At 48.7% G+C, this 119,580-nt stretch overlaps 3 protein-coding genes across 10 annotated transcripts; 1 reads left to right on the top strand and 2 right to left on the bottom strand.

Annotated features, from left to right (window-relative positions):
- Positions 1 to 11,763: 11,763 nt before the first annotated feature.
- Positions 11,764 to 25,964, bottom strand: GLYR1 (glyoxylate reductase 1 homolog). Of its 2 annotated transcripts, XM_069734753.1 has the most exons (17): positions 25,818 to 25,964; positions 23,830 to 23,866; positions 23,475 to 23,554; positions 21,552 to 21,693; positions 20,333 to 20,509; positions 20,091 to 20,177; positions 18,802 to 18,873; positions 18,572 to 18,622; positions 18,414 to 18,487; positions 17,819 to 17,918; positions 17,503 to 17,556; positions 16,574 to 16,684; positions 16,152 to 16,253; positions 15,914 to 16,076; positions 15,543 to 15,722; positions 14,786 to 14,910; positions 11,764 to 14,255 (listed from the first exon to the last, which is right to left on the bottom strand). In XM_069734753.1, exons 1-17 carry the CDS (start codon positions 25,856 to 25,858, stop codon positions 14,181 to 14,183), a joined length of 1,671 nt encoding a protein of 556 aa, XP_069590854.1. In that variant the 5' UTR covers positions 25,859 to 25,964; the 3' UTR covers positions 11,764 to 14,180. The 2 variants fall into 2 exon arrangements, with proteins under 2 accessions (XP_069590854.1, XP_069590855.1); XM_069734754.1 differs by lacking the exon at positions 17,503 to 17,556.
- A 230-nt stretch (positions 25,965 to 26,194) lies between these two features.
- Positions 26,195 to 52,750, top strand: UBN1 (ubinuclein 1). Of its 7 annotated transcripts, XM_069734749.1 has the most exons (19): positions 26,195 to 26,331; positions 33,185 to 33,597; positions 35,778 to 35,867; positions 36,009 to 36,104; positions 42,431 to 42,565; positions 43,007 to 43,092; positions 43,217 to 43,613; positions 43,748 to 43,812; positions 44,165 to 44,294; positions 44,745 to 44,863; positions 45,266 to 45,385; positions 46,231 to 46,374; positions 46,442 to 46,492; positions 46,643 to 46,685; positions 47,067 to 48,020; positions 48,971 to 49,211; positions 49,323 to 49,415; positions 49,957 to 50,060; positions 51,778 to 52,750. In XM_069734749.1, exons 2-18 carry the CDS (start codon positions 33,376 to 33,378, stop codon positions 50,025 to 50,027), a joined length of 3,057 nt encoding a protein of 1,018 aa, XP_069590850.1. In that variant the 5' UTR covers positions 26,195 to 26,331; positions 33,185 to 33,375; the 3' UTR covers positions 50,028 to 50,060; positions 51,778 to 52,750. The 7 variants fall into 7 exon arrangements, with proteins under 7 accessions (XP_069590850.1, XP_069590847.1, XP_069590849.1 ...); XM_069734746.1 differs by lacking the exon at positions 26,195 to 26,331 and having other exon boundaries at positions 33,238 to 33,597; positions 43,004 to 43,092; positions 49,954 to 50,060; positions 51,778 to 51,917; XM_069734748.1 differs by lacking the exons at positions 26,195 to 26,331; positions 51,778 to 52,750 and having other exon boundaries at positions 33,238 to 33,597; positions 49,954 to 50,166.
- Positions 52,751 to 52,830: 80 nt separating this feature from the next.
- PPL (periplakin) lies at positions 52,831 to 95,244 on the bottom strand. The gene is made up of 22 exons (XM_069734744.1): positions 95,055 to 95,244; positions 69,665 to 69,764; positions 66,436 to 66,590; positions 65,860 to 65,983; positions 65,666 to 65,791; positions 65,541 to 65,582; positions 65,290 to 65,451; positions 63,526 to 63,633; positions 63,090 to 63,185; positions 62,833 to 62,955; positions 61,086 to 61,232; positions 60,845 to 60,996; positions 60,478 to 60,572; positions 58,232 to 58,398; positions 57,924 to 58,102; positions 57,674 to 57,812; positions 57,226 to 57,419; positions 56,994 to 57,144; positions 56,833 to 56,916; positions 56,545 to 56,658; positions 56,334 to 56,426; positions 52,831 to 56,228 (listed from the first exon to the last, which is right to left on the bottom strand). Exons 1-22 carry the CDS (start codon positions 95,117 to 95,119, stop codon positions 53,562 to 53,564), a joined length of 5,283 nt encoding a protein of 1,760 aa, XP_069590845.1. The 5' UTR covers positions 95,120 to 95,244; the 3' UTR covers positions 52,831 to 53,561.
- Between the last annotated feature and the right edge of the window lie 24,336 nt (positions 95,245 to 119,580).

The following is a 119,580-nucleotide window of genomic DNA, read 5'->3' as shown; positions in this document are numbered from 1 at the left end:
CAGATGGCGGACACTTTATACCTGAGAGGAGGCGGACATGGAGGATTCCTAGCCGCGTCATTATCGGTCATGCGGCTACTGAAAGACATTTTATGGACGTCCCCTTGAAGGGGTCCGGCCTGAGGGCTCCATTACTATAAGGGGTCTGGCCTGAGGGCTCCATTACTATAAGGGGTCCGGCCTGAGGGCTCCATTACTATAAGGGGTCCGGCCTCAGAGCTCCATTACTATAAGGGGTCCGGCCTCAGGGCTCCATTACTATAAGGGGTCCGGCCTCAGGGCTCCATTACTATAAGGGGTCTGGCCTCAGGGCTCCATTACTATAAGGGGTCTGGCCTCAGGGCTCCATTACTATAAGGGGTCTGGCCTCAGGGCTCCATTACTATAAGGGGTCCGGCCTCAGAGCTCCATTACTATAAGGGGTCCGGCCTCAGGGCTCCATTACTATAAGGGGTCCGGCCTGAGGGCTCCATTACTATAAGGGGTCCGGCCTCAGGGCTCCATTACTATAAGGGGTCCGGCCTGAGGGCTCCATTACTATAAGGGGTCCGGCCTCAGAGCTCCATTACTATAAGGGGTCCGGCCTCAGAGCTCCATTACTATAAGGGGTCCGGCCTCAGGGCTCCATTACTATAAGGGGTCTGGCCTCAGGGCTCCATTACTATAAGGGGTCCGGCCTCAGGGCTCCATTACTATAAGGGGTCCGGCCTCAGGGCTCCATTACTATAAGGGGTCTGGCCTCAGAGCTCCATTACTATAAGGGGTCCGGCCTCAGGGCTCCATTACTATAAGGGGTCCGGCCTCAGGGCTCCATTACTATAAGGGGTCCGGCCTCAGGGCTCCATTACTATAAGGGGTCCGGCCTGAGGGCTCCATTACTATAAGGGGTGCGGCCTCAGGGCTCCATTACTATAAGGGGTCCGGCCTCAGGGCTCCATTACTATAAGGGGTCCGGCCTCAGGGCTCCATTACTATAAGGGGTCTGGCCTCAGAGCTCCATTACTATAAGGGGTCCGGCCTCAGGGCTCCATTACTATAAGGGGTCCGGCCTCAGGGCTCCATTACTATAAGGGGTCCGGCCTCAGGGCTCCATTACTATAAGGGGTCCGGCCTCAGAGCTCCATTACTATAAGGGGTCCGGCCTCAGGGCTCCATTACTATAAGGGGTCCGGCCTCAGAGCTCCATTACTATAAGGGGTCCGGCCTCAGGGCTCCATTACTATAAGGGGTCTGGCCTGAGGGCTCCATTACTATAAGGGGTCCGGCCTCAGGGCTCCATTACTATAAGGGGTCCGGCCTCAGGGTTCCATTACTATAAGGGGTCTGGCCTCAGGGCTCCATTACTATAAGGGGTCTGGCCTCAGGGCTCCATTACTATAAGGGGTCCGGCCTCAGAGCTCCATTACTATAAGGGGTCCGGCCTCAGGGCTCCATTACTATAAGGGGTCCGGCCTGAGGGCTCCATTACTATAAGGGGTCCGGCCTCAGAGCTCCATTACTATAAGGGGTCCGGCCTCAGAGCTCCATTACTATAAGGGGTCCGGCCTCAGGGCTCCATTACTATAAGGGGTCTGGCCTCAGGGCTCCATTACTATAAGGGGTCCGGCCTCAGGGCTCCATTACTATAAGGGGTCCGGCCTCAGGGCTCCATTACTATAAGGGGTCTGGCCTCAGAGCTCCATTACTATAAGGGGTCCGGCCTCAGGGCTCCATTACTATAAGGGGTCCGGCCTCAGGGCTCCATTACTATAAGGGGTCCGGCCTCAGGGCTCCATTACTATAAGGGGTCCGGCCTGAGGGCTCCATTACTATAAGGGGTGCGGCCTCAGGGCTCCATTACTATAAGGGGTCCGGCCTCAGGGCTCCATTACTATAAGGGGTCCGGCCTCAGGGCTCCATTACTATAAGGGGTCTGGCCTCAGAGCTCCATTACTATAAGGGGTCCGGCCTCAGGGCTCCATTACTATAAGGGGTCCGGCCTCAGGGCTCCATTACTATAAGGGGTCCGGCCTCAGGGCTCCATTACTATAAGGGGTCCGGCCTCAGAGCTCCATTACTATAAGGGGTCCGGCCTCAGGGCTCCATTACTATAAGGGGTCCGGCCTCAGAGCTCCATTACTATAAGGGGTCCGGCCTCAGGGCTCCATTACTATAAGGGGTCTGGCCTGAGGGCTCCATTACTATAAGGGGTCCGGCCTCAGGGCTCCATTACTATAAGGGGTCCGGCCTCAGGGTTCCATTACTATAAGGGGTCCGGCCTCAGAGCTCCATTACTATAAGGGGTCTGGCCTGAGGGCTCCATTACTATAAGGGGTCCGGCCTCAGAGCTCCATTACTATAAGGGGTCCGGCCTCAGAGCTCCATTACTATAAGGGGTCCGGCCTCAGGGCTCCATTACTATAAGGGGTCCGGCCTGAGGGCTCCATTACTATAAGGGGTGCGGCCTCAGGGCTCCATTACTATAAGGGGTCCGGCCTCAGGGCTCCATTACTATAAGGGGTCCGGCCTGAGGGCTCCATTACTATAAGGGGTCCGGCCTCAGGGCTCCATTACTATAAGGGGTCCGGCCTCAGGGTTCCATTACTATAAGGGGTCTGGCCTCAGGGCTCCATTACTATAAGGGGTCCGGCCTGAGGGCTCCATTACTATAAGGGGTCCGGCCTCAGGGCTCCATTACTATAAGGGGTCTGGCCTCAGGGCTCCATTACTATAAGGGGTCCGGCCTCAGAGCTCCATTACTATAAGGGGTCCGGCCTCAGGGCTCCATTACTATAAGGGGTCCGGCCTCAGGGCTCCATTACTATAAGGGGTCTGGCCTCAGGGCTCCATTACTATAAGGGGTCCGGCCTCAGAGCTCCATTACTATAAGGGGTCCGGCCTCAGGGCTCCATTACTATAAGGGGTCCGGCCTGAGGGCTCCATTACTATAAGGGGTGCGGCCTCAGGGCTCCATTACTATAAGGGGTCCGGCCTGAGGGCTCCATTACTATAAGGGGTCCGGCCTGAGGGCTCCATTACTATAAGGGGTCCGGCCTCAGGGCTCCATTAATATAAGGGGTCCGGCCTCAGGGCTCTATTACTATAAGGGGTCCGGCCTGAGGGCTCCATTACTATAAGGGGTCCGGCCTCAGGGCTCCATTACTATAAGGGGTCCGGCCTCAGGGCTCCATTACTATAAGGGGTCCGGCCTCAGGGCTCCATTACTATAAGGGGTCCGGCCTCAGAGCTCCATTACTATAAGGGGTCCGGCCTCAGGGCTCCATTACTATAAGGGGTCCGGCCTCAGAGCTCCATTACTATAAGGGGTCCGGCCTCAGGGCTCCATTACTATAAGGGGTCCGGCCTGAGGGCTCCATTACTATAAGGGGTCCGGCCTCAGGGCTCCATTACTATAAGGGGTCCGGCCTCAGAGCTCCATTACTATAAGGGGTCCGGCCTCAGGGCTCCATTACTATAAGGGGTCCGGCCTCAGGGCTCCATTACTATAAGGGGTCCGGCCTCAGGGCTCCATTACTATAAGGGGTCCGGCCTCAGAGCTCCATTACTATAAGGGGTCCGGCCTCAGAGCTCCATTACTATAAGGGGTCCGGCCTCAGGGTTCCATTACTATAAGGGGTCCGGCCTCAGGGCTCCATTACTATAAGGGGTCCGGCCTCAGGGCTCCATTACTATAAGGGGTCCGGCCTCAGAGCTCCATTACTATAAGGGGTCCGGCCTCAGGGCTCCATTACTATAAGGGGTCCGGCCTCAGGGCTCCATTACTATAAGGGGTCCGGCCTCAGGGCTCCATTACTATAAGGGGTCCGGCCTCAGAGCTCCATTACTATAAGGGGTCCGGCCTCAGGGCTCCATTACTATAAGGGGTCCGGCCTCAGAGCTCCATTACTATAAGGGGTCCGGCCTCAGGGCTCCATTACTATAAGGGGTCCGGCCTGAGGGCTCCATTACTATAAGGGGTCCGGCCTCAGGGCTCCATTACTATAAGGGGTCCGGCCTCAGGGCTCCATTACTATAAGGGGTCCGGCCTCAGGGCTCCATTACTATAAGGGGTCCGGCCTCAGAGCTCCATTACTATAAGGGGTCCGGCCTCAGGGCTCCATTACTATAAGGGGTCTGGCCTGAGGGCTCCATTACTATAAGGGGTCCGGCCTCAGGGTTCCATTACTATAAGGGGTCCGGCCTCAGAGCTCCATTACTATAAGGGGTCTGGCCTGAGGGCTCCATTACTATAAGGGGTCCGGCCTCAGAGCTCCATTACTATAAGGGGTCCGGCCTCAGGGCTCCATTACTATAAGGGGTCCGGCCTCAGGGCTCCATTACTATAAGGGGTCCGGCCTCAGGGCTCCATTACTATAAGGGGTCCGGCCTCAGAGCTCCATTACTATAAGGGGTCCGGCCTCAGGGCTCCATTACTATAAGGGGTCTGGCCTGAGGGCTCCATTACTATAAGGGGTCCGGCCTCAGGGTTCCATTACTATAAGGGGTCCGGCCTCAGAGCTCCATTACTATAAGGGGTCTGGCCTGAGGGCTCCATTACTATAAGGGGTCCGGCCTCAGGGCTCCATTACTATAAGGGGTCTGGCCTCAGGGCTCCATTACTATAAGGGGTCTGGCCTGAGGGCTCCATTACTATAAGGGGTCCGGCCTCAGGGTTCCATTACTATAAGGGGTCTGGCCTGAGGGCTCCATTACTATAAGGGGTCCGGCCTCAGGGTTCCATTACTATTAGGGGTCTGGCGCCAGGGCTCCATTACTATAAGTCAGGGATGGGGATCCTCAGGCTCTGGAGCCATTTACTACCCGGGATAAATCCTTAGGACCGCAGTGCTCAGGATGGCAGCTGCATTTTGAAGGCTGCCGTCCCTTCATTTTCTCCTTGCCCTGCGAGCATGCAGAATTCACTACTGAATGCTGCAGCACATGCGATAAAAGATCACGTACGGACGCTGGCCAGAGCAAGCGTGAGGACGTACTTTTGGAAGCAGAGGTGGACCTTTCTATATCACGTGTTATACTCTCACGTTCCACAAAAAAACCAACACCCTCATCTTCTACTGTGATGTCTATGCCGCAGCCTGTCTCCAGTGCTGTATGTATTCCAGCCTCAGTGCATCTTTTGTGCTGTATACAGCAGCCTGGGACTCACCTATGTGATGTGTATATACAGCAGTCTGGGTGTCTCCTATGTGATGTGTATATACAGCAGCCTGGGACTCACCTATGTGATGTGTATATACAGCAGTCTGGGTGTCTCCTATGTGATGTGTATATAGAGCAGTCTGGGCGTCACCTATGTGATGTGTATATAGAGCAGTCTGGGCGTCACCTATGTGATGTGTATATACAGCAGTCTGGGCGTCTCCTATGTGATGTGTATATAGAGCAGTCTGGGCGTCTCCTATGTGATGTGTATATACAGCAGTCTGGGCGTCACCTATGTGATGTGTATATACAGCAGTCTGGGCGTCACCTATGTGATGTGTATATACAGCAGTCTGGGCGTCTCCTATGTGATGTGTATATAGAGCAGTCTGGGCGTCACCTATGTGATGTGTATATAGAGCAGTCTGGGCGTCACCTATGTGATGTGTATATAGAGCAGTCTGGGCGTCACCTATGTGATGTGTATATACAGCAGTCTGGGCGTCTCCTATGTGATGTGTATATAGAGCAGTCTGGGCGTCACCTATGTGATGTGTATATAGAGCAGTCTGGGCGTCACCTATGTGATGTGTATATACAGCAGTCTGGGCGTCTCCTATGTGATGTGTATATACAGCAGTCTGGGCGTCTCCTATGTGATGTGTATATACAGCAGTCTGGGCGTCACCTATGTGATGTGTATATAGAGCAGTCTGGGCGTCACCTATGTGATGTGTACAGGTCCTTCTCAAAAAATTAGCATATAGTGTTAAATTTCATTATTTACCATAATGTAATGATTACAATTAAACTTTCATATATTATAGATTCATTATCCACCAACTGAAATTTGTCAGGTCTTTTATTGTTTTAATACTGATGATTTTGGCATACAACTCCTGATAACCCAAAAAACCTGTCTCAATAAATTAGCATATCAAGAAAAGGTTCTCTAAACGACGTATTACCCTAATCTTCTAAATCAACTAATTAACTCTAAACACATGCAAAAGATACCTGAGGCTTTTATAAACTCCCTGCCGGGTTCATTACTCAAAACCCCCATCATGGGTAAGACTAGCGACCTGACAGATGTCAAGAAGGCCATCATTGACACCCTCAAGCAAGAGGGTTAAGGTACCGTCACACTTAGCGACGCTGCAGCGATACCGACGATTCGGATCGCTGCAGCGTCGCTGTTTGGTCGCTGGAGAGCTGTCACACAGACCGCTCTCCAGCGACCAACGATGCCGGTAACTAGGGTAAACATCGGGTTACTAAGCGCAGGGCCGCGCTTAGTAACCCGATGTTTACCCTGGTTACCATGCTAAAAGTAAAAAAAAACAAACACTAGATACTTACCTACAGCCGTCTGTCCTCCAGCGCTGTGCTCTGCTTCTCTGCTCTCCTCCTGTACTGTCTGGGAGCCGGAAAGCAGAGCGGTGACGTCACCGCTCTGCTTTCCGGCTCACAGCCAGTACAGGAGGAGTGCAGAGCGCAGCGCTGGAGGACAGACAGCGTTAGGTAAGTATCTAGTGTTTGTTTTTTTTTACTTTTAGCATGGTAACCAGGGTAAACATCGGGTTACTAAGCGCGGCCCTGCGCTTAGTTACCCGATGTTTACCCTGGTTACCAGTGAAGACATCGCTGGATCGCTGTCACACACGCCGATCCAGCGATGTCAGCGGGAGATCCAGCGACGAAATAAAGTTCTGGACTTTATTCAGCGACCAACGATCTCCCAGCAGGGGCCTGATCGTTGGTCGCTGTCACACATAACGATTTCATTAACGATATCGTTGCTACGTCACAAAAAGCAACAATATCGTTATGTGTGAAGGTACCTTAAGACCCAGAAAGAAATTTCTCAACAAATAGGCTGTTCCCAGAGTGCTGTATCAAGGCACCTCAATGGTAAGTCTGTTGGAAGGAAACAATGTGGCAGAAAACGCTGTACAACGAGAAGAGGAGACCGGACCCTGAGGAAGATTGTGGAGAAGGACCGATTCCAGACCTTGGGGAACCTGAGGAAGCAGTGGACTGAGTCTGGTGTGGAAACATCCAGAGCCACCGTGCACAGGCGTGTGCAGGAAATGGGCTACAGGTGCCGCATTCCCCAGGTAAAGCCACTTTTGAACCATAAACAGCGGCAGAGGCGCCTGACCTGGGCTACAGAGAAGCAGCACTGGACTGTTGCTAAGTGGTCCCAAGTACTTTTTTCTGATGAAAGCAAATTTTGCATGTCATTCGGAAATCAAGGTGCCAGAGTCTGGAGGAAGACTGGGGAGAAGGAAATGCCAAAATGCCTGAAGTCCAGTGTCAAGTACCCACAGTCAGTGATGGTGTGGGGTGCCATGTCAGCTGCTGGTGTTGGTCCACTGTGTTTCATCAAGGGCAGGGTCAATGCAGCTAGCTATCAGGAGATTTTGGAGCACTTCATGCTTCCATCGGCTGAAATGCTTTATGGAGATGAAGATTTCATTTTTCAGCACGACCTGGCACCTGCTCACAGTGCCAAAACCACTGGTAAATGGTTTACTGACCATGGTATTACTGTGCTCAATTGGCCTGCCAACTCTCCTGACCTGAACCCCATAGAGAATCTGTGGGATATTGTGAAGAGAAAGTTGAGAGACGCAAGACCCAACACTCTGGATGAGCTTAAGGCCGCTATTGAAGCATCCTGGGCCTCCATAACATCTCAGCAGTGTCACAGGCTGATTGCCTCCATGCCACGCCGCATTGAAGCAGTCATTTCTGCCAAAGGATTCCCCACCAAGTATTGAGTGCATAACTGAACATTATTATTTGTTGGTTTTTTTGTTTGTTATTAAAAAACACTTTTATTTGATTGGATGGGTGAAATATGCTAATTTATTGAGACAGGTTTTTTGGGTTATCAGGAGTTGTATGCCAAAATCATCAGTATTAAAACAATAAAAGACCTGACAAATTTCAGTTGGTGGATAATGAATCTATAATATATGAAAGTTTAATTGTAATCATTACATTATGGTAAATAATGAAATTTAACACTATATGCTAAGTTTTTGAGAAGGACCTGTATATACAGCAGTCTGGGCGTCTCCTATGTGATGTGTATATACAGCAGTCTGGGCGTCACCTATGTGATGTGTATATACAGCAGTCTGGGCGTCACCTATGTGATGTGTATATACAGCAGTCTGGGCGTCTCCTATGTGATGTGTACATACAGCAGCCTGGGTGTCACCTATGTGATGTCTATATACAGCAGTCTGGGCGTCTCCTATGTGATGTGTATATACAGCAGTCTGGGCGTCTTCTATGTGATGTGTATATACAGCAGTCTGGGCGTCACCTATGTGATGTGTATATACAGCAGTCTGGGCGTCTCCTATGTGATGTGTACATACAGCAGCCTGGGTGTCACCTATGTGATGTCTATATACAGCAGTCTGGGCGTCTCCTATGTGATGTGTATATACAGCAGTCTGGGCGTCTCCTATGTGATGTGTATATACAGCAGTCTGGGTGTCACCTATGTGATGTGTACATACAGCAGCCTGGGTGTCTCCTATGTGATGTGTACATACAGCAGTCTGGGCGTCTCCTATGTGATGTGTATATACAGCAGTCTGGGTGTCTCCTATGTGATGTGTACATACAGCAGTCTGGGCGTCTCCTATGTGATGTGTACATACAGCAGCCTGGGTGTCACCTATGTGATGTCTATATACAGCAGTCTGGGCGTCTCCTATGTGATGTGTATATAGAGCAGTCTGGGCGTCTCCTATGTGATGTGTATATAGAGCAGTCTGGGTGTCTCCTATGTGATGTGTACATACAGCAGTCTGGGCGTCTATGTGATGTGTATATACAGCAGTCTGGGTGTCTCCTATGTGATGAGTATATATAGAAGTCTGGGTGTCTCCTATGTGATGTGTACATACAGCAGTCCCGGCATCTCCTATGTGATTTATATACAGCAGTCTGGGTGTCTCCTATGTGATGTGTATATACAGCAGTCCCGGCATCTCCTATGTGATGTATATACAGCAGTCTCGGTGTCTCCTATGTGATGTATATACTGCAGGTCTACCTCGGCTTGAGTTCTATCAATGTAAAGTGAGCAGTAATGAGCTTCCCAGTGTGAGGAGACCGGCAGCTCCAGTCATCACATTACAGGTGAGTTAATGAAATGTTTACCCAAATATAGCAGGACATTTTCAAGTTGATAATTTTGTACGGTCCCTGATGGAAGGTATAAATTTCCAAATGGCCCCTGGCAGACAAAATGTTCCCCACCCGTTATAAAGGGGTCCAGCGTCAGTGCTCTATTAGTATAAGGGGTACAGCGTCGGGGCACCATTAGTATAAGGGGGGGTCGGGGCACCATTAGTATAAGGGGGAGTCGGGGCTCCATTAGTATAAGGGGGGGGTCGGGGCACCATTAGTATAAGGGGGGGGGGTCGGGGCACCATTAGTATAAGGGGGGTCGGGGCACCATTAGTATAAGGGGGGGTCGGGGCACCATTAGTATAAGGGGGGGTCGGGGCACCATTAGTATAAGGGGGGGTCAGGGCACCATTAGTATAAGGGGGAGGGGGGGGGGGTCGGGGCACCATTAGTATAAGGGGGGTCGGGGCACCATTAGTATAAGGGGGGTCGGGGCACCATTAGTATAAGGGGGAGTCGGGGCACCATTAGTATAAGGGGGAGTCGGGGCACCATTAGTATAAGGGGGAGTCGGGGCACCATTAGTATAAGGGGGGGTCGGGGCACCATTAGTATAAGGGGTCGGGGCACCATTAGTATAAGGGGGGGGTGGTCGGGGCACCATTAGTATAAGGGGTGGTCGGGGCACCATTAGTATAAGGGGGAGTCGGGGCACCATTAGTATAAGGGGGAGTCGGGGCACCATTAGTATAAGGGGGAGTCGGGGCACCATTAGTATAAGGGGTCGGGGCACCATTAGTATAAGGGGGGGTCAGGGCACCATTAGTATAAGGGGGGGGTCGGGGCACCATAAGTATAAGGGGGGGGGGGGTCGGGGCACCATTAGTATAAGGGGGGACGTCGGGGCACCATTAGTATAAGGGGGGACGTCGGGGCACCATTAGTATAAGGGGGGGGTGGTCGGGGCACCAATAGTATAAGGGGGGTCGGGGCACCATTAGTATAAGGGGGAGTCGGGGCACCATTAGTATAAGGGGGGTCGGGGCACCATTAGTATAAGGGGGAGTCGGGGCACCATTAGTATAAGGGGGGTCGGGGCACCATTAGTATAAGGGGGGTCGGGGCACCATTAGTATAAGGGGGGGTCGGGGCACCATTAGTATAAGGGGGGGTCGGGGCACCATTAGTATAAGGGGTCGGGGCACCATAAGTATAAGGGGGGGGGGGTCGGGGCACCATTAGTATAAGGGGGGTCAGGGCACCATTAGTATAAGGGGGGAGTCGGGGCACCATTAGTATAAGGGGGGGGTCGGGGCACCATTAGTATAAGGGGGAGTCGGGGCACCATTAGTATAAGGGGGAGTCGGGGCACCATTAGTATAAGGGGTCGGGGCACCATAAGTATAAGGGGGGGGGGGTCGGGGCACCATTAGTATAAGGGGGAGTCGGGGCACCATTAGTATAAGGGGGAGTCGGGGCACCATTAGTATAAGGGGGAGTCGGGGCACCATTAGTATATGGGGGGGGGTCAGGGCACCATTAGTATAAGGGGGGGGTCGGGGCACCATAAGTATAAGGGGGGGGGGTCGGGGCACCATTAGTATAAGGGGGGGGGGGTGGTCGGGGCACCAATAGTATAAGGGGGGGGGGGTCAGGGCACCATTAGTATAAGGGGGGGGTCGGGGCACCATTAGTATAAGGGGGGGGGTCGGGGCACCATAAGTATAAGGGGGGGGGGGGGGGGTCGGGGCACCATTAGTATAAGGGGGGACGTCGGGGCACCATTAGTATAAGGGGGGGGGGTGGTCGGGGCACCAATAGTATAAGGGGGGGGGGTCAGGGCACCATTAGTATAAGGGGGGGGTCGGGGCACCATTAGTATAAGGGGGGGGTCGGGGCACCATAAGTATAAGGGGGGGGGGGGGGTCGGGGCACCATTAGTATAAGGGGGGGGTCAGGGCACCATTAGTATAAGGGGGGGGTGGTCGGGGCACCAATAGTATAAGGGGTCCGATCCCGGTGCTTTACTATTGGGGCTCTAACATATAAGGGAGAGATTTGATCTTGAGGTTATTAGTAACGAGGGGTCCGGCCTCTAATAGTAAAGGCATTGGCCTGGGGTCTCCATTAGCTCACACAATAGAGGATATATTAGGTCAGTGAATATTTAGGGGCCTGATCTGGGGTCTCTACAAGTTTTGGGTCTGGGCTAGGGTCAGTTTTACTTCTGGGAGACTTAAGTTGGGAAGGGGGCACCGTAGAACCAGGAGGTACGAGATTGATATTTCTCGGGGGGCACTGAACAGGAGGATGCCGTCCTTTTCAGGAAAGTGTAGGCAGTTTTGCAAGGTCAAACCCAAAAAGGCCGAGTGACAACCGTTGCGGTGGCGGCGGCCATATTGCTGGTCACCCAGCTTTTCCAGACGTGGACACGACGGCTAATTCCATGAAGAAGGCGCCATGTAAATAATTAACAAGGAAGGCTTTATTATTTGCCAGTAGCATTGCTAATTGCACAAAACTCCCTCCCCCGCCCCTCCCCCATATAACCACACTATTTTCCAATGACAAAACTTTGAATTATAAAACATAAAAGCCCCTCCCCTTTCACAAGCCCCTCCCCCAATACCCTTCCCACCCCTCCCAAAATAAAATAAATCCAAAAAAAAAATGCAGGGTAGTCTGATCAGAGGGAAAAGTGATGGAGACGAGTATACGGACAGGACGGAGCGGGATCTTCCTGACATCCTGCACCCGGGTGTCGGTACCGTGTTCTTTTGTCAACCGGTGTGAAAACTTATGCACTAAGGGGGAAATCAAATCAAGGTTCCCAATCACTGGTCTCCAACTCGGGGCTCTACAGCATGCTGGGAGTTGTAGTCTCCAGACAGCTCGAGACTCCCCGATATGAAAGCATGACGTTGGTAAAGTCCTCGCCAGCTGATGCAGAACTACAGTTCCCATCATGCCATAGGCTGTGCGTGAATGATGGGAATCGTAGCTCTGCTCCATCTGGGGACCATTACTGTAGAGCATCGCCCTCCCCCTCCCTGCGGCTCTCCGGCTGCAGCAGAACTACATCCCCCATCCTGCTCAGAATGCAGGACATGATGGGGTATGTAGTCCTGCAGCAGCCGGAGAGCACTGCCCTACGGACCCTCTTTGAAACGGCAAAAAAGGGGGATCCAATAAAGAGAGAGGTCACTGATGTCCTCTGCGACCTTTCAGAAGTTCCCAGGGAGCAGCTACATCTACCTGAAAGTGAATGTCCACCATTTCCTATAATATATCTTTACCACGGCCACAGATCATCTGATCCAAAGCTACAAGTGACATGAAGCGTCATTCCTGAAGCCACCACTAGAGGGAGCTCACTGCAGTGCGGAAGCAGAGCTCCCTCTAGTGGTGTCTGCAGGAATCACATGCTTCATATGTCCATGTAAAGGAGTTGGAGCTTTAGATCACAAAAACAAATAATCGCCATAAAACACATGATAAAATAAAATCAGCACGGAACGCCGGACAATAAAAAGGCAAAAAAGAGAGAGAAAAAAAAAGTGGAGATTCACTTTTGACTCATCACTAGAATCCTCCCTGGGAAATCCTGCTTGAAGCCCCCTCAATTCTAAGCTTAAATCACAGTAGAAAAGAACCTCAATCCTGTAATAAAAGAAAGAAGAAAATTAAAAAAAAAAAAGCACAATAAAACCTAAATAAATAAAACCAGGATTTCTTTTAAAAAGCCTTCAGCAAAAGGTGGAAAAAGCAGAGGGAAAAAAAAATAAAAAATTAAAGCAAAAAGACAAATTTCTGCATCTACAAGGAGAGACGGGTTTAGCTGCCACTAGTAATGAAACGGCTGAAGGACCCCCGGGACTGAAGATCGGGGGACGAAGGTAAAAAAGTGCGACATCTGGTAACAGGAGACGATGAGGGGGAGTCAGGCAGAGGGTTTTGCACAAAAAAATAAAACCTGGGGGGAAAAAAAAAATGGATTTCATAGGAGCCCAGACTGGACAGCTGCGGTTTTCAACCTGTGTCTCTCCAGATGTCACAAAACTACAACTCCCAGCATGCCTAGAACAGTTATTTGCATTGCAGGCATGCTGGGAGTTGTAGTTTTGGGGTGGCACTGGCTATCCGCACGCGCTGGGAGTTGTATTTTTGCAACAACATGAAGAGCCAATGGCTTCACGAGCATGCTGGGAGTTGTAGTTTTACAGCAGCTTGACAGGCATTGGCTACTGGGGAATTCTGGGAGTTGTAGTTCTGTGAGCCACCGTGTTACATGGTGCACGACCAACCGCACCTTGCTCTTAATAGTACAGTCCATAGGGGGATAAACAAAAAGTGGATGATCAGAGACCGGCCGATGGGTGGAGAAAAGTCGGGAGATGCAAGAAAAAGAAAAAAATATCTTGTGCACTGTACAACTAGGAGAATCATCTTAAAAGAAAGTAGTCATCTGGAGGACAGGCGCTCCGGTGTCCACAAGGTGGCGCTCCGGTGTCCACAAGGTGGCGCTCCGGCGTCCACAAGGTAACGTTCGTGTGTCCTTCAGCAGTGAAGTGGACGGTCCTCGAGATGAGCATGCACCGGGGGTGGGGAGGGGGTCACTCCGGCTACAAGTCCTGCGCACCAGGAGGGTCCACTTCTGTAAGAACGGGTCACTACGGATATAGAGAGAGCGGCGGAACTGTCGCCATTAGTGCAAGGCTGGAGCGGATCCAGCACCGCTGCCTGGACAGGAGCCGATAGTTCACCGACAACGAGACACTGGTGCCAAATGAGAAAAAAATATATATATCTGGAGGGGAGAAAAAAAAAGACAGAGGCGGAAAACCAGAAGAAGAAGGATCCTGGAGAGTGAAATGGAGGAACTAGTGGATGTAGGCCCTGTACACGGCGGACATGTCGTTGTCAGATTGGTCCAATGCTTTCGCTCTTTTGTAGACCTGTCGGAAAGAAACACACGGGGGTGAGAAGGGGGCGCTCTAAATAAGGGGCGCTGCTGCATTATCTCCCTTCACTTTAATGGGGCGGAGATGCAATACCAGTCACAACCTAACGTCAGGGGTGGAGCTGCAAACAACCACGATAGTGTAATCATGGATGACCCCCAATAAAAGGGCTCTGCGTAAGTGATGGACGATCCTGAAGCTCAGTCCTATTTACTTCAAGGAGACACAGCTGCAGTACCAGGCACCGCCACTAGGAAACAGATGGCGCTGTGCCCAGTAAACAGTAACCCAGCAATGGCGATTTCTCTTTTCCCTTCTTCCAGGAGCTGTCAGACAACACGTATCAGCCCACAGGAGCCAGGGCCACACTTCTGAGACGTCTGTGTATGACGCAGGACCAGCACTGACGATCTGGGCTCCGCACTGCGGTTATTATTGCTGGCAGCGCGAGATGCAAAAATAAAAAGCCAGGAACATTGTACCTCCCCTCCCCCATTAGCCTGACTCTCCGGAGATTGCCTCACCTCGTTGGCTGCGGCGGCCATAGGGGTGGGGTGGTTGACGGAGTCTCCCATGGCGATGGCGAGCCGCAGGTCCTTCTGGATGTACTTTAGATAGAAGTCTGGTTTAAAGTTCCCCTGCAGGATGTCTGAGGAGAAAAAGCTGTGGTGAGGAGGAGGAGGAAAACAGAGCTGCGGGGAGAAGGAAAACAGAGGGAGGAGGAGGAAGAAAAGAGGGAGGAGGAGGAGGAGGAGGAGGAAGAAAAGAGGGAGGAGGAGGAGGAGGAGGAAGAAAAGAGGGAGGAGGAGGAGGAGGAGGAAGAAAAGAGGGAGGAGGAGGAGGAGGAGGAGGAGGAGGAGGAGGAGGAGGAGGAGGAGGAAAAGAGGGAGGAGGAGGAGGAGGAGGAAAAGAGGGAGGAGGAGGAAAAGAGGGAGGAGGAGGAAAAGAGGGAGGAGGAGGAAGAAAAGAGGGAGGAGGAGGAAGAAAAGAGGGAGGAGGAGGAGGAGGAGGAGGAGGAGGAGGAGGAGGAGGAGGAGGAGGAGGAGGAGGAGGAGGAGGAGGAGGAGGAGGAAAAGAGGGAGGAGGAGGAAGAAAAGAGGGAGGAGGAGGAAGAAAAGAGGGAGGAGGAGGAAGAAAAGAGGGAGGAGGAGCAGGAAGAAAAGCGGGAGGAAAAAGAAAAAAAAAAAAAAAAAAAAAGAGGCCACAACATTGGCGATTTCACGGCCTTCAGAGTGACAATGGAGCAGGAGGAAGGAGATGGCGGCATTATTTCTTTCTTACTTTGGCACTTTTGGTCCAGGAAAATACTGGAGAGCTGGCTCTGGATCAAAATGTCCAGCAGGGTCTGCTGCGACTGGCCGGTCACCTGCGCCAAGGTCATGCCCTCCGCTATCGTGGCCATGAAGCTGCCCTGAACCATGTTAATGATGAGCATCATTCGTGCTGCGTTACCCACCTCGCCTGGATGAGAGAGATACACATGTTACAGTCAGTGGCTTCCGCCCTCCATGTGCCAGCCTCCATGCCACGCAAGCAGCATTCGCCCTCCACGTGCCAGCTTATATGCCAGGATGGCGGATCATGGGTACGAGGACGGCTGGCGCCATCACCTTCAGGTATCAGTATGGAATCCAAACATGGCAGCAGCTTACCCAGAAAGAAGGACGTCCTGCCCATGGCCTGGAAGCAGCTGGTGCAATCTTCAAAGACGCTGTGGTCTCCGGCTGCCAGGATCATCAACATGCCGTCATTGGACAGCTGCTGGTTGCCGGCCACGGGGGCTTCTAGGAAGCGGCCGCCCCGAGACACTATCACCTGAAGGAAGGAGAGGTGAGGGGGTGCACGTGCTGGGGTACGAGGTCACATCACAGACTGATAATAGAATGGTACCTGTGCCAACTCTGCCACCGTCTCTGGGTCCACCGTAGACATGTCCACATAACACTTCCCTGGACGGATCCCCTGCAGCACCCCGCTAGGTCCCAGCACCAGCTGAAGGCAGAGATGACCATATTAAAGAACAAGTCCACCAGCAGCCTCCCCGCCGCCGCGGCCACCAGCAGCCTCCCCGCCGCCGCGGCCACCAGCAGCCTCCCCGCCGCCGCGGCCACCAGCAGCCTCCCCGCCGCCGCGGCCACCAGCAGCCTCCCTGCCGCGGCCACCAGCAACTAACAATCTACGGGTCCAACAACTCCTGGACCCACATAGCAATGGTCAAACACATGCCGGACCCCCAGGGATAACCCATGAATATATTAGGGCGGCCACCACCCCGCATTTACATACAACGCCACAACATGGAGACAACGTACGTCCTTAGCCGCTGTGGGGTCCGCCACGCAGGCAAACGTGATGTCGCAGGTAGAGACCACCTCGGCCGGAGTTCTGCCTAAATGTGCTCCTTCCTGAATGAACAGGTCACACTGCAAGAGACGGAGACAAGAAGCGTTAGGATTCAAGAAGAAATGACCATTGAATGCAAGACTACAGCTCAGACCCGGAGCCCCGGTGGTGCGGTCTCTGGCTCGCTGTTATCAGCCACATCACAGGCCGGCTGTAGTGCAGAATCCCCTAATATCACAACTAGTGTCACGTGTCCCCAGACACATCGCTCCGGCAGGATTATCAGCCGCTGACGTCAGGGTTATTGATGCTTTCGCCCCTTCCCATGTTTCTGCAGTTTTTACCCATTTTTGGGAACATACGGCGCATTATTTAAGGGAGGAAAAACAGCGGCTGAAAAATGAAGATTCTGAAGTTTCCATTTTTCAACAGTAGAATTTTTTAGATCGGACTTTACGGATTGGACGACAAATACGATTATTATTTTACTGCTTCTACATCAAGTCTTTAAAGATACTGAACTTTTCTATATATTTTTTTAACTCATTAATATCCAGCGTCGACCATTTTCATCACAAGGCGCGTGTAGGGAGTATGGGGCGAGCTCAGGAGCGGCGCAGTACAGCCGGCTTCCCATCCGCCTCTCTACAACGCAAGTGTAAATCACAGTCGGCCACGAGGATCTCACTGATGGATCCTCAGTTAACTCATTCTGAAGCCAGCAATAACCCGTGCGCACATGGCACCGATACGCTGGGACTAGGAAAGCCGAGGGCTGTGGGAGCAGTCGTGGGGCCATATTGGCGGCTACCCATCTTTCTCAGTAATCGACAAATACTAAAACTGGCCGACGACCTTGGCAGAGGATGGCGGCAGGGAGATGAAACAGCGTCTTTACCTTGGTGTCCTCGTCTTGATCCCACACTTCACTGTGAATTCCTCCAGGCGTGTTCTAGTTTAGAGATATAACGGAGATGGATAGTCTCAGGGCCGTCATTAACAGACGAGGAAGCCACCGCTCAGCCCTGACCGCTCTGAACACAGGGGGCGCTGCAGTGATTCCAATGAAGTATGAGATCACACGTGACTGTGCAGTGCCACCGATAACGCGCCCCCTCACCCCCCCGCCGCGGTGGAGTACTACAACCCTCAACAAGTGCAGACGCCGCATCGGTGTAACGGGATGCAATGCGCGATCCCGGGGCGGCCGTTACCTTCTCTGCGGTCCGGTTCCATACGGTGACCGTGTGCCCCATCTTCAGCAGGTTGGATACTATGCCGCTGCCCATCAAGCCCAACCCGAGAAATCCGATCCTAAAAAGAAGAGAGAAAACGGGTCAGAAGACGGGTGCGGCCGGATTCACACAGACGGTGACAGTGGCACAGAGCGGGTTACACATTGTGACTGTCCTGCTGCCAGCGCCCGCACAATATCATGGTATAGGGGGTGTCACACGATGCGAGCAGGGAGAGTTTATAATGCCATTTTGAGCCTTTAATTGCTCCCTGTCAGTGAATTGAAATGTTCTCCTCTATATTCAGAGGCTGCGAAGATGTAACGCTGCTCACAGCTGAGGGTTTGTTACAGGGGTTCCCCATCAGCTGCGCCATACTCTCTCGCCCTGCGACGGGTCCGGACTGGAGAAAGGCCAGAGCCTAAACTGTGAGCAACGTAACCAACCGCAAAGAGATTTAGCAAGTTTTGGGGCAGGTATGTTCCCACTCATTGACAGCAAGCAGAGGTTATAAAAAGAGCCGGGAAAACAAAAAACAACTAAGTAAACAATGCATAGGAAGCAGCGGCCATACTTCTTGTCGGTGGGGGTGATGTTGCCGTTGAGGGCCGTGCTGTCGGCTGCCTGGATGGACGTTGATCCGGTGTCCTATGGACAGAAAAACGGGAGTGAGGTCAGCGGTGGGAGACGTAGGGACCAGACGACCGGACGAGACGGGGGGACAGTCCTCACCTCCTCGGACACTTTGAGCCGCTTGCTGATGGCCTGGTATGTGACGCTGGGCTGGGGACAGACGGAAAGAATGAAAATCAAGCAACACATGTAACCCCCAGAGGTGGGAGACCCTCGCAATGAGCAACCTAATGAAAAAGGGGTATTCCCTTCTGAGGGGGCATCCATTCTACATTTACGGCTATTTTTTGCGGTGAGCAGCCCAACCGGCCGCTTTTCATCTCTCGTACCTTTTTCAGCACCATCTCCGTGCCGAGCGTCCTGTGCCGGTGTAGCAGCCAGCTGTCGCCCGCGGTGTCCTCCTGTGGCCAGAAACGAGACACGTTCAGATCATTTGCACCAACACAGCAAAACCAGCGATTATATAAACTGTCTGCCGTTTTCTGCACGCAGCTCCTATCTAGATCTATGCATCGCCATAGTTACAGATCACAATCAGCAGCTTACTCCCCACCCCCTTTTATTTGTCGCACACTTTTGGCGCCCATTTCGAATCCCAGGACAATCGTCTGACATTATTGCCTGGTCTTACAGAGTCAGGCCGTTTCGGACCACCCTTTCTACGAGACCGTAGCAGGACGTCAGGCCCCTGTATTAGCCCTCACTGGACAGACGGCCGCCCCGTAACGTCGCTGCGGAGAACGTGAGCAGTAAAAACTGAGGAAACTTTGCGTCCCGTCCCGCGGGATCATCCTCCGGTGCTGCTCTCGCACGCTGGGTGCGGCCTACCTTCTCGGTCCGGCTGAGCAGGTAGTGGCTGAAGTGCGGGTCGTCCGAGGTACGCTGCAACCGAACAGAGAGAGAAACTGAGCAGCTTCCCTCAACACCCGAGGCCGGCGTTACCGCTGCTCTGCAAACTGCTGGGAGTGATAGTTCCCCCAAGACCAGTACTTACAAAAGACGGTCTTATCGCCTGCTATGGGCTCAGTCATAGACAAGGACAAAGCCCAGCACCAAAGTCAGAGAGGGAGAAAAACGACAATAGCGCCCCCTCGTGGTGTCCCACCACCATATTTACTTATTTAATTTTTTTTTATCCGTACCTCTGGCATTAATTTGGCATCTATTTTTCTGTAACAGTCATTTTGGATCGTTGCAGAAATGGAAATACCAAATTAATTGGTTAGATTGTATGGAATAAACATTTTTAATTTTGTGGTTTTTTTTGTGTCCCTAGAACTGATGAACACTATTAATCATTCAACCGCTGGTACAATGAACAGAAGCCACTTCTGTATTGCACCATCAGGCCTGGGTAGCTTCCATTGGACCCCTGGCTGCCATGAAGACCCACGCCTGTCTGTCAGTGCTCATCTACGGGGGTTACTTGGACTCTAATAGTGGTCTCCAATATCTATAGTTACCGGTTCCATCATATCCTTTATAATACAAGAAGTCTGGTAATACTGAAGCCCCCGTGTGGTGTCTGCAGTGGACACACAGGAACGACAGCGGCCAGATGAGCGCGTGCCCCCTGCAGTGATGCACAGGAGCGGAGGTGCCGCTGATCTATCCTTACCTCGCTCGTGGGTGGAGGCCAACTGAATCGAGACACCGTCTTCATCGCCAGCTTCTTCAGCGAGCTCGGCTGCGGGGATCTGGAGTCCTAAAAAAAAACAAAAAGCAGAAAAATAGGAGAAGAGCCAAAACTGCCGCCTTCCCCAACAGTTCATCACAAAAACGCATCTCTCATCACTACCACTAGGGCAGCGAGCGACCTGGGGCGTCGACGGCGTCAGCCGAGTTGCGCGCGTTACCCACCTTGTCTTCCTTGGGTGGTCTTCCGCGTTTCCGTGGGCTCTGCTCGTGGGATCTCTTTGAAGGTTTGCTGGAGCCGGAATCGGACGACTTTTTCTTCTTCTTTTCTCCGGCCGGCTTCTTACCTTTGCCCTCCGCTTTCTTGCCACCGCTCTGTTTGCCTTTGTCATCACTCGCGTTCTGGGGAAACAAAAAAACGAAAGTAGTGACTGATCGGATCAGGTCACATTAACGCCTTCCCGAGAGGGGAATTGTTCCTTCTTCCCTTAAATTTATTTTTTCCTCCCATAACTTTTTTTTTTTTTGTAAATCTTTCCATTGATAAACGCATATGAGGATTGTTTTCTAAAGGACGAACTTTAGTTTTGAATGACAGCATTCACTTAACCATAAAATGTACTAAAATAAAAAATGGGAGGAAAAAAGAAAAAAAAAGACAATTCTGCTTTTGTTTATTGGGATGTGTACAACTTGTGTAGTTTATTCTTAAATGATGAAAAGAAATTAAAAAAAGTAAAAAAAATAAAATAAAATAAATTATATATATCTCTTTCGTTGGAATTGTCATTTTCTCAGAAAATTCAATTCTGCCGTTTCGATCGCCCTTCTCTTTATGGGTTAATTGTATATTCGGATTGGACTTATACAGAGGAGTTGATACCACATATGATATTTTTATTTCTTTATTTTTAGGGGGTGGGGATTTCTTTTTATACCTCTGTAAAATATAAAAGGAGCGGTAAGATGGCAGCTACCGAGGTGACACAACAGCTCCCAATGGCCGAGTCGTGAAGGAGGAATGAAACAGCCGCTCTAGATCTGACGGCGGCGGCGTTATGTGCAGATACACGAGGAGCAAAGTGCAAACACACGGGGTGAACATGAAGGCAAACTGCACCTTACTTCATTTTAGTCCAGCATGCCCCCTCACACCCAAAAAAGTATAAACCCTCCAATCTGAGAGGATAGCAAATGCTCCAGAACACGGCGAGGACAGCGGAAATACAGCAAATCTACAGGTAGAACCACAAGAGATGAGGCGTCATCCCCATGGAAGGGAACACAGAGGCTGCACGTGTGTCCTAGTGACCATTCACAGCAGCTCGTCCATCCGGAGCCATTGTCCTCCAAAAGGAAGGCAGTAAATAAACCTCCGGACCGCTAGGTGCGGGGACGTCCATTACACTGGTGAAAGGAAGAAAGAAAATCTGTTATCACTAACCTGTTCTTGTCTCGCCTTCACTTTCTTTATGAACTCCTCCACTGCGTCCACTGCTTGCTGGAAGCGTTTGCCTTTGTTGGCTTTGATCATCTCCTCCTTGTGGGGGTTGTAAGGCTTCAGCTGCTCCACCTTAATCCAGGCGCTGAGAGAAAACACAGTGTAAGCCAAGAGATGCCGATAATGGACCCAAAACTCCACACATACATTACTGATCCTGTATTATACCCCAGAGCTGCACTCACTATTCTGCTGGTGCAGTCACTGTCTACATACATTACTGATCCTGAGTTACCTCCTGTATTATACCCCAGAGCTGCACTCACTATTCCGCTGGTGCAGTCACTGTCTACATACATTACATTACTGATCCTGAGTTACATCCTGTATTATACCCCAGAGCTGCACTCACTATTCTGCTGGTGCAGTCACTGTCTACATACATTACATTACTGATCCTGAGTTACATCCTGTATTATACCCCAGAGCTGCACTCACTATTCTGCTGGTGCAGTCACTGTCTACATACATTACTGATCCTGAGTTACATCCTGTATTATACCCCAGAGCTGCACTCACTGTTCTGCTGGTGCAGTCACTGTGTACATACATTACATTACTGATCCTGAGTTACATCCTGTATTATACCCCAGAGCTGCACTCACTATTCTGCTGGTGCAGTCACTGTCTACATACATTACATTACTGATCCTGAGTTACATCCTGTATTATACTCCAGAGCTGCACTCACTATTCTGCTGGTGCAGTCACTGTGTACATACATTACATTACTGATCCTGAGTTACATCCTGTATTATACCCCAGAGCTGCACTCACTATTCTGCTGGTGCAGTCACTGTCTACATACATTACATTACTGATCCTGAGTTACATCCTGTATTATACCCCAGAGCTGCACTCACTGTTCTGCTGGTGCAGTCACTGTGTACATACATTACATTACTGATCCTGAGTTACATCCTGTATTATACTCCAGAGCTGCACTCACTATTCTGCTGGTGCAGTCACTGTGTACATACATTACATTACTGATTCTGAGTTACATTTTGTATTATACCCCAGAGCTGCACTCACTATTCTGCTGGTGCAGTCACTGTGTACATACATTACATTACTGATCCTGAGTTACATGCTGTATTATAATCCAGAGCTGCACTCACTATCCTGCTGGTGCAGTCACTGTGTACATACATTACATTACTGATCCTGAGTTACATCCTGTATTATACCCCAGAGCTGCACTCACTATTCTGCTGGTGCAGTCACTGTGTACATACATTACAGTACTGATCCTGAGTTATATCCTGTATTATACTCCAGAGCTGCACTCACTATTCTGCTGGTGCAGTCACTGTGTACATACATTACATTACTGATCCTGAGTTACATCCTGTATTATACCCCAGAGCTGCACTCACTATTCTGCTGGTGCAGTCACTGTGTACATACATTACATTACTGATCCTGAGTTACATCCTGTATTATACTCCAGAGCTGCACTCACTATTCTGCTGGTGCAGTCACTGTGTACATACATTAAATTACTGATCCTGAGTTACATCCCGTATTATACTCCAGAGCTGCACTCACTATTCTGCTGGTGCAGTCACTGTGTACATACATTACTGATCCTGAGTTACCTCCTGTATTATACTCCAGAGCTGCACTCACTATTCTGCTGGTGCAGTCACTGTGTACATACATTACATTACTGATCCTGAGTTACATCCTGTATTATACCCCAGAGCTGCACTCACTATTCTGCTGGTACTTGAGCACATTACACAACTCCCTTCAAACCTTTTATGAAACTATAATCAGACAATGACCCCATTTTGGGAGCATCATGTGATCACTGACACCCAATCAGGACGAGCCCCTGTGACATGTCTTGGTGATACTTACTGATCTTCAGTTCCAAAAAATTTCACGAACAGACATTTTTTGCCTCGTGGCTTTTTTAAATCTTTTGGTGGATTGACGATCTGCGGATAATAAGAATGAAAGGTGAGGACGGCGGACCCCGGTACATTACAGGCTTAAATAAAGGGGTCTCTAATCCTATAAGCAAGGTAGACAGGTGAGAGCAGGAAACCGCCTCTGATCGACCACAATCTCCTGCCGGTAACAAGTCCTGTCCAGCTGGATGCCCGCTGCAGTCCGCTCCCCCGCTGTGTGGCTACATGGGGCCGCCAACACGTACATTACATAAATACATATGGATAATGAGATCCCATGTGATCCGTCAGCACACACTCACCTTTCCGGGCCACGGAGGGTAACGACCCAGTTTACCCCTAAAAAGAAGAAAGATGGAGGTAAGAATCCGGAACACAGACAAAATAGCAGAAAATTAAGAAATTCATATCTAGGCCACAAATACGTCTCCTGTGTTAGATCCAGTGACGGGATCCTTTCCAGATTCCCTAATACAATGATCTATTAAACACCAGATCCCTTAATACAAAGAGCTGACAAAATCCTTCCTGGATCCCCAATAGATTTCTCCACACAATATAGATCATATCCACATACAATTCATCACTAATCCCCAATACTGGATCCCCTGACTAGATCACTTTATCTACGATTAAGAGTCGGCCAGGCTCCAAACACGTCAGGTATTTTCTCTGCCCGCGCCACGATATTAACGAAGTCTCAATGAAGAATTTTTGCTTTTAATTCGCTTTGCTGGATTGAAAAACCTTTCACATCACTTCAGACAAGATCCTTCCAGATTCAATTTCTTGTTCTAAACCAAAAACCTTTAACACAACTCGTCCCTGACACTAGATCCCCAGACAGCATCTTACGATGCAATCCTGGGCGGAACTCCCACATGGGATCCCCCAACCGAATTGTGACCCTAGACCTCTAAATGATTCTCTGATCCTCCATCTCCCTCACACCAGATCCCCCGCCTATATCCTGCCTCTCCCTCACACCAGATCCTCCGCCTGGATCCTGCCTCTCCTTCACACCAGATCCCCCGCCTGGATCCTGCCTCTCCTTCACACCACATCCCCCGCCTGGATCCTGCCTCTCCTTCACACCACATCCCCCGCCTGGATCCTGCCTCTCCTTCACACCAGATCCTCCGCCTGGATCCTGCCTCTCCTTCATACCACATCCCCCGCCTGGATCCTGCCTCTCCTTCACACCACATCCCCCGCCTGGATCCTGCCTCTCCTTCACACCAGATCCCCCGCCTGGATCCTGCCTCTCCTTCACACCACATCCCCCGCCTGGATCCTGCCTCTCCTTCACACCAGATCCCCCGCCTGGATCCTGCCTCTCCTTCATACCACATCCCCGCCTGGATCCTGCCTCTCCCTCACACCACATCCCCGCCTGGATCCTTCCCCTCACCACATCCCCCACCTGGATCCTGCCTGTCCCTCACACCAGATCCCCTGCCTGGATCCTTCCTCTCCCTCACACCAGATCCCCTGCCTGGATCCTTCCTCTCCCTCACACCAGATCCCCTGCCTGGATCCTTCCTCTCCCTCACACCAGATCCCCTGCCTTGATCCTTCCTCTCCCTCACACCAGATCCCCTGCCTGGATCCTTCCTCTCTCTCACACCAGATCCCCTGCCTGGATCCTTCCTCTCCCTCACACTAGATCCCCTGCCTGAATCCTTCCTCTCCCTCACACCAGATCCCCTGCCTGGATCCTTCCTCTCCCTCACACTAGATCCCCTGCCTGAATCCTTCCTCTCCCTCACACCAGATCCCCTGCCTGGATCCTTCCTCTCCCTCACACCAGATCCCCTGCCTGGATCCTTCCTCACACCAGATCCCCCGCCTCGATCCTTCCTCACACCAGATCCCCCGCCTGGATCCTTCCTCACACCAGATCCCCTGCCTGGATCCTTCCTCTCCCGCACACCAGATCCCCCGCCTGGATCCTTCCTCACACCAGATCCCCTGCCTGGATCCTTCCTCTCCCGCACACCAGATCCCCCGCCTGGATCCTCCCTCTCCCGCACACCAGATCCCCCGCCTGGATCCTTCCTCACACCAGATCCCCTGCCTGGATCCTTCCTCTCCCTCACACCAGATCCCCTGCCTGGATCCTCCCTCTCCCGCACACCAGATCGGCTGTGATCGTGCTCATGCCCAGCGCTCATGCTCAGCACGGCCGTCCGGCGGACCCCACACTGCGGCCTCTGCGCTGTGTCCTGCCCCTCTCCAGTGACCGCCCGCCCGGGGTCCCCGCCCGCCTGCACCGCCGCCCTGCACTCACCACACCAGGTCTCCTTGTCGCAGACTCACGGTCGCCGCCATCTTACCGACACTGGCAGAGCGGGGAGAAGGCGGAGGATGTGGGGAAAGGAAGGAACACTGACCGCGCAGAGGATGCCGGGAACACAGGAAACACCCCCGCCCGCCGTGCTCGCACCCCACGCACGCAGCGACCCGCCCCCCACACTCGTCACACGAGGCCGCTCACGTACAGGAAGACAACCAATCCGCGGCTTCCTCCGCGCCGCGCACTCCACCAATAGGAAAAGGCGGGAAGACAACTCACTGGCTGCAACATCCTGGCAGAGAACAAAAGCGCGGGCACGTGATCCGCCGGAGCGCTCATTGGTCGAGCTGGGTCACGTGGGGCGGCGTGCGGCTGTCAGCGGTTGTTGTTGTTTTTGTCGTAGTCCTGGATGGTGTAGTCATGTGACGTAAGAGGGGAGGGGGGAAAGAGATGTTCTGCCTCTTCACCGGACCACGTGACAGGCACCGGGGACCCTGACAGCATCACGGTGAGTTATCCGGGGACCGACCGGTCCGAGGGCAGAAAGCGGGACCTATAGCGGGAGCGCACTTCCGGGTAGTTGGGTCCTCCCCGGTGTTCGGACATTGGTGGACTCTTCCTGCCCCCTCATGTTGCCGGTAATGGAGTGGCCCGCGAGTATGAAAGAAAGGTGAGGGAGCGGCTGACTGACTGGTCAGGTGGGGAGTTACCGGGGGCGAGCAGTGTCCGCCGGCCGAGGAGCTGCTGCCCCGGCGACCGCCTGCCTGTCCCTCCTACCATCACTACCCCCGTATTACACCCCTCCTACCATCATTACCCCCATATTACACCCCTCCTATCATCATTACCCGCATATTACACCCCTCCTACCATCATTACCCCCGTATTACACCCCTCCTACCATCATTACCCCCATATTACACCTCTCCTATCATCATTACCCCCATATTACACCCCTCCTACCATCATTACCCCCATATTACACCCCTCCTACCATCACTACCCCCGTATTACACCCCTCCTACCATCATTACCCCCATATTACACCCCTCCTACCATCATTACCCGCATATTACACCCCTCCTACCATCATTACCCCCATATTACACCCCTCCTACCATCATTACCCCCATATTACACCCCTCCTATCATCATTACCCGCATATTACACCCCTCCTACCATCATTACCCCCGTATTACACCCCTCCTACCATCATTACCCCCATATTACACCTCTCCTATCATCATTACCCGCATATTACACCCCTCCTACCATCATTACCCCCATATTACACCTCTCCTACCATCATTACCCCCATATTACACCCCTCCTACCATCATTACCCCCATATTACACCCCTCCTACCATCATTACCCCCATATTACACCCCTCCTATCATCATTACCCCCATATTACACCCCTCCTATCATCATAACCCCCATATTACACCCCTCCTACCATCATTACCCCCATATTGCACCCCTCCTACCATCATTACCCCCGTATTACACCCCTCCTACCATCATTACCCCCGTATTACACCCCTCCTACCATCATTACCCCCGTATTACACCTCTCCTACCATCATTACCCCCGTATTACACCTCTCCTACCATCATTACCCCCGTATTACACCTCTCCTACCATCATTACCCCCGTATTACACCCCTCCTACCATCACTACCCCCGTATTACACCTCTCCTACCATCATTACCCCCGTATTACACCTCTCCTACCATCATTACCCCCGTATTACACCTCTCCTACCATCATTACCCCCGTATTACACCCCTCCTACCATCATTACCCCCGTATTACACCTCTCCTACCATCATTACCCCCGTATTACACCTCTCCTACCATCATTACCCCCGTATTACACCTCTCCTACCATCATTACCCCCGTATTACACCTCTCCTACCATCATTACCCCCGTATTACACCTCTCCTACCATCATTACCCCCGTATTACACCTCTCCTACCATCATTACCCCCGTATTACACCTCTCCTACCATCATTACCCCCGTATTACACCTCTCCTACCATCATTACCCCCGTATTACACCTCTCCTACCATCATTACCCCCGTATTACACCTCTCCTACCATCATTACCCCCGTATTACACCTCTCCTACCATCATTACCCCCGTATTACACCTCTCCTACCATCATTACCCCCGTATTACACCTCTCCTACCATCATTACCCCCGTATTACACCTCTCCTACCATCATTACCCCCGTATTACACCTCTCCTACCATCATTACCCCCGTATTACACCTCTCCTACCATCATTACCCCCGTATTACACCTCTCCTACCATCATTACCCCCGTATTACACCTCTCCTACCATCATTACCCCCGTATTACACCTCTCCTACCATCATTACCCCCGTATTACACCCCTCCTACCATCATTACCCCCGTATTACACCTCTCCTACCATCATTACCCCCGTATTACACCCCTCCTACCATCATTACCCCCGTATTACACCCCTCCTACCATCATTACCCGCATATTACACCCTCCTCAGTAACGCCTACCATCATTACCCCCGTATTACACCCCTCCTACCATCATTACCCCCATATTACACCCCTCCTACCATCATTACCCCCATATTACACCTCTCCTCAGTAACGTCTCCTACCATCATTACCCCCATATTACACCTCCCTTCAGTAACGTCTCCTACCATCATTACCCCCATATTACACCTCTCCTCAGTAACGTCTCCTACCATCATTACCCCCATATTACACCTCTCCTACCATCATTACCCCCATATTACACCTCTCCTCAGTAACGTCTCCTACCATCATTACCCCCATATTACACCTCCCTTCAGTAACGTCTACCATCATTACCCCCATATTACACCTCTCCTACCATCATTACCCCCATATTACACCTCTCCTCAGTAACGTCTCCTACCATCATTACCCCCATATTACACCTCCCTTCAGTAACGTCTCCTACCATCATCACCCTCATGTTACACCCTCAGTAACGTCTCCTACCATCATTACCCCCATATTACACCTCTCCTCAGTAACGTCTCCTACCATCATTACCCCCATATTACACCTCTCCTCAGTAACGTCTCCTACCATCATTACCCCCATATTACACCTCTCCTCAATATCGTCTCCTACCATCATTACCCCCATATTACACCTCTCCTCAGTAACGTCTCCTACCATCATTACCCCCATATTACACCTCCATATTACACCCTCCTCAGTAACGTCTACCATCACTACCCCCATATTACACCTCTCCTACCATCATTACCCCCATATTACACCCCTCCTACCATCATTACCTCCATATTACACCTCTCCTACCATCACTACCCCCATATTACACCTCTCCTACCATCATAACCCCCATATTACACCTCTCCTACCATCATTACCCCCATATTGCACCCCTCCTCTGTAACGTCTCCTACCATCATTACCCCCATATTACACCTCTCCTCAGTAACGTCTCCTGCCATCATTACCCCCATATTACACCTCTCCTCAGTAACGTCTCCTGCCATCATTACCCCCATATTACACCTCTCCTACCATCATTACCCCCATATTACACCTCCCTTCAGTAACGTCTCCTACCATCATTACCTCCATATTACACCTCCCTTCAGTAACGTCTCCTACCATCATCACCCTCATGTTACACCCTCAGTAACGTCTCCTACCATCATTACCCCCATATTACACCCTCCTCAGTAACATCTCCTGCCATCATTACCCCCATATTACACCTCTCCTCAGTAACGTCTCCTGCCATCATTACCCCCATATTACACCTCTCCTACCATCATTACCCCCATATTACACCCTCCTCAGTAACATCTCCTGCCATCATTACCCCCATATTACACCTCTCCTCAGTAACGTCTCCTGCCATCATTACCCCCATATTACACCTCTCCTACCATCATTACCCCCATATTACACCCCTCCTCAGTAACGTCTCCTGCCATCATTACCCCCATATTACACCTCTCCTCAGTAACGTCTCCTGCCATCATTACCCCCATATTGGGCTACTTTCACACATCAGGTTTTCAGTGTCAGGCTAAATCTGGCTAATTTTCAAAAAAAACGGATCAGGCGAATGTTGCTGCCGTATCAGGTATTTTTCCCATAGACTTGTATTAGTGCCGGATTGCATCGGATGACATTGCGTTTTGTCTGGTTTTCGCCGGAACCGGCAAATCTGACGCTTCCGGTTTCTTGAAAAAACGTCCATAGCAATGTTTTTTGTCTCCGGCGAAAAAGCGCTTCCGGCTGTTTGCAAGAATGGGAGCCGGAAGATGCCGGATCCGGAAAAAGGCAGATCCAGCGGCCTGATCCCGTTTTTTAAACCGAGCATGCTCCAAAATTTTTTTTATCCAATAATCTAGATAGGCTAGCCGGATCCGTCAAAAAACGGATCCGTTGCATCAGTTTTTCACAATCTGCACCGGATCCAGTTTTTCCAACATTCGCCAGATTTAGCCTGACACTCAAAACCTGATGTGTGAAAGTAGCCTTACACCCCTCCTCGGTAACGTCTCCCTCCTATTACCCCCTCAGTAACCAGTAATGTCTCCCCCCTATTACCCCCCTCAGTAACCAGTAATGTCTCCCTCCTATTACCCCCCTCAGTAACCAGTAATGTCTCCCTCCTATTACCCCCTCAATAACCATTTATACATATTAGTCCAATTAATTAACAGAACACATTGAGCACAATGATAAACACACAGGGCCTGCCAGATGATATTACCAGACCACAGACAATGTATAGTTCAAAAAAATATATATTTTATTTATACAAAAAGGAATAAAAACATCCATATAATACAATCTCATAAATGTGGAAAAAATTCCTCCGCACCAATGTCTGGTTTAAAGTGCGGTGCATATAAGCTAAACAACAACCCCTCTTGGGTACTGTATGGTAAATATAAATAACTTTATTCCTGGTTGTTGTTACTTGGAGGCAAATCTCTAGGTCCGCCTGAAGCAATATATTCAGTCAATTGGTATATCAATGTATTAGCACAATTTACTTGAGCGCCAGCCCATAAGCTTATATGGACTTAATAATACGTCAAGATTTGCTGCCATAATAAAGCCTCCATGTACCACTAATGACTAAAAATGTAGGCCATGCTAGCATATATTCAGATGACTAAGATGTAAAATAGAAGACCATAATTACCTCTATGCACACACACGAGACCAGCTTATACCCCTACGCGCGTTTCGATATGTTCTTCCTCTGGGGGCGTGTGTACACGCCCCCAGAGGAAGAACATATCGAAACGCGCGTAGGGGTATAAGCTGGTCTCGTGTGTGTGCATAGAGGTAATTATGGTCTTCTATTTTACATCTTAGTCATCTGAATATATGCTAGCATGGCCTACATTTTTAGTCATTAGTGGTACATGGAGGCTTTATTATGGCAGCAAATCTTGACGTATTATTAAGTCCATATAAGCTTATGGGCTGGCGCTCAAGTAAATTGTGCTAATACATTGATATACCAATTGACTGAATATATTGCTTCAGGCGGACCTAGAGATTTGCCTCCAAGTAACAACAACCAGGAATAAAGTTATTTATATTTACCATACAGTACCCAAGAGGGGTTGTTGTTTAGCTTATATGCACCGCACTTTAAACCAGACATTGGTGCGGAGGAATTTTTTCCACATTTATGAGATTGTATTATATGGATGTTTTTATTCCTTTTTGTATAAATAAAATATATATTTTTTTGAACTATACATTGTCTGTGGTCTGGTAATATCATCTGGCAGGCCCTGTGTGTTTACCCCTCAATAACCAGTAATGTCTCCCTCCTATTACCCCCCTCAATAACCAGTAACGTCTCCCTCCTATTACCCCCCTCAGTAACCAGTAATGTCTCCCCCCTATTACCCCCCTCAGTAACCAGTAATGTCTCCCTCCTATTACCCCCCTCAGTAACCAGTAATGTCTCCCTCCTATTACCCCCCTCAATAACCAGTAATGTCTCCCTCCTATTACCCCCCTCAATAACCAGTAACGTCTCCCTCCTATTACCCCCCTCAGTAACCAGTAACGTCTCCCCCCTATTACCCCCCTCAGTAACCAGTAATGTCTCCCTCCTATTACCCCCCTCAGTAACCAGTAATGTCTCCCTCCTATTACCCCCCTCAGTAACCAGTAATGTCTCCCTCCTATTACCCCCCTCAGTAACCAGTAATGTCTCCCTTCTATTACCCCCCTCAGTAACCAGCAATTACCCTATTGCTGGTTACCCCCCCTCAGCAATGTCTTCCCTCCTATTACCCCCCCCTCAGTAACCAGTAATGTCTCCCCCTATTACCCCCCTCAGTAATGTCTCCCCCCTATTACCCCCCTCAGTAATGTCTCCCTTCTATTACCCCCCTCAGTAACCAGTAATGTCTCCCCCCTATTACCCCCCTCAGTAATGTCTCCCCCCTATTACCCCCTCAGTAATGTCTCCCCCCTATTACCCCCCTCAGTAATGTCTCCCTTCTATTATCCCCCTCAGTAACCAGTAATTACCCCCCTCAGTACCACTAATGTCTCCCTCCTATTATCCCCCCAGTAACCAGTAATGTCTCCCCCCTATTACCCCCCTCAGTAACGTCTCCCCCCTATTACTCCACCCCAGTAACGTCTCCCCCCTATTACCCCCCCCCCCCCCCCCCACTGTAGCGTCTCCCTCCTGTTAGCGCCTATAATACACTTTTATCAGCTGATCTGCACCATACGTCCTGTGCGGGGGGCACAGCATCACTGAATGGCGCCATAGTAGTCGCCTCCATACAGGGGGCATACGGTGGTACCAGGCATGTGGCTGCGTATGGGGAGGGCCCCGTGCTGGCAATGCCACGGCTGTGAGTGCCCGATTATCAGTGAGGCCGAATCCTCAATCCTCATCTTCTGCCGCTATTTTTACCTTATTAGTTTTAATTCTTCCCCATTTTCAAGATCTCTGTTTGCTGTCAGTAAAGGGATCATGAAGGCTGAAAACCTGCTGCGGCCTAATACTGATTGCAGCGGAGTGTTTGTTTCAGTAGCGCCCACTCTTCAATCCTTTGTGAACTGTCCTGATACTTTGTTACAATGTATCAGTGCAGAATAAGAGTGGCGCTGAGCCTCGGCTCCCCGCAGAGCGCTGCAGCCTCGGCTCCCCGTAGAGTGCTGCAGCCCCTTGCTTGTCAACCCCTTTAATAGCCAGTCTGGAGGAGTAGAGCTGTAAACCATGGAGGATGGACAGAGCAGAGCCTGACGTTCTGCTCCCCAGAATCTGACGCTGTGATTATTCCCCTGCCAGCCGCAGTAATGAGAGAAGAGCAGATTCTGTCGGCCCGGTGCAGCCTCCTGTATAAAGCCTCCGGATAGAGGAGCTGCAGTCCGCGGAGCAGGCGTGCTGTGCCCCCGGGGCCGAAACTGAAGAATCCATCTGATTACACCCAGACGATGGCACCTATCAGCTGAGCCCCTCGTCATAACTGCGCGGAGACCATGGCCGAGCCCCGGAGGGTGCAGCTCTCCTCCAATGTGCCCACACAGCCGCCTGCACCCAAGAAGCCTCGCAGCGACGACCAGGACCCGGAGACCTCAGTGGCCGCAACCGTCCGCATCGCACTGACGCTCTTCCAGCCGGATCAGAAGAAGTGTCCGGAGTTTTTCTATCCAGAATTGCTACGAAACCTGCGGAGGAGCGAGAAGAAGCATCCGGAGAAGGTGAGAGAATAATGTCCACAGTGACTGCACCAGCAGAATAGTGAGCGCTGCTCTGGGGGTATAATACAGGGTGTAACTCAGGATCAGTAATGTAATGTATGTACACAGTGACTGCACCAGCAGAATAGTGAGTGCAGCTCTGGGGTATAATACAGGATGTAACTCAGGATCAGTAATGTAATGTATGTACACAGTGACTGCACCAGCAGAATAGTGAGTGCAGCTCTGGAGTATAATACAGGATGTAGCTCAGGATCAGTAATGTAATGTATGTACACAGTGACTGCACCAGCAGAATAGTGAGTGCAGCTCTGGAGTATAATACAGGATGTAACCCAGGATCAGTAATGTAATGTATGTACACAGTGACTGCACCAGCAGAATAGTGAGTGCAGCTCTGGGGTATAATACAGGAGGTAACTCAGGATCAGTAATGTATGTACACAGTGACTGCACCAGCAGAACAGTGAGTGCAGCTCTGGAGTATAATACAGGATGTAACTCAGGATCAGTAATGTATGTATGTACACAGTGACTGCACCAGCAGAATAGTGAGTGCAGCTCTGGGGTATAATACAGGAGGTAACTCAGGATCAGTAATGTAATGTATGTGCATAGTGACTGCACCAGCAGAATAGTGAGTGCAGCTCTGGGGTATAATGCAGGATGTAACTACGGATCAGTAATGTAATGTATGTACACAGTGACTGCACCAGCAGAATAGTGAGTGCAGCTCTGGAGTATAATACAGGATGTAACTCAGGATCAGTAATGTAATGTATGTACATAGTGACTGCACCAGCAGAATAGTGAGTGCAGCTCTGGGGTATAATGCAGGATGTAACTACGGATCAGTAATGTATGTACACAGTGACTGCACCAGCAGAATAGTGAGTGCAGCTCTGGAGTATAATACAGGATGTAACTCAGGATCAGTAATGTAATGTATGTACACAGTGACTGCACTAGCAGAATAGTGAGTGCAGCTCTGGAGTATAATACAGGATGTAACTCAGGATCAGTAATGTATGTACACAGTGACTGCACCAGCAGAATAGTGAGTGCAGCTCTGGAGTATAATACAGGAGGTAACTCAGGATCAGTAATGTATGTACACAGTGACTGCACCAGCAGAAAAGTGAGTGCAGCTCTGGAGTATAATACAGGAGGTAACTCAGGATCAGTAATGTATGCACACAGTGATTGCACCAGCAGAATAGTGAGTGCAGCTCTGGGGTATAATACATGATGTAATGTAATGTATGTACACAGTGACTGCACCAGCAGAATAGTGAGTGCAGCTCTGGAGTATAATACAGGATGTAACTCAGGATCAGTAATGTAATGTATGTACACAGAGACTGCACCAGCAGAATAGTGAGTGCAGCTCTGGGGTATAATACAGGAGGTAATTCGGGATCAGTACTGTAATGTATGTACACAGTGACTGCACCAGCAGAATAGTGAGTGCAGCTCTGGGGTATAATACAGGATGTAACTCAGGATCAGTACTGTAATGTATGTACACAGTGACTGCACCAGCAGAATAGTGAGTGCAGCTCTGGGGTATAATACATGAGGTAACTCAGGATCAGTAATGTAATGTATGTACACAGTGACTGCACCAGCAGAATAGTGAGTGCAGCTCTGGAGTATAATACAGGATGTAACTCAGGATCAGTAATGTAATGTATGTACATAGTGACTGCACCGGCAGAATAGTGAGTGCAGCTCTGGGGTATAATACATGAGGTAACTCAGGATCAGTAATGTAATGTATGTACACAGTGACTGCACCAGTAGAATAGTGAGTGCAGCTCTGGGGTATAATACAGGATGTAACTCAGGATCAGTAATGTAATGTATGTACACAGTGACTGCACCAGCAGAATAGTGAGTGCAGCTCTGGAGTATAATACAGGATGTAACTCAGGATCAGTAATGTAATGTATGTACACAGTGACTGCACCAGCAGAATAGTGAATACAGCTCTGGAGTATAATATAGGATGTAACTCAGGATCAGTAATGTAATGTATGTACACAGTGACTGCACCAGCAGAATAGTGAATACAGCTCTGGAGTATAATACAGGATGTAATTCGGGATCAGTACTGTGTGTACCCTGTGTATATTTTGCTCAGACCCCAGTAATATTTTCTGTTTCCTTTTTATTTTCAGAGTCTAAAGAAGCAGTTGGATCCTTTCACTGACGAAGACGCTCAGAGGAAGGAAGTTGAAGCTTTATCCAAGAAGTTTGAGGAGAGATATGTAAGTGTCGGCTGTTCCTCGTGCTTTGTTGATTCTGTGACATAAGTAAAGCTGATGCGGTCCGGTGGTCTGTGTTTCGGTCCTCCGGGGAGACGTCCTTGCTGTATCGGACCACCGCATTGTCCTCTCATGTATCTGCAGGGAAAGCAGAAGCGACGCAGGGACCGCGCGCAGGATCTCGTTGACATGGGTTACGGGTACGACGAGTCCGACTCCTTCATCGACAACTCTGAGGCGGTAGGTCGTCAGCCCCTGAGCGCTAAGTGTTGTGCAGATTGAGCAGTGTGCGGCCCTTTAATGTGACTGATATGGGAGCCTCCGATGCCCGCGCTGTACCCTATTGCTGCATGTTGCCTTTGTTTAAATAGTTTTTTTATTGAAAGCAAACATGCACAATACAATTTATGCACTGTCCAGTATTTTACAAAAATTTTAACATTTTCCAAACCCCCAACAATCCCAACCATACCCAAACCTCCCCCTCCCCTGACAGCTCCTTCCCAGTTATACTTTTGTTACCAGTATTGATGGTTCCTTGAGCCATTTGACTCACTTATGTCCGCTTGTTCCTCTAGCACTCTCTTCCTTTCAGAGGCTCTCACTCTCCCATTTCCCATAACTACTCATCCCAGCTCGAGCCACGGAGACCACATTTTGTCAAACGTTTCTATTTTCCCACGTCTTTTATAGACCCCCTTTTCCAGATTGAGACCATGTTTAACATAATTCAGGAATTCACCCCTCGTAGGCGGTTCCTCCTTGATCCAGTTCCTTGCTATTACCTTCCTTGCCATGTATAATAGCCTAGCTATTGCTATCTTCCAGATGTTATCCACTCTAATTTCCTCTACATATCCTAGTATACACACTATCGGATCTCTCGGCACTCTGCATTTATACGCCCCTTCCACACGGCTCATTACCACCAACCAGAAAGCAACCAGTCTTGGACATGTCCACATCATGTGATATATTCCTGCATTCTCAGTCCTGCATCTCGGGCATTCAGAGTCCGCACGCAACCCCGCTCTGCACAACACTTCCGGTGATTTATAGACTCTGTGCAAGATGTACAGCTGCGATAGTCTATACGGCTCGCTCAGCGACACTCGTGGAACCGACTCCAACACCGACTCCCAGGTTTCATCCTCCATTGGGCCTAAATCTCTTTCCCATTTCGCTCTCGCTTTTAAAGGGAAGTCTAACAAATATGCATGTAGAAGGTCCTTATAAAGGGTGGTAATGACTCCCCTTGTGGACCCTTCCCCACACACGTATTCCAGAACTATGTCCTCTTGGATCTCAACACCACCGCCCCTGTTTTGAGCTTTAAAAGCATGTTTCATCTGAGCATATTGATACTCCCCAGTCGGTCTCAGTCCAAACTCCCCTTGCAGCTGCGAAAAGGACTTTAATCCTTGTTGTTGAATTATCTGAGCCACCAAGTGGATTCCTTTGGCCCTCCACTCCGTCAGCACTCCAAGGGCCGCAAACTCAACCAAATTATTATTAAACCATATCGGTGTAAATTTAGTCAGCCCCGTAACCCCCCGAATCTGTCGCAGTCTGGTCCATAATTTATATATCAAAAACATAGTTGGGTATAATTTCCCCAATACTCCCAAGGAACCATCCTCCAGACACTGCGCTACCGGTCGTCGGTCTGTCACCCTCTCCATCAAGTGCTGTACCGCACTGGAGGACACCTCCCGTGCCCAGCCCTTCAAATGTTGGCTCTGGGCTGCAAGAAAGTATAACTCAGGATTGGGTAAAGCCAATCCTCCATCTTCCTTGGGTCGCTGAAGCGTCTCCAGGCGAATACGTGGGCACCGCCTCCCCCATATCAGACTTCTAAATAGAGCATTAATCTGCCGGAATTTCCCACGTGGAATCCAAACTGGCGCGTTATGTAGGACGTAGAGTAATTTGGGCATCAGAACCATTTTAATTAGATTAACCCTCCCCACCACCGATAAGTGCAATTTATTCCATGCATCCACTTTTGCTTTAAGGGCGCCCACGAGAGGTGTCAAATTCCTATACAGAAACTCTGTAACTGGCATCGAGATCCATATTCCCAGGTATCTGAAAAGGGATACTACCCTAAGCCGCCCCTCTCCCAATGGCTCACTTCTGCTCTCCTCCACCCCATCCACCTCAAAGAGGACCGATTTATCCCAGTTTATCCTCAATCCCGATAAGTCTCCAAATTTCCCAACGATCTCGATAGCCCCATTCAAGGCTTCATCCGGGTCCGCCAGGAACAGTAAGATGTCATCTGCATATAATGCAATCTTCTCCTCCACACTCCCATATCTGAATCCAGGGACCTCATCCGATTGTCGGATCTTAGCGGCCAGTGGCTCCACAGCTAGGGCAAACAGAAGGGGCGACAGTGGGCATCCCTGCCTCGTACCTCTGGCCAGCTTTATAGGCTGAGAAAGTTCCCCATTCACTCTAATTCTAGCTGTTGGTAGTGAATATAACAGTTGAGTCCACGCCACAAATTGCGGGCCAATACCCATACATTTCAACACCCGCCAGAGATATCCCCACTCCACACTGTCAAACGCCTTATGGGCATCCAAGGATGCAATAACCCTTCGGCCACAATTGTCAGACTTCAGCTGTAGGTTCATATGCAGCCTCCGCAGATTAACCGCTGTAGACCTGTCAGGCATAAAGCCGGACTGATCCGGATGTACAAGGTTAGTAATGACACTAGACAGACGGGTAGCTAACACCTTGGCCAAGAGCTTGACATCGATGGTTAACAGAGAGATTGGCCGATATGACTCAGGCTTCCCCAGATCCTTATCCTCCTTCGGAATAACCACTATAATAGCCTCCCTCATAGATGCTGGGAGATACCCTTTACATCCAGCCTCCTCCAGTACTAACTTTAATCTGGGAATCAACACTTCCTCCAAACTTTTATAGATTTCGGCTGGTAACCCATCAACCCCAGGTGCCTTCCCATTGGCCATAGACTTCAGCGCCCGACTCAGTTCCTCCTCGGTGATAGGGGCATCGAGGCTCACCCTATCCTCCTCACTCAATTTCGGAAGACCCAGACTCTCAAGGAAAGTCTCCGTATCTCCGGCTGACTCATTGACCCTGGAGGAATATAAGTCCGCGTAAAAGTCCGCAAAGACCTTTATAATATCAGGTGTTTCAGATACCCTGCTCCCCCCATCCGAAACCAACGAGTGTACATATGAGGTACTACGCTGAGCCGCGGCTACCACCGATAGCATGTGTCCCACTGTTTCTCCCTCCTGAAAATAAGCCACCCTCTGAAACTCCCGCTTCCTTTCAGCTTTTCCCAGCAGAATCTTTTCCATACAATTTTGCGCTGTTCTCAACCATTTCTCTGCCTCGGAGGTCCCCAGTACTACCATCTCGTCCTCCGCGGCTTTCAACTCTTCCAATGCCACTCTCTCCGCTTCCCTTGTCCTCCTCTTACACCTACTAATGTCTCTAAAAAGTAGCCCTCTCAGGTACGCTTTCATTGCATCCCAAACAGTCAGAGCATCAGTACTCCCATCATTTAACGCAAAGAATTCCGTCACCTCCTTCCCTATACCGTCCAAGTCAATACTCTGTAACCAGTTAGGATGGATCTTCCATTCTCTCCCGCTTGCGGTCCGTGTCCCCAACAACCTAACCTCCACCTCAATTGGACTATGATCCGAAAGGGCCCTCGGCAGATAACGCACCTCCCCCACCATTGTGTCCAACAGGCGGTTACCCAGCGCCATATCAATTCTGGATAGCGTAGCATGAGCCGGCGAATAGCACGAGTACCCTCTCTCCCCAACATGTCTGACTCTCCATAGATCAATCATGCCTAATTCACGCACATAGGTTCCAAATGTTGTAGTGTGCCCCTCCGACCTATTCTGGGTGTTCTTATTTTTATCCCAAAAGTCATCGCATATATTGTTCAAATCCCCAATAATTAAGATTGGCAGTGGTTCCCATCGTTCCACCCTCTCCAATACCTCCCTGATCTTCTTACTTGAATATGGAGGTGGAATATACATTGCCGCCACACACAATCTCACTCCATACAATATACATTGTATCACCACATACTGACCCTCAGCATCCACGCATACTTTCACCTCTTCATACTGCACTCCCACCGGCACCAACACTGACACACCTCTTGAGTACGTCGAGAAGGTAGAGCGATACCCTTTCTGTATCCAACGTCTATTCAGTACGTCCACTTTCTCCTGTATCAAGTGCGTCTCTAGCAAGCATATCATAGAAGCCCGTTGATCCTTCGCATACTGCAAGCTCGCAGCTCTCCTAGACTTATCCGCCAGGCCTCTCACATTCCAGCTCAATATCTTAAAGCGGTCCCCTATTATGTGACTCATCATCCTTAGTTATGTCAATACTCCCGGTTCTGAGCTGTCTAACTTCCCTCCCCACCCTCACCCCTCCCCCCCCTCCCCCACACCCCCCAATACTATACATTCTGCCTCTTATCAAGAGTGGGGCACCATCACCCGTTGCAAACACTCTTGCTAAACCTTCTCTTTCCGCCTCCCGCTACCGTTTATAACAGAATTCGGCGCAATTCTTAGAAGAACAGTATAATTAAACCTGTATTATATTACAACTGCAAGAAACTAAATAAACTTTTTAGTACGCTGCACACCCTTCCTCCCTCATATTTCACCGCCGCACCAGCTCTCCCAGTGCGTTCCCTGAGTAATACCCAACTCCACCCTTCAACCTTCACATTTCAATTACCAGTGTACTGTCAGTCAATCTCTTTTTTTCCCCTTTTTGAAAGAATTAAGATACCTCCCGACCAACCCGCCCCACATTTTCAATCTCCTTTCCCTTTAAGCCTTTTAGCGTTAAGATCTATCCACTGGGTAGCGTCCTCCGGCGTCTGGAAAAAATGAATCTTATCCATCGCTACCACTCCCAGTCGTGCCGGAAACATCATGGAGTATTGCACTCCCAGCTCTCTCAGCCGTCTCTTGATACCCATGAACATCATCCGTTGTTTCTGTACCAGGGCGGAATAGTCGGGGTAAATAGCAACTCTTTGACCTCCAATTGTCAGATCCGTCATGTCTCTAGCCTTCCTCAGGATAATGTCTCTGTCTCTGTAGTTTAGGATTTTGGCAAGCATGGTACGGGGACTTGCTCCAGGGACAGGTGGTTTCGGTGGGACCCTGTGGGCTCTCTCTACCGCAAATACTTTTGTCAGTGCTGCATCACCAAAAGTCTCAAGGAGCCAGCTTTCAATATACTCCGTGGGATTCCTCCCCTCAGTTTTTTCAGGGACACCCACTATGCGAATGTTATTTCTTCTGGACCTATTCTCCAGATCCTCATTTTTTGCAGCTAGCTCCGATATTGCTTGAGTAAACTTCCTCTCCGCTTTCTGCAGCTGCACTATATGGTCTTCTGCCGTGCTCACTCTTTCCTCCACAGCCCCCACACGTTTGTCAATCTTTTGCAGGGCTGCATTTATCTGGGCTGTATCCCCTTTAACCTCCTGTAGCTGCTGGGTCAGGGATTGTTTGCAGGATGATACCAGTGCAAAGACATCTCTAAGGGTGGGCTCTGCTCCTGACTCCTTATCTTCAGGTCCCCCTACTACCACCGCCATGTCACCATCCCTGCTCCCCTGTTGTACCTCCTGCTCCTCTGCTGGGCTTTCCTCCTCTCCTTCTGTGTCTGTGTCCACTCCGTCGTCCTCCTCTGCTTTTCCTGTGTTCCCTGCGGCTTCCACTCTAGCAAACTGCTGGAGCTTTGCCGCCGCCGACATTCTCTTCTGGCATGCCGCGTTGTCCTTCTCCGCCTTCTCCCTGGCGTCGGCGCCATCTTGGCCGGTCCCTGCCTCGCCGGCTCCGGCGTCTCTTTGTCTCCTCCTGGTCATGTTCACCGACCTCGGGGCCGCCGCTATTCACCGCCGCACTCCCGGGACTCTCCTGCAGCCGGTAAGCGCTGTGAATCGCCGCTCAGCTGCGGCTTATAAGGATAATATTAACTTTGGCAGCGGGAGCGCTCTGTCACGCGTCCGCTCACATGAACGTTCAGGCCACGCCCCCGCATGTTGCCTTTGTGATGGTGACAGCTCGCTCCCGGGGGGGACACATAAATACGAGACACTGCGCAGGTTCCCAAAAGGTTTCCTGTACAGCTGTTCTGAGATTTCCATCTTGCAGCCCCTCGAACAATCGTCTCTGGTGGCTCCCGAGTGATCTCGGAATCTATAATTACAGAGATTTAACCCTAAACAGACTAAGATGGCAAAGCACAATGTTAATATATAAGGTAGTCTTACGTATTGATAGCCTATCCTTAGGATAGGTCATTAATATCAGTTCAGTGGGGGTCCGACAGCCGGAGCCCCCACAGTCAAATGTTCAGAGCCGTGTATTGTCCGTTCTCGGTACTGACGCTCGGCTCCTATTGAACTGAATGTGATCCATTGAGCGGATGGCGGGACCCTCGGAGCTGCAGTTTAATGTCCGCTGTTAGTAAGTATCAGATTTTGGATGTTCATCTCTCTGGTTTTCCGCCCTCAGTACGATGAATTGGTCCCAGCCTCGCTGAACACAAAGCATGGAGGATTTTACATCAACACGGGAACATTACAGTTCAGACAAGCGTCCGAATCTGAAGACGAATCCACCCGAGAGAAGAAAAAGAAGGCTCCCAAGGTGAAGCGGCCATCTGTGTGTATCGTGTACAGATAGGGAATGATAATCGGCCGGTAATGGTGTAATATTCTGAATGAGAACCTAATGGGAGTACAAAGATGGCCGACCGGGGGTGGGAGCAACCCCTTTACCGCCGTGAGGTTCTGTATGCGATTCTGCGCGGACCGTGCTACATGGATGTCATTCACGTCCGTAATTTTATTACAGGTAGTTGTCAAAATTACCAAAAGCTTCTTCCGACCCCCTAACACAGAGGTCCCCAACTCCAGTCCTCAAGGCCCACCAACAGGTCATGTTTTCAGGATTTCCTTTGCATTGCACAGGTGATGCAATTATTACCTGGGCAAGACTAAGGAAATCCTGAAAACATGACATGTTGGTGGGCCTTGAGGACTGGTTGGGGACCCCTGCCCTAACAGATCTGTTCTTTCCCCCTAGCAGAAAATAAAGGAGCGAGGAGACAAAGCGAAGAGAAGGAAACGAGAGGAGGAAAAAAAGAGTAAAAAAGGCAAATACTCCAAATCCGGGTAAGATGTCATCTGACGCGGCCACACGACGATTTACTGTCCGACTAGGAGGGCTCAAAATCCTCGAAGATGCAAAATGTCGGCAGTCGCGCACCGATCCATAAACGCTCTCCTGCATTTTTAGGTTCAAGGCTCTGAACGGCACCAAGGAGAAAAAGAAGAGGCTGATGGGCAAATTGCAGGAGATGCTGGCCAAGTTCGAGAAGGATAAGAAAGAATATGAGACCTGGACGAGTTCTGCGCTGCCCAACGCAGCAGCCGCCACCGCCGCCCCTACAACGGCGATATCCCCTGCCCTGCCGCCACGAGAGGCCGAGCCGCCCCCAGATCCGCCACCGTCCACCCAGGCGCCTGAGAGCAAACTTCTCCCAGCTGCCAACACCAAGGTCATCCCCTCCATCAAGAAGGAAGCGGAAAAACCGTCCGTCCCCGCAGAGAAGGGAGAGGAGTTTAAGAAGCCGCCATCTTTATTGGAGGGGTTGCCGCCTGCAACAGAGAAGAAGATTAAGGAATTTTCTAAGGTAAATGACTGCGCCGCGTTGAAATCAGTTTTAGGTTTTTTTCCTTTTTATTAATATAAATTATATATATTTAATTCATTATTATTAGTCCTTGTTCACACTGACCCAATCCGTGTTCTCTTCTGGTATTTCAGTGGCTTCAGACACCTGGCAACAAGAAAAAGTTGTTTTCCCCCGAAATGAACACGTCGCTTCTGGAGTGAGTATAATGGAACGGGCAGATTATGGCGGAAGAATTGCTTTTGTTTTAAAGGGAACCTGTCAGCAGGATTTCACCTTCCCCCCACCCCCACCCCCAAACTATTCGGATGTGATACGTCCTGTAATCCCTTCACGCGGCCGCTCTTTTCCTCCGTTACTGTGAAATCTGCTCATGGATTGATGTGTAAATGAGACTGAAGAGCTACGGTTGATCTGAAGCCTCTGTCACTCCAGCTCTGTTCCTCACCCCCTGACTTCGTTTTTGGGGGGTCGCGCTGCAGTTATGCATTCTGTGTTGTGTACGCAGCACCCCTGCTCTCTTACTAACGTCTCCTATTTCTCTGCGGTAGCATTTACCTGCTCTGTCGCGGGCTGAGCCCAGGCCAGCGCTCCTCCGTCTTCAGCCACCTGTCCTCCATCCTCCCCTGCAGTAAGGACGTTCTGGTGAAGTGGGCCAGCCGCCTCTACACGCACAAACAGGTGAGCGGCGGCCATAATACAGCCAGCGTTACTTGTTCAGTCCCCCACCATTCCTGCAGCAGCGATGGCATGACCGCTGCAGCCGATCACTGGACTCGCTAGTCTTGTGCCGTACTTGCAAACGAGACGCCAAAGGCCAGTGATTATCTGCAGCAATCACGTGAATAATGGTTAGGTCCGCCATCATAACCAATTTGTTTTTTTTCCTAGTCTCCATGCCTTTTAAGAAAAAAAGAAACCTATTTAAATTAAAAACCCGCCACCGTTTTGTGCCTACAACTCCCGTGCAAAACGATGGTGTCTTTATAGTAACAGACAGCAAACAAACTGACCCCACAGTCAGTAAGAAACAGTAGGCAATGACTACAGGATCAGACTGTTGTCTGTTACCATGGAGACGCATGGGTCTGTAAAGGAGCTGCGGACACAAAATCATGTTTTGCTCCGCAGAGCGAGCGATTACAGGAGCCATTACGGAAGCTGAAGGAAGCAGTGGCGAAGTCGATGCCGGAACTGGTCTGCAAGTATCACGCGGAGCTAAAGGAGTACAACCAAGCCAAGTACGCCAAGTAAGAGCCGCTGACCCATGCACGCCGTCAGCGTTCTGCCCCCGATCCCCGACCATGTGTACTGGGCCATCTTACACCGTGGCTGTTGGAGACACAGGGCCTCCCTGACACATGTAAGCATGCTGGGAGGTATATGGGGCTGTACTGCAGTGTTTCCATTCCCTCACAGCATGCAGAGATAGTAACAAATGACTTCTAATGTCCTAAAACTGGGGAAGCCATCTCCGTTTACCCACCTGACCGCTGCATCTGATCACTAGCATCTACAGATTGGGGGGGAGATAAGAGACCTTTTTTCGTTACTAATTCAGAATTGGAAGTTTTTCCAGTAATTAAAGAGTTAAAGTGATCTTTACGGTAAACGCCGAATGCAAGTCTTTTATTTTCTGTTCTACCCGTCAGGATATTGTGTGAGGACAAGGAGCAGAAGACGCTGCCCAAAGAGGAGGAGGACGAAGACAAGGGGAGCAAGAAATCAGGTGCCGGCCCTCGGAAGAAGTTCCAGTGGACGGAGGAGATCAGGTGAGAATGACGTCCGCCACCATGACAAAGGGGCCGCACATAGAGTGGTGTACCCCCTGCGAGGGCATTGTCACTGCCATCCTGTGACTCGGCCTCAGGCCGGAGACTGCGATTTCACTAGATGCTGCCGTACTGTGATACCTTCATATATAGAATAAGCCACCGAACAATCGCAGGTTCAATCCTCCAAGGGCGACGGAAAACTAAAGTTTAAAAAACTCCAGAAAAAATGGAATTGCCCCACTTGCCGTCATTAAAAATAAAGAAAATAAAAACATTCGGTATTGCCCTGTCCAAAAAAGTCCAACCTGTCAAAATATAAAATTGATGCCGCTTGTTAACCTGATTCTTTACGGTTCCTGCACTTCCCAGAAAAAAAACACAGTAATAATCTATCACCTCATCATATATAAACCAAAATGGCATCAACTAAAATCGCAATAAAAATGAGTCCTTGCACCGCTCCAATGATAGACAAATGAAAAGAAGTTACATTAATGCTGGAAAATGGCATTAAAAATATTTATTTTAACCCTTAAAAAGACAAGTTTGGTATCGCCATAATGGCACCGACTTGCCGGTCATAAAAACATAACCCAAAAACAAACAATAGTGTAATTGCATTTTTTTTCCCACCATTTCACCCCATCGGGATTTTTTTTTTACAGTACATTATATGGTAAAGTGAATAATGTAATTCACAACTACAAAAAAAAGTTCTATCTCTTGGAAGAAGAAGAAGAGAAAAAAAAATGCAAAAATGATAAAAGTCTTGTGTTACGGGGTTCAGTGGCCTCCCAGCCCCATAGATGTAGGAGCAGCAGCCATATTGTCTGTCTCTGCAGGCTGCTCCTGTGCCAGCTGGTGCGGATGAAGGTGGATCTATACGAGCCGGAGACCAGCGGCATGTCCAGTCTGGAGGATTATCTGAAGTGCTTCCTGGACGAGGAGGTGAAACCCTTGTGGCCCCGAGGATGGATGCAGGCCCGGTATGTGGGGTCCACGGGGGGGATTTGTGCCTGTGTTGCCCTTTCTTATGTCGCCTGTCACTTGCAGGACGCTTTTCAAGGAGAGCCGACGTCTGTACCCGCAGCTCAGCTCGCTGATGTGAGTATGTCACTTTCACACGGGACGGGGGCGATGGCGATTTTTCACCACGGGTCTCCGGCCGCCTGTAACCCGCCCGTGTTACCGTTCACTTCATGCATTTAAAGGGACATTGAAATATTAATTTTTATCTTTTTTTAAACTTTTTAGGGCAATGAATAAATCCTTCATTCCCTCGAGAGCAAAAGCGAAGGTAAAAAGTTATTTCTTGTAGATTTCTGCAGACGAGGATTTAGTCGGTAAATTATGCGGGAGATCCGGCGGCATAGGTTCTCCCAGGATCTCTTCTACTCAGCCGAAGGTCTATTGGCCCTATGCGGATTAATGTCATGTCTGCGCCCGTGTGGGATGTTACTGGGTGGTCCCTACCGGCCGGACTGTGATGGTCTACATAGAAACCCCATGTAAAGGCAGCCCGTACACCTTCTATGAGCTCCAGTCACTTAGTATATATGTGACCACCTCACAGAGACGTGGGCCCCTCTGTCCCGGCGTGGTGAATGTATGAGTCCATCTCCTCTGTTTATATGGTCGGGTCGCACTTTGCTCACATTGTGATCTTTTCTCACTATAGGAATCATGTAAGAAGCCGGACGAGGCCGTCCCCAGCTCCTCCTCGGACCCTCCGACCAGTGCTGCAGCCAGGGACAGTCCTCCGTCCGCAGTGTCCACGTCTGGTGGCTCGCCCGTGTCCGCTGACGCTCAGGACAACTCACTGGATGGAGATCTGATCCGCAACCCTCCCTCACTGGACGGAGTCGCCGAGCACCTGCCGGCCCTTTCTGGCAGACCCTCCGTCCCCGCCTTTGAGTTTCCAGCCCCCTCAAAATCCTCTGTGCCTGAGAAAGCCACCATTGTGGTGGCGGATGAGAAGAAGAAGCTCTGCCCTCCCGTCATCGCCACATCACAACCTTCAGCGCGGCCGGTTTTCCATAAGAAGTTTATGACTTCGGGCTCGGAGAAGAAGACGGCGCCATCCGTGCCCAGTCCTAAGCCCTCACCTGAAGCCCAGCACCAGCAGGGGCCAGCAAAGACACCAGTCCCAAACCCATCAGTGCCACCCAATGTCTACCACGTGAGCCACCCAGCGAGCAAGGGAAGCTTCACTCACCCCATCCAAAGCGGTGGCGCCAAAGTGTTTGCACCGTCGCCCTCACAGCAGCCTCTCGCCCCTCAGACCAAACTCCAGGGCATTCCTCCTCCGCCATCTCCCGCTGGCACCAGCCACAAGCTCATAGTTTCTCCAGCATTCATGTCCAAACCCCCCAATAATCCCGGCCCCACTGGAGTGCAAGTCTACAGGGGAAGTGTGAACCGGCCGCCCGCTCCGCTGCACACCGGCACCATGGCTCTGAACCAAGCCCCTTCATCCACCAGCCATAACCCCACCAGCATGTCTATGAAGATGCCCATTCGCCCGCCCCAGAAGCTGACCCTAATGGCTCCTCAAGACTGCGGAGGAGGGACACAAGGAGTGGCCAAGCTGATAACTTCATCCATGGTGGGAGGAAAAGCATCTAACATCGGTGTAAGTACGACCAGCGGCCATCTTTAACTTCTTCCAATAAGGGATTTACATGGTGGGTACACAGAGCCCTGTCCATTCACAGCGGAGGCCAGCAGTGCTGTACAGCCTGTACTTGCCTCTAACGAGGGGCGGGCTGGGCGGCAGAAGTGGCGGCCTGTGTATTGGGTGGGTCAGCCGTCGGATGTGGCGGCCTGTGTATTGGGTGGGTCAGCCGTCGGAAGTGGCGGCCTGTGTGATGGGTGGGTCAGCCGTCGGAAGTGGCGGCCTGTGTGATGGGTGGGTCAGCCGTCAGAAGTGGCGGCCTGTGTGATGGGTGGGTCGGCTGTTGGAAGTGGCGGCCTGTGTATTGGGTGGGTCAGCCGTCGGAAGTGGCGGCCTGTGTGATGGGTGAGTCAGCAGTCAGAAGTGGCGGCCTGTGTGATGGGTGAGTCAGCAGTCAGAAGTGGCGGCCTGTGTGATGGGTGGGTCAGCCGTCGGAAGTGGCGGCCTGTGTGATGGGTGGGTCAGCCGTCAGAAGTGGCGGCCTGTGTGATGGGTGGGTCGGCTGTTGGAAGTGGCGGCCTGTGTATTGGGTGGGTCAGCCGTCGGAAGTGGCGGCCTGTGTGATGGGTGAGTCAGCAGTCAGAAGTGGCGGCCTGTGTGGTGGGGTGGAGAAGGATTGCCCGGGCATCTTTGTGTCAAGGAGTGAGGGCCCGGGTGTTGGGGCATGGCCAGTTGTCTGGGGTGGCTGCCCGTGTGAGGTGGGGTGGGGGCAGCCGGGGGGGGGCTGCCTGCGTGTCAAGGTGGAGAAGGGACGGCCCGGGCATCGTGGGTGGCAGCCGCATGTTGTGGGGGTGGTTTGACAGGGCGTGGTGGGTGGAAGCCTGCATATCGGGGTCAGCCCGGGGGTGGCTGCCCGTGTGTCGGAGGTGACGTGCTGACCATTGTGCACATGGCTTGTGTCCCCCCAGGTACAGAAGAGCGCTGGGCCCGGACTGTTTTCCCCTCCGCTGACCATCCTGACGCCACCTTACAAACAGAACGGAGGGAAGATGCCGGCCCCGGCCTCCCTGAGCGTCCTCTCCACCCTGAACAGCTTTCCCCTGCGCGTCGTGTCCTTCACCACTGAGCCTTCACCAAAAGCCGGAGCGTCGAAAGACGCCATCGTCACCGGGCCGGCCCCGGGCACCTTCAACCACGGACTGCCAAGGAGTAAGTGCCACCCATCCAGCCTTGTCATTATTCCATATGGCCCGAGCTTTGTGGGTTACGGATTGTGCAGGGTCTCTGACAACGTGCCCGTCCCCACCCCTCTCTTTCCAGATATCCTCGGTGGTCTCCATACCAGTACAGGCCAGCATACCACGCCGATTCCACGCCCGTCGTTATCTGGACACTTACAGCCGGCACAGACAGGTACGGTCGGGTCACACAGACCTCTCTGCAGGGATGTGGAGGGATGGAAACCTCAGCGACCCTACACGTAATACCGCTCGTCACCACTGGGTGGCAGTCCTGCCCATACGTAACAAAGAAGCATCGGATCAGGGCTCTTCAGCTGATGCAGAACTAAAACTCCCAGCATGCCTGGAATCCGCTGAGCATAATTATAATATTAATCATGCTGCATCCTGATATCGGCAGCGGTGACCCACACGGCAGCAGCCTCTACACATACAGCCGCAGGGACGGAGAAATAAGAAAACTACGACTCTTGGAAGAAGGGGAGGAAAAAAAGCGAAAAATTAAAAGGGAATGAAAAAAAAAAATTTTTTTTTTCCTACATACAGCGCCACAACCTGGCCACTGGTCGGGTGCGGTACTGCAGTGCCGCTCCGTTGTAATGAATTAGTGGCTGTAATACCGAACATAACCGTGTGACAGATGGCAGCCATGTTTGTTATATGTTGCTTTTTATTGGGTTTTATTAACAAGCATTTCTATCTCCTTCCAGCAGATGGCGCACACGCTCAGAGCAAAGGAGCGCCGCCTTCCCAGGTGAGGCCCGGCCGGCCCAGTCACCCCTGAGGACCCGCAGGCCGCTCCTTCCCAGCCTCTTATGTAAGACAATATACAGGATATATATATATACACCGGCGCGTCCTTTCCTCTGTACATCTCCATAGTCAGGGGCCAGTATACGCTGCGCTGACCTCGCACGGGAGGCATTATGTGCAGGTGAGTGGATGTCGTCCCCGGCCCCTCCACCTGGGGGCAGCGCAGTGTCGTCATTCTCGGAGGACCCTGGGAGGAGAGTCTTACAGACCGCAGTCTTCCACATGCTGACAATCCGTGAGCCGCTGACCATCGGTGGATTATTATGCATTTGCACCATCACCCCCTAGAGGCACTTACAAAAAATGACTTTTTTTTTTTAAATTTTGAAATATGTTCATTTTCCTAATTTGCTGCCGGGTCCACCTGTCAATCATGGCTTTCTGGGTGCGGCCTCTTGCACTAGTTTTGTACGGTACTGCTGCGGTCACGTTGGCACTTTGGCGTGTGTGGTGTGGGGGTTTTTTACTAGCTCTTTGTAGTGGTTTTGATGCTCGGTTTGCTGTAGATAAAATATCCGGAGGTCCTCGCTGCAGTGCAGTTTTATGGGGGTCCAAGCAGCAAATCGGAAATTTCTTAAAGGGGAAGTCCAGTTTTACATCCAGTGAAGCTCAATGGTTGTATAATCTGCTTGCTGTCTGTGAATAGAGACTGATCATGATCTACAGGGTATGTCTGGTATCGCAAACTCCGTCTATGGGGGTATGTCTGGTATCGCAAACTCCGTCTATGGGGGTATGTCTGGTATCGCAAACTCCGTCTATGGGGGTATGTCTGGTATCGCAAACTCCGTCTATCGGGGTATGTCTGGTATCGCAAACTCCGTCTATGGGGGTATGTCTGGTATCGCAAACTCCGTCTATGGTGCTTTTTGTGGTAGAAAGTCGCCATGTTGTTGTCTTTTTTTTTCCCCATCTTTCTATAAATATATTGTTGGATGGAGCTGATAAATACAAGCACTTTTTTTTTTTCAATCTGTTTTTTTTTTTTTTTTTTTTTTTAAGTTTTGGCCATACTTAAGAAATTAACGTTTTCCTTGTGTTTTTAGAGCTGGTTGCCTTGGAGTCCGACCACCGCTGTTAGTCAGCAGGAAGTGCAATAAAATGCTTACAGACTCTGTTTTTAGGCATTGTTTTGAAGCTGTCCAGCTGTTGCCTCCTAATAATAATAATCTTTATTTATATAGCACTAACCTATTTTGCAGCTCTTTTACATGCTAGACAGAAGCGGCGGTCGGTCTCCTAGGCAACGAGTTGCAAACAAAAGGAAAAGTGTTAATATCTCAACGGTCGCAAATTTTTAATAGGGAGTTAATTGGAAAAAAATCCTTTGTTTCTACAAGATCAATCCAACAATATCCATCCATAAAGATGGAGAATAACCCTTTAAGTGCCGTCTTGGATAACATCACGGCAGGGAGCAGACCAGATTCCGTACCATCCTGGCATCTCCCTCTCCATTACAACGTTTTATCCATCAGCAACTGGACGAATTCGGAGGAACTGTGGACTTTTGCAACCTTTCTTTTACCGCTCCAGCAGTCCGAGAGAGTTGGAGCTGCACATGACTGCAGGATCAGACTACGCTGAGTTGGTCTGTCTGTAGTCTGTTACCATGGGAACACATGCGCCTGACGCGAGCTGTGTGCACAAATCGGTATATATATATATTTTTTTATTATTATTATTTTATAATTTTTTGTTTGTTTGTTTTACATTTTTAGATGCTTTGGAGCAATACAAAGAAATGTATGGCATAAGTTTACACACCCTGTATGCCGATCTTCTAACTTTATTGAACATTGCACTTTTATTTTTCCCCATGTCGATGTCACTTGAGATGCGGAATCGAGTCACATTCCACTTAATTATTTTTTTTCTTCTTGTCTTTGATTGAAAAACGTCAGTACTCCGGTGTGAATACTAAATGAAATTGTTACCAAAATTATCCTATGCATCTTTTTTTTTTTTTTTAATCCCTCTCCCCCCCATGTAGCATGTCGTCACACGCGTGTACATATAAAATTCTCTTAATCCACCATCAGTGGGTCAATGATGACGTAGGTTGGGCGGTTCGGATTATGGGACTTTCTGGATTATCAAATGCTGGTGTAAAGTACATATATCTATGTACCAGGGGGGCTGGATCCAGGGTACAAGGCACAGACGGGAATGGCATGTAGGCTGCTGTTTTATGCACCATCACTAGGGGGCGCTAGTAGTTAAGAGCTAACCACAGCTGCACCGACCCCAAAAATCGGCCATCGCGAGGCGGCCATGCCATGTAGTAATCCGCTTGCAGAAAAACAGCATTACTTAAAGGAAGACTCCGGCCAAATAGAAAATATTAAATTGCACGCGTCACCAGTTGCCCCGGTCATTTAATGGGGGCTTGCACCTTATTTGGCATTTTGAGTGGTCCTTCGGATGTAGCAGAAGTTTTTTTTTTTGTTTGTTTTTTTTATTGCAAAGTGTAGTACTTTACTGCTGCTGCAAAACCAATGTATGCTTACGAATGGGAACCTTAACCCTCAACACTCAGGGTCCGGTGTTCAGGAATTCGTTTTTTTTTTTTTCTTAGTCTCCCGTAAGTACGAGATTTTTTTTGGTGTGAGAAATGTGATTGGTGGGGTGGGGGGGGAGTTTTATATGTAACTGATGGTGCTGGAAAAAAAAAAAATAAACTAATTTTTTCTGAGTTTTGTTGTCTTTTTTTTTGTGTGTAAATTTTGAATGATCAAGACCCCCATCAGACGACGACAAGAAGAGGCAGAGTGTTCAAAACCACCACATCTTTATTTAGCGTTATCATAAATAAAATACATTTTTTTTCCCGTATTTCCCCCACTCAGAAATATAGGAATTAGACGTACAGAAACCAGGATTCGGATTGCGGCCGAGGACCACGTTTTTTTTTTTTTTATTATGGGGGGGGGGGGGGGGTTAGTAAGGCACCACGGTAGATGTGTAACAAGACAGAGCATAAAAATTGCTATCTAAAACCATATACCAAATGACATATAACACATATATATATATATAGAAGATTTCTATTTGCTCTTTCACGGCATAAAAAGGGAGAATGCTTCAGTGGTTTGGCGTTCTACTACAGTCTCGAATTTTCAGTGCATGTTCCTTTAAGAGATACTTTCGTTAGTTCTTGGGCGTGAGAATACGTTGCCATTGGACAGGGTCGGCGTCGGGGGAACCTTCCATGAAGTTGCTGGTGAATCGGCGTCTCTGCCTTCTGTAGAACGACCGCCATGTCCAGTACTACATGGCTGTTGTGACTTGTAAGACCCCTCCACCCGCACCTTGCGACTTTGGCGATCTTTATGGACGTCATGGCACCATCTCGGCAACATATCTCCTGCACGCGAGTCAACCAAGAATCACAGAAGCGTAGAAGTTCTGCTATCGATGAAGGCAACAGACCAATGGGCAGCGATGTCTGGTTTAAAGTCTATGTCACGGCCCGCAGAGAGCGGCGCCTCAGCAACCCAAAAGATTACTTCTTCCCGGACACTAAGGCTGCAAATTCTTGGATGGGCATCTCTTTGTTGAGGTAACTCTCGTACTGACGTTTGGTGATACGCCCGCTCCGCAAAGCATCTTCGATGTTAAACTTCTTGCCCGACTTCCTATCGTGGATCACGGAGGAGTCGCCATTTGGCCCCTTTATGGTGGTTTCTTCCCAGTCGCATTCTTGACTCTGTAAGTTGACGAACATCTTCCAATCGATGAGACCCAACTTACGAGCTTCTTCCGGAGACATCTCCCTGCCGGTATCTGGATCGATGACGACGATGGAACGGCGTAGATGGTTCTCTCTCTGTTCCCTTTTGATCTGCATGGTTTCCAGACGTTTCTCAAGCTGTTCGATTTCCGCATCTTTATCTCTAGAGATTTTCTTCAGCTCCCGAAGTTCTTGTTCCAGGGCAGATAAGCGAGAGTCTAGGTTGGTGCCGCTGTCCACCTGAGTTAAGCTTCTCAGACCTTGAGCCTCCTTTATTGTGATCTCTATTTCGGACTGAAGATGGCGGGCCTCCAGCTGAAGACCTTGTTTTTCCATCTGAAGTTTGTGTACTTCTTCCCGCAGATATTCAAGCTCCTTGTTGGATTTTGAGTTGCTGAACTCTATCTCAGACAGCTGAGATTGGAGACGGTCAACTTCAGATTCCAATTCAACTCTGCGCTTTCCTTCTTCATCCAACACAGTCTTAAGCCTTTTTATTTCAAGTTCCGTCTCTGGATCCTTCTCTACTTCGATTTTCTCTGTGAAGACTACCTTCTCCTTCACGTCCATCTTCTCCAGTGTTACAAGCTTCTTCCTTAGCACATCCAGCTCGGTCTCAAGAATTTGCCTCCTGTGTCTTTCCTCTTCAACTTGAAGCTTCAGCAAATTATGTTCCTTCTCTTGTTGAGGGTCTTGTTGTAAGACTACTTTTTGCTTCAAGGTGACTTTTTCTTTGGTCTCAATCTCCCTTTGTTCCAGTTCATTCAGCCGGATTTTAAGACGCTGAATTTCTAGCTCTGCCTCTCGTCTAGCCTGTCTTTCTCTTTCCAGTTCCTCCAGCTGACGCTCCAGTTCGGACTTCCTCCACTGTAACTTCCGCAGCTCATCTTGCAGTTGATCCTTCTGCTTTAACTCGCTTTCAATATTCTTTGATAAACTATTAACCTCGGACTTCAGTAGCGGATCTTCTTCATATTTCACCACCTCCTGTTGTACCACCTTCTCTCTCACCTGTGAGAGCTCTCGTTCTTTTTGTCTGATCTTGTCCTCTTGGGCCATTCTTTCGCGTTCAAGATCCAGGCGCTTCTTTTGCTCTTCAGCCAACGTGGCTCTCAAAGTTTCTACCTCATTCTTGGTGGCAGGGTCTTCACGGTATTGCATAACTTCCTGAACTACCTCCTTAATCTGCACTTGAGGTTTGGTGTCAATCCAACTCTGAATCTCTTGTTTGAGCTGAGTGATCTCTAGCTCTGATCGTTCCACCACCCTTGTCTTCTCCAAGATCTCCTGACGTAGTCTTTCGAGTTCCGTTATTAATTCCGGATCAGTCTTGTGCTTAATGACTTCTTTCGTTATTTCTTTCACTTCTACCTGAGGGCCACGAGCTCTTATGGTCGTCAGCTCGTTCTGGAGAACTTTCACTTGCTCCTCAGCAGATCGATACTTCCTTTCTTGCTCGATAAGTTCAAGACGTAAATTGGCTAATTCGCTCTCTGCCTTAGGATCTGGCCGAATGATCTCACGTACTTTCTCCTGGACAACAACCTTCGCATTTTCTTCTTCTAAGATAGTTATCTTCCTAATGAGCTCATTCTTCTCACGTTGGGTTATACGAATCTTTGACATCTCATCTTCGTACTGACGACGAAGATCAGCTACCTCTCTCTCGCTAGCATGATCCTTTTCTACCTTCAGCACTTCCTTTACTGTGATTTTGCCTTCGGCCATGGCCCTCTCTTTTTCTAAGCGCTTCAGTTTTTCCTGGAGCAGCTGTAGCTCTTCTTCATCTTTCTGCCTCAGAGAACTCTCTCTTTGCATGTTCTCCTGAAGTGTCCTGTATTCTGAGGCCAGCTGAGGATCGTTTTGAAGCTTTACCACTTCTTTCTCTGTTACTTTCTCCTGAGGCTTGTTCTTTTCTTCTGTCAAGATGAAGATTCGCTCCTTCAAGCTGGCAATCTCATTTTGCTTTGCCCCTTTTTGCCGGTTCAGCTGCTCCAACTCTTCTTTGAGTCTTAGGAAGTCTTCCTGCTGCTCCTTGTCTTTTTCAATCCTTAAGACCTCTTTCACTATATATTGCTGTCCGCCGTCTTTCTGCTCGTACTCCAGTGATCGTACCTTGTAACGCAAGGAATTAAGTTCATCCTGCAGAGATTTGTTTCTGCGCTGTTCTTCTGAAACCTTTTCGAGGACCTTGTGGTACTCGTCTTCCAGTTGTGGATCAGGGACTTTTTTCAACACCTCTTTCTTGACTATGGTCTCTTGAGGTTTTTGATTCTGAAGGTAGATGATCTCCTCTTGAGTGCTCCTGATCTCCGATTCCAGTTGCTGACGACGTTGGGCTTCATCATCCAACATCTTCTTGATTTTCCAGGTTTCTTCCGTAGGTTTCTCTGATCGGCTCATCTGGATTGACTGCTTTTGCACTTCTACCTCTGGTTGCTGTTGATATAAAGTACATAACATGGTCAATCGACGATATGGCATCTTCTGAAATGCTTCCACCATCGTAGAAATTGGAAACTTTTTGATTATTTCACATCTTACCTGGCGTAGAAGGCTTTGGGCAAACTCCAGGGATTGCATCCTCTGTTTATTGACGGCGCTGGCCTCGGTGAATCTTGCTGATAAATCTGCCTCCTACAAGGACGAGAAATAGTTAGAACCATCCAATCAACACTCAAAATTTCTATAGAAATGGTGTCTTCTATTGGCTGACAAACTAAAATTATGACATAACATCTAGTTCCCCACACACCTCTTCCTTCACTTTATTTGCTGGTGACAGGACCCTGGACCTCCGGGTGTAGGTATTCCTGCGGTTGTCCATATCCAGAACGGACCTTAGCTTCTCCGAATCAAGTTCGTAGTCCTAAAGAAGAGTCAAATGTCACTGTGCATGCTCGTATATGTACAGCTGGTACCGATTTAGGTATCCAGTGCCCATTTGACCAAGAATCTCAAGCCAAGACCACAAACAAAATAGTTTGAACAAACTGGGATCCAAGGTCATTAAGAAATGGAGCCATGTTTCAGAAGTTATTACCTTCACCGCTTGTTGGTACTGGTGGGCGCTGCTGGTCACGTGGTCCAAGTCTTGTTCCCGATCCGTTATCTCAGCCAAGAGAAGCTGTAAGTAAAGCGTGGAAGAATGACTTTACCGATCAAGCCAGCGCTACTATTTTTCACACTTCAGGCTTATCTTACCCTTTGGTTCTTCAGCTTGGTTTCCACTTGGTTGACGCTGTCTGTGTCCTTGGGCTCATAGCTGGGCAGGTTATGTAGCCAGCCATCGAGCTGGTCATAGCTGTTGCGGTAGTTGCTATAGGCCGTTTTAGCTTTCTGCAAGCCCTGAGACCTAAATGAGAGCAGTCGTTATGAATTGCCAGTACGTATCTTAAACAATTACCGTGATCCGTGATGGATTCCTGTCGTTCACCTGCTCTGGATCTGCTGGTCGAGTTGCGAGTAACGTTGGTTGAGTTTGGACACTTCGCCTTCTTGACGCTCAATATCTGGGCAGTGCTCCTGGAAACGATTGGCGAGATTTTGGCAGCTCAGTTTACTGCTGTGCAGGTTGTTCTCCGATTCGGCAAGGACTCCTCTTCCCTTCTGGAGCTCGGAGCTGATTGTCTGGAATGATGAGGAAGATAAGAAAGAAGTCCACCACAATCGATGCATCAATGGCTGTAGATCATTTATGAACATCAATTGCCTTGTGTCAGATAGGAAATTTCAGTCTGTTCTTTTGGTAAATACTTTGAAAACTGATTTTTGTTGACACAATACCAACTTGTTGTCACCTCGAGATACAAGAATCTGACCAAAAGACATTGATGGTGGCCATCTAAAATCTATTCTTCTCCAACTTCTGTGTGGTTGCTTACCGACAATTCCTGCAGCTTCTTATCCACAGCTCGGGGGTCTTCTGGCACAGTGTCATCCTGGCCCAGCTTGGTCTCATACGTGGAGAGGAAGTCCCGGCTCTTCTGCAAACTTCCCTCCAGGTTATTGGATGCCTCAATCCTAGAAATCGGAGACACGTCAACAAGAGCCGCTACCATTTGGGATTCTTGCAATTGATGTATGGTTTTGCCGTGCCAGTAAGTGAATGGCATCTGCTTTCCTGACACTTACTTGTCCTGAGCGGTGCTCAAGAGATCGGTAACCCTTTCATACTTTTTGTTGGTCTCATTGATTTTGCTTCGGAGGATGGGCGCGCTGGAGGCTTCTGGAGCCTTGGACAGATAGACCTCGCACTCCTGCACCCGCTGAGATTTTTCGGGCGTGATACGCTGCACATTGTTGGCAATGTTCTGGAGGAAAGATGCAACAAAACACATCAATTACCCGGTGGTGGATCGTTGCAGGTCATCTCTGAACTGGAACCAGTGCTTTTAGTGTGACACTTTTTTGGAGGACTCGTGTAAATCTGTGGCGCTTACCTTGAGTTCCTTCAGTCTTTCGGAAGAGTCCTGCACTGCCCGGTTCTGCTCCAGAGGTGGACGCAGGTAGGAGCTGATCGATTTCTCCTGCCTGTCTAGATCGGTGATAACTCTGTCCATTCCGGCCAGCAGCTGCCGGCCCTGGGTATCCTGGGCATTGGTGGTAACTGTGGATAAGGGAGAAGAGACACATCCAGCTATCATGTTTGGGGGCACCAGGGAGTCTGAGAGCTGCCACCACCATAATGATCCAAATCCATGACACTATTAAATAAAGGACTGGATAAAGCTGACAGAGGATGCGCACAAACCGCTGGATTCATGAAAGGTTTCCAAGATCCTCGCGTAGTGGTGCCAATTACTGAGGGTGGGATAGCCTTGGATTGTTTACTGCACGTCATGCCGGCAGCCACGGAAATTATATATCAGAAACGCGAGCAGCCATTCAAGTGTCTGATAATTTATACAGCAACAGCGGTCACTCACTGCTTTGTGCCGAAGCTGGGAAAATGGGCAAATGTGAAGGAGCAGGGACAAAACGATGGCCAGACGACTGGGTCATCTCCAAAGCAAAGGGTGTTGTGGGGTTTTCCTGACATACGGCGGATCTCATGGAGTATCCTGGGGTTCGGCTGGTGCGGGGAGCTCCTGAGAAACTGGGCATTGTGGAGTGTTCCTAACATACGGCAGATCTCATGGAGTATCCTGGGGTTCAGCCGGTGCGGGGAGCACCCGAAAAACTGGGCATTGTGGGGTGTTCCTAACATACGGCAGATCTCATGGAGTATCCTGGGGTTCAGCTGGTGCGGGGAGCTCCTGAGAAACTGGGCATTGTGGGGTGTTCCTAACATACGGCAGGTCTCATGGAGTATCCTGGGGTTCAGCCGGTGCGGGGAGCTCCCGAGAAACTGGGCATTGTGGGGTGTTCTTATGTTCCTAACATACAGCAGATCTCATGGAGTATCCTGGGGTTCAGCTGGTGTGGGGAGCTCCTGCGAAACTGGGCATTGTGGGGTGTTCCTAACATACAGCAGATCTCATGGAGTATCCTGGGGTTCAGCTGGTGTGGGGAGCTCCTGCGAAACTGGGCATTGTGGGGTGTTCCTAACATACAGCAGTATCTCATGGAGTATCCTGGGGTTCAGCCGGTGCGGGGAGCTCCCGAGAAACTGGGCACTGTGGGGTGTTCCCATTATTCATCAGGTCCGTGTAGGTATTTAATAGCGATTGGCTGGACTCTGCTTCTGCAGTCCCGTAGGTGATGAAATGGAACCGAGATCGAGCATCCAAAACCTCTGCTCCATTTAAGACCTAGAGACACTTTCTTGGGATCAGTGTGGATCTACAAATTATCCCCCTCCTCACAGATGGGGTATAACTGACCACTTTGGGAATACTCCTGGAAACACTTGTCAGTCTGATCCCAGAAGAGCTTTGCCAGAAGAACTGCAGTATAGATCACTGAAAGTTTCTACACGCTGTGATAGAAAGGTGTCGGATCACGCAGAGCATCGCAGCTGTGATAGAAAGGTGTCAGATCACGCAGAGCAGCACAGCTATGATAGAAACGTGTCAGATAACGCAGAGCAGCACAGCTGTGATAGAAAGGTGTCAGATCACGCAGAGCATCGCAGCTGTGATAGAAACATGTCAGATAACGCAGAGCAGCACAGCTGTGATAGAAAGGTGTCAGATCACGCAGAGCAGCACAGCTGTGATAGAAAGGTGTCGGCCGGCACACCGCATTGCAGCTCGCTGTGCATAGGCCTGTGGAGATATGGACTAGTCAGTTGGGGCCTTCTCAATGGTAGATTTCCTGTAGGCAAAGCCTCTCGCCGCAGATAATGGTCAGCCAGGAATGAGGAACCCGACAGATCAAGGTGATATCTTGCTTCCGAATTGCCAGGACAGGATGCTGGAAATCTCCGAGGCTAATGCAAGTCCATTAGTTTGAGTACAACTCTCAGCATTAACCCGGCCTCCATGTCCCTATACTGGGGCGCTCAGTGGTCTGACATAACATGCGGTTCCAGGGGCTTCGCTGAAGCTGTTGTCAGCGGCCCCCGCAGTGCAGATTGTATTACATAATGGCTGACAGCCCCCAGTGCAGCCTCCGACCATCTGTGCTCCGTCCATTATCAGATTATTTTGGTCATTTCCTAATGTCAAGGACTGCGTGACAGCAGGTGGCCGCGGTCACAGGACGGGGGGTGCAGGTATCGCTGGCACTCCAGCGCGCTTCTAACCTTTGGACTCTCTCTTGAGATCCTCGCAGCGCTGCACTAACGCGTTCTTACAGCCGGACGCCTTCTGCTTCGTATTCCGGTATTGGTTAGCCGTGCTGAAAAAAAATATCAGGGGGACGAGTCAGATAGGAGATGGATGGGGCGACCGCAAGTCAAGTCTTCTCCATAGGCAATAATAGCCATAACGTATGGCTCCGCCCCTGCACATAGTGACCACCCCCAAGGTTCCTCCCCTAACAAATATACCGTTATAACCCCTCCCACAATCCCCATCTTCAGTTACAGCCCCTCCCAGTTGTCAGTGCACCTATAATTCCCTCCATAATAGTCCAGGATGATTTAATATCCTAACGAGTCGTGCGCTCACCTCTCTGCCAGCGTCAGGGCCTCGGGGTCAGTGGGGGGAATGGTGAAGCAGACCCCTGGCGCCACCAGCTTCTTCCCATTGCTGTCGGTCACCTCCCATTTCTCGCCTCTGTTCGCTTTTAGGGTGTATTGAGCCCCTCGGCTAATCTCGCCCTACAAGAACAAGACATGAGTATTAATAGGACGGTGCCATCCAATGATGTAAGGACCCCAGAAGACCCCCGATGATTGGCGCAGCTCACCTCCTCTGAGTAGAAGTCACACACGGCCTCCACCGGGATGGGCTTCAGTGGGGTCTCCCGCCGGAACTTCAGGGGTACGACCTGGTGACTGCGCTTCTGTAGGGAGCGGACCACCTCCTCGTACTTATCCAGAGCCTTGTCCTGGTCCTATGGCGGAGCACAGCGCTGATATAACGGAGACCCCCCAGGATAGCGAGCCTGTCCGCATGGTCTTCATTCAGATCATTCCTTCATTCAGCTCATTCATTCATCTCTACCCTTAGTTTATTCATCTCTACACTTTATTCCTTCACTGTTGATTCATTCATGCTTAGCCATAATTCATTCTATTATTCATTCATCTCTACTACATTCTTCTCTATATCTTCTCAGCTATTCATTTTCACCATAGTTCATTCACCCACACTTCTTTCTACTGCCTTTTTCACCTTTCTACCATTCATTCAGTTTTCGTCATTCATTTTTTTTTTTGTCCTTTTACTCTTCCTTCATTCCTTGTTTTTCCTAATTTGGCATTATTTCCATTTCATTCTCCCCGCCTCAGTATTCATTCCTGTACTTGCTTCATTCAGTCATTTCCATGCTTAGTTCATTCTGCTAAATATTTCATTCAATAGTTTTATCATCATTCCCTATTATTTACCCTGCGGGTTTCTTGCGTCGGTATTCATTCCTTTATACCGCACATTTATTATTCATTCACTTTCTGCATCTTGCCGTCTTCGCCATCGATCCTGTGATTATTTACATCTGACATTTATTCATTTCTATTCTTCATTCATGTTCTGGGCCATTCATTCTCAGTCTTCTCTGCCATCTTTATATCTGAGCATCATTCATTCCTACACTTCATTATTTTTTAGCATCAATTTATTTTCTATAACATCTATTCCAATATCCTTCATTCTTTCTTTGGCGAGTTCTATACCCTGCATTCATTCATTCATTCATTCATTCTTCTTTGTTTCATTTACACATTCCTTTTCATCTTTCTCCAACACATTCATTCATTCATTTACCTATACTTTATACCTATTACTATTCTCTACACATTATTCAGCCATTCTTTATTTTACTACTTTCATTCATCATTCATTAATTTTCCTATCCTTTTTTTTTCTACCGGTATTTACTCGTTCTTCTGTTTCATTTACATGATTTATTACTTATCTCTACCCTGCATTCATTCATTCATTAACCATTGATTCTCTCCTCTTTTGACCTTTCATTTATTCTTTGTTTTGTTTTTTTGCTCCTGTATTATCCTGTATTCATTCATTCTATATACACTTCATTCTTCTTTTCCTCATTCTTTGTTTTTTTTATTATCAGTCAGTACCCTGTATTCATTCATTTCCCTCTACTTAGTGGAAAAATAAAAACTATTTATTCATTCTTCTGATTCACTTACATGTTGTTTTTATTTGTCACTACTCTGTATTTAATAATTATCCATTTACTCATTCATTCCCATGTCCTTCATTCATTCTTTCATTCATTCTTTGGGGGTTTGTGAACATCTGTCATCATTCACCTCTACCCTGAATTCATTCATTCATTCCTTTTTCTCCACTTTTTTTTCCTTTCTCCCCTATATTCATTCATGCTTACACCACCTCTTTACCCTTCAGTCATGTTTGTTCATTCCCCTAAATCCGACATGTAAATTTCTCCATCATTCGTCATTCCTCTATCATTCTCGCTTCCGCTTTCATTCGCCTCCTCCTCACCCTCGCTCCTGTCTTACCTCCAGGTCACGTAACTGAGCTTCTATCTGATAGCTGTCCTTGAAGTCGGGGTTGTACTTGTGATCCAGGTCGCTGTCGACCTTCTTCAGGAGGTCTTGGGTGTCCTTGGCGTCTCGGTAATACTGGATAGGAGACAGATTCATTGTCCATTGTCCCGTCCATAATAGAAGCCGGGTCTACGCCTCTCTTCTTGGGGGGCTACCAGGGGGTGGTCATGGGGGTGACCCTGGTCTAGCTCTTTGGTCTCAGTTCTTACCTGGTGGTAATCCTCCATGTACTTCAGGTGGTTCTCCTCGCAGATCAGGAGGTTGAGGTATTCCTTCCAGTCAGCGTGCACGGCCTCCATGTGAGCCTGGGGTAACACAGATCAGAACATGGGGCCTAATCCGTATCCTTACATACGATGGTGGACTACATGTACCATGGTGGACAGCTTTCCTAACTCAGCATCTTCGTTATCTAAGTCTTTGGCATCGAGAAGGTCTGAGAAGACACCATTGTCAAGGCAGCATGTTGCCAGTCACCACCCCATCCATGATCCACCACGCTTATCGTCCTGATGGAGGTCTTCCCATACCTATGATGGGTTACGGAAACCATCTTCTTCAGGTCACCATGTTCTCGGTCACAGATGAGGATAGAAGGAAGGAGCTTGTACGTCCGTGAACCCTCAGCCCTGTAGACTGACTTACCTCTATGGGGACTTTGGCAGGATGTCCAGCCTCCAACAGCTTATCTCCTTCCTCCTGAAGCTTGTTGATTTCTTGTTCTTTGGTCTCCAGACTTCTTTGGATGAAATTCTGTTAAAGAAGAGAGAGATTAGATTGGGATCGGTTCCTGGCAATTTTTGAGGAGTATCTGGGTAGATGGAGCACTGGGGGGGTTAGAGAAGCACTGAAGTAGGCGGGATATTCAATAAGGCAGCGTATTGAGGAGGACTGAAGTGGGGCGAGAATTCATGTACATAGAGTATAGAGGAGTATTCATGTAGTGGTGTGTATGGGAGCATGGAACATGCAGTGTTCTTCAGTAGGCGGTGTGTAGGGGAGTATGGGGATAGGCTCTGTAGGGGGCCGTGTGTAGGTGAGTATCGGAGCAGGCGGTGTTCTCATAGGTGCTCTGTAGACGAGTATTGGGGTGGGCGGTGTTCTCGTGTAGGCGAGTATCGGGGTAGGTGGTGTCATAGGTGCTCTGTAGGGGAGTATTGGGGTATGTGATTTTCTGTAGGGGGCAGTGTGTAGGTGAGTATCGGAGCAGGCGTTCTTGTCTAGTTGAGTATCGGAGCAGGCGGTGTTCTCGTGTAGATGAGTATCGGGGGAGGCAGTGTTCTCATAGGTACTTTGTAGGGGAATATTGGGGTACGCGGTGTTCTGTAGGGGGCAGTGTGTAGGTGAGTATCGGAGCAGGCGTTCTTGTCTAGTTGAGTATCGGGGTGGGCGGTGTTCTCGTGTAGACGAGTATCGGGGTGGGCGGTGTTCTCATAGGTACTTTGTAGGCAAGTATTGGGGTGGGCGGTGTTCTCGTGTAGGCGAGTATCGGGGTAGGTGGTGTCATAGGTGCTCTGTAGGGGAGTATTGGGGTATGTTGTGTTCTGCAGGGGGCAGTGTGTAGGTGAGTATCGGAGCAGGCGTTCTTGTCTAGTTGAGTATCGGAGCAGGCGTTCTTGTCTAGGTGAGTATCGGAGCAGGCGGTGTTCTCGTGTAGACGAGTATCGGGGTAGGCAGTGTTCTCATAGGTACTTTGTAGGGGAATATTGGGGTACGCGGTGTTCTGTAGGGGGCAGTGTGTAGGAGAGTATCGGAGCGGGTGGTGATCTCGTATAGGTGCTCTGTAGGAGAGTATCGGGGTGGGCGGTGTTCTCGTGTAGGCGAGTATCGGAGCGGGCGGTGTTCTCATAGGTACTTTGTAGGGGAATATTGGGGTACGCGGTGTTCTGTAGGGGGCAGTGTGTAGGAGACTATCGGAGCGGGCGGTGTTCTCGTATAGGTGCTCTATAGATAGTATCGAGGTGGGCGGTGATCTCGTATAGGTGCTCTGTAGGAGAGTATCGGGGTGGGCGGTGTTCTCATATAGGTACTTTGTAGGGGAATATTGGGGTACGCGGTGTTCTGTAGGGGGCAGTATGTAGGGGAATATCGGAGCAGGCGGTGATCTTGTATAGGTGCTCTATAGAGAGTATCGGAGCGGGCGGTGTTCTCATATAGGTGCTCTGTAGGAGAGTATCGGAGCGGGCGGTGTTCTCATATAGGTGCTCTGTAGGAGAGTATCGGAGCGGGCGGTGTTCTCGTATAGGTGCTCTGTAGGAAAGTATCGGGGTGGGTGGTGTTCTCGTGTAGGCGAGTATCGGGCTGGGCGGTGTTCTCATATAGGTGCTCTGTAGGGGAGTATCGGAGCAGGCGGTTTTCTCATAGGTGTTCTGTAGGTGACCCTTTGTGTCCCCGCACATCGGTACTCGCCTCATACTGTCTCCTGCGGCTGATGTAGTCGGTGTTGCGGTCGCTCCAGTCGTACTCCATCCGCTCCTTCTCCTGTTGGTCCAGCCAGTAGAGCTCATTGGTGCAGCGCTGCATGTAGTCCTGCAGGGTGCCCAGGTCCCGCTGCCGTTTCTGGGAGGCGCTCTGCCAGGGAAAGTGGAGAGGGGACATTGTAGGAGAGAATAGTATCTGAGGTCTCGCATTACTACTGACACCCGGCTATGGCTCCTTACCAGAAGTTTTTGGTATTTCACTTGCAGACCGCTGATGTACTCCTGTGGATAAAGGGAAGAGCTCGTGAGATGATGGGGGTGGTGGTAGTAGTGCGATTCCATCCGGCGCGGTGAATATGGCTGACCTTGTCCGTGTCCTTGTTGACGTGGTCTCCGATGGCCTTCACCTCATTGTGCAGCATGTTGTGCTCCATTATCTGGTTCTCCAGGTTGGGTAGATCGGTGGCGAACGTGGCGTTGTTCAGCTGGTCCTGGAGACGGGCGAACGTTAGGCGAACGTTTCTAACATGCGGGCACCCCTATCATCTCCGCCACTCACCATCTTATCGTCGATCACTTTGCCCCAGTTGACTTTTGGAGCATCCAGGACCGCCACCTTCTGATTGTAGATCTGGTCGTGCTTCTTCTTCTGGCTGTTCAGTCGTTCTTTAAGCTGCCGGATGCTGGAAACATGGAGAGATAAGCGGCGGTCAGAATCCGCTGCATCAACCACGACCTGGAGGGACCCAATCAGTAACACCTCGCCCTCATGAAAGGAAGGTAATATCAGATATTCTCTGGGCCGGGGGACATAATATTATACCGGCCCTGGGACATACCCCTCTATGTAATATTAACCCCTCCTTGACCACAGAGGTTTGCTCTGCGGCTCCTAAACACCGGGGCTGCATGTAGGGCCCCTCGCAGGAATGTGTCTGGCGCCATTCTGATCACCTGTCAGGGATCCAGTATCTGCGGCTATTTCTGTCGGTCGGTTTGTAGTCCGCTGCACTATGAGCCTCGGAAATGACATGGGAACAGACCGAGGGGACAACTATTGAAAAATACGTCCCCCACCCCCTTCAAAGGGCCAACCATGAACTCCAATACACGACTTCATGCTCCCGGCACTTACTCCTCCTGTATCATGTCGCCCTGCGGGTGATTGAGCTGACGAGCCAGGATGGCATCTGTTTCCAGGACCACTATGAGCCTCTCGGTCTCAGACATGTTGTTGGCCGTGATGTCTTTGTACATCACAGGCTGCTGGGCCAGAAGCTTCTCCACATCCTAGATGGAAAATAATGGGTTAAAACGGAGACAACAATTTGGTATATTCAATGTATGCAGCTCACGTGCCAAGTAATGTGAAATATGTATCCACAGTCCCCACTATCACCACCTGGTGGCAGCATTGCTATGCATCCTAATAGAAATACAGGGAAGCCGCTGCCCCCTGCAGGTGTAATGTAAGAAAGCACATGGAGGAAACAGCTGCCCCCCACTACAAAACATCTGACATCCGGAGAACCTGCAGATTGTGAGTGACCCCCACACCCTGAGCAATCCGGGAGGGGATCCAAGTCACTAACAGATCCCAGCGGCTCTGCTCCTGCCTTGTGATGTTTTCCACTTTGTTTCCCTGCCGTTTCCTGCCATGTTTCCTTACAAAAAAGTATAAAAACAGCGATTTATGAGCAGAAGGAGGCGCTGATCGGGGTTTGCAAAGAATCAACTCCACTTTTCACACCAGTCTGCAGCCAAAATCAAAACTTCACATTTTACTTTGCCCAAGTTTTTAATTATTGCTCTAGTCACACCCAAAGCAGATTCCAATATGGTAACTAAAGCTGCAGAGCTATAACTATAGTAAACTGATGGGGGCAGAGACGGTGAGCAGCTAGATCCGCCAGGCAGGTAGGTGGGCACCAGTTGTATGCAGGGACGTAGGTGGGCACCAGTTACATGCAGGCAGGTCGGTGGGCGCCGGTTACAAGCAGGGAGGTAGGTGGGCGCCGGTTACATGCAGGGAGGTAGGTGGGCGCCAGTTACCCGCAGGGAGGTAGGTGGGCGACGGTTACAAGCAGGGAGGTAGGTGAGCACCGGTTACAAGCAGGGAGGTAGGTGAGCACCGGTTACAAGCAGGGAGGTAGGTGAGCACCGGTTACAAGCAGGGAGGTAGGTGGCGACGGTTACAAGCAGGGAGGTAGGTGAGTACCGGTTACACGCAGGGAGGTAGGTGGGCACCGGTTACATGCAGGCAGGTCGGTGGGCGCCGGTTACAAGCAGGGAGGTAGGTGGGCGCCGGTTACATGCAGGGAGGTAGGTGGGCACCAGTTACCCGCAGGGAGGTAGGTGGGCGCCGGTTACATGCAGGGAGGTAGGTGAGCACCGGTTACAAGCAGGGAGGTAGGTGAGCACCGGTTACAAGCAGGGAGGTAGGTGGCGACGGTTACAAGCAGGGAGGTAGGTGGCGACGGTTACAAGCAGGGAGGTAGGTGAGTACCGGTTACACGCAGGGAGGTAGGTGGGCACCGGTTACATGCAGGCAGGTCGGTGGGCGCCGGTTACATGCAGGCAGGTCGGTGGGCGCCGGTTACATGCAGGGATGTAGGTGGGCACCAGTTACCCGCAGGGAGGTAGGTGGGCACCGGTTACAAGCAGGGAGGTAGGTGGCGACTTACATGCAGGGAGGTAGGTGGGCACCGGTTACCCGCAGGGAGGTAGGTGAACATCGGTTACAAGCAGGGAGGTAGGTGGGCGCCGCTTACATGCAGGGAGGTAGGTGGGCACCGGTTACACGCAGGGAGGTAGGTGAACATCGGTTACAAGCAGGGAGGTAGGTGGGCGCCGCTTACATGCAGGGAGGTAGGTGGGCGACGGTTACACGCAGGGAGGTAGGTGGGCACAGTTTACATACAGTGAGGTAGGTGGGCACCAGTTACATGCAGGGAGGTAGGTGAATATCGGTTACACGCAGGGAGGTAGGTGGGCGACGGTTACAAGCAGGGAGATAGGTGGCGACGGTTACACGCAGGGAGGTAGGTGAGCACCGGGTACACGCAGGGAGGTAGGTGAATATCGGTTACACGCAGGGAGATAGGTGGGCATCGGTTACAAGCAGGGAGGTAGGTGGCGACGGTTACATGCAGGGAGGTAGGTGAGCACCGGGTACACGCAGGGAGGTAGGTGAATATCGGTTACATGCAGGGAGGTAGGTGGGCGACGGTTACATACAGTGAGGTAGGTGGGCACCGGTTACATGCAGGTTGTCCATCGGTGGCACAGGCTTAGGATGTTCTCATCGCTTATTTGATGGCTGCCTGTACACTGGGTGCCCATACAATGGGGGTCACTCTCTGTACACTGGGTGCCCATATGATGGGGGTCACTCTCTGTACACTGGGTGCCCATATGATGGGGGTCACTCTCTGTATACTGGGTGCCCATATGATGGGGGTCACTCTCTGTATACTGGGTGCCCATATGATGGGGGTCACTCTCTGTATACTGGGTGCCCATATGATGGGGGTCACTCTCTGTACACTGGGTGCCCATATGATGGGGGTCACTCTCTGTACACTGGGTGCCCATATGATGGGGGTCACTCTCTGTACACTGGGTGCCCATATGATGGGGGTCACTCTCTATACACTGGGTGCCCATATGATGGGGGTCACTCTCTGTACACTGGGTGCCCATATGATGGGGGTCACTCTCTGTACACTGGGTGCCCATATGATGGGGGTCACTCTCTGTATACTGGGTGCCCATATGATGGGGGTCACTCTCTGTATACTGGGTGCCCATATGATGGGGGTCACTCTCTGTACACTGGGTGCCCATATGATGGGGGTCACTCTCTGTACACTGGGTGCCCATATGATGGGGGTCACTCTCTGTACACTGGGTGCCCATATGATGGGAGTCACTCTCTGTACACTGGGTGCCCATATGATGGGGGTCACTCTCTGTACACTGGGTGCCCATATGATGGGAGTCACTCTCTGTACACTGGGTGCCCATATGATGGGGGTCACTCTCTGTACACTGGGTGCCCATATGATGGGGGTCACTCTCTGTATACTGGGTGCCCATATGATGGGGGTCACTCTCTGTACACTGGGTGCCCATATGATGGGGGTCACTCTCTATACTGGGTGCCCATATGATGGGGGTCACTCTCTGTACACTGGGTGCCCATATGATGGGGGTCACTCTCTGTACACTGGGTGCCCATATGATGGGGGTCACTCTCTATACTGGGTGCCCATATGATGGGGGTCACTCTCTGTACACTGGGTGCCCATACGATGGGGGGTCACTCTATATGATGGGTGCATATATGTTGGCACCCTCCCTACCTTCTGCAGCTTGGAGTCTGTGTCCACCACGTTGCGCTCCACCTGGTCGGCATTCTTCTGGAGTCTGTCGATGAGATCGGACAGTTCCTTGTTGGAGACCCTGTAAGAAGAGACAGAGCTGCTGTCAGCCAGGCACAGCATAGTCCTCTCCCTCTGGCTCACACCCCTGGGCGGCCGAGCTCCAGCCCTGAGAGGTCCTGTGCCAGGGGGAGCTGACGGGCACGCTGCCAGCCCATTAGCTGGTGACTCATCCGGCCTTTTGTATTACTTTCCAAACTATGTGTGTGTGTAAGCTAAAGGATCAGGCGTGTGCTCTGCCCTGCTCCGGGCTGCAACCCCACTCACTGCTGTTTACATGGGACTGCCAGTGATTACTTGCCTGTGCTGTGTGTAGCTATAGGGTACAGGAGTTGTAGTTGCATCTGGGTCTCAGTCCCTGAAATACCTTACTCAGGGTCTGACTGCTGTTTACATGGGGCTGTCAATCATTGATTGCATTCCTGTAGCATGCAGCACCCCCTCTTTTCATGGGACTGCTGGTCGTTTCTTGCCCATGTGCAGTATTGTAGCTATAGGGTGCGCAGGGATTTCCGTTGCACCTCGGCCTGAATGGTCCATAAGCCTTGACAAAATGGCAAAATCCATCTAAGCCCCCCTGTTACTGCTGCAGACCTCTGACTGTGCCCCCTCTGAGCTTCCCCCGACTTGTGTTCCACGATGTGACCGGTCACAAGAGCTTCCAATTCTCGCCTGGCATGGCAGGGGTTAACCCTTTAACGAGGCAGGATGAGCTCCAGAGTAAATAAGTTAGGCTACATTCACACTAGCGTTGCGCCGCCCTGCGTTTTGCGACGCGTGCGTCGTTTTTTGACCAAAATCGGACGCACAGAAAATGCAACTTGTTGCATTTTCTTGCGTCCGACGCTAGCGTCGGAAACGACGCAAGTGTCGAAAAACGCCACCCTAAAAACGCACGCGTCCCCTATGTTAAACATAGGGGCGCGTCGCCGCTGCGTCGCCGCTGCGTCGCCTGCGCAACAGCGACGCACATTGGCGGAACGCCAATGTGAACGTAGCCTTAATTAGGGGATTTCTGTGCATTCTCCTCCCTTACACAAACATCAAGAGGTTTGACAGAGGCCCATCATCGCGCCTCCTCAATAATGGCGGATGTCATATTCATGCCATCGCGCCTCCTCAATAATGGCGGATGTCATATTGACGCCCTGGTGTTATTGATATGAAGTAGTAGTGGCAAAGGGGTATTCCCCAAATCACATAGGGGTCTTATAATAATATACACTTTTATTAATTTGTGCCTGAGTAAACCCATTTTTAAGTCTTCCCTGTTTTGCACATATATCACCCTCATAAGGACGCTACAGGCTCTATTTACCCTTCAATTGTCATTGAAAGTGTCCTATAAGCAGCAGGTAGCCCATGTGCAGGTATCAGAGAGGAGAGATGTACTTTAGGATGTGCTATATACATGGGGTGAGGCTGCAGAATGGGCTATATACACAGGGGACAAAAAGGAAAAATGCACTCCAGGAGGCGTTGTATATAGAGGGGACAGAAAGGAGAGATATGCTGCAAGATGGGTTGTGTATAGAGGTGCCATAAATGGGATGCGTAGAGAGATGCTGCAAGATAGGCTGCATATACATGGGACATTAAGTAGAGGTATACTGGACACATGGGTCGAAACGCGTAACGTTTTATTATGTGGGACTAGCGATCCCATTCCGTCTTGGTCTCCAACAATGTTTTTAAGAGGATTTGAATAAAGTAAACGTTTTTTATTATCAAAAAGATGTGCTGGATCATTATGGATTAACTTTGCATGTGGGCTTGAACGCTATTCTATGCACCTTCGTGGATAACTGCACCTGCTGTGGACAATTCAAGGGTGAGCTGATGAACTTTATTCTTATATTTTGCAGGATGTAATGCGTATACAGGGGACAGAAAAAAAGATACTGCAGGATAGGCTGTATTTACATGGGATAGAAAGTATAGCACACCGCCCTGTTCCTGAACTCAATCTGCATCCCTGAATGTGTGCTCTGACACTGGAGGAGCCCAGCGGTGTGCACACATTGTCAATGATCCCCATCTCCCCAGTTTTTCTCTTTGGCTCCTGTCTGCTCGGTTTTGCTCCTGTCTTCCCAGTTTTGCTCTTTGGCTCCTGTCTGCTCGTTTTTGCTCCTGTCTGTTCGGTTTTGCCCTTTGGCTCCTGTCTGCCCGGTTTTGCCCTTTGGCTCCTGTCTGCCCGGTTTTGCCCTTTGGCTCCTGTCTGCCCGGTTTTGCCCTTTGGCTCCTGTCTGCCCGGTTTTGCCCTTTGGCTCCTGTCTGCCCGGTTTTGCCCTTTGGCTCCTGTCTGCCCGGTTTTGCCCTTTGGCTCCTGTCTGCCCGGTTTTGCCCTTTGGCTCCTGTCTGCCCGGTTTTGCCCTTTGGCTCCTGTCTGCCCGGTTTTGCCCTTTGGCTCCTGTCTGCCCGGTTTTGCCCTTTGGCTCCTGTCTGCCCGGTTTTGCCCTTTGGCTCCTGTCTGCCCGGTTTTGCCCTTTGGCTCCTGTCTGCCCGGTTTTGCCCTTTGGCTCCTGTCTGCCCGGTTTTGCCCTTTGGCTCCTGTCTGCCCGGTTTTGCCCTTTGGCTCCTGTCTGCCCGGTTTTGCCCTTTGGCTCCTGTCTGCCCGGTTTTGCCCTTTGGCTCCTGTCTGCCCGGTTTTGCCCTTTGGCTCCTGTCTGCCCGGTTTTGCCCTTTGGCTCCTGTCTGCCCGGTTTTGCCCTTTGGCTCCTGTCTGCCCGGTTTTGCCCTTTGGCTCCTGTCTGCCCGGTTTTGCCCTTTGGCTCCTGTCTGCCCGGTTTTGCCCTTTGGCTCCTGTCTGCCCGGTTTTGCCCTTTGGCTCCTGTCTGCCCGGTTTTGCCCTTTGGCTCCTGTCTGCCCGGTTTTGCCCTTTGGCTCCTGTCTGCCCGGTTTTGCCCTTTGGCTCCTGTCTGCCCGGTTTTGCCCTTTGGCTCCTGTCTGCGGTGGCTGCTCGCTACACTGATACACCTGGAAATGGAAGAGAGGGTGGCGACCATTTCTTATGTGCGGCTCCTGATGTCGTCATTCAATCAGCGGGGGATCATGTTGTGCTCTGGCAGCGCTTGCCCTGGAGAATTACACTGTCAAACAAGATCAGAGGGAGCGCTAAAAATGCAAATTGGGCCGTGTAACCATGCACTGAGCCCTCGGTGATGCCAAGGGTGCACCGAAACCCTCTCATTTGTATGAGCTAAAGGTCGATTATTTTCAGCCGTTGCTGGTATGATCCTTATAGGGACTAAATCCCCTATATAATCAAGTATTTTATTTTTCAGTTTGGGGGTGACGGACTCCCTGGAACTTCAGTTTACCTGCAATGTATCATTAAAAAAGGGAGGTTTGTGCTGTTAATGTCACAAAAAAAATCCAAAAATTCCTATGCCCTAACCACAGATCCTGGCCAGAGTGAAACCCTCCTGGGACCATCTTGTTTCCAGCTTCACCGATCCCTATAAATCTCGCCCTGCCTGACACCGATATGTCAGGAATGTCCTGAATACGGGGCCGGCTCTTGTTTTGAACGAGGTTGTCCAGAATTAGAAAAACATGGCAGCCTTCATCCAAACCAGCGCCCCACCTGTCCACTGGTCTGCGGACGTGTACAACATCCCCTCCCATAATGCACAAGTCATGCCCACCAGTAAGTTCTCTGGAAACTGCAATAATGGGAAATTTACTATCATTTATTGCTATAAATTAAATACTACCATGAAATCAGCGACTGTCAGGGGAGTCCCATAATCTTGCCCCTTCTATGACCTGTTTTCCACGCCCTAAATGTGAAGAGAAGAGGAGAGAAGTGGAGGAGAGAAACGGGTTGAAGGAAAGAAAAGGGAGAAGTGGAGGAGAGAAACGGGATGGAGGAAAGAAAAGGGGAGAAGTGGAGGAGAGAAACGGGATGGAGGAAAGAAAAGGTGAGAAGTGGAGGAGAGAAACGGGGTGGAGGAAAGAAAAGGTGAGAAGTGGAGGAGAGAAACGGGGTGGAGGAAAGAAAAGGTGAGAAGTGGAGGAGAGAAACGGGGTGGAGGAAAGAAAAGGTGAGAAGTGGAGGAGAGAAACGGGATGGAGGAAAGAAAACGGGAGAAATGGAGGAAAGAAAAGGGGAGAAGTGAAGCAGAGAAATGGGGTGGATGAAAGAAAAGGGGAGAAGTGGAGAAACGAAATGGAGGAAAGAAAAGGGGAGAAGTGGAGGAGAGAAACAGGTGGAGGAAAGAAAAGTGGAGGAGAGAAACGGGTGGAGGAAAGAAAAGGGAGAAGTGGAGGAGAGAAACGGGATGGAGGAAAGAAAAGGGAGAAGTGGAGGAGAGAAACGGGATGGAGGAAAGAAAAGGGAGAAGTGGAGGAGAGAAACGGGATGGAGGAAAGAAAAGGGAGAAGTGGAGGAGAGAAACGGGATGGAGGAAAGAAAAGGGAGAAGTGGAGGAGAGAAACGGAATGGAGGAAAGAAAAGGGGAGAAGTGGAGGAGAGAAACGGGTGGAGGAAAGAAAAGGGAGAAGTGGAGGAGAGAAACGGGTGGAGGAGAGAAACGGGATGGAGGAAAGAAAAGGGAGAAGTGGAGGAGAGAAACGGGATGGAGGAAAGAAAAGGGGAGAAGTGGAGGAGAGAAACGGAATGGAGGAAAGAAAAGGGGAGAAGTGGAGGAGAGAAACGGGTGGAGGAAAGAAAAGGGGAGAAGTGGAGAGAAACGGGTGGAGGAAAGAAAAGGGAGAAGTGGAGGAGAGAAACGGGGTGGAGGAGAGACGGGATAGAGGAAAGAAAAGGGGAGAAGTGGAGGAGAGAAACGGGTGGAGGAAAGAAAAGGGGAGAAGTGGAGGAGAGAAACGGGTGGAGGAAAGAAAAGGGGAGAAGTGGAGGAGAGAAACGGGTGGAGGAAAGAAAAGGGGAGAAGTGGAGGAGAGAAACGGGTGGAGGAAAGAAAAGGGGAGAAGTGGAGGAGAGAAACGGGTGGAGGAAAGAAAAGGTGAGAAGTGGAGGAGAGAAACGGGATGGAGGAAAGAAAAGGGAGAAGTGGAGGAGAGACGGGATGGAGGAAAGAAAAGGTGAGAAGTGGAGGAGAGAAACGGGATGGAGGAAAGAAAAGGGAGAAGTGGAGGAGAGACGGGATGGAGGAAAGAAAAGGGGAGAAGTGGAGGAGAGACGGGATGGAGGAAAGAAAAGGGGAGAAGTGGAGGAGAGAAACGGGTGGAGGAAAGAAAAGGGGAGAAGTGGAGGGGAGAAACGGGTGGAGGAAAGAAAAGGGGAGAAGTGGAGGAGAGAAACGGGTGGAGGAAAGAAAAGGTGAGAAGTGGAGGAGAGAAATGGGGTGGAGGAAAGAAAAGGGGAGAAGTGGAGGAGAGAAACGGGATGGAGGAAAGAAAAGGTGAGAAGTGGAGGAGAGAAACGGGATGGAGGAAAGAAAAGGGAGAAGTGGAGGAGAGACGGGATGGAGGAAAGAAAAGGTGAGAAGTGGAGGAGAGAAACGGGATGGAGGAAAGAAAAGGGAGAAGTGGAGGAGAGACGGGATGGAGGAAAGAAAAGGGGAGAAGTGGAGGAGAGAAATGGGGTGGAGGAAAGAAAAGGGGAGAAGTGGAGGAGAGAAACGGGATGGAGGAAAGAAAAGGGGAGAAGTGGAGGAGAGAAACGGGTGGAGGAAAGAAAAGGGGAGAAGTGGAGGAGAGAAATGGGGTGGAGGAAAGAAAAGGGGAGAAGTGGAGGAGAGAAATGGGATGGAGGAAAGAAAAGGGGAGAAATGGAGGAAAGAAAAGGGGAGAAGTGAAGCAGAGAAATGGGGTGGATGAAAGAAAAGGGGAGAAGTGGAGAAACGAAATGGAGGAAAGAAAAGGGGAGAAGTGGAGGAGAGAAACAGGTGGAGGAAAGAAAAGGGAGAAGTGGAGGAGAGAAACGGGATGGAGGAAAGAAAAGGGAGAAGTGGAGGAGAGAAACGGGATGGAGGAAAGAAAAGGGAGAAGTGGAGGAGAGAAACGGAATGGAGGAAAGAAAAGGGGAGAAGTGGAGGAGAGAAACGGGTGGAGGAAAGAAAAGGGGAGAAGTGGAGGAGAGAAACGGGTGAAGGAAAGAAAAGGGAGAAGTGGAGGAGAGAAACGGGATGGAGGAAAGAAAAGGGAGAAGTGGAGGAGAGAAACGGGATGGAGGAAAGAAAAGGGGAGAAGTGGAGGAGAGAAACGGGTGGAGGAAAGAAAAGGGGAGAAGTGGAGGAGAGAAACGGGTGGAGGAAAGAAAAGGTGAGAAGTGGAGGAGAGAAATGGGGTGGAGGAAAGAAAAGGGGAGAAGTGGAGGAGAGAAACGGGATGGAGGAAAGAAAAGGGGAGAAATGGAGGAAAGAAAAGGGGAGAAGTGAAGCAGAGAAATGGGGTGGATGAAAGAAAAGGGGAGAAGTGGAGAAACGAAATGGAGGAAAGAAAAGGGGAGAAGTGGAGGAGAGAAACAGGTGGAGGAAAGAAAAGGGAGAAGTGGAGGAGAGAAACGGGATGGAGGAAAGAAAAGGGAGAAGTGGAGGAGAGAAACGGGATGGAGGAAAGAAAAGGGAGAAGTGGAGGAGAGAAACGGAATGGAGGAAAGAAAAGGGGAGAAGTGGAGGAGAGAAACGGGATGGAGGAAAGAGAAGGGAGAAGTGGAGGAGAGAAACGGGATGGAGGAAAGAAAAGGGAGAAGTGGAGGAGAGAAACGGGATGGAGGAAAGAAAAGGGAGAAGTGGAGGAGAGAAACGGAATGGAGGAAAGAAAAGGGGAGAAATGGGGTGGAGGAAAGAGGGGAGAAGTGGAGGAAAGAAGAGGGGAGAAGTGGAGAAACGAAATGGAGGAAAGAAGGAGAGAAATGGGGTGGAGGAAAGAGGAAAGTGGATGAGAAAAATGGGTGGAGATAAGATGGGAGAGGAGCGGAGAAGTGCAAAAACTAATATTGGAAATGTGGAAATAAAAGTAGAGGTTAAGAAGGGGCAGATGAGAGAGAAGGTGAAGAATTGGGAGGAGAGGGGAGAAGATGAGAGGCAATAAGCTGGATAGTGCGGAGAGGAGAGGGGCTGATTAGACAGCTGCATTCTGGATTAGCAGGATTTCCCACGTTCTGTCCTCCATGTTTGTGCAGCTTTTGTCTTTCACCTTTCACCAGTTTCTGGGTCCGGTCGGGGGGCCGCTGCTCGGAGCTGCAGTTACTCAGCAGGCAGGAATGTACATGGGGAAATAGCTGCAGATAATAAGGGGCCATGATAACCTATTGTACCACCTTCCACTAATGTGGCATCCAGTACTCCAGACGCTCCTGCAGCCAGTCCAGGGCACAGGACACCATGTTTCACTTTTTCGAGCGTCTGGCACCTGACCAGTCCATCATAGAGGCCGGTCCCAGTATGGGCTGTAGTATGTCACAGACAGTATGGAGAGAGCAAAGCTCCATCATCCACCGTGTGTCTGTGTGTCCCCAGTGACATGTGTCCTGGAGGCAGTGACGCCTCTCAGCTTCCATCACTCGTCTCCTTCACCTAAAAAAGTGGCTCATTTGTATTTCTAATGAATTTTAACAAGATTTATGAGACTCAGATTACAGGCCTCCTGACTAAATCCTTGAGCATCAGCTCTGCGAATTCGAAGTCTAGTAAATATTTTTATGGAATTTTCTTATTTTACAACCATGTAGTTTTTGCTACAAAGTGTTCTAACCCCGCCCACTTGTCATACCGTTAAGTTTTTTCAAGGCTATCATTAGCTACAAGGTGCCCCCGCTTAGATCTTCATTTGCAGCATCCAATTGGCTACATAGTGTTCTATCCCCGCCCACTTTACAGCTCATTCTAGTGTTCTATCCCCAGCCATTCCCCCAACTCCTTCCCTTCTGCTATCTTCTGATTGGCTAGAATTATCTATTTCCACATCTTCTTCCCTGCTGCTTATATCTGATTGGTTCCAGGGTATTTTAATCCCTCGCATTCCTTAGCCAGTTCTCAGCTGTTGTAATCTGATTGATTGGATTTGCCCATTCCATTTCTCAATTCCTGCTGCTGGGATCTGATTAGTTCCAGTGTTCTATCCTCACCCATTTCTCATCCAGATATTTGCTGCTGTAACCTTATTGCTTCCTGGGTTTCCTGACCCCACCCATTCCATATTTCTTTACCCGCTGCTGTGATCTGATTGGTTCCTGGGTTTCCTAACCCCACCCATTCCAAATTTCTTTACCCGCTGCTGTGATCTGATTGGTTTGTGGGTTTCCTAACCCCACCCATTCCATATTTCTTTACCTGCTGCTGTAATCTGATTGCTTCCCGGATGTTCTGACCCGACTTATTTTTTAACCTGCTGCTGTGATCTGATTGGCTGCAACAAGTTTTAATTTCTATTTAAATTTGCGTTCTACAATACAGCTTCCTGACTATATTAGCGCAATGTATAGGTTAATTCTACAGCACTAGGTGGCGTCACTTGCTATAGCGATAATGTATTACTGTCAGGTGATGGCCGGACCTGCAGGAACCTGCAATCCGCACAGAATGTGAGATCAGTTTTGCTACAGGGAAAACAGTTCAATAAATGTAAAAAAAAAAAGAAAAATTACTGTAAGAATTTCTAATGAACCCCCAAGGCTACAAGTACAGGAGAGCAGACGCAAGACCGTCCTTCCCTCCTGTGGATATTCCTTACTGCAGGATAGAAAATTAGTATACAAGGCTGCATTATGTTCTCAGGGTGAGGACATGCTTTTATTATAAGGACGAGCCACGCCCCAGCGCAAGGACGGGCCACGCCCCAGCGCAAGGACAAGCCACGCCCAAGCGCAAGGACGAGCCACACCCAAGCGCAAGGACGAGCCACGCCCAAGCACAAAGACCAGCCACCCCCAGCGCAAGGACCAGCCACGCCCCAGCGCAAGGACGGCCCATGCCCCAGCGCAAGGACGGCCCACGCCCCAGCGCAAGGACAACCCACGCCCCAGCGCAAGGACAACCCACGCCCCAGCGCAAGGACAACCCACGCCCCAGCGCAAGGACAACCCACGCCCCAGCGCAAGGACAACCCACGCTCCAGTGCAAGGACGGCCCACTCCCCAGCGCAAGGACGGCCCACGAACTAGCACAAGGACGGGCATGGAGTGCACCCCTCCTGAATTTTAAAAAGAGGTTCTGCAGCAAGTGAGGCGTTTACTGTTTGAAGCCCTACAGTGTATAACAGCACAGGTCCTGAGATCTGCCCTGTGGCCCCTAATATCCAGTATGGGCTCCTCTACTGTGCGGAGCTGCTGCCGATTGGACGTGTTTATATAAGTATCCGGCTCTCCTGCCGTCGGCCCCTGAGGAGAGAAAAGCCCAAACCCCTGACCTGTGATGGACAAGAAGTGAGACAATGTATATACCACACAGGCATGGAAATGAGGAGATCAATCCTGACAGGAGCAGCGTCCTCCAAACTGCAGCGTGCAGACGTCGCCATCACCCCGGCAGGTTGTGGCCTGTACAAAGAATTCTCCTCTACATATTTAGGATTAACTTATTACATTTAATAGAAAAGAAGGAGAGGAAAGAATTATTTCCCCAGGTCCTGTCAGAGTCATGTCTCTACAAAGAACATAGTCATAAAAGCTATTATTACAAAGTGTGAACCAACAGGGATCTAATCACTGCAATACTGTGCCCTGTAGAAAACAAAGCATAATACCGCCCCTATATACAAGAATATAACTGCTATAATACCGCCCCTATATACAAGAATATAACTACTATAATACTGCCCCTACGTACAAGAATATAACTACTATAATACTGCCCCTATGTACAAGAATATAACTACTATAATACTGCCCCCTATATACAAGAATATAACTACTATAATACTGCCCCTATGTACAAGAATATAACTACTATAATACTGCCCCTATGTACAAGAATATAACGACTATAATACTGCTCCTATGTACAAGAATATAACTACTATAATACTGCTCCTATGTACAAGAATATAACTACTATAATACTGCTCCTATGTACAAGAATATAACTACTATAATACTGCTCCTATGTACAGGAATATAACTACTATAATACTGCCCCCTATATACAAGAATATAACTACTATAATACTGCTCCTATGTACAAGAATATAACTACTATAATACTGCCCCTATGTACAAGAATATAACTACTATAATAGTGCCCCTATGTACAAGAATATAACTACTATAATACTGCTCCCTATGTACAAGAATATAACTACTATAATACTGCCCCTATGTACAAGAATATAACTACTATAATACTGCCCCTATGTACAAGAATATAACTACTATAATACTGCCCCTATGTACAAGAATATAACTACTATAATACTGCCCCCTATGTACAAGAATATAACTACTATAATACTGCCCCCTATATATATAGGACTATAACTACTATAATACTGCTTGGATGTAGAAGTTTATTGTATTGTTTCTTGTCCATCATGAATAATCCGCACTATTCCCTTACACTGTAAGGTGTGCAGTATTTATGTGTGTGTGTATACGGTATTTGTATGTAGTGGGTCAGTACTGTTCCTAGTATTTGGCTCCTTGTCAGTGAATGTTTCTCATCCATAATTCAGCAGGTGATGGGCTCGGCTGTGCAGGGCGTTGTCGGGCGCTGGATCATTAATGAAGTTTATTTTTGACTTCTCATTAATCCTTCCTTTGTGCCTTCCTCTCGATAACAATGTATCACTTTCTCTTCCGGTGTGATCTCCTCCAGGACACGACTACACTCCTGAGATATGCAACTCGTGAACCAGGGGGAGCAGGATGAGCAGTCATACATCAGTTCCAATTTCTGGGAACACATTCAGGCCCATATATTTGTCTGCTGCGCACGTCAGGCCTTTGTCATTCTGCCTGAAGTACATCACGTACACAAAAGCTTCATAAAGCGCCCAGCAGTGTTATCATAGTCCCCACAATGGGCGCCACCAGCTCCTTTATATGTTGGCATTATTGTGGTTGGCACATGACAAGTTGGCATCACACAGACACATAATCACATTGTCTTGAACAACAGCTGGAAGACTAAACCCTATGCCTATACTATTTGTACATCTCTCTTAAAGGGCAATGAACTCGACATTCCCGATCTCGTTACTTTCTGAGCAGGAAACTAATTAAATTGCAGCCCAGGAAACAAACAATCAGCTAATTAATATACAGATGAGCGGAGGAGTCATGGAGACGAGATGTGACCATACCTCCCAGAATCCACTGGATCCGGGCCGGTCGGGGTCACCCCCTCCCAGGTAACCAGGAAGGCTGCCCCCTGCTGGCAATCTGCATCAGGTGAGTCTGGGGAGGGGGGTTTACTACATTGAATCTAATTGTTCCCAATTCTCTGCAAGCAGAGATCTACAAATAAGAAAGTTATAGACTGTAATGATTAATGGGGTCCTATATAAACTATTGGTGATCTGCGCATCCCCTGCCTGGGGACCCCCATGTGAGTCTGGCATTGCCGCTGACCGCGTCTCTCAGTAGTGCAGCCTCGGGCTTAGGGCCTGTGATCGGATCTCAGACGTGACCATATATGAGAACATCTCACAGTACCTGGTGCCCTGCAATCATCGAGACTATTGCAGAACTACAACCCCCAGCATGTCCTGCTGATCTGACATCTATGGATTACTCCATGCTGTGCTTACAGGGGCACTGGAAAATCCAGCAGAGACCAGAATAACTTGTGTGGGGCACGGAGCGGCCGGGGTCAGAGGTGGAGTGACCCCTGTGAGGAGCACTCAGGAGACACCATGAGGGGCGCTGTCACACCCCCTGAACATGTCCGCAGGTCCCCATGCCATGTCAGTAGGTTCCCATGCTATGTCCGTATGTCCCCGTGCCATGTCTGCAGGTCCTGGACCATGTCCGTATGTCCCCGTGCCATGTCCGTATGTCTGCAGGTCCTGGACCATGTCTGTATGTCCCCGTGCCATGTCCGCAGGTCCCCGTGCCATGTCTGTATGTCCCCGTGCCATGTCCGCAGGTCCCCGTGCCATGTCCGCAGGTCCCTGTGCCATGTCCATATGTCCGCAGGTCCCAGTGCCATGTCCGTATATCCACAGGTTCCCGTGCCATGTCCGCAGGTCCCCGTGCCATGTTTGTGTGTCCGCAGGTCCCCGTGCCATGTTCGTGTGTCCGCAGGTTCCCGTGCCATGTTCGTGTGTCCGCAGGTCCCCGTGCCATGTTCGTGTGTCCACAGGTCCCCGTGCCATGTCCGCAGGTCCCTGTGCCATGTCCGTATGTCCGCAGGTCTCCGTGCCATGTCCATATGTTCCCGTGCCATGTCCGTATGTCCGCAGGTCCCCATGCCATGTCCGCAGGTCCCCGTGCCATGTCCGCAGGTCCCCAGGTTCCCGTGCCATGTCCGTATGTCCTCAGGTCCCCTTGCTATGTCCGCAGGTCCCCGTGCCATGTTCGTGTGTCCACAGGTCCCCGTGCCATGTCCGCAGGTTCCCGTGCCATGTTCGTGTGTCCACAGGTCCCCATGCCATGTCCGCAGGTCCCCGTGCCATGTCCGTGTGTCCGCAGGTCCCCGTGCCATGTCCGTGTGTCCGCAGGTCCCCGTGCCATGTCCGTGTGTCCGCAGGTCCCCGTGCCATGTCCGTGTGTCCGCAGGTCCCCGTGCCATGTCCGTGTGTCCGCAGGTCCCCGTGCCATGTCCGTGTGTCCGCAGGTCCCCGTGCCATGTCCGTGTGTCCGCAGGTCCCCGTGCCATGTCCGTGTGTCCGCAGGTCCCCGTGCCATGTCCGTGTGTCCGCAGGTCCCCGTGCCATGTCCGTGTGTCCGCAGGTCCCCGTGCCATGTCCGTGTGTCCGCAGGTCCCCGTGCCATGTCCGTGTGTCCGCAGGTCCCCGTGCCATGTCCGTGTGTCCGCAGGTCCCCGTGCCATGTTCGTGTGTCCACAGGTCCCCGTGCCATGTCCGCAGGTTCCCGTGCCATGTTCGTGTGTCCACAGGTCCCCATGCCATGTCCGCAGGCCCCTGTGCCATGTCCGCAGGTCCCCGTGCCATGTCCGTGTGTCCGCAGGTCCCCGTGCCATGTCCGTGTGTCCGCAGGTCCCCGTGCCATGTCCGTGTGTCCGCAGGTCCCCGTGCCATGTCCGTGTGTCCGCAGGTCCCCGTGCCATGTCCGTGTGTCCGCAGGTCCCCGTGCCATGTCCGTGTGTCCGCAGGTCCCCGTGCCATGTCCGTGTGTCCGCAGGTCCCCGTGCCATGTCCGTGTGTCCGCAGGTCCCCGTGCCATGTCCGTGTGTCCGCAGGTCCCCGTGCCATGTCCGTGTGTCCGCAGGTCCCCGTGCCATGTCCGTGTGTCCGCAGGTCCCCGTGCAATGTCCGTGTGTCCGCAGGTCCCCGTGCAATGTCCGTGTGTCCGCAGGTCCCCGTGCAATGTCCGTGTGTCCGCAGGTCCCCGTGCAATGTCCGTGTGTCCGCAGGTCCCCGTGCAATGTCCGTGTGTCCGCAGGTCCCCGTGCAATGTCCGTGTGTCCGCAGGTCCCCGTGCAATGTCCGTGTGTCCGAAGGTCCCCGTGCAATGTCCGTGTGTCCGAAGGTCCCCGTGCAATGTCCGTGTGTCCGCAGGTCCCCGTGCAATGTCCGTGTGTCCGCAGGTCCCCGTGCAATGTCCGTGTGTCCGAAGGTCCCCGTGCCATGTCCGTGTGTCCGAAGGTCCCCGTGCCATGTCCGTGTGTCCGAAGGTCCCCGTGCCATGTCCGTGTGTCCGAAGGTCCCCGTGCCATGTCCGTGTGTCCGAAGGTCCCCGTGCCATGTCCGTGTGTCCGCAGGTCCCCGTGCCATGTCCGTGTGTCCGCAGGTCCCCGTGCCATGTCCGTGTGTCCGCAGGTCCCCGTGCCATGTCCGTGTGTCCGCAGGTCCCCGTGCAATGTCCGTGTGTCCGAAGGTCCCCGTGCCATGTCCGTGTGTCCGAAGGTCCCCGTGCCATGTCCGTGTGTCCGAAGGTCCCCGTGCCATGTCCGTGTGTCCGCAGGTCCCCGTGCCATGTCCGTGTGTCCGCAGGTCCCCGTGCCATGTCCGTGTGTCCGCAGGTCCCCGTGCCATGTCCGTGTGTCCGCAGGTCCCCGTCCCATGTCCGTGTGTCCGCAGGTCCCCGTCCCATGTCCGTGTGTCCGCAGGTCCCCGTCCCATGTCCGCAGGTTCCCATGCCAGGTCCATGTGTCCACAGGTCCCCGTGCCATGTCCGTATGTCTGCAGTTCCCCGTGGCATGCAAGGAATGAACTAGGCACACAGCCACAGCATTGGGCCTAAACCAGTTATCACCCGTGTATACGATAGAAGCATGTGTACTGTGCTCAGCTCCTGTATAATGGCACTATACATAGTACCCCTGTATACCACCCACAGCTCCTGTATAATGGCACTATACATAGTCCTTACATGACAGTACCCCTGTATACCACCCACAGCTCCTGTATAATGGCACTATACATAGTGCTTACATGACAGTACCCCTGTATACCACCCACAGCTCCTGTATAATGGCACTATACATAGTCCTTACATGACAGTACCCCTGTATACCACCCACAGCTCCTGTATAATGGCACTATACATAGTCCTTACATGACAGTACCCCTGTATACCACCCACAGCTCCTGTATAATGGCACTATACATAGTGCTTACATGACAGTACCCCTGTATACCACCCACAGCTCCTGTATAATGGCACTATACATAGTCCTTACATGACAGTACCCCTGTATACCACCCACAGCTCCTGTATAATGGCACTATACATAGTCCTTACATGACAGTACCCCTGTATACCACCCACAGCTCCTGTATAATGGCACTATACATAGTGCTTACATGACAGTACCAATCACAGTACCCCTGTATACCATCCATAGCTCCTGCATAATGGTACTATGCACAGTGATTACATGACAGTACCCCTGTATACCATCCACAGCTCCTGTATAATGGCACTATACATTGTGGTCACATAACAGTACCAGTCACACCCTAATATACCAGTAATATCTACCCTGGACTGGTGCAGCCCTTTGGTAGAGGAGGACTTCATACTTATGGTGAAAAAAATACCTGATGATATAGTAGAGAGCTCTCCAGCTGCAGACATCTCACCCCACGTGTTATATCCCCCCATTATCAGAGGGTGTATACAGCAGACGGTAGACAAGGCACAATAATCCCACCGCTGTGAGCATGCCTACAGGGAGAACTTTCATAGGGGCACAAAGGCGAGATGTGCAAACATCACATTCATGCCCAGGTTATAGCGGCATAGTCCATATTGCGCACACACACATATTATATATATTTATATAATGCCCAGGTTATAGCGGCATAGTCCATATTGCACACACACACATATTATATATATTTATATAATGCCCAGGTTATAGCGGCATAGTCCATATTGCACACACACACATATTATATATATTTATATAATGCCCAGGTTATAGCGGCATAGTCCATATTGCACACACACACATATTATATATATTTATATAATGCCCAGGTTATAGCGGCTGCTTATACTGACATGCAGGACATGTAGAGCTCCCCTTATCATCTACATATACCGCCATCACACGTGGAGACACGTGAGTTATCGCTGAGGTGTGGAGTATCTCTCCCATCATCTCATGCAGGTTGAGGACCGTTCGACACTCTGTAATGACTGAGATGAGGCTGAACACCATGAGCCGATCGCCACTATTCAGAGGGCCGCTGACCAGAAAGTCACAGGCTTATACTATCACTAGTGCGCTATTACAGGAGAGGCCGATGTCAGTCACACACGGGAGCACGGAGACATAACAGGGTTCCTTGTAGATCTGCCCCTAGCTTCAGGGGTCATGGGGGAGGAGTCTGAACATAAAGACTCCTCCTTCTTGACACCTTATGGCAGACAATTCGGTGCCTGAATTTATCTTCGTGCTCTGACTTACAAGGTTCCCTTTAAAAAAATAAAAATCAATCTATATAACAGTCCTCCTTTAAGAATCCAATATGGCGCCTGGAATGCGCTGATTAATTATTTATGATTTTTCTATAAAAAAAAAAAAATCAAGCTGTTCACTTAAATTTTTTCTGAATTTATCACAATGGAGATGAAAATTCGCCAGAATTTCAAAAATCTCCAAAACGCATTTCCGCGCCCGTCCTTGTCTAATTGAGGCCTTTGGGGCGTCCCTGAGGCGACCCGACCGATGGAAATTACTACAGTCACTAAACAGACCGAAGCTTCGTAGGAAATGTCGGGTGGAATGCCGCCGCTCCACATTCATTGTGGTAGAGCAGTGTTCACATTTCTACCATGGCGGCCATTTTAGTGTAAGTTCATGACGACATTCTAGCAGGTGTGCATACTTAGGTTACTGACATGGCGGCCATTTTGTTCATGAATTACTGATGCCCCCCTACGATGTGTGAATACCCCAATATCGGCGGCCGGCTTGTCGCGGATTAGGCTGCGGCCTACTAAATTAATGGTTGCAAGGAGAAGCTGCCTGTGTTTCCCATAGCAACCAATCACAGCACTGCTCTCATTTGATTCAGTGCTCAGGTAGAATGAAAGCTGTGCTGTGATTGGTTGCTATGAGAAACGAGAGCAGTTTCTCTTTCAGTTTCATATATCTGCCCTGTCTTTGTACTGTGGCGGACATTTTGTTAAAAAAATTTAGAGTGATGTTCTGAGAAGATTAATGGAAAGTAACATTTATAATGTGGCGGCCATTTTCTGACACGGCGACCAGATGGCACAACTTAATGAATAAACGAGTTTGGTTCCTATGTGAAACATATAAGGCTACGTTCACATTTGCGTTGTTGGGCGCAGCGTCGTCGACGCATTCCGACTCATGCATCATGCGCCCCTATCTTTAACATGGGGGGCGCATGGACATGCGCTGGTATGCTTTGTATTGCGTTTTACGAGGCATGCGTCAATTTGACGCACCAGACAGGGCGCAGAAGACGCTACTTGTAGCGTTTTCCCTGCGCCAAAATTCAAGAACATCCCTAGTTAGACCGCACATGGAGTACTGTGTCCAGTTTTGGGCACCGGTGCTCAGGAAGGATATAATGGAACTAGAGAGAGTACAAAGGAGGGCAACAAAATTAATAAAGGGGATGGGAGAACTACAATACCCAGATAGATTAGCGAAATTAGGATTATTTAGTCTAGAAAAAAGACGACTGAGGGGCGATCTAATAACCATGTATAAGTATATAAGGGGACAATACAAATATCTCGCTGAGGATCTGTTTATACCAAGGAAGGTGACGGGCACAAGGGGGCATTCTTTGCGTCTGGAGGAGAGAAGGTTTTTCCACCAACATAGAAGAGGATTCTTTACTGTTAGGGCAGTGAGAATCTGGAATTGCTTGCCTGAGGAGGTGGTGATGGCGAACTCAGTCGAGGGGTTCAAGAGAGGCCTGGATGTCTTCCTGGAGCAGAACAATATTGTATCATACAATTATTAGGTTCTGTAGAAGGACGTAGATCTGGGGATTTATTATGATGGAATATAGGCTGAACTGGATGGACAAATGTCTTTTTTCGGCCTTACTAACTATGTTACTATGTTACTATGTTACTAGTTTATGGCAACGCATGCGTCAAAAAACGCAGCGTTGTGTTTTGCGTTGTTGGCTGCGTCGACGACACTGCGCCCAACAACGCAAATGTGAACGTAGCCTAACAGGGGCCCCTCCAGGTACAAATTATGTCTGGCGTCTCTTGTGGCAGAGGGGCCCCCTCAGATGTCAGCGCCCATATAGTTTGGTAACTTAAGCCCCTTCTTCGCCCCAGCCCTAAAGGAGCCATGATTTTATGGGCCGCGTTTGTGTAAACAAGCGCCCCTTTTAGGCCCTGGACGCCACTAAATGTTTGCGAAAAATTGGCAAAATTCAGGACAGTTGGCGAATACCGCCGAAAATGTTCAGTCCTAACCAAGACCAACTTGAAGGGGACGTCACCTCCCCAATCCGGCTCCCAGAAGCTGGATTCTGGGGGGTCCGGAGCTCGCGTGTCCTCCCCTTTATCCGGACGTTCAGGGTGCCTGTTACTTATTGTGCCCTCGCCACACGACCCTGAAACGCGCGGGGCTGCCGCCTCCCCGGATTCCGCCATTGTCAGATAATGCAGAGTTTACTCAGCGCACTGACACCTCACACCGACTGCAATGAAACTGTATCGGCGGCACGCCCCGGCCCCAACTTCTTGCCGAACCTGCTCGGCTCCCGGCTCTGCTATGTCGGCCTCACGCCCTTCTCTTATTTGACATAACATTAGCGATTGGGAGATGGCGCTCCTCCCTGCGGTGAAAACGTCTCCGGAATCTTCTAGAAGACGCAAAACGAGAAGGTGCCTCGTCGTCGCCTTCAGGTTTTACAAGGAAGAGCTAAATTTAGAGGCGAATACCTAAGGAAATAAATAAGATGTACACCCAGATGAGAAGACAATGGGGTGATGCCTCATCCACGGCAGGGAGGGAGGAGGGAGCCCAATTTGGGAGAGTGGAAACCATCAACAAGCAGAACAACTGCTCCTGACGGCTCTCATTATACGTCTAATTATAATTCTGTGCTGTGTGAACACACCGGAAATCCTGACGATCTAAACTTCCATTAAGAACCATTATTTGGCATTGTATGGCGGCACTATTTAGCCTGCGTTATTTGGAATTGTATGGTAATATCATTTTGGCTGTAGTATATGGGAATTACATGGCGGTATTATTTGCTATAGCATGGCCGCACTATGGCAGTATCGTCTTTTTTGGCTGTATTTTATGAGAACTGTGTGGTGGTTTTATTTGGCATTGTATTAGCAGTATTATTTAGTCTTCAGTACTTGGTGTGGTATAAAGGGATTGTTTAGGCTTGTGCTATATATTGGAACGATGGCAGTATATTTGGGTTGTAGTTAGCGTTGTATGGCGGTACAATGTTTTCGTTATTTTTGCCGTCATGGGTATTATTTGGTCTACATGTGGTACTGTATAGCAGGTTTATTTGGGCTGTATTGTATGGCGGCACTATGGTTTCATTATTTTAGTTGTCTTGTATATCAGTATTATTTGGTCTACATGTGGTATCGTATAGCAGGTTTATTTGGGCTGTATTGTATGGCGGCACTATGGTTTCATTATTTTAGTTGTCTTGTATATCAGTATTATTTGGTCTACATGTGGTATCGTATAGCAGGTTTATTTGGGCTGTATTGTATGGCGGCACTACGGTTTCATTATTTTAGTTGTCTTGTATATCAGTATTATTTGGTCTACATGTGGTACTGTATAGCAGGTTTATTTGGGCTGTATTGTATGGCGGCACTATGGTTTCATTATTTTAGTTGTCTTGTATATCAGTATTATTTGGTCTACATGTGGTATCGTATAGCAGGTTTATTTGGGCTGTATTGTATGGCGGCACTACGGTTTCATTATTTTAGTTGTCTTGTATATCAGTATTATTTGGTCTACATGTGGTATTGTATAGCAGGTTTCTTTGGGCTGTATTGTATGGCGGCACTATGATTTCATTATTTTAGCTGTCTTGTATATCAGTATTATTTGGTCTACATGTGGTATTGTATAGCAGGTTAATTTGGACTGTATTGTATGGCGGCACTATATTTTCATTTTATTAGCTGTCTTGTATATCTATTATTTGGTCTACATGTGGTATTGTATAGCAGGTTTATTTGGGTTGTATTGTATGGCGGCACTATGGTTTCATTATATTAGCTGTCTTGTATATCAGTATTATTTGATCTACATGTGGTATTGTATAGCAGTTTTATTTGGGTTGTATTGTATGGCGGCACTATGGGTTCATTATTTTAGTTGTCTTGTATATCAGTATTATTTGGTCTACACGTGGTATTGTATAGCAGGTTTCTTTGGGCTGTATTGTATGGCGGCACTATGGTGGTATTTGTTGGCACTGTACAGGTGGTTCCTGTATTTTTATGGTGCGAAGGGTCCCTTTTGATGGTTTGGGCCTCATTCATAAAAAAAAAAGAAAAAAAAAAAAGGTACTGTTACTGTCTCAGAAGGGCCCGTGGAGTATAATAACCAGGAGGTAATCCTGCGGCAGGTACGATATGATACGTGTGGCGTCCTCCATTGTTTGCAAACAAAGGAACCTTTTTTGTAATCCTGTGAAATGAGCAGTAATGACTGGGAAAAGAGCCACCATCAGACGGGTGCCAGCACCCCGCCGGCTCAGGTTCTCATGAGAAGTCAAGTAACAGTCCTGGGAGCTCTTAAAGGGGTCTTCCGAGGAAGCCCCCATTAAGCCACTATGGGCAAACACTTGAGGCATCCATCAATAAGCCAAAGTGTTGGGTCTTTCCAAGATGGCGTTCTGACCACATGGGGCTGATAAACGACGACCTGTCGTGGAGTTGATTTCTTATTGCCGATTGGCCGAGAGGGGGATCGCATGGGATTCTTGTCCCCACAGCCCCCCATACAATGGTGAGTAGGGGGCTCTAGGCTACGGGATGACTTGTGGCAATGAGCAACATGTGGACTCTCACAATGGAGTCAATGCAATTGTGCACCCAAGTTCCCGGGGATCGGGGCGCGGAGGGGCAGCAGATATAAGTGTTGAGCACCATGTCCCCGTCCTGGCATCGCCCGCAATGTCTGATCACCTATAGGCCGCCTTGTGTGACAGAGGGTCATGGGCCAAGCTGGCACTTTTGCCTCTGGGTAGGACCAAAACCAGTCTGACCACTATGTCAGAAACCAGACCAGATACAGGATCCTTCCCCTTCTCACTCACATTCCTGAAATACCAAAAAAGTAAGAAGTCCTGCCAAACGAGACAAGTGCACGCTGCTCCTCCAGAAGGAATGTCCCAACACCCAGCACCCATCACCGACACCCCAAACCAGGCGTCTGCACCGCCCAATTCCTCACCAAAACAGACCTCCGCCTGCTGCCAGTGAATGAGAACACTGCTGGGGGTTTGTTACAGTTGTATCCAGTCTGGACAATCCTGAGCCACTGATACATTGTAACGAACCATTAGGACTGACAGTTGTACCCGTGAGATGGGTGTGGGATCCTGAACAGGGTCCTCTCTGGTTACCCTGCACACAATGAGGGGTCCGCGCCCCCAGGTTATACTGTCTCCTGACGTCGGATGGATCACTCCCATCAGATCACTCGCTGTCACCGCCTAGGTGAGACTTCACCCGACTCCGCTTCGGAAACCACAACTCCCAGCATGCACCCCTGTGCAGTGGTCACATGACAGATACCATCCACCACTATGGGGCTGGGTGCACGTAATATGGAGATGGTCACAGAGTCTGTGCCCCACACATGGGTGACGCATGTGCCACCTGTACTGCTCCACCACCGTCCTCCCCACGCCTCAGTGATATGGTGCGCAATAATGGACCGCCATATTGTATACATCATTGTCTAGGGGCCGGGCTGCCCCCGGAATAGATCTGGGCGCGGACCCCTCTACACCACAGTGGGGTACACCCTCCCTTCACCATCAGAATATTGGAGGAACGACAGGGATAGCTATGGGGTGGCAGGGTATGCACTGCATGATGGAGGGCGAGGCTCCGTCCTCCCCGGCCCAGAACAATGGAGGAGCAGCCTGCCCCCCGACATCAAAGAGGATCGGACAGCGAGAACTAGGACCCAGTATAACCAGCAGGACCCAGTATAACCAGCAGGACCCAGTATAACCAGCACCGAAGGCCTAAATAACCAGTACTGGACCCAGTATAACCAGCAGGACCCAGTATAACCAGCAAAGAAGGCCTAAATAACCAGTACTGGACCCAGTATAACCAGCAGGACCCAGTATAACCAGCACCGAAGGCCTAAATAACCAGTACTGGACCCAGTATAACCAGCAGGACCCATTATAACCAGCACCGAAGGCCTAAATAACCAGTACTGGACCCAGTATAACCAGCAGGACCCAGTATAACCAGCAAAGAAGGCCTAAATAACCAGTACTGGACCCAGTATAACCAGCAGGACCCAGTATAACCAGCACCGAAGGCCTAAATAACCAGTACTGGACCCAGTATAACCAGCAGGACCCATTATAACCAGCACCGAAGGCCTAAATAACCAGTACTGGACCCAGTATAACCAGCAGGACCCATTATAACCAGCACCGAAGGCCTAAATAACCAGTACTGGACCCAGTATAACCAGCAGGACCCAGTATAACCAGCACCGAAGGCCTAAATAACCAGTACTGGACCCAGTATTACCAGCACACAAGGCCAAAATAACCAGTACTGGACCCAGTATAACCAGCACACAAGGCCAAAATAACCAGTACTGGACCCAGTATAACCAGCACCGAAGGCCAAAATAACCAGTACCACAACCCAGTATCACCAGCAGGACCCATTATAACCAGCACCGAAGGCCTAAATAACCAGTACCACAACCCAGTATCACCAGCACGACCCAGTATAACCAGCACCGAAGGCCTAAATAACCAGTACCACAACCCAGTATCACCAGCAAAGAAGGCCAAAATAACCAGTACTGGACCCAGTATAACCAGCAGGACCCATTATAACCAGCACCGAAGGCCAAAATAACCAGTACTGGACCCAGTATAACCAGCAGGACCCAGTATAACCAGCACCGAAGGCCAAAATAACCAGTACTGGACCCAGTATAACCAGCAGGACCCATTATAACCAGCACCGAAGGCCAAAATAACCAGTACTGGACCCAGTATAACCAGCAGGACCCAGTATAACCAGCACCGAAGGCCAAAATAACCAGTACTGGACCCAGTATAACCAGCAGGACCCAGTATAACCAGCACCGAAGGCCAAAATAACCAGTACCACAACCCAGTATAACCAGCAGGACCCAGTATAACCAGCACCGAAGGCCTAAATAACCAGTACTGGACCCAGTATAACCAGTAACAAAATATAGTCTCACCAGCAGCTGATAGTTTAGTGTGGAGCCTACAGAACCCGGCACCCACCGCTGTACACCGTGCTGTGGACCCCAGTAGCGGACAGTACATGTGGATGTCATATAGCAGTGTATACAGTGACCGCACAGCGCTGTACACAGGGGGGCAGGTAGGAGCATTAGTAGGTTATTGGGGTCCGCTCATATAGGGGACGGTGCATATTCTATAGGTGACAGCATGTAAGGTGTAGACTTTGTGAGTGCCAATGTGACAGGTGAGTGGATCCTCTCTATAGGTGACAGGTGAGTGGATCCTCTCTATAGGTGACAGGTGAGTGGATCCTCTCTATAGGTGACAGGTGAGTGGATTCCATCTATTAATGACTGTGTACAGTTGAGTAGATCCTTTAGGTGACTGTGGGCAGGTGAGTGGATTATCTATAGGTGACAATGTGTATCAGTGAGTAGATCCTCTATAATTGACAGTGTATCTACTCTATAGATGAGTGGATCATCTATAAGTGACAAGTGTACAGATGAATGAATCCTTCCTGTTCACCATGTTTCTATGGGAGTGGATCCTCTCTATCGGTGTTATTCTCTATAGATGAGTGCATCCCCCCTATAGATGATGGTACAGAGGTCAGTAGATCCTTCCTATCGGTGTCATTCTCTATAGGTGAGTGGATCCCCTCTATAGATGATGGTGTACAGGTGAGTGGATCCCCTCTACAGACGATGGTGTACAGGTGAGTGGATCCCCTCTACAGACGATGGTGTACAGGTGAGTGGATCCCCTCTATAGATGATGGTACAGAGGTGAGTAGATCCTTCCTATCGGTGTCATTCTCTATAGGTGAGTGGATCCCCTCTACAGACGATGGTGTACAGGTGAGTGGATCCCCTCTACAGATGATGGTGTACAGGTGAGTGGATCCCCTCTATAGATGATGGTACAGAGGTGAGTAGATCCTTCCTATCGGTGTCATTCTCTATAGGTGAGTGGATCCCCTCTACAGACGATGGTGTACAGGTGAGTGGATCCCCTCTATAGATGATGGTGTACAGGTGAGTGGATCCCCTCTACAGATGATGGTGTACAGGTGAGTGGATCCCCTCTACAGACGATGGTGTACAGGTGAGTGGATCCCCTCTACAGACGATGGTGTACAGGTGAGTGGATCCCCTCTACAGACGATGGTGTACAGGTGAGTGGATCCCCTCTACAGACGATGGTGTACAGGTGAGTGGATCCCCTCTACAGATGATGGTGTACAGGTGAGTGGATCCCCTCTACAGATGATGGTGTACAGGTGAGTGGATCCCCTCTACAGACGATGGTGTACAGGTGAGTGGATCCCCTCTACAGATGATGGTGTACAGGTGAGTGGATCCCCTCTACAGATGATGGTGTACAGGTGAGTGGATCCCCTCTACAGATGATGGTGTACAGGTGAGTGGATCCCCTCTACAGACGATGGTGTACAGGTGAGTGGATCCCCTCTACAGACGATGGTGTACAGGTGAGTGGATCCCCTCTACAGACGATGGTGTACAGGTGAGTGGATCCCCTCTACAGATGATGGTGTACAGGTGAGTGGATCCCCTCTACAGATGATGGTGTACAGGTGAGTGGATCCCCTCTACAGACGATGGTGTACAGGTGAGTGGATCCCCTCTATAGATGATGGTGTACAGGTGAGTGGATCCCCTCTACAGATGATGGTGTACAGGTGAGTGGATCCCCTCTACAGATGATGGTGTACAGGTGAGTGGATCCCCTCTACAGACGATGGTGTACAGGTGAGTGGATCCCCTCTACAGATGATGGTGTACAGGTGAGTGGATCCCCTCTACAGATGATGGTGTACAGGTGAGTGGATCCCCTCTACAGACGATGGTGTACAGGTGAGTGGATCCCCTCTACAGATGATGGTGTACAGGTGAGTGGATCCCCTCTACAGACGATGGTGTACAGGTGAGTGGATCCCCTCTACAGACGATGGTGTACAGGTGAGTGGATCCCCTCTACAGACGATGGTGTACAGGTGAGTGGATCCCCTCTACAGATGATGGTGTACAGGTGAGTGGATCCCCTCTACAGATGATGGTGTACAGGTGAGTGGATCCCCTCTACAGACGATGGTGTACAGGTGAGTGGATCCCCTCTATAGATGATGGTGTACAGGTGAGTGGATCCCCTCTACAGATGATGGTGTACAGGTGAGTGGATCCCCTCTACAGATGATGGTGTACAGGTGAGTGGATCCCCTCTACAGACGATGGTGTACAGGTGAGTGGATCCCCTCTACAGACGATGGTGTACAGGTGAGTGGATCCCCTCTACAGATGATGGTGGATCCCTTCGGCAGGGTACTTACACTTTGGGCTGCACAGAGTTGGGGCTGTATTTCGCAGTGGTTCGTTTCTTGAACAAGGAGCTCATGTTTCGTGGCTCCTCGGGCGCCGGCGGCTGATTCGGGGTTTCGGGCGATGCTGCGCGGTCTGCGGTGTCGTCTCCTGGCCGGGGAGCAGCAGGGAGTCAGTGATCAGCCGGGATCCTGCTCTACAGGTAGGAGGGAGTGATCTGGAGGAGGAGGAGGAGGAGGGGCGGGCTGTGGTGCACACCGTCCTCACCTGTCACAGGTCGGGAGCAGCATGGAGGGGCCAGGCTTAACCCCTGCACCGCCACAGCCCCGGCTCAGGGAGGAGGAGGAGGACAGCCCAGCCTGATGGGAGTGCAGTCACTAGAACTACAACGCTCCCAGTGTCCTGATAGCTGCAGGTTGTTGTCAGAGCATGCTGGGGGTTGTAGTCTCACAGCCGGACAGCCCGGGTCACCATGCAGCGCACTGGACACATTGGCACAGTGATTGCAGGGAGTGTTTGTGCCCGCTGGCAGCCGAGGGGTTAATCCCATGTGCTCTGTTTTAGAGTAGAGATAGGAGTGGCATAAAGTGACAGCTCCGGGCACATACCACAGCCTGCCCAATCACAGGGCCTCCCAGCACCCAGCAATGATGGGAGGAGTAGTCCCCAGATCCCCGCACACCCATGTGTCACTACCACCTGTCCTGTCATTACACAGTGATGCATAGTTACATCCCATCCCATAATGTCAGCACTGTACATCCCATAATACGCACACATCTGTGTGCCATCACTTTATACACACTCAGGCTGCAGTCACACTGTCAGTATTTATAATCCAAAACCAGAAGAGGAACAATTAGAGGAAAAGTATAATAGAAACATCTGCACCACTTCTGGATTTATCACCCACTCCTGGTTGTTTTCTTGCAAATACTGCCATATAGTGCCTACATAATAGTGTGTATATAATACTGCCATATAGTGCCTACATAATAGTGTATATAATACTGCCACATAGTGCCTACATAATAGTGTGTATATAATACTGCCATATAGTGCCTACATAATAGTGTGTATATAATACTGCCATATAGTGCCTACATAATAGTGTGTATATAATACTGCCATATAGTGCCTACATAAGTGTATATAATACTGCCACATAGTGCCTACATAATAGTGTGTATATAATACTGCCATATAGTGCCTACATAATAGTGTATATAATACTGCCACATAGTGCCTACATAATAGTGTGTATATAATACTGCCATATAGTGCCTACATAATAGTGTGTATATAATACTGCCATATAGTGCCTACATAATAGTGTGTATATAATACTGCCATATAGTGCCTACATAAGTGTATATAATACTGCCACATAGTGCCTACATAATAGTGTGTATATAATACTGCCATATAGTGCCTACATAATAGTGTGTATATAATACTGCCATATAGTGCCTACATAATAGTGTATATAATACTGCCATATAGTGCCTACATAATAGTGTATATAATACTGCCACATAGTGCCTACATAATAGTGTGTATATAATACTGCCATATAGTGCCTACATAATAGTGTGTATATAATACTGCCATATAGTGCCTACATAATAGTGTATATAATACTGCCATATAGTGCCTACATAATAGTGTATATAATACTGCCATATAGTGCCTACATAATAGTGTATATAATACTGCCACATAGTGCCTACATAATAGTGTGTATATAATACTGCCATTTAGTGCCTACATAATAGTGTGTATATAATACTGCCATATAGTGCCTACATAATAGTGTATATAATACTGCCATATAGTGCCTACATAATAGTGTATATAATACTGCCACATAGTGCCTACATAATAGTGTGTATATAATACTGCCATATAGTGCCTACATAATAGTGTATATAATACTGCCACATAGTGCCTACATAATAGTGTGTATATAATACTGCCATATAGTGCCTACATAATAGTGTGTATATAATACTGCCATATAGTGCCTACATAATAGTGTGTATATAATACTGCCATATAGTGCCTACATAAGTGTATATAATACTGCCACATAGTGCCTACATAATAGTGTGTATATAATACTGCCATATAGTGCCTACATAATAGTGTGTATATAATACTGCCATATAGTGCCTACATAATAGTGTATATAATACTGCCATATAGTGCCTACATAATAGTGTATATAATACTGCCACATAGTGCCTACATAATAGTGTGTATATAATACTGCCATATAGTGCCTACATAATAGTGTGTATATAATACTGCCATATAGTGCCTACATAATAGTGTATATAATACTGCCATATAGTGCCTACATAATAGTGTATATAATACTGCCATATAGTGCCTACATAATAGTGTATATAATACTGCCACATAGTGCCTACATAATAGTGTGTATATAATACTGCCATTTAGTGCCTACATAATAGTGTGTATATAATACTGCCATATAGTGCCTACATAATAGTGTATATAATACTGCCATATAGTGCCTACATAATAGTGTATATAATACTGCCACATAGTGCCTACATAATAGTGTGTATATAATACTGCCATATAGTGCCTACATAATAGTGTGTATATAATACTGCCATATAGTGCCTACATAATAGTGTGTATATAATACTGCCATATAGTGCCTACATAAGTGTATATAATACTGCCACATAGTGCCTACATAATAGTGTGTATATAATACTGCCATATAGTGCCTACATAATAGTGTGTATATAATACTGCCATATAGTGCCTACATAATAGTGTATATAATACTGCCATATAGTGCCTACATAATAGTGTATATAATACTGCCATATAGTGCCTACATAATAGTGTATATAATACTGCCACATAGTGCCTACATAATAGTGTGTATATAATACTGCCATTTAGTGCCTACATAATAGTGTGTATATAATACTGCCATATAGTGCCTACATAATAGTGTGTATATAATACTGCCATATAGTGCCTACATAAGTGTATATAATACTGCCACATAGTGCCTACATAATAGTGTGTATATAATACTGCCATATAGTGCCTACATAATAGTGTGTATATAATACTGCCATATAGTGCCTACATAATAGTGTATATAATACTGCCATATAGTGCCTACATAATAGTGTATATAATACTGCCATATAGTGCCTACATAATAGTGTATATAATACTGCCACATAGTGCCTACATAATAGTGTGTATATAATACTGCCATATAGTGCCTACATAATAGTGTGTATATAATACTGCCATATAGTGCCTACATAATAGTGTGTATATAATACTGCCACATAGTGCCTACATAATAGTGTGTATATAATACTGCCACATAGTGCCTACATAATAGTGTGTATATAATACTGCCACATAGTGCCTACATAATAGTGTGTATATAATACTGCCATATAGTGCCTACATAATAGTGTATATAATACTGCCATATAGTGCCTACATAATAGTGTATATAATACTGCCATATAGTGCCTACATAATAGTGTATATAATACTGCCATATAGTGCCTACATGATAGTGTATATAATACTGCCATATAGTGCCTACATAATAGTGTATATAATACTGCCATATAGTGCCTACATAATAGTGTATATAATACTGCCATATAGTGCCTACATAAGTGTATATAATACTGCCACATAGTGCCTACATAATAGTGTGTATATAATACTGCCATATAGTGCCTACATAATAGTGTATATAATACTGCCACATAGTGCCTACATAATAGTGTATATAATACTGCCACATAGTGCCTACATAATAGTGTGTATATAATACTGCCATATAGTGCCTACATAATAGTGTGTATATAATACTGCCATATAGTGCCTACATAATAGTGTATATATAATACTGCCATATAGTGCCTACATAATACTGTGTATATAATACTGCCATATAGTGCCTAAATAATAGTGTATATAATACTGCCACATAGTGCCTACATAATAGTGTGTATATAATACTGCCATATAGTGCCTACATAATAGTGTGTATATAATACTGCCATATAGTGCCTAAATAATAGTGTATATATAATACTGCCATATAGTGCCTACATAATAGTGTGTATACAATACTGCCATATAGTGCCTACATAATAGTGTATATAATACTGCCATATAGTGCCTACATAATAGTGTGTATATAATACTGCCATATAGTGCCTACATAATAGTGTATATAATACTGCCATGTAGTGCCTACATAATAGTGTGTATATAATACTGCCATATATTGCCTACATAATAGTGTGTATATAATACTGCCGTATAGTGCCTACATAATAGTGTATATAATACTGCCATATAGTGCCTACATAATAGTGTATATAATACTGCCATATAGTGCCTACATAATAGTGTATATAATACTGCCATATAGTGCCTACATAATAGTGTGTATAATACTGCCATATAGTGCCTACATAATAGTGTGTATATAATACTGCCATATAGTGCCTACATAAGTGTATATAATACTGCCATATAGTGCCTACATAAAAGTGTATATAATACTGCCATATAGTGCCTACATAATAGTGTGTATATAATACTGCCATATAGTGCCTACATAATAGTGTATATAATACTGCCATATAGTGCCTACATAATAGTGTGTATATAATACTGCCATATAGTGCCTACATAATAGTGTATATAATACTGCCATATAGTGCCTACATAATAGTGTGCATATAATACTGCCATATAGTGCCTACATAATAGTGTATATAATACTGCCATATAGTGCCTACATAATAGTGTGTATATAATACTGCCATATAGTGCCTACATAATAGTGTATATAATACTGCCATATAGTGCCTACATAATAGTGTGTATATAATACTGCCATATAGTGCCTACATAATAGTGTGTATATAATACTGCCATATAGTGCCTACATAATAGTGTATATAATACTGCCATATAGTGCCTACATAATAGTGTATATAATACTGCCATATAGTGCCTACATAGTAGTGTATATAATACTGCCATATAGTGCCTACATAATACTGCCATATAGTGCCTACATAATAGTGTGTATATAATACTGCCATATAGTGCCTACATAATAGTGTATATAATACTGCCATATAGTGCCTACATAATAGTGTATATAATACTGCCATATAGTACCTACATAATAGTGTATATAATACTGCCATATAGTGCCTACATAATAGTGTATATAATACTGCCATATAGTGCCTACATAATAGTGTATATAATACTGCCATATAGTGCCTACATAAGTGTATATAATACTGCCATATAGTGCCTACATAATAGTGTATATAATACTGCCATATAGTGCCTACATAATAGTGTATATAATACTGCCATATAGTGCCTACATAATAGTGTATATAATACTGCCATATAGTGCCTACATAAGTGTATATAATACTGCCATATAGTGCCTACATAATAGTGTATATAATACTGCCATATAGTGCCTACATAATAGTGTGTATATAATACTGCCATATAGTGCCTACATAATAGTGTGTATATAATACTGCCATATAGTGCCTACATAATAGTGTGCATATAATACTGCCATATAGTGCCTACATAATAGTGTGTATATAATACTGCCATATAGTGCCTACATAATAGTGTATATAATACTGCCATATAGTGCCTACATAATAGTGTGTATATAATACTGCCATATAGTGCCTACATAATAGTGTGTATATAATACTGCCATATAGTGCCTACATAATAGTGTATATAATACTGCCATATAGTGCCTACATAATAGTGTATATAATACTGCCATATAGTGCCTACATAATAGTGTATATAATACTTCCATATAGTGCCTACATAATAGTGTATATAATACTGCCATATAGTGCCTACATAATAGTGTGTATATAATACTGCCATATAGTGCCTACATAATAGTGTATATAATACTGCCATATAGTGCCTACATAATAGTGTGTATATAATACTGCCATATAGTGCCTACATAATAGTGTATATAATACTGCCATATAGTGCCTACATAATAGTGTGTATATAATACTGCCATATAGTGCCTACATAATAGTGTATATAATACTGCCATATAGTGCCTACATAATAGTGTATATAATACTGCCATATAGTGCTTACATAATAGTGTATATAATACTGCCATATAGTGCCTACATAATAGTGTATATAATACTGCCATATAGTGCCTACATAAGTGTATATAATACTGCCATATAGTGCCTCCATAATAGTGTATATAATACTGCCATATAGTGCCTACATAATAGTGTATATAATACTGCCATATAGTGCCTCCATAATAGTGTGTATATAATACTGCCATATAGTGCCTCCATAATAGTGTGTATATAATACTGCCATATAGTGCCTACATAATAGTGTATATAATACTGCCATATAGTGCCTACATAATAGTGTATATAATACTGCCATATAGTGCCTCCATAATAGTGTATATAATACTGCCATATAGTGCCTACATAATAGTGTATATAATACTGCCATATAGTGCCTCCATAATAGTGTGTATATAATACTGCCATATAGTGCCTACATAATAGTGTATATATAATACTGCCATATAGTGCCTCCATAATAGTGTGTATATAATACTGCCATATAGTGCCTACATAAGTGTATATAATACTGCCACATAGTGCCTACATAATAGTGTGTATATAATACTGCCATATAGTGCCTACATAATAGTGTGTATATAATACTGCCATATAGTGCCTACATAATAGTGTGTATATAATACTGCCATATAGTGCCTCCATAATAGTGTGTATATAATACTGCCATATAGTGCCTACATAATAGTGTATATAATACTGCCATATAGTGCCTACATAATAGTGTATATAATACTGCCATATAGTGCCTCCATAATAGTGTGTATATAATACTGCCATATAGTGCCTACATAATAGTGTATATATAATACTGCCATATAGTGCCTCCATAATAGTGTGTATATAATACTGCCATATAGTGCCTACATAATAGTGTGTATATAATACTGCCATATAGTGCTTACATAATAGTGTATATAATACTGCAGCATTAGGCACCAATGTAATAGCAGGGCTAGGGCTGACATTGCCCCCCAGGGTCACCGCTGCCCCCGATCACTGCGGATCCCCTACACTCAGGCATCACCCCTCTGCCCAGCGTGTTGGCGGCGGAGGGGTTAACGATCGTGGAATAATTCACATTCTTCTCTCATAGTGAATAATATTTTGCAGGTCGCTCCGTGTCCCCGTGAGTCACAGGTTGGGAACGTGTCCGTGTCACTCCCACCGCCCGCGCCGACAGCAGCACCGAGGTCCCTGCCGGTGACACCAGCTCACAGCTGCCAACTTGTGCTCATCCTGAGCCTTCTGGTGCATGAATGCAATGAAGAATACTGCAGTGACTGCAGAGCTGGAGGATCAGGTGCTTTCTCCTTTAAATCCCCCAGAGACGGATGCGGGCAGTGGATCTCCAGGAGACGGTGCCCGCCGCCCGGTGATCGCCTCCTCTGCAGGATTTCCATAACATTTGCCTATATGGCCACCTGCGATGCCAGCGACAGGAATAGTGGGGCAGGGAGAATATTTAAAGGGTCTGAACACTTTTGTATCAGTTTCATTTAGCAAATGAAACAATTTTGCAAGTAATCGTTTTGTGTATAAAGCTCCTGTGCAGGCCTATGTGTCTCCATGGTTACAGACGACACACAAGCTCTGTGTAGTCTGATCCTGCATGAGAGGATGAAGACTATCGCACGACGGCAGGACCATAACCATGGAGACACATAGGACTGCAAGGGAGCTGTATACACAGAACGGCAGGAGGTTTTCGATCTCGGTTATTTAGAAGGTAGCCTCGATTTTTCATATTACACAAATTAAGGCTAAGAAAAAAGTTGATTGCAAAAGTTTACACACCCGGTAATGAGATGCTTCATCTCCTCTGTAGGGGGACCCCAATATGTAAATGATTATAGGTTGTTAATAATGGACAATCCCTTTAAGCAGAGCCGGACCCCCTGCAGAACGTGGGAGAATCCGGTATTGGAGCGGACGGTCCACATTCCTCGGGGCTGCAGATCGGGCGGAGGGAGCGGCCCCCGTGGACGCCTCATTCCTCCCACTGACACATGAGGGAACCATTTACATTTTTGGGTTCTTGCATGAATACAAACATATGAGTCATCTGCACGGACAGGGTGCGTGCATGGCTCCGCAGGAGGGCTGGGTACATGTCCGGCTCCTGCTCTCCTTCATGAATCAGCGAGCTCAGGATGAGCAGAAATGAAAATCCCAGCCAAACAGGCGGGAGCTGCCAATGTGCGATCATTTTATATCTTTGATTCTGCCTAATAAGCCTCACAGCTGAGGGTTTGTCACAGTGACGGGATCCATTCCTCCTGCACTGACACATTGTTACACACCGTCAGAACTGGATGCCACTGTAACAAACCCTCAGCTGTGAGAAGTATTAGGTTAAAGGGTAACTCCTGAAAATAAAAAAAGTGGATATGGAACGACATGACGATCCCCGGAGATCTGTCGGTTTAGATCCCCAGTGATTGGGGCTCTGGGACCCCAATAATAAGCTCTGCAACCCCTTCGTTAGCGGAGCCGCGATGCTCCATTCATTGACTAGGGTACTGCTGGGAGTAGCCCCAGTGATTGGAATGAAGGCCGAACATCGGCGCCTCTGCTCCACTGAGCTGGTCCTGGAGTCTCTGAGCATTGCTCTTGGGGTCCTTGGGGGTCCCAGTGGTCAGCACCTTATCTATTATAGGATGAAGAGAAGTTTGCAGCTATTCACTGACAGCAAGCAGTGAGGGAGACACTGGCAGTAGGGTCCACTCTGCCATCTTGGCACCTCTGCCTGGCACAGCCGAGGAGGCGGGCGCCGCTGTGTGCACTGTATACACAGGAACGCTCCAGCAGCTGTGAATAGGATCAGTCATCAGCTCCAGCCGCTGATATTAGGCGGGTTCCCCCGGGGCACCGGGGTCTGCAGGGCATGGGTGGGGCGAGATCGCTATGTAGGGTGTGTCGCCCGTGGAAAACACTGTAAACACTGCAGACACATGAAAGTGATAGCCCTGTATAGCACCTGTAGGAGGCTGGGGGCGCGGGCACACATCACATATCCCGATTATAGCACCTGTAGGATGCCAGGGGGCGCGGGCACACATCACATACCCCGATTATAGCACCTGTAGGATGCCAGGGGGCACGGGCACACATCACATACCCCGATTATAGCACCTATAGGACGCGGGCACACATCACATATCCCGATTATAGCACCTATAGGACGCGGGCACACATCACATACCCCGATTATACCACCTGTAGGACGCCGGGGGCGCGGGCACACATCACATACCCCGATTATACCACCTGTAGGAGGCCGGGGGCGCGGGCACACATCACATACCCCGATTATAGCACCTGTAGGAGGCCGGGGGCGCGGGCACACATCACATACCCCGATTATACCACCTGCAGGAGGCCGGGGGCGCAGGCACACATCACATACCCCGATTATAGCACCTGTAGGATGCCGGGGGCGCGGGCACACATCACATACCCCGATTATAGCACCTGTAGGAGGTCGGGGGCGCGGGCACACATCACATACCCCGATTATAGCACCTGTAGGACGCCGGGGGCGCGGGCACACATCACATACCCCGATTATACCACCTGCAGGAGGCCGGGGGCGCAGGCATACATCACATACCCCGATTATAGCACCTGTAGGACGCCGGGGGCGCGGGCACACATCACATACCCCAATTATAGCACCTGTAGGAGGTCGGGGGCGCGGGCACACATCATATACCCCGATTATAGCACCTGCAGGACGCCGGGGGTGCGGGCACACATCACATACCCCGATTATAGCACCTGTAGGACGCCGGGGGCGCGGGCACACATCACATACCCCGATTATAGCACCTGTAGGACGCCGGGGGAGCGGGCACACATCACGTACCCCGATTATAGCACCTGTAGGACACCGGGGGCGCGGGCACACATCACATATCCCGATTATAGCACCTGTAGGAGGCCGGGGGCGCGGGCACACATCACATACCCCGATTATAGCACCTGCAGGACACCGGGGGCGCGGGCACACACCACATACCCCAATTATAGCACCTGTAGGACGCCGGGGGCGCGGGCACACATCACATACCCCGATTATACCACCTGTAGGAGGCCGGGGGCGCGGGCACACATCACATACCCCGATTATAGCACCTATAGGAGGCCGGGGGCGCGGGCACACATCACATACCCTGATTATACCACCTGTAGGAGGCCGGGGGCGCGGGCACACATCACATACCCCGATTATAGCACCTGCAGGACGCCGGGGGCGCGGGCACACATCACATACCCCGATTATAGCACCTGTACGACGCCGGGGGCGCGGGCACACATCACATACCCCGATTATAGCACCTGTAGGATGCCGGGGGTGCGGGCACACATCACATACCCCGATTATAGCACCTGTAGGACGCCGGGGGCGCGGGCACACATCACATACCCCGATTATAGCACCTGTAGGAGGCCAGGGGCGCGGGCACACATCACATACCCCGATTATAGCACCTGTAGGAGGCCGGGGGCGCGGGCACACATCACATACCCCGATTATAGCACCTACAAGACGCGGGCACCGGGGCACACATCACATACCCCGATTATAGCACCTGCAAGACGTGGGCACCGGGGCACACATCACATACCCCGATTATAGCACCTGCAGGACGCGGGCACCGGGGCACACATCACATACCCCGATTATAGCACCTGTAGGAGGCTGAGGGCGCGGGCACACATCACATACCCCGATTATAGCACCTGTAGGGTGCCGGGGGCGTGGGCACACATCACATACCCCGATTATAGCACCTGTAGGACGCCGGGGGCGCGGGCACACATCACATACCCCGATTATACCACCTGTAGGGGGGCGCGGGCACACATCACATACCCCGATTATAGCACTTGCAGGACGCGGGCACCAGGCACACATCACAAACCCGATTATAGCACCTGCAGGACGTGGGTGCCGGGATCTCACTTATCACATACCCCGATTATAGCACCTGTAGGAGGCCGGGGGCGCGGGCACACATCACATACCTTGATTATAGCACCTGTAGGGTGCCGGGGGTGCGGGCACACATCACATACCCCGATTATAGCACCTGTAGGGTGCCGGGGGCGCGGGCACACATCACATACCCGGATTATAGCACCTGTAAGATGCCGGGGGTGCGGGCACACATCACATACCCCGATTTTAGCACCTGTAGGACGCCGGGGGCGCGGGGACACATCACATACCCCGATTATAGCACCTGTAGGAGGCCGGGGGCGCGGGCACACATCACATACCCCGATTATAGTACCTGTAGGGTGCCGGGGGTGTGGGCACACATCACATACCCCGATTATAGCACCTGTAGGGTTCCGGGGGCGCGGACACACATCACATACCCCGATTATAGTACCTGTAGGGTGCCGGGGGTGCGGGCACACATCACATACCCCGATTATAGCACCTGTAAGATGCCGGGGGTGCGGGCACACATCACATACCCCGATTTTAGCACCTGTAGGACGCCGGGGGCGCGGGCACACATCACATACCCCGATTATAGCACCTGCAGGACGCGGGCACTGGGACACACATCACATACCCCGATTATAGTACCTGTAGGGTGCCGGGGGCGCGGGCACACATCACATACCCCGATTATAGCACCTGTAAGATGCCGGGGGTGCGGGCACACATCACATACCCCGATTATAGCACCTGTAGGAGGCCGGGGGCGCGGGCACACATCACATACCCCGATTATAGCACCTGCAGGACGCGGGCACTGGGGCACACATCACATACCCCGATTATACCACCTGTAGGACGCCGGGGGCGCGGGCACACATCACATACCCCGATTATAGCACCTGTAGGACGCCAGGGGCGCGGGCACACATCACATACCCCGATTATAGCACCTATAGGACGCGGGCACACATCACATACCCCGATTATACCACCTGTAGGACGCCGGGGGCGCGGGCACACATCATATACCCCGATTATAGCACCTGTAGGAGGTCGGGGGCGCGGGCACACATCACATACCCCGATTATAGCACCTGTAGGACGCCGGGGGGGCGGGCACACATCACATACCCCGATTATACCACCTGTAGGACGCCGGGGGCGCGGGCACACATCACATACCCCGATTATAGCACCTGTAGGACGCCAGGGGCGCGGGCACACATCACATACCCCGATTATAGCACCTATAGGACGCGGGCACACATCACATACCCCGATTATACCACCTGTAGGACGCTGGGGGCGCGGACACACATCACATACCCTGATTATAGCACCTGTAGGAGGTCGGGGGCGCGGGCACACATCACATACCCCGATTATAGCACCTGTAGGACGCCGGGGGGGCGGGCACACATCACATACCCCGATTATAGCACCTGTAGGACGCCGGGGGGGCGGGCACACATCATATACCCCGATTATAGCACCTGTAGGACGCCGGGGGGGCGGGCACACATCACATACCCCGATTATAGCACCTGTAGGAGGCCGGGGGCGCGGGCACACATCACATACCCCGATTATAGCACCTGTAGGACGCTGGGGGCGCGGGCACACATCACATACCCCGATTATAGCACCTGTAGGAGGCCGGGGGCGCGGGCACACATCACATACCCCGATTATAGCACCTGTAGGACGCTGGGGGCGCAGGCACACATCACAGACCCCGATTATAGCACCTGTAGGACACCGGGGGCGCGGACACACATCACATACCCCGATTATAGCACCTGTAGGACGCCGGGGGGGCGGGCACACATCACATACCCCGATTATAGCACCTGTAGGACGCCGGGGGAGCGGGCACACATCACGTACCCCGATTATAGCACCTGTAGGACACCGGGGGCGCGGGCACACATCACATACCCCGATTATAGCACCTGTAGGACGCTGGGGGCGCGGGCACACATCACATACCCCGATTATAGCACCTGTAGGAGGCCGGGGGCGCGGGCACACATCACATACCCCGATTATAGTACCTGTAGGGTGCCGGGGGTGTGGGCACACATCACATACCCCGATTATAGCACCTGTAGGGTTCCGGGGGCGCGGACACACATCACATACCCCGATTATAGTACCTGTAGGGTGCCGGGGGTGCGGGCACACATCACATACCCCGATTATAGCACCTGTAAGATGCCGGGGGTGCGGGCACACATCACATACCCCGATTTTAGCACCTGTAGGACGCCGGGGGCGCGGGCACACATCACATACCCCGATTATAGCACCTGCAGGACGCGGGCACTGGGACACACATCACATACCCCGATTATAGTACCTGTAGGGTGCCGGGGGCGCGGGCACACATCACATACCCCGATTATAGCACCTGTAAGATGCCGGGGGTGCGGGCACACATCACATACCCCGATTATAGCACCTGTAGGAGGCCGGGGGCGCGGGCACACATCACATACCCCGATTATAGCACCTGCAGGACGCGGGCACTGGGGCACACATCACATACCCCGATTATACCACCTGTAGGACGCCGGGGGCGCGGGCACACATCACATACCCCGATTATAGCACCTGTAGGACGCCAGGGGCGCGGGCACACATCACATACCCCGATTATAGCACCTATAGGACGCGGGCACACATCACATACCCCGATTATACCACCTGTAGGACGCCGGGGGCGCGGGCACACATCATATACCCCGATTATAGCACCTGTAGGAGGTCGGGGGCGCGGGCACACATCACATACCCCGATTATAGCACCTGTAGGACGCCGGGGGGGCGGGCACACATCACATACCCCGATTATACCACCTGTAGGACGCCGGGGGCGCGGGCACACATCACATACCCCGATTATAGCACCTGTAGGACGCCAGGGGCGCGGGCACACATCACATACCCCGATTATAGCACCTATAGGACGCGGGCACACATCACATACCCCGATTATACCACCTGTAGGACGCTGGGGGCGCGGACACACATCACATACCCTGATTATAGCACCTGTAGGAGGTCGGGGGCGCGGGCACACATCACATACCCCGATTATAGCACCTGTAGGACGCCGGGGGGGCGGGCACACATCACATACCCCGATTATAGCACCTGTAGGACGCCGGGGGGGCGGGCACACATCATATACCCCGATTATAGCACCTGTAGGACGCCGGGGGGGCGGGCACACATCACATACCCCGATTATAGCACCTGTAGGAGGCCGGGGGCGCGGGCACACATCACATACCCCGATTATAGCACCTGTAGGACGCTGGGGGCGCGGGCACACATCACATACCCCGATTATAGCACCTGTAGGAGGCCGGGGGCGCGGGCACACATCACATACCCCGATTATAGCACCTGTAGGACGCTGGGGGCGCAGGCACACATCACAGACCCCGATTATAGCACCTGTAGGACACCGGGGGCGCGGACACACATCACATACCCCGATTATAGCACCTGTAGGACGCCGGGGGGGCGGGCACACATCACATACCCCGATTATAGCACCTGTAGGACGCCGGGGGAGCGGGCACACATCACGTACCCCGATTATAGCACCTGTAGGACACCGGGGGCGCGGGCACACATCACATACCCCGATTATAGCACCTGTAGGACGCTGGGGGCGCGGGCACACATCACATACCCCGATTATAGCACCTGTAGGAGGCCGGGGGCGCGGGCACACATCACATACCCCGATTATAACACCTGTAGGACGCTGGGGGCGCGGGCACACATCACAGACCCCGATTATAGCACCTGTAGGACACCGGGGGCGCGGACACACATCACATACTCCGATTATAGCACCTGTAGGACACCGGGGGCGCGGACACACATCACATACTCCGATTATAGCACCTGTAGGACGCCGGGGGCGCGGGCACACATCACATACCCCGATTATAGCACCTGTAGGAGGCCGGGGGCGCGGGCACACATCACATACCCCGATTATAGCACCTGTAGGACGCTGGGGGCGTGGGCACACATCACATACCCCGATTATAGCACCTGCAGGACGCCGGGGGCGCGGGCACACATCACATACCCCGATTATAGCACCTGTAGGAGGCCGGGGGCGCGGGCACACATCACAGACCCCGATTATAGCACCTGTAGGAGGCCGGGGGCGCGGGCACACATCACATACCCCAATTATAGCACCTGTAGGACGCTGGGGGGGCGGGCACACATCACATACCCCGATTATAGCACCTGTAGGACGCCTGGGCGCGGGCACACATCACATACCCCGATTATAGCACCTGCAGGACGCCGGGGGCGCGGGCACACATCACATACCCCGATTATAGCACCTGTAGGACGCCGGGGGGGCGGGCACACATCACATACCCCGATTATAGCACCTGTAGGAGGCCGGGGGCGCGGGCACACATCACATACCCCGATTATAGCACCTGTAGGGTGCCGGGGGCGCGGGCACACATCACATACCCCGATTATAGCACCTGTAGGAGGCCGGGGGCGCGGGCACACATCACATACCCCGATTATAGCACCTGTAGGAGGTCGGGGGCGCGGGCACACATCACATACCCCGATTATAGCACCTGTAGGAGGCCGGGGGCGCGGGCACACATCACATACCCCGATTATAGCACCTGTAGGGTGCCGGGGGCGCGGGCACACATCACATACCCCGATTATAGCACCTGTAGGAGGCCGGGGGCGCGGGCACACATCACATACCCCGATTATAGCACCTGTAGGAGGTCGGGGGCGCGGGCACACATCACATACCCCGATTATAGCACCTGTAGGAGGTCGGGGGCGCGGGCACACATCACATACCCCGATTATAGCACCTGTAGGAGGTCGGGGGCGCGGGCACACATCACATACCCCGATTATAGCACCTGTAGGAGGTCGGGGGCGCGGGCACACATCACATACCCCGATTATAGCACCTGTAGGAGGCCGGGGGCGCGGGCACACATCACATACCCCGATTATAGCACCTGTAGGAGGCCGGGGGCGCGGGCACACATCACATACCCCGATTATAGCACCTGTAGGAGGCCGGGGGCGCGGGCACACATCACATACCCCGATTATAGCACCTGTAGGGTGCCGGGGGCGCGGGCACACATCACATACCCCGATTATAGTACCTGCAGGACGCGGGCACACATCACATACCCCGATTATAGCACCTATAGGACGCGGGCACACATCACATACCCCGATTATAGCACCTCTGATAAAGGGACACGTCCATTTCTTAAGGGGGCACCCGAAGGATATCATAACTTATATCGGGGGCACTGATACTTTCTATAGGGGGGAATCATTACATATTAAGGGGGCATTGATATAATATTTTAGGTGGCATACCTACCCTGCCATGGTATAGGGTCTTATAGGGGGGGCGCAATGCCTCCTGTAAAAGAATTTACCAGCGGTCTGAGCACCCACAAAAGAGAGCGTAATAGAGAAGAAAACATTACGCAAGTGATAAGTGCGAAGCGATGAGGACGATCAGTGACTTATTCTGGGCATCAATAATCTGACACCGGCCCAGACCTGTGGGGAGAGGCGCTGATACTGGGGAGGGCGCGGGCCGGGGCGCTGAGCGAGGCCGAGCGGGAGGATTCTCTTCTATATTTACAGAAGGAGAGATGACAACTCCCTGCTCTCTGGTTTCATTCACACAGTGATCTGGGCAGGAGACTTATCATATACCTGGACCACCCAAAGGTGACCCCATTATCCTCCGTCACCTCATGAGGCCTGAACTACTAGTGTCTGTGGGGTCACCGACATACACCCATCACATACAGGGTCAGAGACCTCAGAGGCGGCAACCATCCTGCCAGGACATAGGAGCAGTATTATAGTAGTTATATTCCTGTACATAGGGGCAGTATTATAGTAGTTATATTCTTGTACATAGGAGCAGTATTATAGTAGTTATATTCTTGTACATAGGAGCAGTATTATAGTAGTTATATTCTTGTACATAGGAGCAGTATTATAGTAGTTATATTCTTGTACATAGGAGCAGTATTATAGTAGTTATATTCTTGTACATAGGAGCAGTATTATAGTAGTTATATTCTTGTACATAGGAGCAGTATTATAGTAGTTATATTCTTGTACATAGGAGCAGTATTATAGTAGTTATATTCTTGTACATAGGAGCAGTATTATAGTAGTTATATTCTTGTACATAGGAGCAGTATTATAGTAGTTATATTCTTGTACATAGGAGCAGTATTATAGTAGTTATATTCTTGTACATAGGAGCAGTATTATAGTAGTTATATTCTTGTACATAGGGGCAGTATTATAGTAGTTATATTCTTGTACATAGGGAGCAGTATTATAGTAGTTATATTCTTGTACATAGGAGCAGTATTATAGTAGTTATATTCTTGTACATAGGAGCAGTATTATAGTAGTTATATTCTTGTACATAGGAGCAGTATTATAGTAGTTATATTCTTGTACAAAGGAGCAGTATTATAGTAGTTATATTCTTGTACATAGGGGTAGTATTATAGTAGGTATATTCTTGTACATAGGAGCAGTATTATAGTAGTTATATTCTTGTACATAGGGGCAGTATTATAGTAGTTATATTCTTGTACATATAGGGGCAGTATTATAGTAGTTATATTCTTGTACATAGGAGCAGTATTATAGTAGTTATATTCTTGTACATATAGGGGCAGTATTATAGTAGTTATATTCTTGTACATAGGGGCAGTATTATAGTAGTTATATTCTTGTACATAGGGGCAGCATTATAGTAGTTATATTCTTGTACATAGGAGCAGTATTATAGTAGTTATATTCTTGTACATAGGAGCAGTATTATAGTAGTTATATTCTTGTACATAGGGGCAGTATTATAGTAGTTATATTCTTGTACATAGGGAGCAGTATTATAGTAGTTATATTCTTGTACATAGGAGCAGTATTATAGTAGTTATATTCTTGTACATAGGGAGCAGTATTATAGTAGTTATATTCTTGTACATAGGAGCAGTATTATAGTAGTTATATTCTTGTACATAGGAGCAGTATTATAGTAGTTATATTCTTGTACATATGGAGCAGTATTATAGTAGTTATATTCTTTGACAAAGAGGCAGTATTATAGTAGTTATATTCTTGTACATAGGAGCAGTATTATAGTAGTTATATTCTTGTACATAGGAGCAGTATTATAGTAGTTATATTCTTGTACATAGGAGCAGTATTATAGTAGTTATATTCTTGTACATAGGAGCAGTATTATAGTAGTTATATTCTTGTACATAGGGGACAGTATTATAGTAGTTATATTCTTGTACATAGGAGCAGTATTATAGTAGTTATATCCTTGTACATAGGGAGCAGTATTATAGTAGTTATATTCTTGTACATATGGAGCAGTATTATAGTAGCTATATTCTTGGACAAAGGGGCAGTATTATAGTAGTTATATTCTTGTACATTGGAGCAGTATTATAGCAGTTATATTCTTGTACATAGGGGGCAGTATTATAGTAGTTATATTCTTGTACATAGGAGCAGTATTATAGTAGTTATATTCTTGTACATAGGGGGCAGTATTATAGTAGTTATATTCTTGTACATATGGAGCAGTATTATAGTAGTTATATTCTTGTACATAGGAGCAGTATTATAGTAGTTATATTCTTGTACATATGGAGCAGTATTATAGTAGTTATATTCTTGGACAAAGGGGCAGTATTATAGTAGTTATATTCTTGTACATAGGAGCAGTATTATAGCAGTTATATTCTTGTACATAGGGGGCAGTATTATAGTAGTTATATTCTTGTACATAGGAGCAGTATTATAGTAGTTATATTCTTGTACATAGGGGGCAGTATTATAGTAGTTATATTCTTGCACATAGGAGCTGTATTATAGTAGTTATATTCTTGTACATAGGGGGCAGTATTATAGTAGTTATATTCTTGTACATAGGAGCAGTATTATAGTAGTTATATTCTTGTACACAGGGACAGTATTATAGCAGTTATATTCTTGTACACAGGGGCAGTATTATAGTAGTTATATTCCTGTACATAGGAGCAGTATTATAGTAGTTCTATTCTTGTACATAGGGGGCAGTATTATAGTAGTTATATTCTTGCACATAGGAGCTGTATTATAGTAGTTATATTCTTGTACATAGGGGCAGTATTATAGTAGTTATATTCTTGTACATAGGGGGCAGTATTATAGTAGTTATATTCTTGTACATAGGGGAAGTATTATAGTAGTTATATTCTTGTACATAGGAGCTGTATTATAGTAGTTATATTCTTGTACATAGGGGCAGTATTATAGTAGATATATTCCTGTACATAGGAGCAGTATTATAGTAGTTATATTCTTGTACATAGGAGCAGTATTATAGTAGTTATATTCTTGTACATAGGGAGCAGTATTATAGTAGTTATATTCCTGTACATGGGGCAGTATTATAGTAGTTATATTGGAGCAGTATTATAGTAGTTATATATGTTATTACTTCTGTATATTGTGTTGTCTCTTTCTGCTGTAGTTGATGATTTCAGGGCTGTGTTTGTGGTTTTTGTTGTTCTTCTCACAGATTTTCCGTTTGTCTTGCTGATGATCTGTTTTGCATTTACCATTTCTTTCTTCATCAACATAAAACTTCTGTTCTGTGAATAATTTAGAGAATATTCTGAAGTTGAATACCGCAGCATTTTGTGTCTCCTCACCATGGGGCCCTGGACAGGATTCGTAGATCCGTGGATTAGCTGCAGTTCTCTCTCTATTAAAGACGATTTAATGCTGAGATTTTTTTCTATTAAACACATCTGTGTGGGGCGACCACAAATATGACCCTTCTGACATTAGGTGTCTATGATAGTAGCGTCCACCAGCGTTAGTCTCTGGGGAACCTGTGATGGCTGAATGTCAGGATGAGTTATAGGAAGAGAGAAATGGATAATTAAGTGTGAAGCGAATTGTGAATGAAAAGTTTATCAATAGTAACATCGCTGTGAGTCAACGTTAAACCATTTTGAGGAACAGAAAGTCACGAAAATTGATTTCAGCAGCTATAAAACTTGAAATTTCAATGAAAGGTGAATAATTTGGTGTGTCTTCATTTCTGGAATCTAAACTAACCAGAAAAACTGCCCGAGATGTTTATAAACCTGCGAAACCCTGACTGTAACACCAGGTCTGACCGAAAGGAGTCTAATAACTCTGCCAGAAAGTGTTCTGTGTCAGGAAGATTCATGTAATAATGTGATAATACTGCTCCTATGTACAGGAATATTACTACTATAATACTGCCCCCTACGTACAGGAATATAACTACTATAATACTGCCCCTACGTACAGGAATATAACTACTATAATACTGCCCCTATGTACAAGAATATAACTACTATAATACTGCCCCCTATGTACAGGAATATAACTACTATAATACTGCCCCTATGTACAAGAATATAACTACTATAATACTGCTCCTATGTACAGGAATATAACTACTATAATACTGCCCCCTACGTACAGGAATATAACTACTATAATACTGCCCCCTACGTACAGGAATATAACTACTATAATACTGCCCCTATGTACAAGAATATAACTACTATAATACTGCCCCTATGTACAAGAATATAACTACTATAATACTGCCCCAATGTATAAGAATATAACTGCTATAATACTGCTCCTATGTACAAGAATATAACTACTATTATACTGCCCCTATGTACAAGAATATAACTACTATAATACTGCTCCTATGTACAAGAATATAACTACTATTATACTGCCCCTTTGTACAAGAATATCACTACTATAATACTGCCCCTATTTACAAGAATATAACTACTATAATACTGCTCCTCTGTACAAGAATATAACTACTATAATACTGCTCCTATGTACAAGAATATAACTACTATAATACTGCTCCTATGTACAGGAATATAACTACTATAATACTGCCCCTGTGTACAAGAATATAACTACTATAATACTGCCCCTATGTACAAGAATATAACTACTATTATACTGCCCCTATGTACAAGAATATAACTACTATAATACTGCCCCCTACGTACAGGAATATAACTACTATAATACTTTCCCCTATGTACAAGAATATAACTACTATAATACTGCCCCTATATACAAGAATATAACTACTATAATACTGCCCCTATGTACAAGAATATAACTACTATAAAACTGCTCCTATGTACAAGAATATAACTACTATAACATTGCTCCTCTGTACAAGAATATAACTACTATAATACTGCTCCTATGTACAAGAATATAACTACTATAATACTGCTCCTATGTACAAGAATATAACTAGTATAATACTGCTCCTATGTACAAGAATATAACTACTATAATACTGCCCCTATGTACAAGAATATAACTACTATAATACTGCTCCTATGTACAGGAATATAACTACTATAATACTGCTCCTATGTACAGGAATATAACTACTATAATACTGCCCCTATGTACAAGAATATAACTACTATTATACTGCCCCTATGTACAAGAATATAACTACTATAATACTGCCCCCTACGTACAGGAATATAACTACTATAATACTGCTCCTATGTACAAGAATATAACTACTATAATACTGCCCCTATGTACAAGAATATAACTACTATAATACTGCTCCTATGTACAAGAATATTACTACTATAACACTGCTCCTCTGTACAAGAATATAACTACTATAATACTGCCTCCTATGTACAAGAATATAACTACTATAATACTGCTCCTATGTACAAGAATATAACTACTATAATACTGCCCCTATGTACAAGAATATAACTACTATAATACTGCTCCTATGTACAAGAATATAACTACTATAATACTGCCCCTATGTACAAGAATATAACTACTATAATACTGCTCCTATGTACAAGAATATAACTACTATAACACTGCTCCTCTGTACAAGAATATAACTACTATAATACTGCCTCCTATGTACAAGAATATAACTACTATAATACTGCCCCTATGTACAAGAATATAACTACTATAATACTGCCCCTATGTACAAGAATATAACTACTATAATACTGCTCCTATGTACAAGAATATATCTACTATAATACTGCTCCTATGTACAGGAATATAACTACTATAATACTGCCCCTATGTACAAGAATATAACTACTATTATACTGCCCCTATGTACAAGAATATAACTACTATAATACTGCCCCCTACGTACAGGAATATAACTACTATAATACTTTCCCCTATGTACAAGAATATAACTACTATAATACTGCCCCTATATACAAGAATATAACTACTATAATACTGCCCCTATGTACAAGAATATAACTACTATAACACTGCCCCCTATGTACAAGAATATAACTACTATAATACTGCTCCTATGTACAAGAATATAACTACTATAACACTGCTCCTCTGTACAAGAATATAACTACTATAATACTGCCTCCTATGTACAAGAATATAACTACTATAATACTGCTCCTATGTACAAGAATATAACTACTATAATACTGCTCCTATGTACAAGAATATAACTACTATAACACTGCTCCTCTGTACAAGAATATAACTACTATAATACTGCCTCCTATGTACAAGAATATAACTACTATAATACTGCTCCTATGTACAAGAATATAACTACTATAATACTGCCCCTATGTACAAGAATATAACTACTATAATACTGCTCCTATGTACAAGAATATAACTACTATAATACTGCCCCTATGTACAAGAATATAACTACTATAATACTGCTCCTATGTACAAGAATATAACTACTATAATACTGCCTCCTATATACAAGAATATAACTACTATAATACTGCTCCTATGTACAAGAATATAACTACTATAATACTGCCCCTATGTACAAGAATATAACTACTATAATACTGCTCCTATGTACAAGAATATAACTACTATAATACTGCCCCTATGTAGAAGAATATAACTACTATAATACTGCCCCTATGTACAAGAATATAACTACTATAATACAGCTCCTATGTACAAGAATATAACTACTATAATACTGTATCCTGTGTAGAGAATATTAGTATTATTATTATTTATATAGCGCCATTAATTCCATGGTGCTGTACATGGGGTTACATACAGGGTTATAGATATCGTTAACAGTAAACAGATTTACATTTACAGACTGGTACAGAGGGGAGAGGACCCTGTCCTTGCGGACTTACATTCTTTGGACTTTCCCCCTCCTGGCTCTGCGCCGTTGGCCCCTGCTGCCCGGTACATGGATATTCTATAATAGGAGCTTTGTTGCTGTAATAACCCTTAGTGTTTACTGGAAGCTCTGATGGAAACCATGGATGTGACGCGTCGGTGCTGGGGGGCTGCTCCATATACTGCACACAGCTGTGCAGTGTTACATGGCGGCTGCGATGAGTCAGATGAATATAATTCCCCCCGTATCTGGGAATCTCTCCTAATAATTACCTGGGACACAGCACAGATCTGCACATACCGGGCAGAGCGCCCCCAGCTGGGAGGTTCCCAGTATTACACCTCACTGCAGAGTTCTCTGGCTATGAGATACATGGGAGCAGGTAGTAGAAACAACTTCCAGGATTATTGACTCTTTACAATAGGGAACATATTGCCTCAGCTGCTGCAGCGCCTCTTTTCGATCAGTTGTATTATCAATCGATTGATTGGCATCTCTTCCTCACTTCTGTATCTTTCTGTGAAGCTCTTTCATGCAAAACCCAGCTGCTGCAGAACATCTTTGATATGTGGCACTGTATTGTGCTATTATGTTTACACTGTTTATTTTCATTTTGATAGTTTATGGAAATATTAGATGGAAATGGTACGGAAGTATTATGTGTGCACCGTATGGCACTATCACGCTGATTATCTACGGTAGTTTTATATGTGCACCGTATGGCGCTATATCGTGGGACTTGTCTCCTCCCTGTGAGCTTCTATGACTCGATCATCTGGACAGTAAGGAAGAATAATATGGACACTGTATAGAACTAATATACGAGCACTGTATGGAAATATCAATTATGAGTGCACCATATGGCGGTATAACATGGGAATTTTTCTCTCTCTTTTACCATGTCTGATTCTATTATGTGGACACCAGTTGTTACTTTTATATGGACAGTGAGGCAGAATAATGTGGACTCGGTAGTATATGGCACTATTATGCTAATTCTGTTTGGCAGTATTATGTGGGCACTATATGGCAGTGTTATGTGCAAA

The sequence above is a fragment of the Ranitomeya imitator genome, chromosome 7 (assembly GCF_032444005.1).
Source record: "Ranitomeya imitator isolate aRanImi1 chromosome 7, aRanImi1.pri, whole genome shotgun sequence".
NCBI lineage: Eukaryota > Metazoa > Chordata > Amphibia > Anura > Dendrobatidae > Ranitomeya > Ranitomeya imitator.
Note: the sequence above shows the minus strand (reverse complement) of the source record. Positions and strands in the feature narration are given on the sequence as shown.

What these genes read in the sequence shown, in the direction of transcription:
- GLYR1 (XM_069734753.1), bottom strand. Translation starts at nt 25,858, where the DNA reads ATGGCGGCGACCGTGAGTCTGCGACAAGGAGACCTGGTGTG. An exon ending in GGAACCGGACCGCAGAGAAG is followed by an intron (nt 17,557 to 17,818) that starts GTAACGGCCGCC and finishes TCTCTAAACTAG; the next exon opens with AACACGCCTGGAGGAATTCA. An exon ending in CGGTGGCAGAGTTGGCACAG is followed by an intron (nt 16,077 to 16,151) that starts GTACCATTCTAT and finishes TCCTTCCTTCAG; the next exon opens with GTGATAGTGTCTCGGGGCGG.
- UBN1 (XM_069734746.1), top strand. Translation starts at nt 33,376, where the DNA reads ATGGCCGAGCCCCGGAGGGTGCAGCTCTCCTCCAATGTGCCCACACAG. An exon ending in AGAAGAAGCATCCGGAGAAG is followed by an intron (nt 33,598 to 35,777) that starts GTGAGAGAATAA and finishes TTTTATTTTCAG; the next exon opens with AGTCTAAAGAAGCAGTTGGA. An exon ending in GGCAAATACTCCAAATCCGG is followed by an intron (nt 43,093 to 43,216) that starts GTAAGATGTCAT and finishes CTGCATTTTTAG; the next exon opens with GTTCAAGGCTCTGAACGGCA.
- PPL (XM_069734744.1), bottom strand. Translation starts at nt 95,119, where the DNA reads ATGAGCTCCTTGTTCAAGAAACGAACCACTGCGAAATACAGCCCCAAC. An exon ending in AAGTGATCGACGATAAGATG is followed by an intron (nt 65,792 to 65,859) that starts GTGAGTGGCGGA and finishes GCCCGTCTCCAG; the next exon opens with GACCAGCTGAACAACGCCAC. An exon ending in CCAAGCTGAAGAACCAAAGG is followed by an intron (nt 56,917 to 56,993) that starts GTAAGATAAGCC and finishes CTTTACTTACAG; the next exon opens with CTTCTCTTGGCTGAGATAAC.